The sequence below is a fragment of the Musca vetustissima genome, unplaced genomic scaffold (assembly GCF_032173495.1).
Source record: "Musca vetustissima isolate MV318-11 ecotype Yass unplaced genomic scaffold, APGP_CSIRO_Mvet_v1 utg18653, whole genome shotgun sequence".
Taxonomy (NCBI): domain Eukaryota; kingdom Metazoa; phylum Arthropoda; class Insecta; order Diptera; family Muscidae; genus Musca; species Musca vetustissima.
In genome coordinates, this window is record NW_026880395.1 from 525 (window position 1) to 112941 (window position 112417).

The 112417-nt window shown below is 35.5% G+C and overlaps 2 protein-coding genes across 2 annotated transcripts; one reads left to right on the plus strand and one right to left on the minus strand.

Annotated features, from left to right (window-relative positions):
* Positions 1–949: 949 nt before the first annotated feature.
* LOC133325975 (alcohol dehydrogenase-related 31 kDa protein-like) lies at positions 950–2805 on the minus strand. The gene is made up of 3 exons (XM_061534663.1): positions 2713–2805; positions 2243–2650; positions 950–1257 (listed from the first exon to the last, which is right to left on the minus strand). The coding sequence occupies exons 1-3, from the start codon at positions 2803–2805 to the stop codon at positions 961–963; spliced, it is 798 nt and encodes a 265-aa protein (XP_061390647.1). The 3' UTR covers positions 950–960.
* Positions 2806–14197: 11392 nt separating this feature from the next.
* Positions 14198–92357, plus strand: LOC133325976 (protein outspread). The gene is made up of 14 exons (XM_061534664.1): positions 14198–14221; positions 15874–15939; positions 29136–30063; positions 71393–72424; positions 72608–72673; positions 72776–73922; positions 74142–74397; positions 75742–76512; positions 79097–79231; positions 79783–79922; positions 87300–87449; positions 88923–89058; positions 91502–92272; positions 92343–92357. The coding sequence occupies exons 1-14, from the start codon at positions 14198–14200 to the stop codon at positions 92355–92357; spliced, it is 5637 nt and encodes a 1878-aa protein (XP_061390648.1).
* The last annotated feature ends 20060 nt before the right edge of the window (positions 92358–112417 follow it).

The window sequence follows — 112417 nt, forward strand, 5'->3', positions numbered from 1 at the left end:
TTAACAAATCCACGCCTTATATAGGCCTTGAAAAAATATTCCTTAAAAAATCCACGCCTTATATAGGCCTTGAAAAAATATTACTTAAAAAAATCCACGCCTTACATAGGTCTTAAAAAATATTCTTTAAAAAATCCACGCCTTTCAAAAAATATCTTCGCCTATGCTTCTGCTAATTTTTTAGCTTTGACATCCATTTGGCATTATTCCCAGGAAAAAGTGTGTCCCCCATCCGAATTTTTGTTTGTTTATTTGTGTGCTCTTCTAGCGCCTGGCATGTTTATAGCCATAGAATGGCTTAATTGCATTTCCTAATATACGAAATGCGGCTGGCGTGATGTTGGTGATGATGATGGCAGCCACACTTGCATTTACGCTTGGCCAATGAGGGAGCTCCCCCGAAAAATTAGTGAAAATACCTAGAAAGCCGAAAAGAAAACCAAACAAACCATAACTAATGGCATCTTCTACTCGTGTATGGCCTCAGAAGAACCGCAACAATTTTCGGAAAAAAAATAAGAAAAAAAAGAAGCCGAAACTATTTTTTCTTGAATGTATGCCAAAAGTTTATTTTTAAGTGATTTCGCTTACAGCACACAATATGCGGTGCGCTGGGGTTCGCTTGGCGCTCTTTTCGGCTTTTCCAGAGGTGAGGAGGGTGGGAAGTTTGTAATATTTTTAGCAAATGTGAAAATGCAGAGGGAAACAACCAAGAAAAGAAAACCGAGACATATGCTTGACATAATAATAAAAACAACAACGACGACGAGCAACCACGGCGACATCATGAAAATAAAAACGCATTGAGGTTTTCCAAGTTTATTGACCTTAACATAAGACACACAGAGAGCATCAGCATCATCACTCATTCATTGGCAACACATTTTCCATCAACCATTTCCGTATTCCCTTTTGAGCAGCAGCCACAACAGCAGCGTTCATACCTCGCTCTTGTCCCGCTTAACGCTCCATATACTCAACAAGTTCCGCGGACATTTTCCAATAGAGCTGCGGCTTAACAATATCCAAACGTTCATTATCGGCCAGCCATATTTGTCCATTTGAACCCATTTCGATGGCCCGCACTATATTGCGTGCACACACTGCGGTTTCTTGACACGGTGCCCCTTTTAATTTATCCACATACTCTTGACCATATTCCAAAAATGCTTTCATCGTATGCCGGACAAATGTCTTGGTAGGACCACAACAAATGGCCATAACAGCCACACCGGTTTTCTCATAATAGATGGGATGCTGGAAGAGAACAGAAGAAAAAAAAAAAAAACAACAACATCAGAATGGAAGTTAGAAAGGTACATAGATGGATGGATAGATAGCCGGAGAAGAAGATATATAGCGTAAATGTGGTGTGGTGGTTAGATGAGTTGGACGATGCATTGGAACTGCCATATAAGATTAGAAATTATGTTTGATAGTAATCTGACAATAAGACACACATGCACACATACACACACATCGAGAAATACAAATAAAGTATTTGCAAGAAGTTTTGTATGGAATTGTTGTCATCTTCCTTCTGCTTTATATGGTAATGAAAAATGGAGGATGTGTGAAATCAATAGCGCAGATAAAGAAAAAGGCGGACACAAGAATCAATTGGAAGAGCATACAGAAGAATATTTTTTAAAAGGCCTAGAAGAGGGTTTTTTAAATATTTTTTGAAGATTGCCCATAAACGTGGGTTTTAATAATAATAATATTTGGGTCTGTAATAGACGTGCATTTAATAAATATTTTTCAGGACTACTATAGGCGTGAATTTTTTAAAAATATTTTTTTCAAGGCCTATATAAGGCGTGGATTTTTTAAAAATATTTTTTCAAGGCCTATATAAGGCGTGGATTTTTTAAAGAATATTTTTTCGAGGCCTTGAACAGGCGTGGGTTTTTCAAAGAACAAATTTTCAAGGCCTTAAAGAGGCGTGGGTATTTCAAAGAACAAATTTTCAAGGCCTATATAAGGCTTGGATTTTTTAAAGAATATTTTTTCAAGGCCTATATAAGGCGTGGATTTTTTAAAGAATATTTTTTCAAGGCCTATATAAGGCGTGGATTTTTTAAATAATATTCTTTCAAGGCCTATATAAGGCGTGGATTTTTTAAAGAATATTTTTTCAGGGCCTATATAAGGCATAGATTTTTGGACTATATAAGCCATAGATTTTTTAAAGAATATATTTTTAATTTCTTGAAGTTTTTATTTTTTGTCTCTCACTCACCGCCAAACTCCTTGTAAAACCAATTACGCCAAATTTCGCTGCACTATAGACACAAAAGACGGGCGATGGATCCAAACCCGTAACCGAGCTAACATTAACAATCATACCACCACGCCCCGCCTCTTTATTTGTATCCATATAGGCCATGGCACAACTGATAATATTTATGGGTGCTGTCAAATTGATATTTATCGTAGCTTCGATATCCTGTTCCTTACACAACGTCGAACCATTTACCAAGATATCAATATAATCCATTTGCATCATAACATCTTCAAAGTAGCGTTGCATTTCTTCCCTCGACATTGTGAAATCAAATTTCCAAAAGAAAATTTGAGTTTTAGGGTTCAAAGCCTGCAACTGGGCAATGGCTTGGGGATTTTCAACGCTGTGGAGCATTGCTAATTTCTGAAATAAATGTTTGGGAATTATTTTTGTTTCGGATTTTTGTGGAATATTTTTGTCAATACCGCAATTTTCTTGGTCACCAAAACTTTGCATGTCTCATAAGCAATACCACCACAATCGGCCACATAGACAACATGTTTACCCTCCAAATCCATTCTTTTCGTTTTTTAGCCTTTTTTCAATTTTTATATATTTTCCCCTGATCGGACCAGCTCTTGTGCTTCAATTTTTCAAACTAATTCCCCTCGAAATTTTTTGGGAAAATATTTTTCGATGACCATTTGAATATTTATTGGCTTATCTTCTGCTTCATTGCTAGATAAGCGGATTATTATATATCATTGTTCGATTTTTCGGGTTCTTCTTCTTCTTTCTAGATAATATGCACTTTTTTAATATATTTTATTAATCACTTATTTACTTTCAATTGTTTTCGTAATAAATCACGTGCATAAGCGCTGACTTTGAATTTCTTGATGATTAAATTAAAAACCCGATAATTTGTGGGCGATAAGAAAGAGCCGTAACTTCTGGATAAAAATTTGATATAAACAAAAACTTCTGGATTTAGTTGATTTTATTGTGAATGATAAGAGTCCCTTGAATGTAGGATATGATTCCATTATTACTAACAAATTATTTTTTGTTGAAAACAAATTCTAAGTATATTTTGAGCAAAATGGCGCCCAACAGAAAAATACTTCACTTTAATAAAGAACAATTTCTAATCGAATATATTTAATATCAATCATATCGAGAACAGTTTAAAATCCCCAAAAGTAGAATTTTTCAATTTCACAAATACTTTTTGCACATGTGGCGCCCAACAGAAAATGACAGCCTTATTCAGGCAATTTTTAAAGTAAAATTTAATATGATGTTTTTGCAACGTTCAATTTAAAAAAAAAATTATTTTTGTCTTCTCCACCATAGTATGGAGAGTATATTCATTTTGTTTTTCCTTTTGTAACTCATCGAAATAATCTTTTTCGACCATATATTCTTGATCAGCGTAAAATTTTATGACGATTTAGCCATATCTGTCTGTCTGTTGTAATCACTCTAGCCTCTAAATGAATAAAGATAGATCGCCAAAATGTTGCATAGAGGTGCCTTTTGTCTGCATGCAGGTGAAGTTCGAAGATGAACTATATAGGTACATAGCTTCCATATAAGTGTATCCCCCAATTTTCGGTATTTTGGGGTTCTTAAGAGCGTTTCTCAGGCGATATCGCTTAAACTTGGTACATTGGGTTGTTATTGGGTACCAAATTTCCCCACCGTTATATGGTTGCTCCCATATAACGGCACCCCCCAATGTTCAGTAGTTTATATTTATTTATAAATTTAGGTCCAATTTTTCGGGTAGCCCCCATATGATGGTACCCAACATTTTTGGTATTTTGGAGTTCGTGGACACGTTTTTACCCGAATTCGCTGAAATTTAATATTTTACAGTGGTATATGGTAACAAATCTCCCTCCCAAAAATGATTAATATTTGCCCATCTTTAGGGGTTGTTCCCATATTAAATTAGTCCCCTCTTTTTATATTAAAATGTTTATCTGATTTGTTCCTCGTTTTGGGTTCATCCCCATATAGGCGAATTCCAGACGCAAAGTTTGGACACATTTTAGCCCATATGTCTGGCGATGATGATATTCGGTATTCGAAGGTATGGAATTCGAAGAGGATTTAACCATTTGTTATAATCATTCTACTTTCGAAGGATATCGAGATAAAAATATAAAACGTATGATGACTAAATTTGAAAAAGTGGCGCTCAACATAAAAAGTTCCATATGTTAACAATTAACATTTTTATACGCTTCAGCACACTGTGGTACAGGGTATTATGTCTTTGTGCATATGTTTCGTGAAAATCGCATCAGATATAGATATAGCTCCCATATATATTTTCGTCCGATTTTATGTAAATGGTACACCAAAGTCCCCATATATCTTTCGATTTTGGTATAGCGTACTGATGATGTATGCAAATGATGTGTGCAAAGTTTCGTTAAAATCTGTTCAGCTTTACATACACCTTTTACATATTTTCGTCCCATTTTAAGTAAATGGTGCTCTAAAGATCAATAGCTAGACCTATTGACATAACATACTGAAGTTAATATAAATTAATCTCAGGCAAGTATCCTTGCAATCGGTTCAGATATAGATATAGCATAGCATCCATGTTCGCTTAATTCCATGCCAATGTTCCTTAGAAAAGGAGACGTCTTTTAAGAAACCTATGTAGAATATACCTAAAGTAGTGAAGGGTATGATATAGTCGGCCCAGCCCGATTTTACTACTTTCCTTACTGGTTTTAAATGTAAATGTTATATATTGTAGACCACAGTTCAATATCCCAAAATTATAACATTGAACTATTTTTAAATATTAATATAATAGTGCCCAAACAAAACATCATATTTAAACAATTCAGTTGGAGGTGACCCTTCAAACACAATTAAAATAAAATCTTGTCTTTTATATGGAGGCCAGGGAAAATTTAGATTGGGAGACATAGTGAATTTGACGCGTGAACGTTGGCTTTCAAAATACCTGAAATCAATGGGAACTTTTTCATAATAAATTTATGCAAGGAGAACCCCAAATAGCAAACATATACCACCCCCCCCCCCTCTTTGTAAAAATAGTGGTTATGGCCCTGAAAATATCGAAAATGACGGGTGACATTTGTCTGGGGACAGCATATTCTGCAATAAAGTCCCGGGACATTAGCTACCTACATTAAAAATTTCACCAATATAAGTTATAATGCGAGATATACCAAAAACATAGACCGATAAAATACATTTTTAAATACCAAACATCCTTGGAGGAGTAGCAATGTATTTCCAAAATTCCAAAGCCCTTTCTTAAATATATTTCAATTGGTGACTACTTTAATAAAATGGCGCCCAACAGAAAATTTCATAAAATTATATTCTCTTTTTTAATTTTATTTTTTTATTTATAATTAGTTAATCAAAACTGCCTTGCCATCCCATAACACTCTCCTTAACTTTGCGTCCCTTAGACTTAATTACGCCCTCACATCATAAGGAACACATTTTAGCCCACATGTCTGGTAATGATGAAACGAAATGTGGAACATGACACCCAAATTTTAATATGGGTGTGTTCCGCTATTTACGTTTACATATGTGTTATGTGATGTCGTTCGGTATCTGGGTACATTTCATTGTGTAAAATAATAAATAAAAAAATAAATATTTAAAAGTAACAATAAACGTGGAGTTTATAAAAAATATTTGGGCTCAAATAGGAGTGGATTTATTAAAATGTAATGTTCCGAGGCAACAATAGACGGGCAAAATATATATTTCAATTGCCCCAGTATGCGTGAATTTAAAAAATATATTTTTTTCATGGGCCAGGGTAGGCGTGGATTTATTAAAAAATATTTTTCCAAGGGCAACAATAGGCGTGGATTTTATACCAAAAAATATCAATGGCTGACATAGGTGTGGATTAAAAAAATGAGTTTTCAAGGGCAGTAAAAGGCGTGAATTTATTAAAAAGTAATTGTTCAAGGTCAACAATATGCATGGGTTTATTAAAATATATTTTTTACAGGGCGAACACAGACGCAGATATATACCAGTAAGGAAAGTAGTAAAGTCAGACGGGGCCGACTATATGATACCCTTCACCACTTTGGGTATATTCAACAGATGAATCCTAACAGAGTTCGCATTTTTGAAGGACCATTAACATGAAATTAAACATATCATTCTGCAACCTTTACCAAATTTTTAGTCAGATATAGGGCTGCTTCTTACATAGCGACAACATTATGTAAATAAATTTAAAGCAAAATATCGAAATCTAAACCGATATCATCGAAACTTTTCACATGGCAGGTTACATTTATTTCAGTATGTTTTTTGCACTCGGTCACATTTTGAGTTCTTCATTTGCTTACAAATTCAAATTTCGTGCAAATCGAAGGATATATAGGGGATTTGGAGCACCATTTACATAAAATCGGACGAAAATATATATGGGAGCTATATCTAAATCTGATGGATAGACAGACGAACGCATAAATCGACTTAGAAAGGCTAGAATTTATTAAAAAAATAGGCGTAGATTTAATATATCCAGGCCTTCTATTGCCCTTGTTCAATGTTAACAATAGGCGTAAAATGATATTTTTTCATGGGCTCACAATAGTCGTATATTTATTAGAATTATATTTTTACGGGCTAACACAGCAGTGGATTTTTACAATATCTTTTATTTCCAAAACATTTCGAATTGCCATATTTTACCCCACTTATTTACCCACCCTCTGTTAATTGTCAAAGAAATGTACATCAAGAGTATCCACTTCCAGGGAAATTAAGCAGCACCCTTTTAATATAATATTATGAATTTGATTTTGTTATATATATTTTATTTATAGATCACACACACATTTACAATGTATTTCCCCTTTTGTGGTTTTACTTTGAGGTTAATGATATAATTGCACCATGGAAAAAGCGACATGTTTTAAACTCGAACATAATACAATAACATTAAATAAATGAGAAACTGTTGGATAACAAATGACTCAAATTGCATTTCCTATTATATATGCAAACGTATATACCATATATATATATATATATATATGTATATATAACACATATGTTTTTTAAGAAATATAAAACGTCAGAAAAATCATGATGAAAGCAATGCATGACGTTTGATGGGTATTAGTTTAATACTTACGAAAATATAAAGAGTGTTTGGTCGTATAAAATAATCTGTATTTGTATGTGTGTGTCGATTATAAATTAATTGCCCTGACCTGCTGGACCTTATCTCAAAGAGTCATTGGTTTTGCTGTTGGAGTAGTTGTAGCTACAGCCCTATTATCATTAATCCCTAGAACGTTTAATTGTTAATGAATCAATATATAACAAAGTGGCGCCCAACTGAAAATACTAGACGAAAAATTCAATATCTATAACATTTGAATTTTCCCAGAAATACAATTTTTTTTAATAATTTTTTATTAGAACATGTGGCGCCCAAAATAAAATACAAGCCTTTAAGAGGTAAGAATAGACTTAAATACGTCTTTACACAACTTAAATACGCACAGGTAGAGTAATGTCTGGCAATGTTGATTCGACCCACTTTATGTAAAAAAATGATATTTCGGTTATTGATGATATATTCTATATAGGTACTGCCGTCCATAAAAGGATCACATCCGACTTAAGGTATTTTGAAGCTCCTAACCACATATTCCAACCAAAATGACTGTAATTTTCCATTTTATGTTCTCAGAGGATACAATAAATCCTGGCAATAAAATTTCAATATTGGCCCATATTATGGCTTAGACCCTATGTGGTTATGGTCTCAGCCTATGTTGCAGCCGTTTCGGTTTCATTTGCCTCATTCTTCAGTGGCAGTAAATTGTCATCTTAGTTTCTTAAAAACGTTCTCCCTGAACTTTGACATAGCTTATATATAAGGGTCCTGATCGATTTAAGGTATGTAGAAGACCTCAGCTTCATTTTCTAACAGAAGTGAGTTTAGGTATATTGAAGATTCAAACCTCGTTTTGAACAGAAATGTCTGTAATTTGACACTTCAGGTTCTTGGAGTTTAGTCTCCTCGAAGAAAATTGGATATGTTTCATGCCCGTTTTTATACCCTACACAACTATGTTGTCAGGGTATTATAGCTTTGTGCAGCCCCAAGATTTTGTAACGCCGCGAAATATCCTAGACCCACCTTTAAGTATCGTCATATTTCGACTAGCTGAGTCGATCTAGACATGTGTGTCCGTCCGTCTGTCCATTTTATTTTGTAAACACGATATAGGCCACAGTTATGGACCAATCTTCACGAAATTTTGCATGTAGAATGGGTTTGGCCTAATGAAGACCCCTATTGTTTTAGTAAAGATCGGATAATATTTAGGGGATGAAATGGACCAAATACTGAATTTTTGTCGGTTTTTCTGGTCGCTCCAGAGGCCGCAATGGCCCAAACATCTCGAATTTTTACATGGAGAAGGGGATGGGGCCAAAAAATAATCATACCTGTTTTGATAAAGATCGGTCAATATTTAGAGGGTCAAAAGGACCTTTGTGTGAAAAATGACAAAATTTGTATTCTATGGCGTATAAATTTACTCCTGAAGGACATAGAGCCGAGAAGTTGATAGTCTATCCAAGAGGAGTGGTTGCCCTTGAAATTGATACCAATTATATTGTGGTATGTACTCGGATGTGGGAGTTATACGTAAATATTTACGGGTGCTTATGTATTCAGATATTATTTAGTAACCCATTACCACACTAGAGGGCGGAGATATAGTACTGATCGCTTTGAAATTTTCCATGAGGTTCCAGTTATGGTCAAGAACAACGCCTACAATTTTCGGTGATGATCAGATAACAATTCGGGATGAAGTGGACCGAAAACTTTTTTGTTTGTTTTTTTTTCGACACGATCTACACAATTATAAACCGAACATCAAACAAGTAATTAGAGGACAAGTAATTAGAGGGGCGGCTGTACTGAATATTATTAATATTCGCAAAATATGTCATTGTAAGGGAGAGGTGCTGTTGAACTCTAATCGGACAAGGGGGTGCAAATATCAAGAAATATTGCCCAGGTCCGGAATAAAAATCCCCATAAAGTTAGAGTTACGTGGTAGTTTTGTATGGTATCGTATGGTCGGCCTCGTCCGACTGCTCCGCTCTCTGGTTTATTTATTCTTAAGGACCTAGTCGATGGGGCTGCAATTTGCATCAAGTATCCTCGTAATTTTCAATAGAGATCTTCGGGTTCTTGGGTATCAATATAGGTCCATGGGCATGTATAGTCCCCATAAAATGAGAATTTCAAATATGTTTCTCAACCAAGTTGGATCTGTGTTGACTTCCAGTGGATGACAAATCTTTTCAGCCAAAAAAATTACAATTAAATCTCGTATAGATCCCTTATTAAGTTCCAGTCCCTTTATAGACATATATATGACATTCCGTGATATTTGCTGGTAAACTAGATATCTCGTTATTTTACATATGTTCAAGGTCCTAGCTCAATTCTCGACCCAGATAGTATGGGGATTGGTTTTTCTTTTTCTCCTGCCTGCAACTTAACATTTTATAGCCCATCCATATCAAATCCCCCTCGATTTAAGGTGTTTTGAATACCTTCTGTGTTCTAACCCGCCAAAGTTAACGAAATGTTTACTAAGATTTTTAATAGTTTTTGGTTCCTTATGGCGAAGAATATGAAAATATCTGTCGTACCGAATTTAATGACACTGTTACTTGTTGCAATTTCTCATTCAATACCCCTTTACCTGAGTATGTAATTTTTCTGACATATGATTGATTATTGGTTTTTTATTTATTACCTATTTGTTTCCCTCAATTAAATACAAAACCAACGCTTGACGAAGTGTTCTAGGAGAAATAAAAAACATATTCTATAACTGACATTTGACATTTCATTGCCAATTAAATACAGAATTTCATTGATCTAACAGACGTCACACCGCAACGAATTGAATTTTAATGGCGATTACAATCAGATGGTTTGTTGATATGTAAGGTGTAATTAAATTAGTTGACATGCAATCGATTCGATATTTGTAAGGTTTCCGCCAAGACGAAATATACACACACAACAAATTTCTCTTAGTTGATTTCTCTATGTACACCTACACGATGGGGTTTACTCTTTTTTTTTTTTTTTTTTTGTTCGGCAATTTAGAGTCATAAAAAAATTATTCCATTTTTTGACAATAACACAGTCGGGAAAATTTATTGATCAGCATTTTTTAATGAACAAAAATTTTCGCAAGAGCTACAACAGGTACCATGGTTGTGGCCGGAGGACCGGAGGAATGGATTTCATCCGAAATAGTTATCTCTCTTGTATAGGAATTTCGATAACCTTCTTTATACGGGGCCTCCTTAAAGTCCAACTCTCATAACTACGTCACTGTTATCCCACACTCAAAGCTCTAAGCCCACCACCTTCTGCATCGAAATCCACTTTAAATTTAAAGAAAAAAACTTCACTTTAATTTGTGTACCAATAACGTAAATTATGCAAATTTTTATTGTAACCATTAAAGTGTTTCCCTGTAACAGCTAAGCAAACTCAAAGAGGAACCCCGATTTAAATAAAAAAACGAAAACTGCAAATAAAAAAAAAAACTTTGTTGATATATGCATGTATGTAGATTATTACTTTAGTCAGTCTTTTTTGGTGTGAGCAAAAATCCACCAGGCCGAGGGAAATCACAAAATTATTGTGCTTGCACTCACACATATCGCTTTTAAGGTGGTCTAGATTTTCTTCATATTTTGTTTATGCACCTACCTCTCTTTTTGGTTATTTATGAATATTTATTATGACTATATCTTCCAGCCGGCATGATGAAGATAATTGAACAAAGCATTACCACCATCAGCCGCCACTATACTAAGGTGATAAGACCAACGCCTATATTTGCTCTCAAATTTTTTTAGTTATGATTTTAGAAATACAGCTTATTTAAGTGGGGTAGATCAAAGAAATATCGCATGAGTGTAATAACAGTGTGGATAATTTAAATAGGTGCAGTAAAGTCAAATAAAAGTTATTAACAAAAAGTAAGTTAGTTATTAACAAAAAGCATTGTTAAGTTCGGCAGAGGCGACATTTTATATACTCTTCAACATGTAGTGGACAATCAAAATATCGATCGCGACATTTTTAGACGAAGTCCTGTACCGAAAATGATACACGACGTATTCATGGGGGATATATTGACACTTTTTAGGGGAGTTATGTCCAAAGATCGGTTGGAAAATTATGCCTAGTACCATGAAAATACTTATAAAGCGACTATACCTCTATATGGGCACTATACCCAAAGATCGATCAATATTTATAATTTTTGGTGGGAGAATTCAACTACCCATGACAACCAAAAATATCAAATTACAGTCAAATCGTTTGAAAAAAAAAAAAATAATCAAAACAATTGAGGGTTTCCTTATATGGAAGGCTGCACCAACACTTGGGCAACATTGATAATTTTTGGATGATTTTCTACCCATGCACTATAGGTCAAACAGACAATTTTACTGGCCAAAAGTCGAATTACACACATTGTCTGTCTTATCACTTCTTTTGTTTGGCGTTGGCAACGTTTGGCAATTGAAATAAAAATTGATATTTGTTTATTGAACCGTCCCTAATCTAAATAACCTAATGCTGTTTTGCGGATTTGTGTAGGTTTTGTAATTATTACCATTTTGGTATTATAAACCATTTACCGAAATACTAATTAATTTGAATCTGAAATAACTGGAGTAGAGGTAAATCTTGTATTCAAAATTATTTTAATTTCATTATTATGTCAGTTTTCATTAGATTTAAACATATTTCGAACTTATTGTTCTTGGCAGTCCATGACTGCTAATGTCCATAAGGTACAAATTCATTCGACGCAGATAATGGAAAATTGTGTACTTACATTAGGGGTTCTTGGAGAAGATGCTGCTGAAGCTAGGCATATATTGTATAAGGCCGACAGGTTACATCACGTCCGTAAGAGCAGCCGAATGAATAACATCTTAGATATATTTACTAGAGCCTTGGATACATTCGATCCTTTAATATCATCAATTAGCTTAATCAAACGCATGCAGCATCGAAAACGTTAAAGCTTGAAATGATAGAAATATTAAAATGTCAACATTCTATTGATGAATTAGAATCTCTAAAACAGTAGAATTTAAATAAAACTATTAAAGATGAATATAGATCACATGATGAAAGCAAGGAGTTCAATAAAGACGGACTACAACGTATATAAATATTCTTAATGACTTAGATTTAGAAAATGAAACGGACTTCATTTAAATAATATATGTAATCACAGACGTAGCAAAGTGGATGGGTGTCCCGAATTGTTTTTGTTTTCATTAACTTTTGTCATGCAACAGAAAAATTGTAATTTGTTCATAAACACCAAATATCCCTGCAAGCATTTTTAATCGCCTAAGTAACTAAAAAGTCTCATGAATTCGGTCATAAGAAAGCGATTGTCTGCGACAATCGCTATCTTATCGAAAATGATAAAGTTCACGGGAAGAGTTGAAAATGCTTGCAGGGATATTCGTAGGATTTGTCTCTTCTTCGAAGATCTTCTCGGTCGATCAGGCACATACGCATATATACGTGCTTCACGAATGTCTTTCGAAGCATCCGATCGTATTCACTCTCTATATCTTTGCACCAATCGACACGAGCCTTTTTTAGTGATTGTCAAATTGTACGGGATTCGACGATTAAAAGTTGATTTTACGGCTATGGATTTCTCAATTTCTCGAAAATATGTATCTGCTTCTGTGATCTCCTCTTCATTCGAAGAAAATTTCTTTCTGACATGCTATCATTTGTCACAATTTAAAAAAAAAATTAAACTTTTCATTAACATCAAAATGACGTTCGTATTTTGATCGACTTTACCTCTATTTGCGCTCATATGTTCTTTTCTCTCTCTCTTTGACAACAACAAATGTATTATTCCCAACAAAAAATACCACCACTACACATTATACAACAGTGTTTTGTTTTGGTATTGTCCTCCGTCTCTCCCTTTACTTGCAGTCGTTTAACTACTGTTTATTTTGCAAAAAAACAATCACTCGAATTTTTGGATAGTTTTGCATTCCATTGTTTCTTTATTTTAGACACTGTTTCTGACCTCTGCAAAATTCGCATATGTATTTTCCAAATTATTTTGATATAAATCCTAAATAAAATATATATAAAACAAGTGTTTATACGAGTAACAAGCCCAACCGAATGTTTAACTTTGTATATGATCGCTCAATGCCGCAAGACAAGAACATGTTAGGTAGACGAGAATTGACGAAGAAGAAATCAAAAAAAATATATAAAACGACGCGTCCTTGTGTCATAGAAAGCAGCATTTAATGTTTTATGAAATGCATTGATATAATGCAGAAATGCGGACATTGGCAGTTAATTCTGTTAATGAATGGGATGATCTATATGAACAATTGGATGGAAACATCTAGGCGAACCAGAGCAAAAACTGAACGATTGGAGCGAAAGAGGAAGTGAACCTGGCCTAGTCCCATCGTCCCTTTTGCAGAATAGTTAATTTGAACTAGTTCGTTCTTAAACGGCTCAAACCATCACTCTTTGTACCAGCTAAAATGGGATATAGATGAGACCCTTACCATCCATTGACTTTTTTATTCTCGCACATTAAGAAAAAATGTGTGTTCAATGACTTTGGTCACCATAAGATGTTGAAGCGTTTAATTGAGGAACGTAGAAAAGTCTATTTTATATTGGTCCATTACAATTTGTTTGTTTGGCGACGAATAGGTACAGCATGACACAACATTGTTCCAGAAGCTCTCACAACATTGTTCCAGAAGCTCCATATTTTCCTATTCACCACGCAAAGAAACTAGGTATTCGTTTAATTCCATAGTTCGTTGTAGTTCAATTGTTCATGGATGCACGTAAATGAACGGAAAGATGTAAGTGAAGAAGGTTTTTAGGTTAATGAAAGCAACAAATTAACGACTGAAGCAAAATTATCTAAATGAACGAAAGGACCAGATGCTTTTGCAGAATAGTTCATTTTAACTATTTCCGGAATGATTAAATTCTATATCACCATATCGTTTCCAACTAGCTCTTTTTGCCCGGCAATAACGTTGAAATGATGAATCATCTACCGTACAGCTCTGACCCCTTAGCACCCAATGACTTCAAGTGGGTACTACTTCACTTGATCCATATAGGACGATCAATTCTGACTACTAAACTACAATTTGAATTTCTACTACATTCCTGAATCAATTCGATGTTCGTCGGTTCGCTTTCCCAAAAGAAACTAGGTATTTCATTTAGTTTCATATGTTGTTGTTACACGGCAGTTAATTCGCAATGATCGGGAAGGTCTGGATGACTGGTACAAAATCAACTGCAGTCTATAACGGAACCGACGAAATTGGTCGTCATGAACGATAGTATTTTCATTTTATATATTAAATAAGAGGTTGAAATGTTTTCGGAACTTCTATATACGACATATCGCTAAAATGTTGACTGTCTATGAACGAATTGGCCGAAACTAGTGCCGATCGTTCCTTTTTTCGGAATAGTTGATTTGAACTAGTTCGTTCCGGAACTATTCAACTCTAGCATATCTACATCGGCTCATACCAGCGCGTTTTTGACCAGCCAACCGTCCGATTTATGGAACATCTGCCGTATAGACCTGACACCTTGGCACCTTCCCTCGCATACTGATTGATCAATGTAGTAAACTATGAACTAGATGAAGTAACTAGTTCAATCAAAAGATCAGAAATGCAAGGAGCGTTCTTTTTTAAATGAACTAATATTTACAACACTATCAGAAATATATAAAATAAAGCCCTCGAATCTACAACATGTGTCTAGATGTAATATGACTAACTCACTTGACATCTACGATGTTTTTAAACATCAATTTTTCTAAATCTGCTCAACATATGTACATATATATTTATGTTAATGATTCTGCCAACCCAAACAGATTCATTTTAATTGTCTGAATTTCAATAACATAAACAACAATTTGTTCTTTCATTTTTTTTTCTGAAAAAAAAAAAAATCAAAACTGAACACTTGGTAAAACTATCAAAAATCTATACAAAAGCTACAGATAGGCATCTGTTGTAAAAAATTTACAAAAGAACACAAATATGTATGTCACATTTTTAAGAATAAAAAAAATAACAATAATAAAAATTAATCTCAAAGCAGACATAAAAGGCTGTCTCACTGGTTGCCTGTCTGGCAAACCCATCATGACATTAAAATTAATGAATGCGTACGTACGTGTGTGTGTTTGTTTGTCTGTGTGATTCTGCATTCTATATACGACCTAATTTATATATCTGTATTTAACATACATATGTGTATAAATGTCACTTATTGTCATTAATGTTTGTCACAATTGTTTATTGTGTGTGTGTTGTTTTTGTTCTCCTTCTTCTTTTGATGACTTAAACCCTTATTTCATAAAAATTGCAGAGTCATGTTCATTGCTTTTTACAGTTTTCAATTAGAATTTATTTTATCATCTCGTTTCTATTTTTATCATTTCATTAATTTTTTTACTTATTTTGGTTTTTTGCAGAGATGGCAAAGAAGGTGGTTCGTTCTTTATGATGATGGTGAACTAACATATTCTGTGGATGAACATGTAAGTAGATACAATATTTTTTTTTTTATATTGGGTGTAAGGTTGAAAAATGCCATGGCAAAAATGTTTTTAAAACAGTAAGGAAAGTAGTAAAGTCGAACTGGGCCGACTATATGATACCCTTCACCACTATGGGTATATTCTATATATGTATCCTAACAGATGTCGCCTTTTCAAAGGAATACTAATTTCATTCAAGACTCAGTTCAGTACCCTATGCAAAATTTCGTGCAAATCGAATGATATATAGGGACTTTGGTGCACCATTTACATAAAATCGACGAAAATGCACACATCATTCTCCACCTAATTCAGTTCGCTGTGCCAATCTTCGTGCAAATCTAAAGATATATAGGAACTTTGGTGCATCATTTACATAAAATCGGACGAAACTATATATGCGAGCTATATCTAAATCTGATTCAGTACCCTATGCCAAATTTCGTGTTAATCGAAAGACATATAGTGTCCCATTTACCTTAAATCTGATGAAAATATATATGGGAGCTATATCTAAAGCTGAACCTATTTTCTCGAAACTTAACACACACCATTCAAGACTCAGTTCCGTACCCTATGCAAAATTTCGTGCCAATCGAATTATATATAGGGGCTTTGGAGCACCATTTATATAAAATCGGACGAAATTATATACGGGAGCTATACCAAATCTGAACCGATTTTTACGACACTTTGCACACATCATTCTCCACCTTATTCAGTACCCTATGCCAATTTTCGTGCAAATCGAAAGATATATAGGGACTTTGGTGCATCATTTACATAAAATCTGACGAAACTATATATGAGAGCAATATCTAAATCTTAACCTATTTTATCGAAACTTATCACACGCTGTTCAAGACTCAATTCAAATTTCGTGCAAGTCGAAAGATATAAAGGGACTTTGGTGCCCCATTTACCTTAAATCGGACGAAAATATATATGGCAGTTATATCTAACTCTGACCAGATTTTTTCGAAACTTAACACACATCATTCAAGGCTCAGTTCAGTACTCTATACAAAATTTCGTTCAAATCGCATGATATAGGGACATTGGTGCACCATTTTCATAAAATCGGAAGAAATTATATACGAGAGCTATATCAAAATCTGAACCGATTTTTACGAAACTTTGCACACATCATTCTCCACCTAATTCAGTACCCTATGCCAATTTTCGTGTAAATCGAAAGACATATAGTGCCCCACTTACCTTAAATCGGCGAAAATATCTGTGGGAGACTGAATCTGAATCTATTTTCTCGAAACTTAACACACGCCATTCAGTACCCTATGCCAAATTTCGTGTAAATCGAAGGACATATATGGACATTGGTGCCCCATTTATCTTAAATTGGACAAAAATATATATGGGAACTATATCTTAATCTGGCCCGATTTTTTCGAAACTTGACACACATCATTCTGGACCTAATTCAGCACCCTATGCCAAATTTCGTGTAAATCGAAGGACATATAGGGACATTGGTGCCTCATTTATCTTAAATTGGACGAAAGATATATAGGGACTTTGGTGCACCATTTACATAAAATCGGACGAAAATATATATGGGAGCTATATCTATATCTGACCCGATTTTCAATTTTAATAGGGTTCGTCCTTGTGCCACATAAGTGACTTGTGCCAAATTTCATCCAAATCGGATCATAAATTCGACCTGTACTTTGGTTACAATTTAACATCTGCAGACGCACAGACGGACGGACGGACATGCATAAATCGACTCGGAAAGTGATTATATGCATATTCTCAAAAGGAATTATGGGTCTATATCGTTTCCTTTTGTCTGTTACAAAGACATAAAAATTGGCTCCTTTGATAGCTCTTCAAAAATTTTTTTCATTGCATGTTATCTTTGTAGAACATTGGAAGGTGGTCTTCTGCATAGACCAGCCCGAAGGTGGACTTCCTATAGACCAGCCCGAAGGTGGTCTTCTTATAGACAAGCCGTGGTAGTGGTATTATTTCAACAGCCGTGAAAGTAATATTTATTAGGAATCTGAAGACCAGCCTGAAGATGTTATTCTTTATAGACCAGACTGAAGGTGGTTTCCTTATAGAACATCTCTATTTATCTTCTTCTTTATAGACCAGTTGAAGATGATCTTTCATACAAATCAGCCATGAAATTGGTTCTTATAGACCAGTCATGAAATTGGTCTTTATAAGGCAGCTGTACGTAGACTCTTTGTGATCTAGGTACACCTGTAAATATTTTAGTTTTGCTATCCCCCGCCAAACCTTACACATTCCAACCCCCAATATTTAATTGCAATATACCGTTTTTTATGTCTGCTGCAACATCTCCTACAAAATTATTGATGTCGTCTGTGCAGTTTTTTTTTTTTTATTATTTTTTTGCCATAACCATAAAATTAAATTGACGACACTCTAACCCCCAACCAACCCCAGCCAGAAATAAATTAGAATTTATTATAAAAAAATAAGTCTAGACACATTTAATGAAAATTGTAATGACATTTAACACACAAGCAATTTAATGTTAACTAGATGGGAAATTTATGGCAACAACAAAATAAAACTATTAAAAATAACTACTTAATTTTAATGATAATGTAATAAAATCAAATTATAATGGGCTTTTGAGACTAACAGTTAGAGATCAAATATTTAAGATGGATGTATTTCTTAAAAATAAAAAAAAAAATATTTAAAATAAATAAGAAAGGTAAAAATTTTAATGGATGGTTCGATATCGAAACGAAGGCTAGATGCGAAAAAATTAAAATGAAAATACAATTGAGTGGTCTCGCCATGAATCCTCGTAGAAGTCTGTTTCTCGGATTCGTACCCTTTTAACAAATCCGAAAAATAGACTTCACGTCACTTTCCAAAAAAATCGAAATCGATTGATTTTCAGACAATATTTGCCAAAAATATATTGTAAACCACTGAAAACCATAACTATTAAATTGAAGACACTTTTAATGGACATTTTCTAAAATCCTCAAAATATATGAAGCTATAGGCACCGTTATATGCGCACAATATCTATTGTTTTGGAAACAAATCTATAGCCAATTCGATTTTAATATGGAAAATTTAATGATACCGTCCTTTTGTATGTAGCCAAAATAATGTAAGATATCATACATTCGGTTCCGTTCATCAATATCGGCCTCACAGTAAGCATTCTTTTGAGATTTGAGAACAAGAAAAGAAGACCCTACATATTGTTCGATTTTCACGAAATTTGACATAGCGTACTGAATCTAGAATGTGTGCTATGGCACAGGGTACTGAATTATGCCTAGAATGGTGTGTGCTAAGTTTCGTAAAAATCGGTTAAAATTTAGATATAGCTCCCATATATATTTTCGTCCGATTTAAGGTAAATTGTGCACCAAAGTCCCTAAATATTTTTCGATATGCACGAAATTTGGCTCAGCGTACTGCATGGAGCCTAGAATGGTGCAAATGCAGCCATAGCTTCCATATGTATTTCGAACGGGTTTCTGATTGAAATAAAATTTTTAACAATGCGACGTACCGAATATCTTGTATCAATTTTGCTATAAATTGTTTTCCATAAATTTGTCCCATGGTACGCAGACTACTCTAAATCTGCAGACATACTCATGTCATCTGCAGAAAGACATGAGTATGTTCCTTCGAGGGAAGATTGACATACAATTGTATGGATATATATGTACAATATACCCAAAGTGGTGAAGGGTTTCTTATAGTCGGCCCAGTCCGACTTTACTACTTTCCGTACTGGTTTTGTATCTTGAGTTCTCAATTGGTAGATAATCTCCCAATATTGGTTCACTTTTCCCGATAGCCTCCATATAATGGAGCCACCTAAGTTTCGGGTTTTCACGTTTTTCAATCAAATTGGATCTAATTATACATTTTAGGCTTACATTAGACAGCAAAGCTTCCTACCTAACATTATTGATTATCAATATTGGTCAACTTTTTAGAGTAGCCTCCTTCTATATTTTGGGGAGTTATGTTTATGTTTTGGGTTATCTTCGGGTGGCAGTCAAAATGGCTCTAATTTAATATTTTGGTTTCTCAGTGGCTGGAAAATCATTCAATTTTAAAAATATCGATAGATCATTGGATATAGGTCCCATACATAGGACCGATGTTACTATATCTAAACATTATAAAATAACAGTAATGTTCAAGGTCCTAGGTGGTCAATTTTATCACTTGGCATTCTATTTTCTCTAATGGTTGTAGTTTGGCTCTGACCTTGATGGGTAAACAGATTCTTTACAGGATAGTTCTTCATACTATTTCAATTTTCCCACTTGAGTGCCTCTTTTTTTTTTTTTTGAAATTCTTGTCTCTCAGCCATTTTGGATATAATTTGATATTCTCAGTAGATAGCAATTCGTCTTACCAACAATAATAAATATGGGTTAATCTTGGGATATAGTCCCCACATATGGATCCCGTCTCTTATAGGTACTTTGATAGCCCTTGGCGAATTTCCCAACCGAAGTGATTACATTTTATTATTACAAAATGATTGACATTCCAGGATCTTGGTGGACTACAAATTTGTTTAACGACATCTCATACAATGGTAACGCATTATATCCGACATTTTCTAGATTTTAGCCCACCAATTTTCCAACCTGAGTGTCAGTAGTTTTCGTATTTCGTTTTCTTCTGCCAGCAATGAACAATGACGTAGCTCCCGAAAAAAAATCCTGATCAATTTTAGGTTCACCTATTGGTAGAAGGTAAAAAAAGTTTGGTCCGGCCGGCGATTTTTTTTCAGACATGTATTTTATTTATACGGTCTCTAACACGATATGTAAAGTTGTCATTGGGCGGCAATTTTCCTACTACTGAAGGCATAGCCATACAATTACTTTTCAGAACATTTTCAAGATAAATCCATGTCTATACATAACCCTTTTATTTTTATACCCTTCACCAAACGGCGGTACAGAGTATTATGTCTTTGTGTATATGTTTGTAACACGCAAAAAGAAACGAGATAGACACATGGTTCCTTTTGAGAATATGCATAGAATCACTTTCTGAGTCGATTTACGCATGTCCGTTCGTCACTCTGTCTGTTCGTTCGTCCGTCCATTTATTTTTGTGAACAAAGTACAGGTCGCATTTATGATCCGATTTGGATGAAATTTGGCACATGTCACATATTTGGCCCAAGGACGAATGCTATCGAAATTGGGAAAAATCGGTTAAGATTTAGATATTGCTCTCATATATATTTTCGTCCAATTTAATGTAAATGGTACAACAAAGTCCCTATATATCTTTCGATTTGCACGAAATTTGGCAGAGCGTAATGAATTAGGTCTAGAATGATGTGTGTTAAGTTTTCTGAAAATCTGTCCAGATATTTTCGTCCCATTTAATGTAAATGGTGCATCAAAGTCCCCAAATATCTTTCGATATGCACGAAATCTGGCACAGCGCACTGGTTTGAGCCAAGAATGATTTGTGCTAAGTTTCGTGAAAATCGGTTCAGATTTACATATAGCTCCCATATATATTTTCGTACGATTTTATGTTATTGGTGCACCAAAGTCCCTACATATCTTTCGATTTGCACGAAATTTGGCATAGTGTACTAAATAAAGTCTAGAATGATGTGCGTTAAGTTTCGTGGAAATCGGTTCAGTTTTAGATATAGCTCCCATATATATTTTCGTCCGATTTAATGTAAATGGGGTACCAAAGTCCCTATATATCCGATCGATTTGCACGAAATTTGGCATAGCGTACTGAATTAAGCCTGTAGCGATGTGTGCCAAGTTTCGTGAAAATCGGTTCAGATTTAGATATAGCTCCCATATATATTTTCGTCCGATTTAAAGTAAATGGTGCATCAAATTCCTCATTATCATATATATATCCAAACTACCGTTGACTAGTCCGATTAATATTTTCTTTAAAATGCTTTACATAACTTTGTCCCATTGTAAGAAGCAACTCTATATCTGACCAAATAAAAAATTCAGTATGGGTTGCAGAATGGCATGTTTATGGACCATGCCATCTGTTGAATATACCCAAAGTGGTGTAGGGTATCATATAGCCGGCCCCGTCCGACTTTTCCTTTTTCCTTACTGGTTTTTGTTATGTTCAAGGTCCTAGTAAGCTAGTTTAATTACAAAAAATATTGGACTTTCACAAAAATATAACATTTTGAAAGTCCTTCCCGCCGCCTTCGTGTCATATCAATTCATCCATAATTTTTCTTAAAGCCTTAATCTTTCCTCATTTCCCATGAGCTCTTGGCAGCATAAATTGAACCTCGTTACGATGATAAACAAATAAATTAAATGTGTTCTTAATTCATTCCAATTATCTGCGAAAACAAATCTTAATAATTTTATAGCAGCTGAGCGAATAATAATGGATGGAGAAGTGATCTTCATCTTTCAACTCCTTAGACATCGAGGCTTAAGATGAATCATAACCTCAATTTTATTATTTGGCAGAACAGCTTCCTTTTTAATTTATTTTGACATTTTAATTAACTTCCAAAACGTAATAATTTGGGTCATTTTAAGTTTAACATGAGAAAAAAAAACAAATACCACAACAAATAAAATAAAACTACAACAACATATCGCAAAATTATAAATCTCCCCTTTGTGAAATAAGAAAAAATACTACAACTAAGGAAATAAATAATTGGCCATATGCGCCAAATTCATGTCTTTGGACGCCCATTTTTATCAACACCTATTTTTGTTGCTGGCTGGTACCACCAACTGTTGGTCTGGCTGGCTGTGGCCTGGCCTGGTCATTTCCTGCAAATGTCCGACACACCAGGGCCACTTTTTAAATATGTTGCAATTGTCTACTTAGTTTAGCATAGCCATATCCTATATACACATACATACACACAAGCACTTGAGTGCCCAGACACACATACACAAACGCTCACTCACACACACAGTTGCTGCTTGTTTTTTTAGAAATATAAATATGGCGCATATTCGTAAAGCGTTTCTCACGCTGTGATTTGCGATTAAACTTTTGCGATTAAAAGATTAAATTAATAAGCAGTTATTTGCCTCCTTTCTTGGCCGGATCGATTGGTCGGCCGTCCATATGCCTTCTAGTGGTATAACCTGGTCATTTTATTAGCCGAACCAACCAACTAACTAGTTAAGAAGTTGACCAGACGGACACTACTTCTCTTTAGCCAGTCGACAACATATTTGTTGGGTTCGATTTCGACGGCAGCAATTCACAGCTCCCTTGTGGTTGGTAGATCGGTCGGTCGGTCGGGGGGTATAGATAGGCCTCATATATGTTATTGGTTATGCGAAAAAAAAACAATATTTTTGATTGTATTGCCACAAGTGTTTTGTGGCATTTTCTTCTTCGTCTGATATTTGCCGGCTTATTTCTGTGAACAATTTCCACAAAATTTATAAATGACACTAAGTGAAGTGATCGGCGTTTTTTGTTACGCCGTGGTGTTAAAGAGTTATAATTTACAACTTGACTCAAGGCTCTATTAATAAAAGCCGACATTTAAATATTTTTTTCCAAAAGGAGAAAAAAAATAAAAGAACGCATAAAAATACCTTCTCTTTGGCATCCATAATAAATGGCCAAATTATAGATTGGGGTCGTTTAAAAGAAGAAGAAGAAAAATTTAAAAAAACCTACGCCTTAGTTGGGTGTCTGAAAAAAAATATTTAAAAAATCTACGCCTTAGTAAGGTGTCTGAAAAAAAATTATTAAAAAAATCTACGCCTTAGTAAGGTGTCTGAAAAAAATATTTAAAAAATCTACGCCTTATTTTTAGTAAGGTGTCCGAAAAAAAATATTTAAAAAATCTACGCCTTATTTTTAGTAAGGTGTCCAAAAAAAAATATTTAAAAAATCTACGCCTTATTTTTAGTAAGGTGTTCGAAAAAATTATTTAAAAAATCTACGCCTTATTTTTAGTAAGGTGTTCGAAAAAATTATTTAAAAAATCTACGCCTTATTTTTAGTAAGGTGTCTGAAAAAAATTATTTAAAAAATCTACGCCTTAGTAAGGTATCTAATAAAAATTATTTAAAAAATTATTTAAAAAAGCTACGCCTTAGTAAGGTGTCTGAAAAAAATTATTTAAAAAATCTACGCCTGGTTGGGAGGTCTTGGAAAAAATTATTTAAAAAATCTACGCCTTATTTTAGTAAGGTGTCTGCCTTATTTTTAAAAAAAAATTATTTAAAAAATCTACGCCTTAGTAAGGTGTCTGAAAAAAATTATTTAAAAAATCTACGCCTTAGTAAGGTGCCTGAAAAAAATTATTTAAAAAATCTACGCCTTAGTAAGGTGTCTAATAAAAATTATTTAAAAAATCTACGCCTTAGTAAGGTGTCTGAAAAAAATTATTTAAAAAATCTACGCCCTATTTTTAGTAAGGTGTCTGAAAAAAAATATTTAAAAAATCTACGCCCTATTTTTAGTAAGGTGTCTGAAAAAAATTATTTAGAAAATCTACGCCTTAGTAAGGTGTCTGAAAAAAATATTTAAAAAATCTACGCCTTAGTAAGGTGGTGTATAAAATCTCTTAGTAAGGTGTCTGAAAAAAGTTATTTAAAAAATCTACGCCTTAGTAAGGTGTCTAAAAAAATTATGTAAATAAAAATGATTTATTTAAATCTACGCCTTAGTTAGACGTTAAAAAAAAAATATTTAAAAAACTCTATTACTTAGGATGGTGCCGAACATTTTTTTAACCAAGGAAAATAGTTCGAACATGAAAATAACATTTAGAAAATTATTTTATGGCATGGGGAATTTTTCGACGGTTTTTTTAAGTTGTGAATAATATTTCGAACATTAAACAAAATATTTCGAATATTATTTTGAGACGTGAAAAATATTTAGAGGCATGGTTAATTTTTTAAGAATTTTTTAAGGTGTGGATAATGTTTCGAAGAATAAAAAAATATTTCGAATATTTATTTTTAGGGCGTGGCAAATATTTCGAACATTAATAAATATATCGAAAAGCATTTTGAGGAGTGCATAATATTTTGAACCTTATATTATTTCGAACATAAACATAATATTTAAATAACATTATAAAATTATTTCGAAAATTGTTTCGAGGATTGAATAATATTTCGAACATTATTATCAGACGTGGATAATAGTTCGAGCATAAAAATAATATTTCAAAAATATTTTAAGGCGTGGATAATATTTCGAAAATTGTAAAAATATTTGGTAAAATTGTTTTGAGGGGTGGTAAATATTTCGAAAATTATTCTGACGTCTTGTATAGTATTTCGAATATTATTTAAGGAGTCGAACATTATTTTGAGGTTTATATTACTTTGAAGGTTTGAGGTTTATATTGTCGAAGATTATAAAAAAATTTCGGAAGTTCGAACATCAATTTAAGACATTGAAAATATTTCGAACGGCGATTTGCGGCGTGCACAACATTTCGAACATCGAATTAGGGGGTCGAACATAAAAATAAGGCGTAAATAATATTTCGAACATAAAAACAAGGCGTAAATAATATTTCGGATAATATTTCGAACGGCGATGCGGCGTGCACAACATTTAAGGGGGTGGATAATATTTCGAACATCAATTAAGGCCTTGATGATATTTCGAACATCGATTTAATGCGTGGATAATATTTCGAACATCAATTAAAGGGGTGGATAATATTTCGAACATAAAAAGCGGTGTGTAATATTTCGAACATAAAAAGAAGCAGTGGATAATGTTTCCAGTATAAAAATAAGGCCTGGATAATATTTCGAATATACAAAAAAGGCATGAATAATATTTCGAACATTAAACTAAGGCATAGATAATATTTCGAACATCAAAATAAGGTGTGTATAATATTTCGAACAGCGAATTGAGGCGTGAACAATATTTCGAACATCGAATAAATGGATAAAATTTCGAACATCGATTTAAGGCATGGATAATATTTCGAAAATCGATTTAAGCCATGGATAATATATTGAACATCGATTTTATGTGTGGATAATATTTCGAACATAAAAAAACGGTGCGTAATATTTCGAACATAAAAATAAGCAGTGGATAATGTTTCCAGTATAATAATATGGCCTGGATAATATTTCGAACATACAAAAATGGGTGAATAACATTTCGAACATTAAACTAAGGCGTAGATAATATTTCGAACATCAAAATAATATTTCGAACATCGATGGATAATATTTCGAACATCGATTAAGGCGTGGGTAAAATTTCGAACATCGATTTAAGGCATGGATAATATTTCGAACATCGATTTAAGCCATGAATAATATTTCGAACATAAAAATAAGCACTGTATTATAATTCCTACATAAAGATAAGGCGTGGTTAATATTTCGAACGTCAAATTAATGCGTAAATAATATTTCGAGCATCGATTTAAGTCCTGGATAATGTTTCGAACATAAAATTAATGCATACATAATATTTCGAACATCAATTTAAATCCTGGATAATATTTCGAACATAAAAACAAGCACTGTATAATATTTCCTACATAAAAATAAGGCGTGGCTATTATTTCGAATACAAAAATAAGCCGTCGATAATATTTCGAATATAAAAATAAGGCGTGGGTAATATTTCGAACATATATATGAGGTTAGGATAATATTTCGAAACTAAATTACAGTTGAAGATATCATTTCGAACGTCCTCCAAATCTAAGAAACAAATGAAAGTGTTCTCTAATAAATTATTACAACTCTGTCCTCTACAACTCAAACCTCCAGAACGACACTGTCTCTAAAGATTAGTAACCTGTTGTGGCCTCCAATGGCAATTGAAAGGGAACATTTAAATCAAGATTTTGGGATGTTCAGCTTTGTTGGCATTTCGTTTGTTGTTACTGGAAATGTGGACATTCTTGATGTACCTCAGCAACAAACAATATCCAATATAAATTATGATAAAGGTAAAAAAACAAACATTACCTCGGACAACGAATAGCATCCTCATAATAAGTCCAGATTCTAAGCAACAGGTTTTCAAATATTTTTCTTTGCTATTCAAGGTTTGAAATGTTCAAACGAATTATTATTATTTTTTTTTTTTTTTTTTTGAGGAAGAGAGAACTTTTCTGATTTTAACTTTACAAAACTATGATTTCCTGATTTGGTTTTGGTTGTTTGGCCAACCAAACAGGATTCATGATGCTGTTAAACATTTCCTTGTACCGACGAAGATCTTCCTTCTTCGGGTGATTTACAGTCATTGAGAAACATAAACAATTTATTTTTCGAATTGTGTTGTTGCCAAAGACCAGATCTGGTCTAGCCAACACTAGGACATGTCTTCGTCTTCTTCCTTGTTGCATAGCTGATGCAGCCGCTGCTTCTTGCCTGGTGTATTTATAGCATGGCTGGCAACATGTTGCTCCCTTCTGTGAAAGTAACACTTACATTTCCTACACGGCAGTTGGCCAACAATTCGAATCATGTGAAGAAAAATACACTCACTGGCTGCACACTTACATAAACATGTGATTGTCGCTGGAGCAGATTCTGCCCGTCGTTCGGACATTGCCATGTAGCGATTAGACAAAAAAATCATAAACATTAAATCACAGCAGCGCCGGGGAATAGTAGGAAATTGAATACTAATTGGCACCCTACTGGAACTGTCATAACTCGTTTGAATATCTTGTAGTTATTATTTTCGTTGTTTTTTTTTTTTTGGATTTGTGCATGTCAATTTTTGTTGGTGTTGTCTTTTTTGGACAAATTTGAATCAGGAGATACCGGAGAGGATTAAATCAAGAAGAGGATAAATATGAAAATTAATAAAATTATATAGAAAAGGAGGCGTGAATTCGAACTTAGATTTGAGACATGGAGAATATTTCGAACATCAACATGAGGCTTGAATAAAATATCGAACATTAATCTGAGGCGAGAATAATATTTCTAACATCAAACTGAGGCACGAAAGATTTTTCGAACATCAATACTAAGATTTAATAGTTTTTCGAACATGTCTGGATAATATTTCCAACACCAAAATAAGGAGTGAATAATTTTTCGAACATCAAAATAAGGCGTTAACAATATTTCGAACATCAAAATAAGTTGTGTATAATATTTCGAGCACCAAAATAAGGAGTGAATAATATTTCGAACATCAAAATCATGAAAAATATATCGAACATCAAAATAAGGCCTGAATAATATTTCGAACATTAAAATAAGGCGTGGATAATATTTCGAACATTAACAAGGCGTGGATAATATTTCGAACATCAAAATAAGGCGTGAATAATATTTCGAACATTACAATAAAGCGTGAATAATATTTCTAACATCAAAATAAGGCGTAGATAATATTTCGAACATCAAAATAAGGCGTGGATAATATTTCGAACATCAAAATAAGGCGTGGATAATATTCCGAATATCAAAGTAAGTCATGGATAATATTTCGAACACCAAAATAAGGCGTGGATAATTTTTCGGACATCAAAAAAGGGTGGATGATATTTCGAACATCAAAATAAGGCGTGGATAATTTTTCGGACATCAAAATAAGGCGTGGATAATATTTCGGGATTCACAATCAGGCGTGGATAATTTTTCGGACATCAAAATAAGGCGTGGATAATATTTCGGGATTCACAATCAGGCGTGGATAATTTTTCGGACATCAAAATAAGGCGTGGGTAATATTTCGAACATCAAAATAAGGCGTGGATAATATTTCGAACAACAAAATAAGGCGTGGATAATATTTCGAACATTAAAAAAGGCGTCGATAATATTTTGATCATCAAATTAAGGCGTGGATAATATTTCGAACATCAAAATAAGGCGTGGATAATATTTCGAACATCAAAATAAGGCGTGGATAATATTTCGAACATCAAAATAAAGCGTGGATAATATTTCCAACATCAAAATAAGGCGTGGATAATATTCCGAACATCAAAATAAGGCGTGGATAATATTTCGAACATCAAAATAAAGCGTGGATAATATTTCAAACATATATTAAAAGCTATAACTACTATTACGAAATATATCATAAGTATTTCGAACCTATTTTTATGTATGCATTAATATTTCGAACATAAATATTTTTCATGTCTAACTATTCGAACCTCGAAACTTTCTTTGTTATTTTTTTCAAATGTGTTTTCAACCATTTTTATTTTTATTTTCCCTTCCTTCCAGCCCGAAACCGTTCCACAGGCCTGCATCGATATGACCAAAGTTCTAGAGGTGACCACCGCCGAAGATGTTACCGGTCATAGCAATTCGATTGCCATAACAGCACCAGATCGTGTTACGTTCGTTAAAGGTACCTGTCCCGAAGAATCCAAATGGTGGTTAAATATATTGGTCGCCTTCCCCAAGGCCAAAGGTCGTCACAAACGAAATGCCACATTTCCGGGTGCACAGGCCACCACAACCATTAATACCACCGGTAGTCTATTACAATCGAGTAATTCAGATGCAGCAAATACGGCAGCAGCAGCTGTGGCACGCAGTCGTCATAATTCCTATCACAAGGATATTTTAACGTCCACCCAATCGACGGGTGCATCAACAACAACCACAACAACGGCAATGCTCACCGATGAAAAGAAGAAGTCGTCGTCATCGACAACAAACGGTAATACCAAATTATGGTCACACAATGATGTTAAAGTCGGAACAACAACAACAACCACAAGTGGCATGATGGTTCGTAAAAGCCCGTCGAACTCATCAAAAATCACTAAAAACTCCCGAGCAAACATTAAAAACAATCATCGTTGCAATAACAACATGGCTGGAGGTGGTGGTAATGTTGTAGCTACTGTTGGCCACAATGATGATGAGGACGAGGATGAAGTTGTTGCTCACGACGATGATGAAGACGACGACGTCGACGATGATGATGATGAAGATGATGGCGTTGAAACTGGCGAAGATGATGAAGACGATGACGATGATTTGGACGAAGAGGAAAGTGGCCATTCCACTGGTGAAGAATGTAATACCAAAAAGAAAAGCTCCACACTTGGCGGCGGCAGCAATAGCAGCAGCAACAACAACAACAGCAATAATGTTCATGATGAAAATAATCGCAATGCTGTTAATGAAATTAAAAATAGAGGTATGTAGCCATGGTATTAGTCGTTAACATTATTAGGCGGAAAAGAGGGATCGAGAGTCTTAGTCTTAAAAAATTACAGCTATGTTGTTGATTATTTTTATTTTCTTCCCTTTAAAATGAAACTCCCCGTTAAGGAATTGATTAAAATTGCCTAAATGTTTGTTGTTTGTAAAGTACCAGGAAATATGTTTTGTTGTTGCCATCGTTGTTGTAATCAAGAAGAGGTGGTGATTAACGTTTTTCATTTTTTCTTATAAGAAAAATGTACGTGAAAGAAGCTGCTGATGAACGGTAAATTGTTGCAAGATTATGTAATAAGAAGACCAGGACGTAAATAGAACCCAGAAAGGGAGTTCATAAACTATTGGGTGGTATTTCGAACATAAATTTGAGGAAAAGATACTATTTTGAGTATTATAATCGTGCTTGTAAATATTTTAAACATCAAAATAAGTCGTGGATAATACTTCGAACATAAATATAAGGCACGGATAATATTTCGAATATGAATTGGAATAAAGTAAGGCGTGGATAATATTTCTAACTTCCAAATAAGGCCTGGATAATATTTCGCACTCAAAAATACGGCATGGATAATTTCCAACATCAATTGGAGAGCATAAAAATAATGAGCGGATAACATTTCGAACATCGAAATAAGGCGTAGGTTATATTTTGAACATCAGAATAAGGTGTACCTAATAATTCGAACATCAAAATAAGTCGTGAGTCACATTTCGAACATCAAAATAAGGCGTGGATAATATTTAGAACATCGAAATGAGGTATAGATAAAATTTCGAACACCAAAATGAGGCATGGATAATATATCTAACATCGAAATGAGGTATAGATAATATTTCGAACATCAAAATAAGGCGTGAATATTATTTCGAACATCAAAATAAGGCGTGAATATTATTTCGAATATCGAAAAAGAAGAGGATTTTATTTCGAACATAAAAATAAGGCGTACATAATATTTCGAACATCAGAATTAGGTTATTTAATATTTCGAACATCAAAATAAGGCATAGATAATATTTCGAAAATCATAATAAGGCGTAAATAATTAAAAATAAAATTTCGAAAATTAAAATAAGGTGTAGATACAATTTCGAACATCATTTGGAAATAGTATCAACACCTGATACTATTTCCAAAATAATACTAATGAATGGTAATATTCCGAACATTATATCAAAAATTGGATAATATTTCGAACATTATGTCAAGAATGGGATAATATTCCGAACATTAATTAGATTTTCATATTTAAGTGTGTGAAATCTTTCGAATATATTAATTAGGTGTGGTTAATATTAAAAATAATCAAAATATATTTAGAACATAAAATCAAGTAAACAGGTCGTTAAGATCGAATGGGCCGAACTTTTTGTACCCTCCTCCACCTGTTATACCCTCACTTTTTTTAAAAATGTCGGCTTCAATATGTGAAGACTATATCATTGTAAATAGTCAGCTGATAGATTGTTTATGCCCTGAGAAAATTAAATACTTATTTGGAGACCCGTAGATAAGAAAACAAGGTTAGGTACTTCCACAAAACAAACCTTCAACGAACTAATAATAACCCCGCAAAAGCCTCAAACCACTGAAAATGTGCCGAAGCATGGACCGACCAACGTCGAGAACTTGGAATGCAAAATTTCAAGTGGTTTCAATTGTGTTGTGAAATTTAGCTAAAACATTCGAAATATTGACAAAAAATAGATATATATCGAAAAATTCCGAAAAATGTATTTTCACTCTCCAAGAACCTGAAATGCCAAATTACGGCCTCTTATGTTGGCAAATGCGGATTAAACCTTAATAATGCAAAAAATGAGACGGCATATTTATATGAAAGATATGTTAAATCATGTACCTATATCGAAATCCGGCTACGGCAAAAATGGACCTATAACGAAAAAAAATTAAAAATTATTTTCAACCTCCAAGAACCTGGAATGTCAAAATATAGACTCTTCTGTTGACAAATGCGGATTAAACCTTAATAACGCCGAAAATGGGAGGGCATCTATAGATGGGAGCTATGTAAATACATGGACCTATAACGAAAATTTTCGGAAAATATCTTTTTACCTTACAAGAAACTGGAATGTCGTATTACATCGACTTCTGTTGGAAAATGCTGCTATCGCTTTCAAAGTAACGAAAATAGTGCAGGACAGGGGCTTCACTAAGCTTATATTCAGGCTTCTTTAGTTTCGATGTGATTTTTCAACGAATTAATTCCGTCGGATTCATCCGGAAGATCCACAAGGTCAATTGTTGTGTTGTGTTTGGCTCATACGCATAGATCCACGGTACCATTGTGCGGGATTCAATAAGTAATCAGGCGACCATTTGATTCGGAGAGCTTTTTAAAAGCTACTATGTGGTTTCGGACTCACATGGTTTGACGATCTTAGAAACTTCTTTTGAAATACCGCAATCGTATTTTTCAAACTTTCATTGTTTCAAACTGTCTGGAATAAAAAAAATATTTAAAAAATCTTCGCATCTTTTGGCCTTGAAAAACATTCTTTAAAATATCATCGCTTCTATTGGGCCTTGAAAACCTCTTCTTTAGAAAATCTACGATTCTTTTGGCCCATTAAAAAATCTATTAATATTTAGGCCATTGAAAAATACTTGTAAATATCCATTACTATTTAGGGCTTTGAAGCATTTTTGGAGAAATATATAAAAACCCATGTTTTGACCGCCCCATTATCGGTATTTTTAGTATAGCCATCATATAAAATACTTCCACTCAATTCCTATATTTTGAAGTTCCTATGTCAATTTCCAAACCTGAGTGTCTGTATTACTCTCAGAGTATAAATAAATTACTAGCAGAAAATTTACAAAGACAAAGTGCCCATATAAAGGTTCCGACCGATTTAAGGGATTTAGAAGACACACTACATGGGGGATGGTATACAAATTTGTGCCCGTCTTAACGATATTTTTATTCTTATTCGAAAAATCAGTATTTATTAGAAGGCCCTCATGGTATTCTATATTAGCGAAGACTCCCATACAAAAAAATCATGAAAGTCTGATGTTAGACCCCCATTGTATTCTCTCTGATGAGCTCCACAATTCCTTCTCCTTCCACAGGTCTTCTAATGACCACATGCTACTACCACGTGTTTTATTCGACGTTATTCAACATACATACATCTTGTTCTTACAAAAATCACTACAGTTTTTCGTTTCGTTTTTTGTTAAAGGAACCCCCATATAATTTGTAAAATAACCCCTTAAAACAACAACAAGAACAAATGATCGCAATTTTGTTGCTCAAACAGAAAATTAAAAGCATTTTGATGTCCGGACCACAACCAAAACGAAAAATCCGAAACGAAACAAAAGGAATTCTGTAATAAGTTTAATCAATCAACATGATGTATGCTTTTAATAATCGAATTTAATTTGTTCAGCAAGCAATAACAGCAGCAACAACAGCAACTTCACAAAAATTTGACCACAACCAACAACAACAAAAACAACTACGGCTACGAAAATATTGTTTATTAAACGAAAACTGTGCCGCATGTGATTTCGCACTCGATTGTTACCAATTTTTTGTTGTTGCTGTTCGTTATTTCATATTCTTTTCGTTTTCATTGAGTTTTCAGTTTATTTTGGATCTGGAGCATAGTGTGGAGTTCAAGATGCTGCATCTGATGATGATGGCGATGCCAATGATGGTGCTTTGGTAATACCATAGTTGTGATATTATTACCACCATCACAATTTGTTGCCTTAGGCCATCAATATTATCAACCAGAACAACAATTTAATGCGTGCAGCTTGTTTATGAATATCAACAGACACAGACCCTGGCAATATGTGACCCTCAGACAACCGGCACACAGCTGCAACACACTATTGTTACGGCTCTGATCATAAGTGGCCAGACAGTTTTTGTTTCGCCTTTACTCTGCAACACAAAAAAACAACTCTCGTGGAGATTGAGTACCTCAAAAATGTATGATGTAGCCTTCTGCCCTTCCTTCCTTCCTTCTACTGTAGTTCATAAGAATTTGTACTTTAATTGTGACCTTGAAAACAACTTTGTCGTTCTTGTTGTTGTTGTCGTTGTTTTGGACAAACCTCTTCTTTTTCCTTTCATTTTCTTTAGTACGCAGTTTGGTGTGGTAGAGATTTTAAAATGGGAAAAACATCGCCTTGAAAAAATGTTTAAGAAATCCACGCCTTTGATAGGTCCTTGGAAAAATATTTCTAAGAAATCCACGTCTCTGATAGGTCCTTGGAAAAATATTTCTAAGAAATCCACGCCTCTGATAGGTCATTGGAAAAATATTTCTAAGAAATCCACGCCTCTGATAGGTCCTTGAAAAAATATTTCTAAGAAATCCACGCCTCTGATAGGCCCATGAAAAAATATTTCTAAGAAATCCACGCCTCTGATAGGTCCATGAAAAAATATTTCTAAGAAATCCACGCCTCTGTGGGTCCTCGAAAAAATATGTTTAAGAAATCCACGCCTCTGATAGGTTTTTGAAAAAATATGTTTAAGAAATCCACGCCTCTGATAGGTTTTTGAAAAAATATGTTTAAGAAATCCACGCCTCTGATAGGTTTTTGAAAAAATATTATTTAAAAAATCCACGCCTATAGTAGGTACTCGAGAAAAAATCGAAAAGAACGGTTGTCCCATAAGCCGAGCTTAAAAAAGATTTTCAAGCGCATCGGTCTTGTGCGCATCTCCTACAGTTTGAAAGACCACGTTCCAAGATTTTGTTTTCTACTATCTTTCCATCTAATACGTGGCCTTCCCCTTCTACGGGAACCATCAGTAGGCTCACTTTTATATGCCTTTTGAGCCGGGGCATTCTCATTCATTCGCACAACATGGCCTAGCCACCGTAGTCGCTGCAGCTTAATACGACTGACTGATCGTCGACGCAGATCGGCCCGTAGATCTTTCGGAGAATTTTTCTTTCAAACACCCCAAGAGCTGCCTCATCTGCTTGCGCAATTACCCATGCTTCAGATCCATATAACAGCACGGGTAGTATCAGCGTTTTGTAAAGTGGGAGTTTGGTCTGGCGGGAGGTGGCCTTGTTTCTAAACTGCTTACTTAGACCATAGTAGCATCTGTTGGCCATCACAATCTAACGGATAGGGCTGTCGAATGCGACTTTATAGTCGACGAATAGGTGGTATGTGACGATGTGTTTTCGTGGGTCATGCACCTGCTGATGCATGATCCTGACCATCATCTGACCACCATTCTTGAATAGTTCGGCTGGTAACCCATCGGCTCCTTAAGCTTTATTATTCATGAGCCGATTAATTGCTTTCATGACTTCATCTTGGCTATGTCGTATACACTCTATACCATCATCTCTTATTGGTTCTGGGGTATCTTCTTCACCGCCTCTATTTGATACCAGAAGCTTTTCAAAATGATCCCTCCAGATCATCAACCCACTGTATGTATATGTCGCCATGTTTCCTTCTCCATATCTACAGGAGGATGTGCCTGCACCAAAACCTTCGGTTTGGTGTTTTACTTGTTGGTAAAATTTCCGGACTTCATTCTGACTCCTGTACATCTCGTTTTGCTCGCGCTCCCGTTTTTCTCGTTCTTTCTTTTTTCTGCAAAAACACGTTTCTCCTCTCTCCTTTTCTCCCGATAATTCTCCATCACATTACGTGTTGCTACTGTCTGCAGGGTTGCCCTATACGCCGCGTTTTCCACATCAGTAGCATTACGACACCCCTGATCGTACCATGGGTTTCTTGGTGCCCATGTGTTGCTTTTGCTGCAATTTGTAGGGAGTGGGCAATTCTTTGCCATTGTGCTTCTATAATATTGTCGGGACAAGAAGTGCTTTCGTCAAGCAGGTGGAAAAGTTGAGCGGAGTAGGTCTCGGCTACCTGTTGTGTTTGCAGCTTTTCGACGTCAAGTTTCCGTGTTGCGATAGATCGCACCTTTGCTGCAACATTAAGACGAGTGTGAAACTTGGCTGCTACCAAGGACCACTACCTTGGTCCGAATCGATATTCGCTCCTCGGATCAATCGAACATCTAATACACTGGATGGATGACTTCCGTCTATCACAACATGATCTATTTGATTTCTCGTTGCATGATCAGGAAAAATCCAGGTGGCCTTGAGTATTTCCAGATGCTTGAATCTGGTGCTGCCATGTTTTTTGCTGCCGCGAAGTCAATCAACCTCATGCCGTTGTCGGATGTTTCTTCATGAAGGCTGAATTTTCCGACGGTGGGGCCAAAGATATTTTCCCTTCCGATTTTGGCATTAAAATTTCCTAGCATAATGGCCAGGGCAACGGTCATATGGCGCTCGTAAAATATGTCTTTGGTCTGCTCATCTTTGTCTTCGGTCGGAGCATGGGCGCAAATACGACTGATGTAGAAGAACTTCGCTTTTATACGGATTATTGCAATTCGCTCATCTATTGAATTGAATCTGGAGACGAGGTATTTTATTATCCTGTTAACCATAAAACCGCAGCCAAATTCATGTCTCGTTTCATGACAGCTATAATACAGGGCGTAATCGTCTGATTTACGTACGCCTGTCCCTTTCCATCACATTTCCTGTAAGGCAATAATATCGCCTTTGTACTTCTTAAGCACATCCGCCAAAGCGAAAACTGTTCCTGTTCTAACAACGTGCGCACATTCCAAGCGCAGATTCGCAGACCGTGGTCCTTTATACGTTTGCGGTGGTCGTCAATATTAGGGGGGTTTGGTATTCTTCTTCTTAGCTTTTTCATAGTAGGTTGGATTTTCCGAATGTGGGCAACTATAGTCCTTATGGGTGAACTCGCGGCACATATTAGCTCACTATTTTAACGGGTGATGAAAATAGCTACCACAGGTGAAACCTCGTGGAGGTCAGTGTCCACAATTGAGATGAAGGACGGACCAAGATAAGCCTGGACTTCGCACTGTTAAAGCCAATCAGAGCAATTGCTTGGTATCTATCATCCCCTACGCCTGGAAAAAATATTATTAAAAAAAATCCACGCCTTTGATAGGTCCTTGGAAAAATTATTGTTAATAAATCGACGCCTAATGGAATCCTTGAACAAATTATTTTTAGTAGGTCTTGGAAACAATTATTTTTAGTAGGCCCTGGAAAAAAATTACTTTTATAAAATCCACGCCTATAGTAGGCCCTGGAAAAAAATATTTTTTATAAAATCTACGCCTATAGTAGGCCCTGGAAAAAAATTATTTTTTTTATAAAATCCACGCCTATAGTAGGCCCTGGAAAAAAATTATTTTTTATAAAATCCACGCCTATAGTAGGCCCTGGAAAAAAATTATTTTCTTATAAAATCAACGCCTACAGTAGGCCCTGGAAAAAAATTATTTTTTATAAAATCCACGCCTATAGTAGGCGCTGGAACAAATTATTTTTATAAAATCCACGTCTATAGTAGGTCCTGGAAAAAATAGTTTAAAAAAAATCCACGCCTATAATAGGCCCTTGAAAAAATATTTTTACAAAATAATTTTCTTAACTCTTTAACATCCTTGCCGTGGGAATGTATCGATTTTAGTTATGACCTTCTTCTACTGCCGTTCTGAGTTTTATTTTCTAAGTCTAAAACGGAACACAGTTCTGCCAATAATTATCTTTAAATGTCAATTTAATAATAATAAAGGCCAGGAGGGTTCTTAAAACAAAAATATTCTCATGTCTTGTCTTGTGTGAATACGATTCTTAAACTAGGCTACAAGGAGGCTGATGAAGATGCATGTGGATGTGGGGACCCCTTCACATGAAGATGCAAGCTGTTGCCCTCCAACATTATTCAAATCTGAACGAACGACGAACACTTCACAGAGGGGATAAATGTAGATGTGGTGGTGGTGACGGCGGCCATTGACAATTGACATTGATCAAAGATGACAGCATAGAACAGACACATAGTCGAGTAAGCCAGCCAACAACTGGTCCACCAGCAAGCTAGTCAGCCCAACAGTTGTCGGTCTCTCTGTATGGATGAATGTTTGAGTGTGTATGTGTTGCCCAACCATGCCATGAAGATGATGCACTTCTTAATTGGTACAAAATGATGATCATTATGAGACGACGACTAGTCCAAACTTGTATTAATAATATTCAATACCGAACCGACCGACAAACAAACTATACTTCAAACAGCCAGTCCCAACCAAATGATAGGCAGCCAAGCAGGCAAACCAACAACAAAAATGAAACTTTTATTATAATCAAGATGATATTAATTAAAAATAATTAAAGACATGCAAACTACAAGCAGGTCAACCAACATGTTTTGGATTTTTGTAGTATGAGAACTAAATGGAAAACTGAAATTAACAAGAAAATTTATGAAGATTGGGCATTGAAATAAGTGTAATTTGATTTTTATAGGAGAGCAAAAGAACAAAAAATTCCCACCAAAAATTAAAAAAATAATATGTGAAATATGGGCAAAGTTTGGGAGACCTTTTAAAAATATATTTTGAAGATCTGTCTAAGCGTGGATTTTTGAAAAATATATTTTAGGAACAATCCAAAACTGAGTTTTTATACCCTACACAACAATTTTGTCAGGGTATTATAGCTTTGTAACGCCGCGAAATATTGGTTCTAGACCCACCTTTAAGTATACCGATAGTCATATCTCGACTAACTGAGTCGATCTAGACATGTTTGTCCGTCCGTCCGTCTGTCCATTACAATTTGTAAACACCACACAGGCCACAGTTTTGGACCAATCTTCACGAAATTTTGCATGTAGGATGGGTTCGGCCCAGTGAAGACCCCTATTGTTTTTGGTAAAGATCGGTTAATACTTAGGGGATAAAATGGACCAAATACTTAATTTTTGTCTGATTTTCCGGTCGCTCCAGAGGCCGCAATTATGACCCAAAAATCTCGAATTTTTACATGGAGAAGGGGATTGGGCCAAGGAATAAGCATGCCTGTTGGACCCTGACTTTTGTATGAAAACCGTAAAATTTGTATTCTATGGCGAATATATTTACTCCTGAAGGACATATACCCGAGAAGTTGATAGTATATCCAAGAGGCGTGGTTGACCTTTAAATTGATACCAATTATATAGTTGTATGTACTTGAATGTGGGAGCTATACGTAAATATTTGAAGGTGTTTATGTGCTATGACTACTATTACCCCACTAGAGGGCGGAAATGTCGCGCTGATCACTTTGAAATTTTACATAAAATTCTGGTTATGGTCAATGACGATGTCTATAATTTTCGGTGATGTTGATATGGTGTTTAGGGTGCAATAAACCTAAATCTTTATTTTTGTCAGATTTTCTGGTCGCTCTAGAGGCCTTTATTATATGCAGAACATCACATATTTTACAGGTGAAGGGATCTGAACATTTACTTAGAACGGCGATCTTAGATGACGATCGGTCAATATTCCGAGGTCAACTCAACCACAACCTAAAGTGACCACAGTTTTATTTTATGGATTAAATATTCACCTCGGGAAGCTGTTGATTTAGAGAGTGCAAATATTGCGATATTTTGCCCAGGCGCAGAGTGTAGAACCGTAGAAATAGTTTGGTGGTAGCTGTGTAGGGTTTCATATGGTCGGCCCTGTCCGACTATACAGCTCCGCTCACTGTTTTAAAATAGTTTTAAAAGTCATGTCATCGTATTAAAACAATTCTTACTTGTCATCCTAGCCCATTGTTAAAAAATTAAAAAAATCGGACCCGTATCATTTGAATTTTGAAAGTGAAAATTCTGATTAAAAATATATATCTCGAAAAAAATCACCGACTGTCACATGCCAACGACCCACAATTTTGAAAGTGAATTGATTTGCCCTGCTAAGGCAGAGAGATGGCACCATGCCCAAGTGTGTTTCTGCCATATTTTACAATAAAAACGACAACGATTTGGGCTTATCAGAAAGCAAAATCAGCATCAGCTAATCTGCAAATTGCCATAAAATACACATTTAATGGCTCATCGAAATTGATAATTAGCATTTCAAATTATATCGTAGACAAATAAAAACAGAATTAATTACAAATTCTAAATAACAAATCATCTTATATAATGGTGTGGACTATGGAACACAAAAAGCTATGAAGAAGAGGCTGTCGAATGAGAGTGAAACCTTTCTTAGCATAATCTTATTAATATTTCATATTTTTTTTAATTATGCAAAAAGATATAAGATATTGTTAGGGGAAGATGAGGGTAGAAGTAAAAACAACCACGCCTGTTATAGGTCTTGAAAAAATATTATTTAAAAAGTCCACCCCTTATATACTTACTTAGCTGGCTTGTGACAGAACTTTCGTTCCATAAGCCGAGCTTAGAAAAGATTTCTAGGCGCATCGGTCTTTTTCGCAGTTTTTCCAATTTGAAAGACCATTTTCGGCAATGTTGTTTTCGATTTGATCTTTCCATCGTATTCTTGGCCTTCCCCTTCTGCGTGAACCATCAGCTGGTTCGCTTTTATATGCCTTCTGGTCTGGGGCATCTTCATCCATTCTCATAACATGACCTAGCCAACGTAGTCGCTGCAGCTCAATACGTCTAACAATGTCGATGTCCGAGAATAGCTGGTACAACTCATGGTTTATTCGACTGCGATATTTACCGTCAACGCAGATCGGTCCATGGGTGGCGTAGGGGATGATAGATACCAAGCAACGGCTTTGATTGGCTTTAACATGGCGAAGCCCAGGCTTATCTTGGTCCCTCTTTCATCTCAATTGTGGACACTGACCTCCCTGCGGTGCCACCTGGGGAGCTATTCTCATCACCCGATGAAATAGTGAGCTAATATGTGCCGCGAGTTCACCCATAAGAACTATAAAAAAATGGGTTGAGGCGTCGGGTTAGTTGCCCACTCTCGGAAAACCCAACCTACTATGAAAAAGCAAAAAAAAGAAAACCAAACCCCCATAATGTTGACGACCCCCGCAAACGTATAAAGGACCACGATCTGCGAATCTGCACTTGGAATGTGCGCACGCTATACAGAACAGGGGCAGTCTTCGCTTTGGCGGATATACTTAAGAAGTACAAAGCCGATATTATTGCCTTACAGGAAATGCGATGGAAAGGGACAGGCGTAAGTAAATCAGACGATTACGCCCTGTATTATAGCTGCCATGAAACGAGACATGAATTTGGCTGCGGATTTATGGTTAACAGGAGAATAAAAGACCTTGTCTCCAGATTCACTCCACTAGATGAGCGAATTGCTATAATCCGTATAAAAGCGAAGTTCTTTTACATCAGTCTAATTTGCGCCCATGCTCCGACCGAAGATAAAGATGAACAGACCAAAGATATATTTTATGAGCGCCTAGAAACAGCATATGACCGTTGCCCTGGCCATGACATTAAAATTCTGCTAGGAGATTTTAATGCAAAAATCGGAAGGGAAAATATCTTTGGCCCCACCGTCGGAAAATTCAGCCTTCATGAAGAAACTTCCGACAACGGCATGAGGTTGATTGACTTCGCGGCAGCAAAAAACATGGTAGTTAGCAGCACCAGATTCAAGCATCTCGATATACACAAGGCCACCTGGATTTCTCCTGATCAAGTAACGAGAAATCAAATTGATCATGTTGTGATAGACGGAAGGCATGCATCCAGTGTGTTAGACGTCCGATCGATCCGAGGAGCGAATATCGATTCGGACCATTACCTTGTGGCAGCCAAGGTACGCACCCGTCTAAATGTTGCAGCAAAGGTGCGATCTAATACAACACGGAAACTCGACGTCGAAAAGCTGCAAACACAACAGGTAGCCGAGGCCTACTCCGCTCAACTTACCCATCTGCTTGAAGAAAGCACTTCTTGTCCCGATAATAGTATAGAAACACAATGGCAAAGAATTGCCCACTCCCTACAAACTGCAGCAAAAAGAACAATTGGGTACCAAAAACCACCACCAAGAAACCCATGGTACGATCAGGAGTGTCGTAATGCTACTGATGTGAAAAACGCAGCGTATAGGGCAACCCTGCAGACAGTAGCAACACGTAACGTGATGGAGAATTATCGGGAGAAAAGGAGAGAGGAGAAACGTGTTTTCAGAAAAAAGAAGAAAGAACAAGAAAAACGTGAGCGTGAGCAAATCGAGATGTACAGGAGTCAGAATGAAGTCCGGAAATTTTACCAACGAGTAAAACACCAAACCGAAGGCTTTGGTGCAGGCACATCCTCCTGTAGAGATGAAGAAGGAAACCTGGTGACAGATACAGACAGCGTGTTGAGGATCTGGAAGGAGCATTTCGAAAAGCTACTAGTATCAAATAGTGGCGATGAAGAAGATACCCCAGAACCAATAGGAGATGATGGTATAGAGTGTATACCACCTAGCCAAGATGAGGTCATAAAAGCAATTAATCGGCTCAAGAACAACAAAGCAGCAGGAGCCGATGGGTTACCAGCCGAACTATTCAAGACTGGTGGCCAGATGCTGGTCAGGAGCATGCACCAGCTGATTAACACAATTTGGCTAGATGAATGCATGCCCAATGATTGGAACCTCAGCATCCTGTGTCCCGTACACAAAAAAGGAGACAAGACGATATGTGCCAACTATAGAGGAATAAGTCTCCTTCCCATCGCATATAAAGTGCTATCCAGTGTGCTGTGTGAACGATTGAAGCCAATGGTCAATGACATCATCGGACCATACCAATGCGGCTTCAGACCTGGCAAATCGACCATTGACCAGATTTTCACTCTGCGCCAAATCCTGGAAAAGACCCACGAAAAACACATCGACACATATCACCTATTTGTCGACTATAAAGCCGCATTCGACAGCCCTATCCGTTCAGAGGTGTTTAAAGCCATGTCTGCGTTCGGCATTCCTGCAAAATTAATACGGCTATGCAGGATAACTTTAAGTGGCACAAGGTCAGCCGTTAAAGTAGGAAAGGACCTATCGGAGCCCTTCAATACCGAACGAGGATTCAGACAAGGTGACAGTTTGTCGTGTGATCTTTTTAACATCCTACTGGAAAAGGTCATACGAGACGCAAAGGTGAACAGAAATGGCACTCTGTACACCAAACAACACCAGTTACTCGCCTACGCCGATGACATCGATATAATTGGTCGAACATTGCGAGCGGTAACAGCCACCTTTGAACAAATTGAAAAGGAGTCTGCCAAAGTGGGTCTGGCAGTAAACGGCGAGAAGACCAAGCTGATGGTATCAACGCGCAAGACGCCCAGTAGACTCGGACCAACTGTGGAACTTGAGAACTACAGCTTCGAGGTAGTTAAAGACTTTATATACCTTGGTACCCCCATAAATAAAACGAATAATATCAGTTTTGAAATTCGGAGAAGGATTGTGATGGCCAACAGATGCTACTATGGTCTAAGTAAGCAGTTTAGAAACAAGGCCACCTCTCGCCAGACCAAACTCACACTTTACAAGACGCTGATACTACCCGTGCTATTATATGGATCAGAAGCATGGGTACTTGCGCAAGCAGATGAGGCAGCGCTTGGGGTGTTTGAGAGAAAAATTCTCCGAAAGATCTACGGGCCGATCTGCGTCGACGGTGAATATCGGCGTCGAATGAACCACGAGCTCTACAATTTATACGCAGACATCGACATAGTCAGTCGTATTGAGCTGCAGCGACTACGGTGGCTAGGCCATGTTGTGCGGATGAATGAAGATGCCCCAGCTCAAAAGGCATATAAAAATGAGCCTACGGATGGTTCCCGTAGAAGGGGAAGGCCACGAATTAGATGGAAAGACCAAGTAGAAAACAACATCTTGGAACGTGGTCTTCCAAATTGGTGGACTTGCGCACAAGACCGACGCGCTTGGAAATCTTTTTTAAGCTCGGCTTATGGAACAACCGTTCTGTAACAAGCCAGCTAAGTAAGTAAGCAGATCGGTCCATAGATCTTTCGGAGAATTTTTCTCTCAAACACTCCAAGAGCTGCCTCATCTGTTTGCGTAAGTACCCATGCTTCAGATCCATATAACAGCATGGGTAGTATCAGCGTCTTGTAGAGTGTGAGTTTGGTCTGGCGGAAGGTGGCCTTGCTTTTGAGTTGTTTACTCAGACGATAGTAACATCTGTTGGCCAACACTATCCTTCTCCGAATTTCAAAACTGATGTCATTCGTTTTGTTTATGGCGGTACCAAGGTATATAAAATCTTTGACTACGTCGAAGCTGTACTTCTCAAGTTCCACAGTTGGTCCGAGTCTACTGGACGTCTTGCGCGTTGATACCATCAGCTTGGTTTTCTCACCGTTTACTGCCATACCCACTTTGGCAGACTCCTTCTCAATTTGTTCAAAGGTGGATGTTACCGCTCTCAATGTTCGACCCATTATGTCGATGTCATCGGCGTAGGCGAGTAACATGTGTTGTTTGGTGTAGTCTGCCATTTCTGTTCACTTTTGCCTCTCGTATGACCTTTTCCAGCAGGATGTTAAAAAGATCACACGACAAACTAGCACCTTGTCTAAATCATCGTTCCTTATTAAAGGGCTCCTGCATAGCCGAATTAATTTTGCAGAAATGCCAAACGCAGACATGGCTTTAAACACCTCTGAACGAATAGGGCTGTCGAATGCGGCTTTAAAGTCGACGAATAGGTGGAATGTGTCGATGTGTTTTTCGTGGGGGTTTTCCAGGATTTGGCGCAGAGTGAAAATCTGGTCAATGGTGGATTTGCCAGGTCTGAAGCCGCATTGGTATGGTCCAGTAATGTCATTGACCATTGACCGCTGGATAGCATTTTATATTCGTTGGGAAGGAGACATATTCCTCTATAGTTGGCACATATCGTACTTATCAGCTGGTGCATACTCCTTACCAGCATCTGACCGCCAGTCTTGAATAGTTCGGCTTGTAACCCATCGGCACCTGCTGCTTTATTATTCTTCAGCCGATTGATTGCTATTCTGACTTCATTTTGGCTAGGTGGTATGCACTCTATACCGTCATCTATTAGTTGTTCTGGGGTATCCACTTCACTGCTACTATTTGGTACCAGAAGTTTTTCGAAGTGCTCCTTCCAGATCCTCAGCACACTGTCTGTGTGTAGGACGATGTGCCTGCACCAAAGCGTTCGGTTTGGTGTTTTACCCGTTGGTAGAATTTTCGTACTTCATTCTGACTCCTGTACATCTCGATTTGCTCATAGGCCTTGAAAAAATCTTCTTTCAAAAGTACACGCCTTGTCTTAGGCCTTGAAAAAATCTTCTTTCAAAAGTACACGCCTTGTCTTAGGCCTTGAAAAAATCTTCTTTCAAAAGTACACGCCTTGTCTTAGGCCTTGAAAAAATTTTCTTTCAAAAGTACACGCCTTGTCTTAGGCATTGAAAAAATCTTCTTTCAAAAGTACACGCCTTGTCTTAGGCCTTGAAAAAATCTTCTTTAAAAAATTCACGCCTGTTATAGGCCTTGAAAAAATCTTCTTTCAAAAGTACACGCCTTGTCTTAGGCCTTGAAAAAATCTTCTTTCAAAAGTACACGCCTTGTCTTAGGCCTTGAAAAAATCTTCTTTAAAATATCCACGCCTTATATAGGCCTTGAAAAAATGTTCTTTAAAAAATCCACGTCTTATATAGGCCTTGAAAAAATATTCTTTAAGAAGGCAACGCCTTATATAGGCCTTGAAAAAATATTCTTTAAGAAGGCAAGTCCACGCCTTATATAGGCCTTAAAAACATATTCTTTAAAAAATCCACGCCTTGTGTGAGACTTTGAAAAAAATATTATTTAAAAAATATACGCCTTGAAAAAATATTCTTTAAAAAATCCACGCCTTATATAGGCATTGAAAATATATTTTATTATATTTTTTTAAAAAAACCAACACTGTTATAGGCCTTGAAAAAATATTCTTTAAAAAATCCACGCCTTGTGTGAGGCCTTGAAAAATATTCTTTAAAAAATCCACGCCTTGTGTGAGGCCTTGAAAAAATATTCTTTAAAAAATCCACGCCTTGTGTGAGGCCTTGAAAAAATATTCTTTAAAAAATCCACGCCTTGTGTGAGGCCTTGAAAAAATATTCTTTAAAAAATCCACGCCTTGTGTGAGGCCTTGAAAAAATATTCTTTAAAAAATCCACGCCTTGTGTGAGGCCTTGAAAAAATATTCTTTAAAAAATCCACGCCTTGTGTGAGGCCTTGAAAAAATATTCTTTAAGAAATCCACGCCTTGTGTGAGGCCTTGAAAAAATATTCTTTAAGAAATCCACGCCTTGTGTGAGGCCTTGAAAAAATATTCTTTAAGAAATCCACGCCTTGTGTGAGGCCTTGAAAAAATATTCTTTAAAAAATCCACGCCTTGTGTGAGGCCTTGAAAAAATATTCTTTAAAAAATCCACGCCTTGTGTGAGGCCTTGAAAAAATATTCTTTAAAAAATCCACGCCTTGTGTGAGGCCTTGAAAAAATATTCTTTAAAAAATCCACGCCTTGTGTGAGGCCTTGAAAAAATATTCTTTAAAAAATCCACGCCTTGTGTGAGGCCTTGAAAAAATATTCTTTAAAAAATCCACGCCTTGTGTGAGGCCTTGAAAAAATATTCTTTAAAAAATCCACGCCTTGTGTGAGGCCTTGAAAAAATATTCTTTAAAAAATCCACGCCTTGTGTGAGGCCTTGAAAAAATATTCTTTAAAAAATCCACGCCTTGTGTGAGGCCTTGAAAAAATATTCTTTAAAAAATCCACGCCTTGTGTGAGGCCTTGAAAAAATATTCTTTAAAAAATCCACGCCTTGTGTGAGGCCTTGAAAAAATATTCTTTAAAAAATCCACGCCTTGTGTGAGGCCTTGACAAAATATTCTTTAAAAAAACACGCCTTATATAGGCCTTGAGAAAATATTCTTAAAAATCCACACCTTATATAACCCTTGAAAAAATCTTTAAAAAATCCAGGCAATGAAAAAAAATATTCCTTTAGGCCTTGAAAAAAAAATCCTTAAAAAATCCAGGCATTGAAAAAAATATTCCTTTAAAAACCGCATTACGTTTATATTTTTAAATAATGTTTCGAACACCAAATGTCTTTTTTAATTTTTTTCTCCAAACTAAGTGTTTCCACTCATTCAGCCCACTATGCAATTTCCTGTTACGATTTTATCTCTCCTTAAAAAACAAAACATAAGCAATTTTGCTCCAAACTAATTTCCGTCCTCCCCTCGAAACCCAACCATAATCAAAGAAAAATAAACATCCAACGCAATGTTTGACAAACAAGCATTTTGTTTGTCTATGTTACATACAAATATTAAATATAATAAATAAAAAATATATATAGATAAGTTTGCAGTTTGCAATCATGACGTTTAAATTATACAACCTTGCTCGACATAAGCCAAGCATTCAGTCATTTTGCACAGTTCATTGACTGTGTAAATACAGTCTGAGAAACCAAGCCAAAAATGCCTACAACAAAGTTGTAATACAAGTTTCCATTTTAAACAAAAATCGAATTTGAAACAAGAATTTTTTGTGGTGCAAGCCTCCAAAAAATATATATCTCAAAAACAACAAAATATTTTATGTCAAACCAAACAACCTACCCAAAAAATGCTTACATATTTTAATAGAAATAACAAAAAAAAAAACAACTTGAAATACCTAGAAGCCAAAAAAATAAATATTAATTAAATACTTTGCTGTAATTGTTGTTTAGCTCCAAACAACACCAATCCATTAATTCAACACCGAATTTGAAACCAAACCCAACCCCTTTTGGCTGTGAACTGAAAATCCATTAGCAGTTTTTGAAATTTGTCATTGTAGGCATTTTTGCAGTATGGAGGTAGTTTGGTGGCAACATGTTGTATGTCGATAGATGGTATAATTATTTCAACACTGATAGGACCAAGTCATTACGCCTAATGTCCACTTAAGTATGTCTTAAAAGTCGTTTAAACCCGAAAGTTACATTTCATTCCCTAAACCTAAATTTAAAGCAGAAGAACGCACTTCGTTCCGAAACCATCTTAGTTATCACCGATGTTTGCTAGTTAAAGGACCTATATAATTCACTGGTATGAAATAAGTTCATCCAAATTCTTCAGATGTTGATGAGACCTTTTTTAACGCCTTTGTGCCTTAATAGAGTAGAGTAATCGTACAAAATCCATACATTTTAATACATTTTGCGGACATATAACACTTCAAACATTTGGCATTCTTACAAAAAATCCTCCTTTGTTTCTTTCCTTAAAATAGACTTGTTGCTTTCAGTCCCAAATTATTCCCAACACTTAATATTAGTTTCATGATTGCAGCTTTAAATCGTGTCATTTCGGAAAGGAACTAGTTTGAATTTAATTTCTGAATTGTTATTCGATTTGTGTAGAGTTCAGAAATCTCGTTCACTTTTCCACAAATGGAACTAGTCTTTCCTTTATCAAATACCTTGTAGACCCTTTTGACTTTTCTTTTCTTTGTTTCTTCCTGAAATCCTTGATTTCTTTATGGCCAATAGTTCATTCAGTCATTCACGAATTAAAACCACAAAAACACGATCCGTATATAATGAATTGAGTATGTATAATAATAGGTAAACAAGGTAGTGACGAATGATTAACTAGAAAAGTTTAACAAAGCAACTTGTTGTAGTTCTTGTTCAAATTTTATAGAATATAAACTATTTTAGTTTCATTTTTAAATGTTTCTCCATTTATACTTCATTTGAACCATATAAAGCGAGATGTATTGTGAACCTATAGGAACTGTAGAAACCAATTCAGCATAATGAAGTATATGAACATAAGATAGGCGAGAGTGATGTATTTAGTTCCGATAATTCTTATTTGTGAGTAATTTCCAATGAAAAATCATTAATCTGAATCTAAAGATATTTTGAAAATTCTAAAGTAAGAAATGAATATAACATGTCCTTCCTCTGATACTCTGTAGTTTGAAGATAAGTGTGCATGGGTTAGTTCAGGCAAATTGTTTTTATGTTCATTACAAGAGTGAGCGATCTACAGGGAGATTACCTATTGAATTGTGATAATATGACTCAAGAGACCCTAGTGAGCAATATAATTCAAATATTGTAGGTACGAGGAAAAATTAGCGGACCACCAAAACTTTGAAAGATTTACTTTAATTCAAATACATTTGTTATTGTGTAGTTAACAAAGGGAATGATTCACTAAATCAATCAATTAATCAAACATGGTCCTGTAAGAGACAGAAGACCTATACGAGCAGAAACCAGATAATGTCGCAATAAATTCTCAAAACTTCAGACGATGTACTTAAATATAAACGCAAATATTAACTAAAAGACACAACGGAACTAATATCACAATATGATTTCATTTGAATCCAAGTAGTACTGAATATTAATTAATAACCAATTGGGTAATCTAGTTCTCGGATATTTCTCGACCATTTTCTAGAAGGGTTCTAGTTTCTTAATGGAGTTTATTTGAATTTCTTCCTTTTATTGTCCTCTTTGTTATTCCGTTCATATAGTGCCGTGTTTTTTCGTTGATAATATGTTATGCGTATGTTCACCTCGATTTTGCTGAACCATGGGAACTAGTTACCTGATTAGGCACTTCTTCTCTACATTATATTTTAATTATTTTTTTAACACTTCAACTTTTGAAAAATATACGAGAATAAGAAAAGGAACTAGATAAAGCAAAACATGATTACATATAAAGATCTGTGTCTAGTTCCTCTTTTGAAATAGTTCCAATGGACTCATTCGTTTAGGAAGACACAGCAATATCATATGGAATATGTATGTCTGGTAACAATGGGGAAAATTGTTGAACAATAATACCGAACAAAATTTTTCACTAAAATATTGAATACAAAAACCTGTACACTATCCAACAAAGAATTCCCTAAATGAAACAAGTGCAGTAATTCATTGACACGTGGCATAAATTAAACGAACGAACTACTGACAAATACATTTAAATTGAATTTGAATGATGAATGATTCGAATAAGAACCGCACTAAAATCTCAACTAAAATTCCGGATATTCTTGAACGCCATAATGGATGAAGTAACTGGCAAATCGGCATTATGAACCAAATTGATAAATATTTGATAGACTAAAAGTCTAACCATTGAACTGAACTAAAGAATAATGAACTGACATGTCACAGACTTTGTTTGTTTGTCTCTGAAAGGGTAAAAATGAAGCACTTATATAAATATAATATAAAGTAAAACACTATGATTACTATCGGAAAAAATCTAAGAACCTTCATTATTTGTTTCATCGTTATAAGTAAATGGATTAATATGTTATTAGGTTCAATTCAGACTAGAGTAGATTGATCAATGTTGTTCCTAAAGCTATTTGATCATTCACCGTTTGTTCCGCCAAAGTAATTAGGTCATTCATTTAGTTGCATAGTTCCTTTTAGTTCAATCGCCACGTCGATTAATTTGGTTCATGAACGGGAAGATCAATATCAAAAGGAACTAGGTAAATGAAAGACAGGAGCAAACGGAACTAAACAAATGTAAGAACAAGAACAATGTAAGAACAAGTACCGACGGAAATAGTAACTTTGACCTAGGTTGTTCCGAAACAACCCCAATATATGTGTTCGCGGAATTTTAACAATTCCGTCAGATTTTTATCGTTCATTGGTAGACGTCTGTTAATTATGTTTATGAACGGGAAGATTTTTATGAAAGATTGGAAAAAAATAAACTAGGTGAACGTGTGAATGAAAATGAATGACTGGAGCAAACGGAACTAGATTTTGAAAAGAAAAAGACCTAGTATTGAGCGTTGCTTTTGCGAAATAGTTCTTTTGCACTAGTTCATTCAAAAATGACCCCACGGAATTTTATTCCTATAGCTATCCTCATGTGAAGCGGAGTTATTAACTCCAGTATTTTTATATATTAGGACAAATTTAGGCTTACAAGAAACTTCGCTGAACTGAATGGAGATCTATATATGAGGTTCAGATGCTGAAGTACCTAGAAGAAAATGACGGATAACATTAAAAAATGATTTTTATAACCTCCCGACTAGCATGGCCTAAATATGTCGATGACTTATTGGCAATTTGCATGTAAGGTTAATAGAAGCCTATAGCTATACTCATGTGAAATGCAGTTATTAACTCCAATATGTTTTTTTACATTAGGACAACTTTAAGCTTACAAGAAACTTCGCTGGAACTGAATGGAGATCTGTATGTGAGGTTCAGGTGCCAGAGTACCTAGAAGAAAATGATGGATACCATAAAAAAAAATAACTAAATATTTCGATTAATTTTATTTCCAATATGCATGTAAGGTTAATAGAGGTCTAGAGGAGAGTACACTCATTTTGCTCCGGTTTTGTTTTCTTATTGCTTTTTTTGACAAATTGTCGTGCATATAGTAGTTTTGTACTTTGACAGCTTTAAAACTGCTTAAGCAGCAAAACATTAAATTGTCATTCCAAGCTAACAACTTGTACTTAATTCAACACACAAGCTTCAACAAGAAGCCAAAAACAGCAAACGGATGAACAAAAAAACGAATAAGAGTGTCAGGCAGACGGACAAGACAGTCGGTCGGTCGGCACGTCTAATGAGTGAATGAACATTGATTTGCAAATTATCAACTTTGAATTCATTTAAATGCCACAACAATTTGACAATTGATGGTGGCCTCCACAATTTGCCTAGTGAGTGAGTGAGTGGATGGATGGACGGCAGATTGGGTGTATATCTATATGTTGGCATGTTCGCTAATCTTCTTTGTGGCTCTTGAGAGATGATGATCAGCAGCATGATGATTTATATATCCAAGCGACAGCATATAATTTGCCATAAAAACGAAACGAAAATGATTTTGAAAATGGTTTTAAGTTTGTTTATACAACGTATTTAATTTAGAGTTTTTTTAATTTATTGGCTAGATAATCACTTTACGTTGGCGTTACGAATGATACGATGTGGCCAGTATAAGCTACCGGTATTTAATTTTAATGGGATTTTAATAATTTTGTTAATTTATTACAACAGTAAAATCTTGTTAGCATGGACAAACTGATAACTAATCCTCTGCAAAGTCTTGAAAAATTTAGTTTCAAATTTATTTATTTTTTTTAATTAAAATATTTTTGGTCCACTGTATCAGAACAATCAAAGTTTTTTTGCCTTCGTCTTTTGAACTTTTTCAAGGTTGCCACAAATTATTTAATAACGTTTTTTGTTTGTTTTTTTTTTCTGTCATATTTATTGTATACCTTTTTGGGGATCTGCGGACCACCCATCTTATTTGTTCTTTGAAGTTTGGCAAACTGTATATGAATGACTTTGATAGATCAATTTGGTTTTTGCGATGAACACATGCCTCCATCCAAATTTCAATTATATGTTTTTTTTCAAGAATCTTCATTATGAAGTTCGCCGGTTTTTTTGTATTTAATTTCAAACTGTCATGAGCAGTAATGACTCAGAAATGAAGTGACAGATTATGAAATAAAAAAGTGAAAAAGCGTTAAGTTCGGCCGGGTCGAACTTTGGATACCCTCCACCATAGATATACTGTCATATTTATTGTAGATATACTGACAGGTACTAGAAATGAAAATATAGGGAACATTCCAAAAAGTGGACCTATACCGACATTTCTAAAAACGGAATATCAGAAGTTTTTAATGGATAATTATACCCTCAGCCATATGGACAATGAGGGAGTATACACTTTAACACGGTGAAAATGTGGCTCATCGAAATATTGGTTCTAGACCCCATGTTTCTTTGGACCAAATCCATTTCCAACAAATTTTGATTTCATCCAAAATTTTGGTCATCTTATTATTTCTTCCAAAATTAGTTCAAATTCAAAGATGGGGAATATCGGTTCACTCCTTCTGTAACTTCCACCCAGGGGCTAGGTCTAAATGCGGTCTATAGTTCATTATCGAACCTTACGTTCTACTTTTTTATCTCGATATCCTTCGCAGGTGAAATGATTACAACAGAGTCTTAGAATCAAACTCAAAACGCGAACAAATCAGATAACTATTTTAATATAAAACCAGTAAGGAAAGTAGTAAAGTCGGACTGGGCCGACTATACAATACCCTTCTCAACTTTGGGTATATTGTACATATATATCCTTACAATTGTATGTCAATGTTCCCTCGAAGGAACATACACATACATCTTTCTCCAACCTATGATAAATTAAATTTCATTCGGGTAGATTTAGGGTCATCGGCGTACCATGGGATAAATTTATGGAAAACGATTTATAGCAAAATTGATACACGCTATTCGGTACGCTGCACTGTTTAATTTCAATCAGACACCCGTTCGAAATATATATGGAAGCAATGGCTTGATCTGCACCAATTTCAACAAAACCCAAAAACGTCACTCACGTCTCAAATTGATACGTTGTCTACATTTCGTGTTAATCGGACAAACATTAGGAGTTTGGTACATCATGTAAAATAGGACGTAATTATATATGGGAACTGTATCTATATCTGAACGAATCTGCACGAAACTTAGCACACATCATTCTAGACCCAATTCAGTACGCTATGCCAAATTTCGTGCAAATCGAAAAATATAATCGGACTTTCGTGTACCATTTACATTAAATCGGACGAAAATAAATATATCTAAATTTGAACCGATTCTCACGAAACTTAGCACAAATCGTTCTAGGCTTAATTCAGTACGCTATGCCAAATTTCGTGGAAATCGAAAAATATATTCGGACTTTGGTGCACCATTTACATTAATTCGGACGAAAATATATATGGGAGCTATATCTACCACTGAACCGATTTCAGCGAAACTTTCCACACACCATTCTAGGCTTAATTCAGTACGTTATGCCAAATTTCGTGCAAATCGAAAGATATATAGAGACTTTGGTGCCCCATTTACCTTAAATTGGACGAAAATAAATATGAGAGCTATATCTAAATCTGGACCGATTTTCACGAAACTTAGCACACATCATTCTAGGCTCAATTCAGTACGCCGCGCCAAATATCGTGCAAATCGAAAGATATTTAGGGACTTTGGTACACCATTTATCTTAAATCGGACGAAAATATATATGGGAGCTATATCTAAATCTGAACCGATTGTCACGAAACTTAGCACACACCATTCTAAGCATAGTTCAGTACGCTGGGCCAAATTTCGTGCAAATCGAAAGATATTTAGGGACTTTGGTGCTCCATTTACCTTAAATCGGACGAAAATATATATGGGAGCTATATCTACCACTGAACCGATTTCAGCGAAACTTTCCACACACCATTCTAGGCTCAATTCAGTACGCCGCGCCAAATATCGTGCAAATCGAAAGATATTTAGGGACTTTGGTACACCATTTATCTTAAATCGGACGAAAATATATATGGGAGCTATATCTAAATCTGAACCGATTGTCACGAAACTTAGCACACACCATTCTAAGCATAGTTCAGTACGCTGGGCCAAATTTCGTGCAAATCGAAAGATATTTAGGGACTTTGGTGCTCCATTTACCTTAAATCGGACGAAAATATATATGGGAGCTATATCTAAATCTGAACCGATTTTCACGAAACTTAGCACACACCTTTCTAGGCTTTATTCAGTACGCTGTGCCAAATTTCGCGCAAATCGAAAGATATTTAGGGACTTTGGTGCACCATTAATCGGATGCACCTTAAATCGGACGAAAATATATATGAGAGCTATATCTAAATCTGAACCGATTTTCACGAAACTTGGCACATATCTTTCTAGGATTAATTCAGTACGCTGTGCAAAATTTCGTGCAAATCGAAAGATATTTAGGGACTTTGGTGAACTTTTTTACCTTAAATCGGACGAGCTATATCTAAATCTGAACCGATTTTTCCCAATTTCAATAGGGTTCGTCCTTGGGTCAAATAAATGAGATTTGCCAAATTCCATCCAATTCGAATAATAAATGCGACCTGTACTTTGTTTACAAGTTAACATGGACAGACATACGGACGGACGGACATGCATAAATCGACATAAAATGTGATTCTATGCATATTCTCAAAAGGAACCATGTGTTTATCTCGTTTCCTTTTGCCTGTTACAAACATATGCACAAAGACATAATACCCTGTGGTGAAGGGTATAAAAAAGGGAGTCATTTTTGGAAGGGAGATTTGTTACCATATACGACTACAAAATACCAAATTGCAGCAAATTCGGTTGAAAAACGCACTCAAGAATTCCAAAATACCGAAAATTGAGGGTACCCTTATATGGGGGCTATCTGAAAAATGTGCCTATATTCATAATTTTTTGTGGAGTGATTTGGAACCTATTATGAACTCAAAGTACTAAATTACAGCTAATACGGCGAAACAAATACGATCAAAACCCCCAAAATACTGAAAACTAGGAAGTACCGTTACATGGGGGGTACCAGAAAAAGTGGACCGATATTTATAAATTTTAGTGGAGACATTAAGTACCCAATAAGAACCCAATGTAGCAAATTTCAGCGAATCCGATTGAAAAACGCGCTCAAGAACCCCAAAATACCGAAAATTGGGGGGTATCCTTATATGGGAGCTATGCCCAAACGTTGACCGAGCAAGCCCATCATCGAACTTGACCAGGCTGCAGACAAAAGACGACTCTATGCCAAATTTTGGCGATCTATCTCAATTCGTTTTGAGGCTAGAGTGAATTCAACAGATAGAGGGACAAACGGACATGACTATAACGTCATAAAATTTTACGCTGATCAAGAATGTATATATATATACTTTATAGGATCGGAAATGATCAATTCGGTGAGTTACAAACGAAAAAAAAAACAAGGTGTGGATTTCTAAAAATATTTTTTCTAGCATCCAAAAAAAAGGCGTGGATTTTTAAAAATATTTTTTCTAGCATCTAAACAAGGCGAGGATTTTTAAAAATATTTTTTCTAGCATCTAAACGGCGAGGATTTTTAAAAATATCTTTTTGTTCTCACACTTTTGCCTCCTACTGTAGGAATCTGTGCGATTTTTTGCCTTACTTTCATGCCACAAAAAGTATCTCAGGAATTAATAAAGTGTGTCTGCTGCTACTAATTGCAACATTGTTGCAAAATCCCCAATCCCTTACTTACGATAACACAGCTGAGGAGGAGGACACCCATTGTTAGCCTTAAAGGCAATATTCTTGTTTTTTGTTTCCTCTTCTCTTCAAGCAAAGATGGGTCAAATGCAATGACAATACACAGATGCATATGTATTTTAGGATGTGGAACTACGTCCAACTTGGACAAACTCAACATATATGTCAGACAATTCGGACATCTTCCATATGCCCTTCAAATGTCTTTGGCAAACGACCAGGCATGTAATGGCAAAAGTCAAATCAAAGCCCATGGTTGTGTTTGGGATGCAAACATTTTTAAGCCCCTTTGGGCAAGTTGTGTTAACGTTTTTTGTTTGTCCGTTGTTGTTCTTTGTGTCTGTGATGGCTTGCTGCCGGTGATAACATTGGTGGTTCAAATGTTTGCGTCTGGAAAGTCATGACTCAAAGTTAGCATGCGTGCGGACGGCCGCAATTTGTTTTGTGCCCTGCGTTTAAGACCTGGCCCCGGTAAATGGTGGCTAAATAAAACGTTAATTTATTACATGAAAGTCAGGGCCAGACATACCTCTGCGCAATGGAGGTGTGATCTTTGGCATAATCTATACACAAAAAAGTGCTTAAATTGTTCGAATATAAGAATTCCGAAAAAATGTGTACCATTAGGATTGTCACCAGAAATCTTTGGGTAAAGGGAAGGAAGATGAAAATAAGATTTGTATTTTGTGTTTGTTTAAGAAATGTAGCTTCTGCAAAAATGTTGTTCATTCAATAAATTATGCTACATTATGATGCTGGCATTTGTGCAGGAAACATGGTTCATTAATAGAACTAAAAGGACATTATCAGTCCATCCATTTCTGGCAAATTTTAATTTCCAATTTTATGGTTATTTAATTACGTTGCAGTAGTTGTTTTATCTAAATTTTATGGCAAATATTTTTAGTTTTGACAGCTTTGGCGGCAACTAGGATTGTTTTGACAAAACATATTTTAAACCAGTAAGAAAAGTAGTAAAGTCGGACTGGGCCGACTATATGATACCCTTCACCACTTTGGGTATATTGTACATATGTATCCTAACAATTGCATGGCTATGTTCCTCTTTCCCCAACCTATCCTAACTTTAATTTCACTCGAGCAGATTTAGAGCCGTCTGCGTAACATGGGGGAAATTTATGGAAAACGATTTATAGCAAAATTGATACACGCTAGTCGGTACGCCGCGTTGTTAAAAATATAATCTATATGTGGGAGCTATATGTAAATCTGAACCGATTTTCACGAAAATTACCACACATATTTCTAGAATTAATTCAGTACGTTATGCCAAATTTTTTGCAAATCGAAGGATATACATAGGGACCTTGGTGCACCATTTACCTTAAATCGGACGAAAATATATAAGGGAGATATGTCGAAATCTAAACCGATTTTCCCGAAACTCACCACTCATCATTCTAGACTCAATTTAGTACGCTAAGCCAAATTTTGTGCAAACCGATGGATTTTGTGCAAAACAAGCGACTTTGGTGCACTATTTACCTAACATCGGACGAAAATATATATCGTTAGCTAAAATGCAAAAAGGCGTAACTAACTAAAGCATAATTGTGTAGGAGAAGCAGAAAACAGTTTTGAATGAAAACTATAAACATGTCATGTGAAATGAAAAAGTATGCCCGGCAGGGTGATATTGCATATGACGAATAATAGACAATAATATTTTTAACAAATTTAGTAATTTAGTTTAATGGCAGTCATAACAATTAAGTAAAAATGTGAATTTTTTTGTTAGTTACGCCTTTTTTCATTTATCAAATAAACCCACTTGTAGTTACGTCTTTTTGTTTTTTGTTAATAGAAGCTCCTTTTTTGACCGCAGACGTGTAAAACTTTGTCAACGCATGTAGTTTATTGACATTCACAATATTCATTCAAAAAGTCAATTTTCAATTTTTTGTTAGTTACGCCTTTTTCCATTTTAGATAACGATATAGTACTTATTGTACACATGAGTACACGCTTTCCCAACTCTCTTCATATTGACCCTACTTCTCAGCCTTAATTTGCATTCCAAATTTTAAGTTTTTAGCTCAATCCATTCACATGCTACGAAATTGTATCAAATTTAGTACATTTCAGTACTTTTCGGATACTTGTAGTTCGAATTTCCAAAAAAAACCTTTGCTTTATCTATTTTACACTCCATCAGTGACCCTCAATCCAAATTTCAAAGTTCTGGCTCTACTGGTTCGCTAAATACAAATGATACCATATTTAGTATTTTTCGTACTGTTCGCAACAGCCTTATCTGTCACCTTTGGACCAAGAGTGACGCTCACCCAAAATTTCAAGATTCTAGCTTTAGCCGTTTAGTCTGGGCGTTGATGAATCGTTAAATCAGTCAATCACTTTACTCTTTTATTAGTATAGATTAAATTTGTACCAAATGTAGTACCATATAGTACTTTTCGTACACATGAGTACACGCTTTCAAAACCATCTCCTTATTCGCATTCCACATTTCAAGTTTTTAGCTCTATCCATTCACATGCTACGAATTTGTAACAAATTGAGTGCATTTTCGTACTTTTCGGATAGTTATAGTTCGAATTTCCAAAAACTCTTTGCTACACCTATCCTACACTCCATCAGCGACCACCAATACAAATTTATGAGTTCTAGCTCTACCGGTTCGCCAAATATAAATGGTATCACATTTAGTACTTTTTAGTACTTTTCGTACCGTTCTAGGACGAATTTCCAAAAACCCAGCCTTATCTGTCACATTTGGACCAAGAGTGACACTAACCCAAAATTTCAAGATTTTAGCTTCAGCCGTTTCGTCTGGGCGTTGATAATAGATACACGCCGTTGGTAGGCCTCTGAAAAAATTATTTTAAAAATCAACGCCTTTGAAAAAATTATTTGAAAAATCCACGCCTTTGAAAAAATTATTTGAAAAATCAACGCCTTTGAAAAAATTATTAGAAAAATCCACGCCTTTGAAAATTTTTTTTTTGAAAAATCCACGCTTTTGGTAGGCCTTTGAAAAGATTTTTTTAAATCCACGCCTAGCTTGGCTTTTAAAAAATATTTGCTTTTTAGTCCAGCTTTTGTTAGGCCTTTAAAAATTCACACCTTTGGTTGGACTTTGAAAAAACAATATTTTTTTAACAAGATTTAAATTTCTTTTTGAATATCTCCCCATCCACCCTATTACGATATTTTGTGCCTCCACCAGAAACGTTCATTTCTCAATTGAAGATCATTATACCCTTCACCACACTGTGGTACAGGGTATTATGTCTTTGTGCATATGTTTGTAACAGGCAAAAATAATCGAGATAGACCCATGGTTCCTTTTGAGAATATGCATAGAATCACTTTCTGAGTCGATTTATGCATGTCCGTCCGTCCGTCCGTCCGTCTGTCCGTCTGTCCGTCTGTCCGTCTGTCTGTCCATGTTAAATTGTAAACAAAGTACAGGTCGCATTTATGATCCGAATTGGATGAAATTTGGCACAAGTCACTTATTTGGCCCAAGGACGAACCCTATTGAAATTGGGAAAAATCGGTTCAGATTTAGATATAGCTCCCATATATATATTTAACCGATTTAATGTAAACGGTCCCTATATATCTTTCGATTTGCACGAAACTTGGTACAGCCTAATCATTTAGGTCTAGAATGATGTCTGCCAAGTTTCGTGAAAATCGGTCCAGATTTAGATATAGCTCCCATATATAGTTTCGTCCGATTTCATGTAAATGGTGCACCAAAGTCCCTATATATCATTCGATTTGCACGAAATTTGGCATAACGTAATGAATTAAGCCTAGAGTGATGTCTGCCAAGTTTCGAGAAAATCGGTTCAGATTTAGATATAGCTCCCATATATAGTTTCGTCCGATTTCATGTAAATTGTGCCCCAAAGTCCCTATATATCTTTCGATTTGCACGAAATTTGGCATAACGTAATGAATTAAGCCTAGAGTGATGTCTGCCAAGTTTCGAGAAAATCGGTTCAGATTTAGATATAGCTCCCATATATAGTTTCGTCCGATTTCATGTAAATGGTGCCCCAAAGTCCCTATATATCTTTCGATTTGCACGAAATTTGGCATAACGTACTGAAGTGAGCCTAGAGTGATGTCTGCCAAGTTTCAAGAAAATCGGTCCAGATTTCTATATAGCTCCCATATATACTTTCGTCCGATTTCATGTAAATGGTGCGCCAAAGTCCCTATATATCTTTCGATTTGCACGAAATTTGGCATAACGTACTGAATTGAGCCTAGAATGATGTCTGCCAAGTTTTGATAAAATCGGTTCAGATTTAGATATACCTCCCATATATAGTTTCGTCCGATTTCATTTAAATGGTGCCCCAAAGTCCCTATATATCTTTCGATTTGCACGAAATTTGGCATAACGTACTGAATTGAGCCTAGAGTAATGTCTGCAAAGTTTTGATAAAATCGGTTCAGATTTAGATATACCTCCCATATATAGTTTCGTCCGATTTCATTTAAATGGTGCCCCAAAGTCCCTATATATCTTTCGATTTGCACGAAATCGTTCTGAATTAAGCGTAGAGTGATGTCTTCCAAGTTCCGAGAAAATCGGTCCAGATTTAGATATAGCTTCCATATATAGTTTCGTCCGATTTCATGTAAATGATGCACCAAAGTCCCTATATATCTTTCGATTTGCACGACATTTGGCATAACGTACTGAATTGAGCCTAGAATGATGTCTGCCAAGTTTCGTGAAAATCTGTCCTGATTTAGATATAGCTCCCATATATAGTTTCGCCCGATTTTAGGTAAATGGTGCACCAAAGTCCCTATATATCCTTCGATTTGCACGAAATTTGGCATAACGTACTGAATTGAGCCTAGAGTGATGTCTGTCTTGTTTCGTGAAAATCGGTCCAGATTTAGATAGAGCTTCCTTTTATTATAGATTGATTTTAAGTAATTGATGCACCAAGGAACCAATAGGCTGATAGGAACAAAACTTTCTGAAATTAGTATAACCTAACCTGTGACAAGTTTGTTTGAAATCGCCTAATATTTCGATAGAGCTTCCATATATATTTTCGCCCGATTTCAAGTAAATTGGGCATCAAACTCCTCATGTTAGTCAGATTGAAATCAAATTTTGTACAACTTACAAAATTGAGCATAGAATTACGTAGTTGCGTTTTGTAGAAGTACAGACATAGCCCAACGGATGACCTATTTATATTTGTTTGAAGTCGATTTACATACTTTATGGATAGATTTAGGTAGATTCACATTTAGATAAATATCACATATTTTATTTCATCCAATTTCATCTTAATAGTCCTGTTTAATATACCCATAGTGGTGAAGGGTATCATATAGTCGGCCCCGTCCGACTTTACTACTTTCCTTACTGGTTTTTCCATTGATTTATGGTAAATAGTTTCAATAATTGCATCACTATCTTTGGGCATTGAAATCGAAATCTTCGGACTTCTTTGTTTTCCTTTCCTTTTACAGAAATCGAATTTAACTATTGTTACAAAAGCAACAATCACGACAACAACAATAACAAGTAAAATTACTTTAACTAACTGGCAACAATGTTGCCACCACCAAAATGCAGTTTTTCTTGTTGTTGTTGTTGCAATTTTTCTAACAATTCACCAGTGTCAGATAATCATCGCCAACACCTTTTGACTTCAATGGGGTTTTTTTCATTTCGCGCTGATTACAGCAATGCAGTTAAATAAAAGAGGTGCCAAGAAGGTGTTCAACCTGATACATTTTCCAACCTCCCTCCCCTTGACGTCCTCGTCGAACAAGTATTGAAATCAAAAGTGTTTTTAATGAAAGCCGCCGCCGGTTAATCAGACTGCCATAGAAAGGCATAAAAATTGTAAACTATTTAGTGATCGGGTGAATGCATGGATCCATCGATCGGTGGGGACAATTGCAGTGATGATGGGTCGTTCCTTGGCTGGCTGTTTGTGGGGGGCGTTACGAAAGAAGGTAGAATTTTTGTTTTTTGTTCTGTGGCATGACGCTTCTTCGCCTATTTAATCAAAGCAAAATGACTTGGATGACTCGAAGAAGACGAAGAAGAGCCACAAGAAGTAAGCAAATCAGCAAAATATTTGCCTAGATATACCATGGCGACTGAACATAATTGTGCGCAGTCGCAGAGTCATTGTTGTCGTTTGGTAAAGATGTCTACAAAGGCGGAATGCAAAAAAGGGTCGTTGTTTGTTGGCTGTGTGGTTCGATGTTCTGGTTCTGCATTGTAAAGGAAATAATTTTCAAACTTCAAAGCGGGCGGGAGGCAATATGGGTGTAAACACTTTCAAAACTATTATGAAAGCGTGTTGTTGACGTTCGAGGGGAGGGGGTTCCTTTTTTTGTTGTTTGCTGGCTGTTCAGCATATCTTCTCTTTCTATGGCCACTTTAATTCTCTATGAAATATGATTTGCCTCAATCGAAATTGTCAGACAAAAAACATTGTCGTTGCCGCCGCCACAAACAATAATGACGACGTATTTTGTTGTCGTTGTTGTTGTTGCTGCTATTGTATTCCTATTGAAATTCATTGCAAAATGACTAGTTATTCTTCTTCTTGATTTTTTTTTTTTTTTTTTTTTTTGATTTTCTATTTTGTTAAGTGGTTAGCTTGATTATGCCACAAAGAACTGAAGAAGAACACCGCGCTTCATAAGAAATGTTTCGCCTCCTTTATGGTCATCTTTAGCTTTAATCCCACTTAGCAGCATAGATGTTGGAGGCGAGCTGGTGATTTTGTTTTTTTTGGTTTGGTATTGTATTATGTGATTATTCTCTATTGTGAATACACTTCACTCTTACTTATTTGGGATGGGATAATTGAAAATTAAAAAAAAGAAATAAAGAAAATATCAGTCCGGATGACTTTTATTAAATACCTTTTCAAGTTCCTAACAAAAGTCGTGGATTTAAAAAAAATAAAGACCTACCAAAGGCGTGGATGTTTAAAATAATTTTTTCAAAGCCCTACCAAAGGCGTTTATTTTTCCAATAGTTTTTTTCAAAGGTATATCAAAGGCGTGGATTTTTAAAATAATTTTTTTCAAAGGTATACCAAGGCCTACCAAAGGCATGGATTTTTAAAATAATTTTTTTCAAAGGTATACCAAGGCCTACCAAAGGCGTGGATTTTTAAAATAATTTTTTTCAAAGGTATACCAAGGCCTACCAAAGGCGTGGATTTTTAAAATAATTTTTTTCAAAGGTATACCAAGGCCTACCAAAGGGATGGATTTTTAAAATAATTTTTTTCAAAGGTATACCAAGGCCTACCAAAGGCGTGGATTTTTAAAATAATTTTTTTCAAAGGTATACCAAGGCCTACCAAAGGCGTGGATTTTTAAAATATTTTTTTTCAAAGGTATACCAAGTCCTACCAAAGGCGTGGATTTTTAGAATAATTTTTTCAAAAATATACCAAGGCCTACCAAAGGCGTGGATTTTTAAAATATTTTTTTTCAAAGGCCTGCCAAAGGCGTGGATTTTTAAAATATTTTTTTTTCAAAGGCCTGCCAAAGGCGTGAATTTTTAAAATATTTTTTTCAAAGGTATACCAAGGCCTGCCAAAGGCGTGGAATTTTGTAGACTATTTTTCTATGGCCTAAAAAACCTTTCAGAAAAAAAAGAATTAAATTAAAAAATCTTGCCTCGAAGAACATTTTGAAGCTGCGATTAATTCAGAGTTCATATTTTCAAAACCTTAATTCGTTTATGAAACTTTACAGTCCGCCAAATGAACACCATAAGTTTTAAAATCCAAATGTGTGCCTATATGAAGTAGGTGGCATATTTTGTTCGTTGTTTATCATCCAACTACAATAACAACAAAACCTCCTTTTTCTAGCAACAACAACTACAACAACACGAACGAACAAATTATGAATTTTCCGCCTAATCGCCCCAAAGGCACATTAAAGCAAACGAGAAGTCCTAAAATGGTAATTCAGAACATGTATCAGTGATTATTTGTTCGTTCGTCGCGATGTTTAGCAAGCTAGCTGTGTGTGTGTGGTTGTATGTGTTTCCTTAAAAAAAGAGGTGTAGTTCACAGACATTACCCCAAAGGTACATAATAATTTTTTCCGCTTAGCTATTGTGGTGTGTAATCAGTCATTTGGTTTTCTCCGAGTTGAATTCTTAGCTTAGCTGGGGCTTCGATGGCTGACTGTCGACTGTCTCTGTGACTCCTCTATGCCTCCGGGTAATGCACGCTTACTGAGGGCATTTGTTGTTGTTGTTTTTTTTTTCTCTTTTTCTTGTTGATCGGTCTTGGTGAAAAGTGTAGGCTAGAAAATAATTCCAAATTCCATAAGACAAGACTCCTAAATATTACCTTCATAACTTACACGACGAATTGTTGTAAAACAAAATAGTCAAACAAAGTGTCTCATGTTTATGGATGGGTTATAAGTACTCGGTGGTCATGTACTGAATATGGAGGCTATCTATGGGGGTTTGGTTATGAGAAGAGGTAACAGATGCTACGAGTATTGGATGGGAAATTGGGGTTAATGATTCAAAATCGTTGGTAATCAATCTTAGATATGAGAAAAGTCTCTCAAACGTATTTGAAGTTGTTATCCAAAGGGCTTCTGTAGAGGTTCTGGATTCCTTGACGTAATTTCCAGTACCATCCCTCGTTCCATGATTTTAATTTAAATGCAAACAAAAAAGTCTCCATACACTCTGAAATAAATCACAATGGAATGAAAAACTCTTACCCATACCACCAACAACAACAACAATTTTAGTAGCTTGACTGGCTGACTGCCTGCGCCTACCCACAGCACTTAAGAATAATTGCTCTGGAATATAAATCTCTTGTACAACATTGTTTGGCCATGAGGAGACCCAACTTTTTGCTGTCTTTGTCATCAACGCCGTTATACTTACTAAAAGGAAACTAAAAGCAATTTAGGAAGAATGATAACCATAAAACAAGATGTTGAAACTAAAAACTAAATTTCAGTTCAGCAAAAAAAAACCCCAAATTACTTTGATAGGGAGTTTGAAAAATCACGCAAAGGAACACTTGGGGATTATGGAATTAAAAAAAAAAAACAAATAAAAAAACTTTGATTAAAACATGCACTTATTAAAAATCCAACCTCTGACAAGCCTTTAAAATAAATATTTTGAAAATTCCACTTATTGAAAATTTAAAAAAAAAGTTATTTAAAATTCCACACCTTTCGTAGGCCTTTGAAAAAAATATTTTCAAAATCAACGCCTTTCGTAGTCCACAAAAAAATTATTTTAAAAATCGACGCCCTTGGTAGGCATTTGAAAAAAAAAATATTTTAGAAATCCCCACCTATAAAAATTCATGTTTTTGTGGTCTTTTTAAAAAAATGTTCATAAAAAATGTTTCTATATTTAGCCTTTATTTTTAAGTATGTTGATCTGCAAAAAAAATCCCCACTTCAATATATAATAAATAAACATTAAAAATATTTTAATATTTATATCTTTATTTGAACGAATAAAAATGTATAAGTCATAAAATATCGAAAAAAGCTATAATCCTTAAAAGCTTTTAGTATTGACCGGCTTTGTTTTCGTAAATAAAATATTCAGTGTCATAAATATTTTATAACCCAGAAAATGGGAGCCACAATAAAAAACAGTAAGGAAAGTAGTAAAGTCGGACGGGGCCGACTATATGATACCCTTCACCACTATGGGTATATTCAACAGATGGAATCCTAACAGACGTCGCATTCTGCATCCTATACTAAATTTTGGTCAGATATAGAGTTGCTACTTACAATGGGACGATATTATGTAAATTTAAAGCAAAATCTCGAGATCTAAACCGATTTCATAGAAACTGGTCACATTTTAGGTTACACTTATTTCAGTATGTTTTGTGCATTCGGCCACATTTTGAGTCCTTCAATTATCTATAAATCCAAATTTCGAAGGATACATAGGTACTTTGGTGCACTATTTTCCTAAAATCGCGCGAAACTATATATGGGAGCTATATCTAAATCTGAGCCGATTTTTACGAAATTAAACACACATTGTTCTAGATTTAATTCAGTACGCTGTGCAACATTTTGTGCAAATCGAAGGATATATAAGGAATTTGGCGCACCATTTACATAAAATCGGACGAAAATATATATGGAAGCTATATCTACATCTGAACCGATTTTCACGAAACTCAACACACATTATTCTAGGCTAAGTTCAGTACGCTGTGTAAAATTCCGTGCAAATCGAAGGATATATAGGGACTTTGGTGCATCATTTACATAAAATCGGTCGAAAATATATATGGGAGCTATATCCAAACCTGAACCGATTTTCACGAAACTTAGCACACGTCATTCTAGAATTAATTCAGTACGCTATGCCAAAATTCGTGCAAATCGAATGATTTTCAGCTACTTTGGTTCATCATTTACCTAAAGTCGGGCGAAACTATATATGGGAGCTATATCTAAATCTGAACCGATTTTCAAGGAATTTAACGCACATCATTCTAGGCTCAAATCAGTACGCTATGCCAAATTTCGTGCAAATCGAAAGATATATAGGGACTTTGGCATACCATCTACATTAAATCGGACGATAATATATATGGGAGCTATATCTAAATCTGAACCGATTTTTCCCAATTTCAATAGGGTTCGTCCTTGGGCCAAATAAATGAGCTCCAATTCGGATCATAAATGCGACCTGTACTTTGTTTACAATTTAACATGTACAGACGGACATGCATAAATCAATAAAAAATATTCTTTACAAAATGTGTTGGTTGTGTTGGTCCTTAAAAATATATTCTTTATCCATTCCTTATATAAGCCTTGAAAATATATTCTGTAACAAATACACTCCTTATATAGGTCTTGAAAAAATATTCTGTAAAAAATCCACGCCTTATATAGGCCTTGAAAAAATATTCTCTAAAAAATCCACTCCTTATATAGGCCTTGAAAAAATATTCTTTAAAAAATCCACGCCTTATATAGGCCTTGAACAAATATTCTTTAGAAATCCACTCCTTATATAGGCCTTGAAAAAATGTTCTCTAAAAAATCCACGCCTTATATAGGCCTTGAAAATATATTCTCTAAGAAATCCACAACTTATATAGGCGTTGAAAAAATATTCTCTAAAAAATCTACGACTTATCTAGGCGTTAAAAAAATATTCGTTAAAAAATCCACGCCTTATGTAGGCATTGAAAAATATTCTTTAAAAAATCCACGCCTTATGTAGGCATTGAAAAATATTCTTTAAAAAATCCACGCCTTATATAGGCCTTAAAAAATATTCTGTAAAAAATACACTCCTTATATAGGCCTTGAAAAAATATTCTTTAAAAAATCCACGCCTTATATATAAAAATATTCTCTAAACGAGGCACGCCTTATATAGGCCTTATATAGCCTTGAAAAAATATTCTTTAAAAACAGGCCTTGAAAATATATTCTTTAAAAAATCCAAACTTGTGTGGGTCCTTATAAAATATTCTTGGACCTTCACGTTAAAATACCGATTTCTTATATCCTAAATGTATGCTTTATTTTTGTATCCTACTAATCGACTTATTCGTTATGTCCTTGGCGAGCAAAATTCTTGCCTAATAAATACTTCTCTTGAATGTGGTGCTTTAGTGTCCCTCGGTGATCCCTGCCCAGCCAAGCTCTTCCATAGCAGATTTCTATCAAACGTCAATGGAAATATAATCACAAGTGTATCATAACAATAAATAAAATTCAGACTAAATGATCATAGGCCTAAGTAAGTCTAGACCTAAGATTTCGTATTAAAAAAAAAACAACAAAAACATTGTCTTAAATTATGTCTGGCATAAACAAAAAACCCAACGCACACACACACACAAAATATATCTTAAATATGCGAAGAGAATTTCAAAATCAGCCAGCTATGGAACAACAAAAACAACGTATGCATGTTCTTGTTGTTGTTGTAAGGAGTCCCCCCAAACTAGACATTCCATTCACACAAGACAAGGTTAAACATTAAACTTCAACTCACCGAGGTGATCACCATCATCACCACCACCATCGTCGTCGTCATCGGCATCCTCATCATCATCAACCAGCCAGCCAGCACCACCATCATCATCAGTGCAATCTCGTCAGCGTCAGTCGAACTCTCATAACAGGAGCGTGAACGCTATGTTTATCTTGATTGTGGCTCTGTTCTGTTCTTTTGTTTTCTGTCCACTGCTTGGCCTTAATTTTGCCATGAATATTGACCAGTCAGCCGACCAGCCTGCCTACCAACAATGTTAACCATGATAATGGCATGGGATGTTCTTTTTTTCTTTTGATTCTGAACCACTTGTAAATCGCCAATAACAACATTGGTTTAATTTGGGAACTGGATTCCTTTTTTCCCAAACATATGTTTATGACTATTATATGGACTGATTATGTATGATGATGGTGGTGCTGTGGTGTGCAGGTTCGGGATGTAAGAATAAAAAATAACACTTATAAAAATACAGGGTGGAAAAGGTATGATACATAGATTTTCAATACCCAAAAATTCGACTGAGTTGGTTTTTTTATATTTTGGATTTTTATTGGGTGGTAAATAATCGTACCAAAAATTGGCCTAGAAGTCAGGATAGTCTCCATACCCCAATATTCGATAGTTTGTGCACTTTTTCAACCGAAGTGGCTATAAATGGATATTACGAATTCTCATTGGGTAGACAATTTTATTATCAAAAATTATCAATATCGGTCCTCTTTTTGGTATAGTCTCCATATAGGGGATCCCTCTAATATTTGGTATTTTTAGGGAGCTTGAGCACGTTTTTCAATCAAATTGGCTTTAATTTTATATTTAGAATTATCATTGAGTAGAAAAGCACCGTACCAAAAATTATCAAGATTGGGTAACTTTTTAGGGTAGGCCACATATAACTGTACCTCCCGAATCTCGATATTTTAGGAAATTGATGACGTTTTTCAACCCAATTGTTTGTAATTTAGTATTTTGGGTTCTCTTTAGATGTCAAATTGTCCTACCAAAAATGATTTATATCGGTCCACGTTTTATTATAGCCCCCATATAACAGTACTCTCAATATTCGGTATTTTGGGGAGCTTGGACATGTTTTTCAACCGAATTGGCTAGAATTTTGTATTTCGGGTTCTCGTTGACTATCAAATCTCCCTACCAAAAATTATCAAGATTGGGTCACTTTTTAGGATAGGCCCCATATAACTGTACCTCCCAAATTTCGATATTTTAGGAAATTGGTGACGTTTTTCAACCAAATTGGTTGTAATTTAGTATTTTGGGTTCTCATTAGATGTCAAAGATGACCTACCAAAAACTATTAATATCGGTCCACGTTTTATTATAGCCCCCATATAACAGTTCTTTCAATATTCGGTATTTTGGGGTGCTTGGATACGTTTTTCAACCGAATTGGCTCTAAGTTGGTATTTCGGGTTCTTGTTGAGTATCAAATCTCCCTACCAAAAATGATCAAGATTGGGTCACTTTTTATAGTAGGCCCCATATAACTATACCTCCCGAATTTCAATATTTTAGGAAATTGATGACGTTTTTCAACCAAATTGGTTGTAATTTAGTATTTTTGGTTCTCTTTAGATGTCAAATTGTCTTACCAAAAATTATTAATATCGGTCAGCGTTTTGATATAGCCCCCATATAACAGTACCCCCCAATTTTCGGTATTTTGGGGAGCTTGAACACGTTTTTTAAACAAATTGCCTCTAAGTTGGTATTTTGGGTTCTCCATGGATATGAATTCTTTCCACCAAAAATTATCGATATTGGTCCACTTTTTAGGGTAGCCCCCTATTGAACGGTATCTCTAAAATTTCGTATTTTTGGGAGCTTGGACACGTTTTTCAACCAAATTATCTCTAAGTTGGTATTTTGGGTTCTCCTTGGGTATGAAATCTTTCTACCAAAAGTATCGACATTGGTCCACTTTTTGGGGTAGCCCCAATAGAACGGTATATTCCAAGTGTCGGTATTTTGGGGAGCTTGGATACGTTTTTCAACCGAATTGGCTATAATTTGGTATTTTCGATTCTCATTGAGAATTAAATTTCCTTACCAAAAATGTTTAACATTGGTCCACTTTTTGGAGAAGCCCCCATTGAACGGTATCCCTCAAATTTAGGTATTTTGGGGAGCTTGGACACATCTTTCAAATTGGCTGTAATTTGGTATTTTAGATTCTAATTAGATGTCAAATCTTCCTACCAAAAATTATCAATATCGATCCAGTTTTTGGTATAGCCCTCATATAGCAGTTTCCCACCTCGATATTGAGTATTTTGGGGAGCTTGGTCACGTTCTTCAATCAAATTGGCTAAAATTTCGGCATTTTGCGTTCACGTTGGATATGAAATCTTCCCACCAAAAATGATCGATATTCGTCCACTTTTTGGGGTAGCCCCCATTGAACAGTATCTCTTAAAATTCGGTATTTTGGGGAGCTTGGACACGTTTTTAAAACGAATTGGCTCTAATTTGGTATTTCCGTTTCTCATTGTTTTATCATGGACCCTATTTATGGCTACCCTCAATTTTCGATATTTTCATATTTTGATATGTTGAAGGTCCTTATCCAATTTCTGACATCGTTTTCTCCAGCCAGCAATCCATCATGGTATAACCCTCATATAAATGTCCCGATAAAAAATCGTTTCCCTTGTTCCAATTTCACTTTATTCAATTCCTCAGAAAAAAAAAAACTGTTGCAACTTTTGCCTCACCCTGTCATTGCATTATTATGATGGCGTACACAGGTATTTGTCCTTCACTTCACTCTCGTGTTGAGTGGTATGCCAATCTTGAATACCTTTAACGACTAATTAAGTAAATATGTTGAAGGCAACACATTTTCAAGGTTAAAATATTTTTGTTTTAGCAGATTTTTTTTTAATTTTTAAATAAAATATAAAAAATCCGAACCGCCAATATTGATGTAAAAATTTCTTGAAAAAAATGGAAATATTCTGAAAAATAAATATTAAAAAAATAGTTTTAAAAGATTCCAGCTCGGAAAAATCTCTACTGTAGTAGAACATCGAACAAAATCGAATATTTCTTAAAAATCCGCGCCTATTGTAGATGTGGAAAAATGTTTTTTTTTAAATCCACACCTTTTCCATTTTTCTAATTTTCCATTTTTTTTTCTTTCAGTTTCACCACCCTGCCTCCTTATCGAAGATATAAGACGTGATGAGAAAACCATTAAAGATTTGGCCAATACCATAACCAATCTAAGTCAACAGCAAAAGAATCGCTGGACCACAACGGCCGTCAATAATGTCCTCAATTCGCATTTGCATCAAAGCAACAACAACAACAATAATAATAACAATAAACTAGATGATAAAAATTCACGAGATGAACCCGATTTCTATAGGCCAACAACAATCAGCAGCAACAACAACAAATCGTCCACCTCCAGTTGTGGAGGTGGTTCGGGTGATTCAGCAAATCATTTGAGACCAAAATCCTTACCATTGGCTGCCAATTCTACACCCGCCATTGTATCGGCAATTGTTAAGAAAATACCCACAGTATTGGCAACAGCCGGAGCTGCAACGACAGCAGCAACAACAACGACGACGGCCAACAACAAATCTAGTCTACGCTATCATCAACATCATCTGCAGCAGCAGCAGCACCAACAACATTCATACCAAAGCCGCAAACAACAGAAACAGGCCTTGGAACGAGGTGATCCCGATGGTGGCTGTAATTTAGATGATCTTTCATCCAACTATTTGTCGAAAACAGTAGAATTGCGTGTGAATCCAGTGCCACCGTCCTCAGTCCATGGATCTTCTTCGGGGGTTACGACGTCAACGTCAGCAGCGAACACAACACCCAACAGCACACCCTCATCCGTATTGCAGGAATCACTGAACGCCAAAAAAGGTTGGCTAATGAAACAAGATAATCGTACCGGTGACTGGACCAAGCATTGGTTCACCTTAAGTGGTGCTGCTTTGTTCTATTATCGTGATCCGGTTTCCGAGGAACGTGGTGTCTTAGATGGTGTACTGGATGTTAATAGTCTAACAAATGTGGCCGAAGTTAATGCCCAACGTAATAATGCTTTCCAGCTAACAACATGGGATAAGCGGCGCCTAATATTGGCTAGTCTATCGCCGAATTCTCGCAATAGCTGGATAGCGATTCTGAGAAATGCTGCTGGGCTGCCCAGCAATAATAACAGCAACAACAACATCAACTCGAATGTAAGCAGCTCCAGTGGTGGTGGTGGTGGCATGGCCATGAAGCATACATCCTCCAATTTGTTAGTGGGTACCCAGACTAATGAAAAATCCACCGCCTCATCCTCCTCTCCCATGGCCACAACAACAACCACGGAACTTATTATCAAAGACAATACCAGCGATGATATGAAAAGTGAAATTGAAAAGGATTTCATCAAGGCCCAGAGGATAATGCAAAACTACCCAGGCGACTCGAGTAGCCGTCTGAAGAAACTCCAAACCAACGAAACTAGTCCCAAGGTGATTATCACCAATGTCAGTAGCGGTTCGTCCAAGTCATCTACCACCCAAATTAGTCCACAAACTCCCCTGACACCAAAGACTGCTTTGCATTTTTCATCCGATGAGGAATATCGTACCGCTTCGGAGGGTGGTCGTCGTGATAGCATCGGCGATTGGGGCTCACCACTCTCCCCCTCACCACCCAGTACCCTGAACATGATGAGAGCCAAAGATCGTATGCGTTCACGTACCACAACCCCTTGTCCGAGAATGCACAAGAGAAGTCGCTCCTCCCCACCTTCCTCGCGGCGTAGTACTGTTGACAGTGTGGGTTCTGACGACTTACCCGTCATCCACACCGTTCACGAAGAAATCAATTTAAATGTCGACAAAGAGCTGCAATTCCGCCTTAGCGTGGTGGAAAAGGAACGGGATCTGTTACGCGATGAAGCCAAAGAACGGGAGGCTCGCATGTCCGAGTTACTCAACACTCTGGAACGTACGGAACAGGAACTCAATCATCGCATACAAGAAATGGAAGAGGTTCGAGAATGTCTAACCAGCCAGCTGGAAGATGCCAAACGAAATGCTTCGGAAATCATTGAAAGGCTCACCGATGAATTGGATGAAAGTCAAAGGAAAATCAAGGATCTGGAAGATCGCCTGGCCCGTGGCATTGAGGAAAATGAAAATCTCTACAAGCGACTGAGGGAAATGGAGAGTTGTAGTCCGGCTAGTTTCATCAATCTGCAACGCAGTAAAATGAAACGCATGGATTCGCTTAGTGATCTGACCCACATCAATGACATCGACCCCTATGGCTTGGAAAGAGACTCCCTGGCCGAGGAATATAACGAACTGAAAGGACGTTTCGAAAAAGCCGTCAATGAAATTCGGGCCATGAAGCGGGAGCTAAAGGAGTCACAAAATCAATATGACTCGCTGGAGATCTCCTATGCCTCGTTGAAACAAGATTTAGAGCGCAAGGAGATTGAAGACCAATCACAGCTACAAATGATGGCAGATCGCATACAGGATCTAACCTTAAAGTACAGTTCCTCAGAGAGGCAGGTGCGAACGCTGAAACAAAAATTAGCCAAGTCCGAACGTAGAAGGTCCCTATCGCTGAAGGGTAAGGAACAACTGACCGTGAGCAAAGAATTGGAAATTAAGCTAAACGATTTGGAGACGAAAATGGATGAATTAGAAAAAAGTCATAATTTGGAGGTGAAGCAGCCCATAATAGAACCGGCTCCCTCTGTTCGCTTGACAAGCAAGAAATCCTCACGACGCCGTTCTCTTGAATCATCAGCCTCGGATTCTTTACAATTTTTGGTGCGAGTCAATGATTTGGAGAAGCGTTGTGAAGGGGTCAATAGTTCACGCAGCTCATCCTGTACGCCCACACCAAATTCCAATACACCCACATTGGATTCCCCGCCCTCACGATCCTCCCCTGCGGTAACGGCGGCATCGCCTGGCAACCTACGTCTCTCCGAACATTTACTGGAACGTCTGCGTTGTTTGGAAAATGTCTTGGTCTCCAGCAAAGATCGTCTCGAACAGGGTCTAAGTCAGTTGCAGAATTTACGTTCCTCACGAAATCGTCGTTCTGTTTCACCAATTACCGATCGTAAGGATTCATATCGTTTTGTCGAGAGATGCCTGCAGGAGGTTGTAAAACTAATACGAGAATCCACAGAGACATGTGTTTTGCAAGGATCCCAAACAGATGTGACCCAGCCGATGCCTTCCGTCTATATGTTACCCGATTCTAGTCCCGTTAAGAAAGCTTTAACCCAATTGGAATCCCAGTTGCGTTCCAAATTGGCCGAACTCCTAAAACAGCGTCGCATGCTTCGCGAACGCAATGAACTGACGAAGCGTAAAGATTTGGAATTACTGGCGGAGAGAATTGCCTTTGAAAGTGTCTGCTTTGGCAAGCTCAGAGATTCGGTGGAACGTGCTGAGAACCCTGAGTTGTTTAGTGAACGTCAAACGAGGGCAGAAGTTGCCGAAACATCCCACCTTATGTCACTACTCAAGGCTAAGCTGCAAGGCAAATGTACGGTAAAGAGCAGCGGAAGTTTGGACATCTTGGCGGGTGTCCTTGCACGCCGTTTACTCCTCTCTAGTTATCAAAAAACCCATGGCTCGGCAACACCACAAAATGTCAAATTATCCATGGAACCGGTAGATCAAAATATGCTCGATGACCTGATGCGGCAGCAAAGTGAAATCAATGTCATCGCCAAGAGATATAAAAATAATGCCATGGAAAATTTGGCCACTAGTCTGGCGGCAGAGACCCTCAGCTACATTTCCACCAATGATTTGGTACAGGGAGCCGTCCAAGAGGCCTGGCGTCAAGCGCAGGAAACAGTCAATGCGGAATTGGTACAATCGGAAATTGCCCACATTATGATGCGTAATGCCGAACGCTTGGAAACTTCACTAACCCCCTCTTTCGGTTATACCCTAACTTCAGAGGAACGTCTCTCCTTTGAGAAATTTGCCGATGCTGTACATGATGTTCTGCGCAAGGAGATGGAACTGGCGGTAACCCAATTGACCCAATGCTATGAGGAGACAATGCAGCAAATGAAACGCGGTCAATGGCGTATGCATTTACAGCATGAACACAAGGCCAGCGAGGGACGTCAACTGCTCTCCGAATTTGCAGATATTGTTGCCCACAAGGCCCTAATTGATGCACGCATTGATGTGTTGCGCGGTGAATATGCCACACAATCCCAATCCTCCTCCGCATCCTCTTCCTCCAAACTCAACGATGAGAAGGAAATCAAAAAGCTCGGCATTACCGCCTTACAAAAATACGAAAATCTCTTTGAAGAACTCTCATCCGATTTGCAAATCAACAATCCCGATGACATTCTACTCGAAGCCGATTTTGAATTCATGTACAAACAACATGCCGTTGATTTCCTTAGCGATCGTCAAGTCCTCTGTGACATTTCAACCTTCCTCAGCCAACTCGAAGATTCCCTCATTGCCCTGCAGTGTGAAGCCACCTCGTCCAATGAACACATACCACGTACCGAAATCTCCATCGAATCCCTGCAAGATGTTTGTCACAAATGTTGTGAGCTACGCAAACGAGCCGATCAACTGCTGCAAGAAGTTCATCGCAAATTAAATGATTCGTGTCAGCATTGCCTGCAGGTGCGCGAAAAATTGCACAGTCTCAAGGAGCAACACGAAAGCGAAATTCTTCGTCTACAACAGTCACACGCCAAAGATTTATCAGCCCTAATGCAACAAGTCGAACATCAACGTTCCGCCATACGTTGCCTGGAAGCTGAAAAGAATGCCATTAACCAAGATTTGAATAAAAGCGAAGAGCTAATGGAGGAGCGTGAACGCGAGCTGCAGTCGGTAACACAGCTGTTGCATACCAAAGAGGATGCCTTGCATGCCACCCAAGGTGAACAGCGTGAATTATTGAAACGCCTCGAAGCGGAAGAGGAAAAAGTGCGTTCATATCAGGAGGAGAGCGATGCACTGACAATGAAATGTGCCCGCCAAGACGATGAGTATGTAATGCTGTTGCAGGAACGCGACTATTTACAGTCGGAATTGACCAAAGAACAGGATCGAAACAAACGTCTGGAGAAGCGTGTGGAATTATTGGAAATGGAACATGGCAAGCAAATGGAATGTCTGCAGCAGGCGTATCGTGATCAAATGCTAACACATTGTCCAGATTTTTCCAATGTCATCGATGAGGAAAGTTTCCGTCAACGTTATCAGAGTGAAATTGAACAGTTGAGGGTAAGTTTTGTGTTTTTATTACACACTTTAATTTTAGGCTTCAAATATATAGAATAACTAGGATTCACACACTCATACAATTGCTGAAAAGTAAGAGTAAGACACAATGAGAATTAATTACAATTTTGGAATGCCAAATGTGTGATGGGCAGATTTTGATAATATAAGATTAACCGATACCCAAACCCACACGTAGGGATTACTTTATAGGTTATCGGGTACGGGCTTTACCGACATAAGTCATTTCCAATGTTACCATTGCCGGTTCAAATGTTCAGATGTTCCAAAAACGAATGACGGAACTCATTATTAATTAAACGATGAAGTTCTTTACACTCATTTGCTAATCCAACTGCCTCTGCTCAGGAATTAAATCTCATTTCGGGTATTCGATCACCAGGAATAAATATAGCGCTGGCAGCTGTGATAATATACCACATATCACTCTGGAAATGGCTACAGATTCAGCTTGAAAATTAATATTTGCCAGGGATCAGAAAAAATATGGCGCCCAACAGAAGAACTCCCATTTTCAGGAACAGTAGCTGGCTAATACAGTTTGGCGAAAATTTGTAGATCAAATTTTATAGTCATTATAGTTTTATTCCCCGCTGACCCTTTAACCTGGTACCGGCGTTAATCGTTGTTATCCGTAATAGTGCGGTCCGTCGTCATCCAACAGAATTGTTTCAAGAACCACGTGAAAGTATAAGGTACATTCAATAATTACGGTGCAGGCCGGGACTTAAAGTCCGAGTCGGAAAGGGAAATCAATATCGACATCAACGTCTTGGTATGCCGAATGAGTGAATAGGAATACAAAATGGTAGGGAATTAGTTGATCTGTTTGAACCACAGCAAATTAATGAACCTAGAGAAACCCTTGAAATTCTTACCTTCATTGGCTCTTAATATTCTCAGAAAAAAAAACAGCTAACTGAGACTCAAAGTAGAAAACTTATAAAACCTTCATCGAGCGTGAATTGGGTCTCCGAAGAACAGCCGAATGAGTGAATAGGAATACAAAATGGTAGAGTATTAGTTGACCTGTTTGAACCACAGGAAATGAATGGACCTGGAGAAACCCTTAAATTCTTACCTCCATTGCCTCTTTATATTCTCAGAGATTTTGTCTTCGGGAGACCAGGCCAAACGACAAGAAGAAACAGCTAACTGAGACTCAAAGTAGAAAACTTATAAAACTGAAGTGATGAAGTTTGAGCGTGGATTGGGTCTATTGAGTCTATTGCTAAACCGCCGAAGAAAGCTGCTCGGGAAATTATTGACAGTGGACAACAAACCTAGAAGACAGATGTCGGAACGAAATCCTAATTAAAGCCTGTGAACCTTTACAATAACAGTATACGAAAATAAAGAGTGGTCGCCTTAATAAAAAATAGTCAGGAATCACTGGAGAAACGAAAAGTACATTCGAAATGAGGAAAATAGAGAGCTACACAAAATAAAATTGCTAGTCAGCGGCATCTCAAAAATTCTCATTCAATTTCCATCGAAATCGAGGTTCGAAATCCTCCAGAAAATGGTAGAAGAAGTTGTCTCCTCATGGAAGGAAATAGAAACAAAGCTGATGAAGAAAGCAATCTCGTTGCCGAAGCGAGTCGAACTTTTTGGATGACTCCGCAAAATGAACTAGGTCATTCATTATTTCAGTTCCATAGTTTCTTTTAGTTCAATCGTTCATTAGAACTCTTTAGATAACTCGGCCACTGAACAGGAATATCTTTATGAACGAATTAATGAAAACGAAACGGACGAGAGCAAAAATTAATAACTAAAAGAGAATAGAACTGGAACTATATGAGAATAGAACCGTAACTAGTACCGATCGTTGATCTGCTCCTCATGACGTAGGCAGTAGACAACCTAGTTTCTGAAGCGGTTCAGCTTGCTTCGCAGAGAGAAATATTTCATTCATCTAGTTCCATAGATCTAGACGAACAATTGGATAAAAATGAACAAGGTGAACGAGAGTAAAAATGAACGACTGGAACAAAAGGACAAAGAGGAGGGGAACTAGTACCGATTGTTTATTTTCATTTATTGAATTACCCCTTTGAACTAGATTGTTACGGAGCGACTGGAACTAGATGGACACAAGAACTGGAGCTAGTACCGTTTGTTCCTTCAACGGAATAGCTTCTTTGAATGAACTAGTTGTATAAAATAACCAAATCTAGTTCCGATCGTTCCTCCTGCTGAATAACTTTTAGAAACTAATTTCTTCCACAACAGCCCAACTCTATATGGCAGACCTTCCTCAATAACAGATTGTCTCACCTTAGAAATTATTGGTACATAATTTGGAAGTTCCTTGCTCAGCTTACTCGTGCTTTTGTCACCTTGAACATAAAAAAATATTTACCCTGATCATCAATTCTGAACATGATTTTTATGTATTCCATAATTTGTGAATTATTTTCCAGAAACATGACATTTAACACATTCCTTGAATTTGATACACTCATTATTTATAATTCATATTCATTGGATGATTTTTTTTTTCCTTTTTTACTCATTTCTGTTTTTTTTTCTTCTTCTTCTTCTCCTTCTGTTCTGTTTTCAGACGCTCTGTGAAAAGGGTTTGTCAGCCATGGAATCGTCACATCGACGTACTATTAATGATTTGGAGGAAAAGCATAAACAAGAAATTGAACGTTTGCTAATCGAAAAGGAAACAGCCTTGGCCGAAGAAACACAGGTAAGATTACATTTATGCAGAGTCTGATGCTGGTGCCCAGGGTTTGCCTGTCAACCCGCCACCCGCTAACAAACGAGCTAAAAGAAGGAATATTGCCTCCATTCATTGAGATATGGAGATTGCAAGGGGTGTAGAAACGAAGTTATAATTTGTGATCATCATGGAGTAGTACCATCGGTACGGTTTGTTGTGCCTAGTCTACCGTGCATACATACCTACCTACCAATGCCACACATATGAGGCATAAGTATAACAACCATGTCATATATAATTATGAGGCTGAAAATCATCTACTCAGACACTGTTGTTTTCATTTGGCAACTCCTTATTTTCATCTCTCGTTTGGCGTTTGCCTTGTTGCTGGGATAGTTGCCGCTTGAAAGATTTTCGAACGAAAGAATTATTTTGTAGTGTGGACGGACATAAACCTAGGCACCAGCAGCAGCAGCAGCTAGAAACCTTGATTTTATTTTTTCATTCTTCTTCTTCTATGCCTAGATGTTATGTCGTCTTATAACCATTTTTTCTGTTTCTTTTATTTTCACCTCTAGGCCACATTAGCTGCTCTCGATGCAATGCGTAAAGCACACCAAAGTGAGGTACAACGTGAAGTTGCACGCTTTAAACAGGAATTCCTTAAGCAGTTCCAACAAAAAGGCGAACGTACTTTGGATTCTACCAAGGCGAAGGAGTATGTAGCATTTTATTATTATGTGTTTTTTTTTCTCCTCCATGTACTTACTTCTCTTACCTAACCTTAGTTTATCATATCCACTCTACTCTCGCTACTACTAACCATATCATACATTACCGCACACACAGTTCAGTACTTGCATACCATCATAGTCTGTTAAATCAACAACAACGTCAACATCAATATGAACATACATAGCTTAAGTTCTTTTTTCCGTAATTCCTTGGCGTCTGGTGTTCTACCCCGCAATACGTTTCGCAACGATAAAGAAATGCTATACCTAATGTATGTATGGGAAATTTAAGGATGGATATATTATATGAATAAATTCATGGAAAATAGGAACAATTTCATGAGAAGTAGCAATGAATTCCTGAAAAGTATGAACAAGTTCATGGAAAATAGGAAGATATTCATGAGAAGTTGGAACAAATTCCTAGGAATTTTTTATGAAAAATAGGAACAAATTTCTAGAAAATACGAGTTCCTGAATAATAGGATCAAATTCTTAGAAAATAGGAACAAATACATGCGAAATAGGAAGGGTTCATGGATACTAAGAACAAATTTATGTATAATATGAATAGATTCAAGGAAACTAGGAACGATTTCATGAGAAATAGGAAAAAAATCGTAGAAAATAGGAACAACTGCGAATAATTTCTCGGAAGAGTCGGAAGTTTACTTGAAGATTATCAGGGTTGCAGCAATAAGATGATGGATATAGCAACTAAATGTTGGATCCAATCTGCATAGATTTATTGTTCATCTTCTTGTCCTCATTCAATTTGTTCGGATAATAGATCTGATTTTGTTCGAGCTTCGTGTGAAATTCTGAAGATTCTTACGAGAAAGTGTCGACCAAGATTCCTCGCTGTGTCTACGATTTCGTTACAGATGCAATCCATTAGGTAACAGTGTCGAATTTATAGACTCGTCGTGATTGACTCCATTGAATTTTTTTACAGCAATGTGTTGTCTCAGTTTCTTCATCAGATCAGAACTATTGTGGCATTTATTAATACCAGATTTAGATTATTAATACCAGATTTAGATTTCTTAACTTATTTCACAATTGGCAATTTATTTCTGCCAGTGCCTCTCACATGGGATGATTATGGGTATCTGGAATTGAAAGCTTGAAGCTCGAAATCTTAAATTCGCATTTAAAGAATTAGCGACTGCTTTTGACTATGCTAGAAGCGTCTTTAAATTCTGTGTTCAATATCGGAGTCCCTTTTTAGCACCACCTGAATCTGTGAACCCATAGTCACTGATCGGATTAGGAATGTTCAGACCTAAGCCCACCAGCTTAGCTTGAGGTGGAGAGAGGAATATTTGAAACAATTAATTGTCAGATACTGAGTTTGGTAATCTCGTTCCTGAAACTGAACTAGGTCATTCAGTTCCTTTTGTTAAGCGAAATCGTCATTTCAATTCAATGGTTCATTCATTTACTTGAGATAGGTTTCCAATGAACCCGAAGATTTTAATTAACAATGGAACCAAAATGAACTAGGTCACCGAGTGTAAAAAGGAACGACTGGAGTAAAGTCTAGTGAGATATAAGTGAAATTTCCCAGATCACGGAAATGTTAAAGACGATACACCGATTTTATAGAAATGATGTCGTATAGAATATTTTTAAATGGGTTTTTACGAAAATATGTCTCATGTCAACTTGTTGTCAGATCAAGGCCTATGGTGACATTCTATTGCCACTCACATAGGAGGAATATGGATTCAAAAGCTTAAAAATCAGATTGAGGAATGTTTAAACTCTCGCCCATCTATCTAGGTTACTTAGTCGCATCGACACCAGTTCACTGTTTATTGAATAGTATGTGCCCAATAGTGTCTGACGACAACTCAAAAGACTTAGATTATGCGGATGGTATCTCACTATGCTCACAACATGCGGTCAAAATTAAAATACCTGTAGAGACGGGCTCGCAACATTCCACATGAGATTTGCATTCATATAACCTCAGGATAATATGCAAGATATTTTGGCTCAACACCATAATAAACATAGGGCTGTGAAACTTAACATGGAACCCGGAACCCATACAAAAGCACATTAAGGAGACCCCCCATTCTCAAAATTTTTGTTGATATAATTCGAATCTACACTGATTAACGAATGTCTCTACAAAATTTCAAGTGAAAATCTCAAGAACTCTTGAAGATATAGCTGATTTATTGTGTCAGCATCAAGTGACGGCTGAAGGGCTTCTCAAACTTTAAACGCGTTTTTCTCTAAAATTTTTTTTGCGAATGGCGGGCACGATAACTCAAAAACTAATAATCCAATCGGTTCCAAATTTTGCAACGATTCTCTGGGAGTGTATAGCTCTCGTATGAACTAGGATAAAACCAATCGGTGAAGATCTTTCTTATTTTTTAACTTGGTTTTTGGTAAAAAATCGGCGATTTTCCAAAAATATTTTTTCAGAGGTCCACCATTTTCTTAATTTTAGAGCGAAGTCAATAATCCTAGTTCATACGAGAGCCAGACATGTACTCTTTCTAACACCATTGGAATTTTCGGATTCCGATGTTCCAGTGAGGAGTTATCATGCCCGCCATGAAAAATAAGGACTTTTCTTTAATTACAAAAAACAACAACAAAACAATAACAAAAATTTTTTGTAAATTATTTTTCTTCTCTTTGAAATCTTCAATTGTATAAAGTTACAAACCTTAACAAGCATTTGTATTCCTTTACCATTGAAAATCTTGAAAAATTAAAATCGAGAATGGGGGGGGGTTCCCTTAAACGTAGGAAATTAAAATGGATTGGTCTCACCTTTAGAAAAAAATGTTCATAGTATAACCAGAATAGGGCATGAATCCGAATCCGATTACGAAATAGTGGGAACATGCCCCGCAATGCTTTATGGGCGGATAAAAATATATATTTGTCAGGAAACATCAGACACCGTACTTTTTCGAGTTGTTTGCATTACTTCTCAAATGGATTAAGGTGCCACTCGAAAGACGAATATTTACCAGGAATCATGAATTATAAGCCAATATTTTTTCTTTGCTTATTTATTAAAGACAATTTTAAGTTCGGACATGGATTCTGGTCTCCGGAAGAGTAATAGGAAAGAATCTTTGAAATTTTGACACTGACCTCACTCGAAAGACAAATCTTTGTTTAGAAGAATCCTATTCCGTATTGTCTCATCTTCTCTTCTCTTTTGTATCACTTCTCAAGGTGATAAAGATTCCGCTCGGAGGACCAATGTTTAGCAGGTATCATTAATCAGAAAACAATGCCTATTGGTTGGGAGTCACTATTAATCAGAAGACAATGTTTGTTCCTTTGTTTATTGATTGGTGGGAATTTTTATCTTATACACTGACACGAATCAGTGACGTCGTATTTTCTGTTGGCACCATAGGTGTTAGTCCTTGTGTTAGTTTCATCAATCATAGTTTTTATTTCCGTTAAGTAGATAATTAGTGTGTTGTAGATTATATTAAAACCTAGGTATGGACTACCATCTATCTTCATTTAAAAGCAACATCTCTTTGAATTGTCTTCAGTGGTTGGGTTCCATGCTTATTCAGTGTTACCATATTCCTCTGTGTGGTGCTATTTTGAATTCTCTGTAAGCTTACACACTATCCACTGCACTTGTATTACTACCCATATAGATACAAATCTAGCTCGAAGGTCCCATGTTTAGCAGGAATCAGGAATAAGGCGATAATGTATTTGTTGACCTATTCGTTGATTGATCTGCTGTAACCTGCTGCAGGTAAGGGACAGCCATCTATCGTCACATAGAAACAACACTTTATTGAATTTTATGCAGTGGTTGGTTGGAGTCCTTGTTAAAATTTTTCCTGTCATTTATGTGTTGTGTTACCCTTTAATGTGAGGTAACCTGTCCTATGTTATGGACTGTCACCTGTCATTGCTTAGAAACAACACTTTGATCATTTCTTAGGTCTCATACTTATTTAGTATTGTCATGTTCTACTTCGAAAAAATGTTTCGTTCTTCGGTTGTATTCTTATATAAAACTCTAGCTCGTGGGACCAATGTACAATTTATTTTCTTGCCTTTTCGTTGTGATAGACTGCCACCTGTTATTGCTTAGAAACAACTCCTTAAATTTGGTGCTTTGGTTGGGTTCCTTGCTTATTTATTGTTGTCATTTTCCTCTAGGTGGTGCCAGTTAGAAAATATTTTTCATTCTGTGCTTATATTCTGATATACAAATCAAACTCGCGGAACCAAGGTACAAATAGAATCAAGTATTAGAATACAATATTTTTCTTACCTTTTCGTGATAGATTGTAGCGCTATATCCTGCCCGCCCCAAGGGATACACTATCACCTGCCCTTACTTCGAAACAACTCTTTAAAGTTTGTGCTATGGTTGGGTTCCTTACATATTTGACACTTTCCTCGCAGTGGTGCCACTTAAAAAAATTATTCTTTTCTTGTATTCTTACAAAATTGTGGGTCCAATGTCCACGCTTGTGGGTCCAATGTGCACGATGAATCAATCGTTGATTGGTCCGATGTAGCCTTTTCTAGGTGATTGGATGCCATCTATCGTTGTATAGAAACAACACATCCTAGAATGTTGCAATGATTGGTGTCCTTGTTTATTTAGTGTTGCAATTTATCTCTAGGTGGCGCTATCTCATGTCCGTCCTAAGGGATTGACTATCACCTGTGGTTGCTCAGAAACAACTCATTAAATTGTGTACATTGGTTGTTGTTGTAGCAGTTTATATGAATTGTAGGTTTCCTGTTAAGTTTCCTCCAGTTCTGCCTCCAGATTTAGAAATGCAGCTACCTCCACAGGTTGTAACCACAGGCTGTAACCTCACCGGAGTGAGGTGAGTAGGTTTGGCTGGGCAATTGAACAAGTCAGTGTGGTATGAGGGCCTGTGCCACATGCTGGGCAGACATGCTGCACCTGGTCATCAATCCGTGCCCAACACGAATTGAGCCGACTGCACCATCCAGAACGTAAATGAGCCAAAACTTCTCTGGTTTGTCTGGGCAGCTTACGTTCTTCAGCTGCTATGGGTGGGGGGTGAGCTCCGAGGACGGCATTCACTTTGTAACCGTTCAGCGCTGCGGCTACTGCATCTGTGTGAATGCCATTCAGACCTGCTCGATAGGCAACTTGATCTAGAGGCTCCCTTTTGTATCGTTGGACCTCTCTCTCTTTAGATCATGCAGATCCTTCCTGACACGCCTGGGTGGGGGAGTCCTATCCACCATATGATGGTTGGGATGATCGTCCCTGAAACACCCAAGCAGGTACTGCAACGAAAGCATATTGCTATGCTAACGTACGGGAAGGATCTTCGTCTCCTCATGAAGATGGTCCACTGGTGTCATGAGGAGGCACCCTGTCGCTGTCCTCAGGGCGGCATTCATCTTCACTGGAATTCGCAGACCACACTGGAACCGCATAGCTAGCCACAGACCGACCTATTGCTTTGTAAGAGGTCAACAAGGTTTCCTTATCTGCGCCCCAAGTGCTGCCGGCAAGCGACTTGAGGACTTTGTTCCTACTTTTCAGCTTATCGCAGATAGCTGTGGTTTGCGCGGACGATTGGAACATGCTGTCGAATGTGACCCCGAGTATTTTGGGGTAGTTGGTGGTCGGAATTGTATGCCCCTCGACCTGCACGTTCAACGGCATTCTCACCTCCGCAGTCCATGTGGTGAATAGTGTGGCTGACGACTTCGAGGCGGATATTTTCATATTCCTCGCTTTGAAGAATGCTGCTAAGTCGATGAGATCGGCGTTCAACCTCACACATATGTCTTCAACAATGGGACCCGACGCCATAATCGTACAATCATCTGCATACGTAACGATTTCAATGCCGTCCGGAGGGCGTCGAATACCGGAAAGGTACAGGTTAAACAGTTCCGGTGAAATCACTCCACCCTGGGAAACTCCCTGTTTAACTCTACGGGGTTTGGACTTCTTTTTCCGGAACTCCACGTACGACTGGCGTCCACACATATAGTTGATTATCCAACGTTTCAAACTCAGCCGAAGGGAAGTGTTCTCTATGTCCTCAAACAGCGTGGCATGGTTGACAGTATCAAAGGCTTTGATAGGTCAAGCGCTACGAACACTGTTCTATCGCACGGCCGATTCTGGTTAAGTCCTCTATATATATGCGTGGAAATGGCGTGCAACGCTGTTGTTGTACTATGTTGCTTACGGAATCCATGTTGATGATCCGCAACTGGATAGCTTCCTCCAATGCTGGGGAGGAGTAAAGCCTCAAGGGTCTTCGCAACTGGCGACAAAAGTGGAATCGGCCTGTACGATTCATCTTTGCTGGCATCCTTGCCCGGCTTCAGTAGCGGGACCACCCTGCCTATAGTCCAGGCTTCGGGGACGACGTGGGTGGCTATGGAGACCCAACTTATTTAGTGTTAACATTTTCATGGGGGTGGTGCCGCTTTGAACGATTGTTAATTCTTCGCTTGTATTCTTAAAAATAATAGTTCGTGGGACCAATGTACGCGAGTGATCCGGTATTAGAATAGAATATATTTTCTTACCTTTTCATTGATTGTTCTGATGTAGCCCTTTCTAGGTGATTGGATGCCATCTATCGTTGCATAGAAACAATGATTGGAGTCCTTGCTTATTTAGTGTTTCCATTGATCCTTTATGATGGCACTATCTCCCGCCATTCCTATTTTGTGGTGATGTTGTTGCAGAAGATGATTATTAAAATGTTAAGCGACCTGTCACCTAACGTTGCTTAGATTTTGTGCATTGGTTGGGTTCCTTGCTTATTTAGTGTTTCCATTTTGCTCTAGGTGGCGCTATCTCCTGATATTGCTATCATATATTATCCAAACGATCGTTATATAAATGTCGGGGCTTTGGGTACATTTCATCTAAAGAGGAATGTGAGCTACTTTCCACAAATATTCAAAAATCACTTTAAAAGAATCTTTCCCACTCCGCTCGGATTCGAACCCCAAACCATCGAGAGTTTATGTGTTTTTCTATATTTTCGTTGATAACAAATTCAATGACCCGCACTCCGTCTTCGACGCTTAAGTTAACATATATATTTTAATATTTTGAATTTGTAATCTTTAGCTTTTCAATTCCCTCTTTAACATGAAATGTCCCATATAAGAAACGTCAAGAATCCTTCCACCACTATTTGTTTCTTTTTTTCTTTTATCATGTGTAATATTTACAATAACAACAACGACAAACACAAAAAAATGATTTATAACTAATACATTAAATAATTTTTCCCTTACTTACTTACCTGCTATTCTTATACCGATTTTATTATTCTCTTTTTTTATTTTCATGTCTTTCTTTGCATGTATGTGCATAATTACAGGGAAGAACTGGAGGAATTGCGTCAGGAAATTCTATCATTCTCCGAAAAGTATTCCATCAAATGTGTTGAAAATGCTGCATTGGAAGAGAAATTACGTGCTGCCAATCAAAAGCTGAAACATTACCAACAAATGCAACAATTGGAATTAAGGTAATCATCAGTTGTTGTTGTTGATTTTACATAAGTTCTGAATTTGAAGACGAAGGTAAGACATAAGGGCTCTGTTGTGATATCGTGTTTAGACTATAATCAAGCAATGATGATGCAAGTACGTATGAGTATTCCAGCCAATGACCCATTTTTTGTTGCGGGATGTGATGATGATTACATGGAGCCCAATATGATATTTATTTTTTTCGGTTTGGGAATTGCAACACACCTTATTTCAGGGGTTTGCTCCAATTCTACAATTGCCACAATGTAATATTTATTCGGAAATCTTAGTGAATCGTGCTTACATATCATTAAGGAGATGTATGTAGATGGATGTGAGGAACGCATAGAAATGTAATGCGGACAGATATGTACCCAATTCTTCTTCTGCTCTGGTATTAAATTATTGCTTTGGGATGAGCAGGCCAACCCTCATATTTAATATTCAGTACATAAAAAAAACAAATTGTGCCACAAGAGCTATACACATTGTGTGGGGTAATGACAATTAACATATATTTTCTGCAAAACTCATGAAGAAAAAATTACCAATTCTGCTCCCACTTAAATCGCTTAAAAATGTATTACTTTCGATAATGGCGCCCAACGCCAAGTCTCGATTAAGAATACAAATAATTGAGTATATTCCTTAAATATAGGCAGATATGAAATTGGAACAAATCGCGGGTTTGATGCGTTAATACCTAAAATATATGCCAATATAAAGATATTGGCGCCCAAAAATTTAAAATAATATAGAAATAAGTGAAATGAAGTCTATGTATGTATATTTCCTTCCAAAAATCGTAAAAAACGATTATTATTTAATTCTGCACCCATTCAAATTAGTTAAGAACTACATTAGAAAAATTACTGGCGCCCATCGTCAACTCTCCTTAATGGACGCCATTAAAGTATTTTTCGTGTAAATACTTCAACTATGAAATTATAGTTTCCCAAAGTTTTTTCTTTTTTGTGTAAATAGCTAAAATATATGCATATTGGCGCCCAACGTGGGGTTTGTAAATTTTTCGAAATCGCAAGAAATTAATGTAATGAAATCTATATCCCCTCAAATATCTTAAAAATTGAGTTACAAATGTGGATAATTTTAAATGTTACATTAAGTCATCAAATGGCGCCCAACGTATCGTCTATAAAGAATGGAACATATAAATATCTACTTTTTAGTCGTCTAAATATATTCATATATGCAAATGTTTGCTGCAAACGCGTACATGTGAAATGCATACATTATAAGCTTTTTGAAAGATATTGGCGCCCAACGAGAGGTATTCCAAAGAAGCCAATTATTACAAAAAAATTAAGTATATGCTCACTTTATGTTCTTAAATATTGAGTTACAAATATTGATAGTTTTAAAATTTATTTTAGTGATCATAAAGACAATGGCGTCTAATGTGCGGTTCTGTTTTTAGATTTGACTTTTAATTGTATTTATTTTTTTAGAAACAAACAATTCCGCGCCCATTTGGCATCCGATGATCCAACCAAAGATATGCAATATGTTCAAGGTCTATCAACAGCCAAAGATGGTGATGATGAGGGAGATTATGATAATGGAGCTGTGTGTCAAGATAGTGAGGTTGGTAAACATTTAATTTGTCATTCTTTAAAAAAAGTTAAAAAGCAAAAATAAAAACACAAACAATAATATTTAGAAAAAATTAACCCAATTTGTAACTAATCAAAAACAAGTTTTTCTAACTTATTGCATGCTTTGACATGTGTTTGTTCGGCCTACAATTAAATTGCAGAAATATAAAATTATACATATTTATATTTAAAATTGTTATATAAAATTTTCATTATATAAAAATGTATTGGAGTGTACCAAAGAAAGGGATGTTTTTAACCGATATATAATTTTTTGGTTATTAAATGATTTTTTCTATACTAGTCCTTGAAAAAATATTTTTAATCAATCTACGCCTATTCTAGTCCATGAAAATAAATTTTGTAATAAATTTAGTCATTGTCCTTGAAAATATATTCTTTAAAAAATCCACACATATTGATGACATTAAAAAATATTCTTTAAAAAATCCACACATATTGATGACCTAAAAAATATTATTTAACAAAAATTCACGCCTTGTTTGAGTCTTTGAATAAATATTCTTTAAAAAATAAATGTATTTAAAAAACCCACGCCTTGTTTGAGTCCTTGGAAAAAATATTCTTTAAAAAATCCTTGAAAAAAATATTCTTTAAAAATAAATTTATTTAAAAAACCCACGCCTTGTTTGAGTCTTTGGAAAAAATATTCTTTAAAAAAACCTTAAAAAAATATTCTTTAAAAAATCCACGCCTTGTTTGAGTCCTTGGAAAAAATATTCTTTAAAAAATCCATAAAAAAAATATTCTTTAAAAAATCCACGCCTTGCTTGAGTCCTTAGAAAAAATATTCTTGAAAAAATCCTTGAAAAAAAATATTCTTAAAAAATCCACGCCTTGTTTGAGTCCTTGGAAAAAATATTCTTTAAAAAATCCTTGAAAAATTGTTCTTTAAAAAACCCTTGAAAAAAATATTCTTTAAAAAATCCACGCCTTGTTTGAGTCCTTGGAAAAAATATTCTTTAAAAAATCCTTGAAAAAAATATTCTTTAAAAAATCCTTGAAAAAAATATTCTTTAAAAAATCCTTGAAAAAAATATTCTTTAAAACATCCACGCCTTGTTTGAGTCCTTGGAAAAAATATTCTTTAAAAAATCCTTGAAAAAAATATTCTTTAAAACATCCACGCCTTGTTTGAGTCCTTGGAAAAAATATTCTTTAAAAAATCCTTGAAAAATATATTCTTGAAAAATCCACGCCTTGTTTGAGTCCTTGGAAAAAATATTCTTTAAAAAATCCTTGAAAAAAATATTCTTTAAAAAATCCACGCCTTGTTTGAGTCCTTGGAAAAAATATTCTTTAAAAAATCCTTGAAAAAAAATATTCTTTAAAAAATCCACGCCTTGTTTGAGTCCTTGGAAAAAATATTCTTTAAAAAATCCACGCCTTGTTTGAGTCCTTGGAAAAAATATTCTTTAAAAAATCCACGCCTTGTTTGAGTCCTTGGAAAAAATATTCTTTAAAAAATCCTTGAAAAAATATTCTTTAAAAAATCCACGCCTTGTTTGAGTCCTTGGAAAAAATATTCTTTAAAAAATCCTTGAAAAAATATTCTTTAAAAAATCCACGCCTTGTTTGAGTGCTTGGAAAAAATATTCTTTAAAAAATCCTTGAAAAAATATTCTTTAAAAAATCCACGCCTTGTTTGAGTCCTTGGAAAAAATATTCTTTAAAAAATCCTTGAAAAAATATTCTTTAAAAAATCCACGCCTTGTTTGAGTCCTTGGAAAAAATATTCTTTAAAAAATCCTTGAAAAAGATATTCTTTAAAAAATCCACGCCTTGTTTGAGTCCTTGGAAAAAATATTCTTTAAAAAATCCTTGAAAAAATATTCTTTAAAAAATCCACGCCTTGATTGAGTCCTTGGAAAAAAATTTTCTTTAAAAAATCCCTTGAAAAAAATATTCTTTAAAAAGTCCCTTGAAAAAAATATTCTTTAAAAAGTCCCTTGAAAAAAATATTCTGTAAAAAATCCCTTGAAAAAAATATTCTTTAAAGAAATCCTTGAAAAAATATTCTTCAAAAAATCCACGCCAATGGTCCTTGAAAAAATATTCATTAAAAAATCCACGCCTATTTTCCTTGAAAACATATTCTTTAAAAAATCCACGCCTATGGTCCTTGAACAAATATTCTTTAAAAAATTCACGCCTATGGTCCTTGGTACACTCCAATACCTCATAACGACCCTCCCTTCTCATTCTCTCAGCCATAGCACCCCAAACATGTTAACCTAGCCAAACATTATATTGTTATTATTTATTTATATGTATGAATGTATGTTAAATACACACAACAACACCACCAACAACAATTACTACAACAACCACAACGTATACAACAAAACCCCATAACTCCAAACAACAAATTGTTATTTACAAAAACAAAACCTACAACAAAACAACAACAGCATGTGCATGCAACAAGAAATTGTAATCAAGATGATAGTAAAGAAGTCCGCAAGGATGATGCTGCCGATGAGAATGATGATGAACGGGACAAGGGACACCATCTAAAAGATAGCCGTGAACAAGTTCATGGGCAATCGCAAAGGCAGCAAATGTGGCAGCAGAACGAGTGGCTTGAAGAAGACCAAGGAAGGCAACAACAACACTCTACAACAAAAATAGTTTTACCAGAAACCAAACCACCACCATCACCAGCAACAACAACAACATACCCATTGCCCCTGTCTCCCAAGCAGGAACAACATCATCAGCAATTACAATCTATCATCATCACTGGTTTAGATAGCTCAACTCCAGCCAAAACGTGTTCAAGCCATGATCAATATGTCTTTGATGATGGTCACAATGAACATTCTTCTGGCCATGACGATGGAGTAGATGGTGATACTAATAAAAATAATAATAACGATGTTGTTGTTGTTGCTGCTGTAGCACCTCCTTTCGATACAACATCAATAACTAATAACACAAATTCGATTGCCACCACCACCGCCGCCATCATTGGCAGCAGCAACAGCAGCTCCAACACCATAACAACTACACCATCAAAAACAAAGACTACCACTTCTTCTTCTTCTTCTTTAATGCCAGCTTCTGGTTCTTCTGGCATCTATGGCAATAACCTAAAATCCTCCTTAAATTTTCATACACATATTGGTCAGGACACTGAAAATTCGAGTGGCGAAGGCAGTGGAGGAATAACTGCTAATGCGGTTGCTGCTGCCGTTAATGGTAGCCGACCTGATGATCACTTTGATCATCGTTCTGATACTCCTGCTGCAGCACCAGCAATTGTGACAACGCCAACTGCAGCTACTCCTGCAATTGATGATGATAATGTTGTTGTTCTTGTTACCAGTGACACGAAACCCACAAAAGGTGGAGAATCTATCGATGGTGGCAGTGGTGGTGGCGGCAATGTTATTGCTAATAGATTTTGTCATGATCTTGAGGATAATTTAGCCAACCAGTGTCGTTATGCGACCACGTACGAGCCATGTTATAAACAAAACAATTTGTTTAACTATCAAAATAGGATGTTACATTTTGAAGGTAATCAACAACAACAACAAGAATAAACACAACAACATCATTCTGAAAAAAAAATGTGAACACCATCACTACCACAATAAAATTTTGTTCCCTTTTTTGAAAAAAAAAACATCACGGCTTTAATGGCATTCCTTCTTCTGTGTCAAGGGATATTGGAATAAACACAAACAATTTAAATTCAAATTATATTTTTTAGGATTCGATTGGGTCCAAATTTTATATGAATATTCTCTGCTCATTATAACCCCTAACCGAGATTGTGTTTATTTCATAATTTTCCCTATGGTGTCTGTGGAATATTTTTCTATCGTCTGTCCTTAGCACCATGGCATTCAGTCTTGTTGGTTGTTCGTCCTGGATATTGTCTGGTATTTTGGTCACTTTTCACTTCACTCTCTTCATCCACTGTCATAAGTCTTTCTCACTGTTGTCCTTTCACTCTACATATATGTATTGTGACATGTCTTCTTGTTTTAATTTAAATATTTCACTTTTTATATCACGTTGCTATTCACATACTACTCGTTTTACAAATACCTCCCACCTACACACACACTCACTCCACTATATACCTATTTTACTTTACACACACATACAACAATATCTAAAAATCTATTATTTTATATGTAAACAACTGATTATTTATGTTATATATACGAAATGATGATTTATTAATGAAACAAAAATATATTCTCACTAAAGAGGCTATAATGACAATATTTCAAAAATTAAAGCATAATTTTAGGCGTTACACATATTCACTGCTAATAATTAATTGTAGTCAAAAGAAATTAAAATTTATGGACAAAACCCAATAAAAATCTATGTAATAAGGTGTGATAATATTCAAAAAATCTATATTATCAATGGTCAGTTGAAAATTCGCCGGACTAAAACAGTAGCATAACGTATTTTTGTATAATTCGTTTTTTACGCTGGAATATGGATGACAAACTTATCATTTCGTTCGAAACCCAACGACATATTTGTCTGAGTTCCCATTAAGTAGCTACATTCTTTATCCAAATAAGCTTCTATCCATTTATCATATCCGATTTATCAAAAATCGACTCACGTTTTTGTCAGCCCCTTATAACCGTACCAATATTCGATATTTTGAGGATTTTGGTCACACTTTACAACAAAATTGTATTTAAATTTATATTTTAAATTCTCAAGGGGTATAACATTTCCCCATCAAAAATTATAAATATTGGCTCAAGGTTCGTGGTAGATCCCATGCAAGGGTACCGCCATTGTTTGGCCACAAAATTGGGCCAAATTCGATATGTTGACTTCTGATTGCATATCATATTTTCCTACCCAAAAATAAGCAACATTGAGACACGTTTTGGAACAGCACTCAAGATCGAAGATGGGATACATCGGTCCACGTTTAGCTCCCATATGAGGGTACACCCAATTTTCGGTATTTTGAAGTTCTTGAGTGCGTTTTTCAACCGAATACACTGAAATTTGGTACATTGGGTTCTTATTGGGTATCAAATTTCTTCTTAATATAAGGGTACGCTCCAATTTTCGTTATTTTGGGGTTCTTGAACGCATTTTTCAACCGACTTCACCGAAATTTGTTAAACTGAGTTCTTATTGGGTACCAAATGTCTCCACTAACCAGTAAGGAAAGTAGTAAAGTCGGACGGGGCTGACTAAATGATACCCTTCACCACTTTGGCATATTCAACAGATGAATCCTAACAGACGTCGAATTTTTGAAGGACCATTAACACTAGATTGCCGATGGCGGTCGTTTTGACCGTTTTTCAATTTCAAGTGCAAAAACAACTCCCAAAAATTATTAATATTCGCCCCCTTTTAGGGGTTGTCCCCAATATAACCCCTTATATACCCTTCACCACACTGTGGTAAAGGGTATTAAGTGTTTGTGCATATGTTTGCAACAGAACAAAATGAAGCGAGATAGACATATGGTTCCTTTTGAGAATAAGCATAGAATCACTTTCTGAGTCGATTTAAACATGTCCGTCCGTCCGTCCGTTGGTGTTGTTGTTATTACAAACAAAGTACAGGTAGCAGTTACAATCCGATTTGGATGAAAATTGGTAAAACTCATTTGTTTGGCCAAAGTACGAACCCTATTGAAATTGGGGGAAATCAGTAGATATAGGTCCCATATATATTTTCGTCCGATTTAGGGTAAATGGTGCACCAAAGTCCCTATATATGTTTTGATTAGCACGAAATTTGGCACAGCGTACTGAATGTGGTCTAGAATGATGTGTGTTAAGTTTCGTGAAAATCGGTTCCGATTTAGATATAGCTCCCGTATCTAATTTTATGTAAATGGTGCATCAAAGTTTCTATATATCTTTCGATTTGCACGAAATTTGGCACAGCGTACTGAATTTGGTCTAGAATGATGTGTGTTAAGTTTCGTGAAAATCGGTTCCGATTTAGATATAGCTCCCGTATATAGTTTCTTCCGATTTTATGTAAATGGTGCACCAAAGTTGCTATATAACTTTCGATTTGCGCGAAATTTAATATAGGGTTCTGAATTAGGTCGAGTATTATGTGTCCTAAGTTTCGTGAAAATCGGTTCAGTTGAAGTTACAGCTCCCATATATATTTTCGACCGATTTAATGTAATTTGTGCACTAAAGACCCATAGCTAGGTCGATTGACACAACGTACTGAAATTAGCATTCTTTCGAAAAGGCGACGTCTGTTAGGATACATATGTAGAATATACCCAAAGTCGTAAAGGGTATCATATAGTCGGCCCAGTCCAACATTACTGCTTTCCTTAGTGGTTTTATATTAAAATAGTTATCTGATTTGTTCCGCGTTTTGGGTTTGACACTGTTGTAATCATTCCACCTGCGGAGAATATCGAGATAAAAAACTAGAACGTAAGGTTCGAGAATGAACTATATCCGCCCCATATAATGATACCTACCGGTATTTTTCATAATTAGTGTAAAGGTATTGTGATGCAAAAATTTAAGTTTCGAAATTCAGATATATCAGTCCTCAATTAGGCATAGCACTTGATATAATGATGGCCTCATATAACTGTGCCCTCTAAATTGCAGTATTTTGTGAATGTTTCACCCTACCATGCGTCGCCAATACCAGTCCAAGTTTTGTGCTTTTAGGAAAAATCTCTCCTAAAAAATTCTTGAAATTTTTATTTGGTTTACATAAATCTGTTTGTAAAAATGTCGGTATAGGTGTCAATTTTTGGTATATTCCCTATATTTTCATTTAAAATACCTGTCAGTATACCCGTGCTGGAAGGAATCCAAGGTTCGTCCCGGCCAAAGTTAATGCTTTTTTCACTTCTTTTCATCTATTAAGGTCCCGCATCATTTTAGGTATTTTCATAAATTGCAACCGTAGTGATCCCCCATAAGAAATGCACTGATAATCGAACTCCATGAAGAAAACTTATTTAAAAAATCTAGCCTAATCAAAGTTCATAAAAATCCCGATTTAAAAATCCAGGCCTCTTTAAAGTCCATGAAAAAACTATTTAAAAATCCAGGCCTGCATGAAGTCCAGGAAAAAATTATTTAAAAATCCACACCTTATCGAAGTCCAATAATTAAATGATCTACGCATATTCTAGTCCCTTATATAGGCCTTGATAAAATATTCTTTAAAAAAAATCCACGCCTTATATAGGCCTTGATAAAATATTCTTTACAAAAAATCCACGCCTTATATAGGCCTTGATAAAATATTCTTTAAAAAAATCCACGCCTATGACAGTCCTCTTAAAATATTCTTTAAAAAAATCCACGCCTTATATAGGCCTTGATAAAATATTCTTTAAAAAAAATCCACGCCTTATATAGGCCTTGATAAAATATTCTTTAAAAAAAATCCACGCCTTATATAGGCCTTGATAAAATATTCTTTAAAAAATCCACGCCTTATATGAGCCTTGAAAAAATATTCTTTAAAAAATCCACGCCTTGAAAAAATATTCTTTAAAAAATATTCTTTAAAAAATCCACGCCTTATATGAGCCTTGAAAAAATATTCTTTAAAAAATATTCTTTAAAAAATCCACGCCTTATATGAGCCTTGAAAAAATATTCTTTAAAAAATATTCTTTAAAAAATCCACGCCTTATATGAGCCTTGAAAAAATATTCTTTACAAAATATTCTTTAAAAAATCCACGCCTTATATGAGCCTTGAAAAAATATTCTTTAAAAAATCCACGCCTTATATGAGCCTTGAAAAAATATTCTTTAAAAAATCCACGCCTTATATGAGCCTTGAAAAAATATTCTTTAAAAAATCCACGCCTTATATGAGCCTTGAAAAAATATTCTTTAAAAAATCCACGCCTTATATGAGCCTTGAAAAAATATTCTTTAAAAAATCCACGCCTTATATGAGCCTTGAAAAAATATTCTTTAAAAAATCCACGCCTTATATGAGCCTTGAAAAAATATTCTTTAAAAAATCCACGCCTTATATGAGCCTTGAAAAAATATTCTTTAAAAAATATACGCCTTTTATTAAAATGTTTATGTTTATTATTTATTTCTTTTAATACATATTATAAACTTTTTTCTATGTTTCTGTTCCGAAATATTTTTTTTTAATAAAATTAAACACTTACTAATATTTCTTATACAAATTAACTCCACTTAATTTAAGCATGGTTATGGTTATTTATATATGTTCTCTACATGTTTAAGTAATACTAATTAATATCAAAATAATAATTGTTATGTAAAGAAATACAACAACAACACAACTAACCGATTTTCATTTTTTATATTCCCTCAACACTATTCCTAAACAACAACAAAAACAACGGTATAGGTCTAAAAACACCCTCATCATCAACAACAACAACACCGGTCAAAACCACATTTGGTAAAAATTTGAAAACCTTGAGTAATCAAAAGAAATTGAACACTAGCAAATATACACGACTCCACCAGCAGCAGCAACAACAACAAAAGAACCAACAACAAGTAATTATGTTGCCCCCACACCACAGTGGCAGCGGTGGGACTAGGACCACCACGGAAATAGTGGCGACGGCAAAACCGATGCCAGCAACTCCGATCACATCCCCGGTGGCGAAAACTCCCAATGGCAGACCAATGTATCGTTCAATTAAAACATTTCAAATTAAGGATAAACAAGGAGATGCAATCAAATCATATTCTAGTAATAATAATGAGCAACAACAACAACATCCCCATCAGCAACACCACCACCACCAGGAAACAACATTGAAACAAAAACAACAACCAGCAACAACAACATTAAAATCTGTACTAAACCCAGTGGAATTACCAAAGAATTTTAGTGCTAATAATACAATTAATTTAAATTTAAATTATCTATTAAATATGGAACAAAAAAGGCCACATAATACAACAACACCAATACCAACAACAACAATAAATACAGACAATATCATAAATAACAATAAAACAACAACAACAACACCAATATTAACATCGACTATGACAACAAAAAATATGAAAATTGCTGAAAAATGTGCAATAAATTTAAATAGTTTTGCAGATATTATACAAAAAACAACAACAGCAACAACAACAATGCCAACAAAAAATAAAATAAATGATGATAATGAGAAAGATAATGATGATGACGATGATAACAAGCAGATAAAGCCTCAGCAACGACCATCTCCCAAGCAGTCAAAATACACCCACAAATCAACACCACACAACAATGCGATCGCCTCCACCAGCAACGAACAACAACAATTTCATCAGCAATCACAACAACAACAATATCATTTGCAACAACAACAACATCACCACCATAACACTCTATGTCATGATACGGATACGATGACAATGAAAACAAAACGATCCCGTATAAGTAGTTCACCCCCTCCCTTAAATGGAAGGGACGTTGAGCTGAACACCACCAGTAGCACCACCTCTAATGTCACAGGCATCACTAATTCCAAACGCCAGCAAACACCACAATCATCACCATCTAGTTCGGTCACAACAACTGCAAAAGCTTCAAAACGTAACGCCTCACCCTCAAAACGTTTTGAGTTGGAAATTTAACAGAGGAATTTTGAAAATTCCATGGAATCCGAAAACTGTTGGGTCATTAAGGTATTTTTGGTTTTAGTTTTTGTTTTGCATTGCTTTAAAGGAAAGGAATTTGTCCTCCACACCGACAAATTGGTCTATATAAAGACCTATGGTCTCTATACAGACCAATTGGTCTATATAAAGACCTATGGTCTCTATACAGACCAATTGGTCTATATAAAGACCTATGGTCTCTATACAGACCAATTGGTCTATATAAAGACCTATGGTCTCTATACAGACCAATTGGTCTATATAAAGACCAATAATCTCTATACAGACCCATTGGTCTATGTAAAGACCTATGGTCTCTATACAGACCAATTGGTCTATATAAAGACCTATGGTCTCTATACAGACCAATTGGTCTATATAAAGACCTATGGTCTCTATACAGACCAATTGGTCTATATAAAGACCTATGGTCTCTATACAGACCAATAGGTCTTTTTAAAAACCTATGTTTTCTATACATACCAACCGGTCTATATATAGACCAAGTGGTCTATGGCCTAAGGTCGTTATGAAAACACATTCTATATAAACGTTGTGTTATGCTATGGCAAAAGCTTTTCCAAAAAGCTCTTAAATTATCTGTCAATGAAATTAATGCTTTTAGGTGAATAAACGTTAATTTTGCCTGAACTATGGTGAATTAATACCAATACAGTAGGATAGGCTTTAAAAGCTTTTTTGTTGTAAACTTAAAGGGCATTTAGATTAAATGATAAATTTCGGAATTTATGGGTGGATGTAGGTAGAAATGCCGAAAATTTAAAAATATTAAATTTGATAGCAAATTCATGCAGGCTCTGGATTACATCTGTAATACAATCCATCATGGCATCAAATTACCATTTGAATGTCCATCACATTTTGAAAAATGGTAAATATCGATCAATGTTTGAACGTTTGTTATTTTCCAACCGAAAATGACAATATTTTGGCATTACGAAGTGACTATAATTTAACATTTCGGAGCCAAAGTGGGTAAATAAATTTTACACCGAACAATTTTTAATATCCAGTTGATTTAAATTATGAACTCCATGCCATACATGCCAAATAAATTATCACATGGCAAAAAGTTGTAATGTACCTGCCGTTTTAGTCCACGTTTGCCCGTATGTCGAAGATCTACCCAAATTGTCCAACCAGAGTGTCTGTAGTTTGATTTTTAATGTTCTCTCGGCATCAAATTACCACACCATAACTCCCATATAAATATACCGATCGATTTTAGGTATTGTGAATGTCCATCACATTTTGGAGGGTATAAAATGTTCGGCACGCCCATACATAACGATATTTTCACTTATTCGTATATTTTCTATTAATAAATGAAAAAGGCGATAGGTTAATTTTTTTTAGAAATTACGATTTTAATACAGACATGTTCAATAATTGATAAAAGATCCATTAAATTAACAAATCTACAATTACCGCATTTGCTGTTTTGCTGTAAGACCAATTTATCACTTCTTTATCTCTTCTGTAAAATTGTAAAATATGGACCTATTGCCATTATATCTTAAGCCAGCAAAATCCGAACAAAAAGAACAACATTTTAAGTTTTTTTGTCTTCTAAAAATTGCAAAGTTCTCCACAATACGGTAAAAAAATATATATTCGAAATTTCAATACTCAAAAAATCGGAACTAGTAATTCCTGGTTATCTCAGACAAATGCCTGGTTTGATTGAACGATTTTTTATGTATCTGGGTACGGAAACAATTTTTGTTGTTTTTTTTTTCTGTAAAAATGTCCAGAATTGATATAAGAAATATATTCTTAGGCAATCGGATTCGTTCTATTCGATTTTGAATCAGAAAATTAACCCCCTGCTTCTGTAAAATTGTAAAATATGGACCTATTGCCCTTATATGATAAGCCAGCGAAATCCGAACAAAAAGAACAAAATTTGCAGTTTTGTGTCTTCTACAAATTGCAAAGTTATCCACAATACGGTAACTAAATATATTCGAAATTTCAACAGTAAAAAATTCGGAATTAAAAATTCCTGGTTATCTCTGAAAAATGTCTGGTTTGATTGAACGGTTTTCTATGTATCTGGGTACGGAAACAATTTTTGTTGTTTGTTTTTGTATTCTGTAAAAATGTCCAGAATTGATATAAGAATTATATTCTTAAAGAATCGGATTCGTTCTATTCGATTTTGTATCAGAAAAAAATTAACCCGGAATCAGCTAATTTAAACAGGTGTAAGAAAGTTCTGTTTTTGAAGATATGGATTTCTTGCAATGGGAATGGTTTTTTTTAGAAAATTTCAAAACTTGTAGGCTTTTATAGTGGTTCTGGAATTGAGCTTTTTGGTATTTAATTAAATCGAATTTATATTAAGAAAATGAACACAACCATCTAACCTACAGACCCCTTAAGATGTTGCTGTAGCATTAAAAGCTTTTTGTTGAAAAGCTTTTCACCGCTGACATTTCAAAACTAGACAGAACTTAATCGTTCGTGTGTATACCTTTCAAGCAATGCAAAACAAATACTAAAAGTTTTTTTTATTTTGAAAGAGCTTTTTATTTCAAAATAAGAATAATTATTTGATTTCATGATCATTATTTTGTTTCGATTCTTATATAGAATATATAAATATTTTTTGTTTATTTATTAAAATTCGGAATAATTGTCCAGTTTGAAGTATAAATATTCTTATTGGATTTTTTTTATTTTTTTGTATAAATTCTGTCAAAATATCCAAAAGACATTTTTTAAAGGTCATAAATACAGTATGAACCAAATTTTGAAATATATTAAAAATTAAAATATTAAAAATATTCGAAAAAATAAAATATTTTACATATATGGAGCTCTTACTGTATTAAATAATACGACCTAAAAACTTATCAAATTTTCATTTTAATTTTCTGTTGTTGTTATAGTTATGTTAATATTTACTCCATTCAAACAAAAACAAAAAAATTATCATAGCATTAAATGCTAAAAATAACGCATAATATTAAATTTAAAAAAAAAAAAAATACAAAAACAATTTTTTAATATATATACCAAAATGCCAAAAATAACCAGAAGAAATTTTTAAAACTAATTTCCACTTTCATGTGCCTAACTTATCAATATTCAAATAAATGTTTACTTTATAAAAATATATATTATTTTGTTGTTATTAAAAAAATATTTATCAAAAATAAAAAAACGAGAAAAAATTTATATGTTAAAATTGGTTAAAAAACTGTTGTTATTTGAGAATGAATTCCAAAAAAGGAAATAAATAATTATTTTTAAAAAAGAAAAAAAAAATCAAAAACGTTTTATGTTTTTTTCTTGAGTGTTTTCAAAAAAAAACAAAAAATTAATTTTAATTTTATTTAATATATATTACAAAATAAAATAAAATGTTTGTTTTTTATGTTAAATTTTTTTTCAATTTTCTTCTTAAATTTTCTGTTATTATTTAATAAAAAAATATTATTTTTAATGTTGTTTTTTTTGTCTTTAAATTAATTATTATTTTATAATATAATTACATTTAATTATAAAGAAAAATATTATTATTATAATCCCATATCTAACTATTATTAAAAAAACATACATACACGCGTATTTAAATATATATTTTTTGTTTTGTTAACCATTGATATAATAATTACATATATACCCTACCCATATATATAAATAGTTAAAAACAGATATATATTTATATGAAAGAAGAATCCATCATATAAGAAAATATATAAATTTGAAACATTTTATTAATACATTTTTATTATTATTATGAAGAAGAAAAAGAACCCCATAAATAAAGTTAATTGTTAAACAAAAAATATTTGTTTATGTATTATTTGTAAATTGCGATGGTTTACTGGTAAGTACGAATCTGCTAAATTAAACTAGGGGTTTTATAAATTAACAAAAAATAAAAATTCTCCACGTAGCTTCTTTCGAACGTTGGGCGCCATCTGGTAAATCTGGACCGATTTTCACGAAACTTAACCCACATCATTCTAGACTCAATTCAGTACGCTATGCACAATTTCGTGCAAATCGAAAGAAATGTAGGGCCTTTCTTTCATCATTTACATTAAATCGGACGAAAATATATATGGGAGCTATATCTGAATATGAACCGATTTTCACGAAACTTAGCACACATCATTCTAGACATAATTTAGTACGCTATGCAAAATTTCGCGCAAATCGAATGAAATCTAGGTGCTTTGCTTCACCATTTACATAAAATCGGACGAAAATATATATGGGAGCTATATCTGAATATGAACCGATTTTCACGAAACTTAACACACGTCGTTCCAGACTTAATTTAGTACACTATGCCAAATTTCTTGCAAATCGAAAGATTTACATAAAATCCGATGAATATATATATGGAAGCTATATCTAAATCTGAACCGATTTTCACGAAACTTAACACACATAATTCAGTAAGCTATGTAAAATTTCGTGCAAGTCGAAACATACATAGGTACTTTGGTGTAACATTTACATCAAATCCGACGAAAATATATATGGGAGCTATATCTAAATCTAAACCGATTTCCAGTTAACTTAACATACATCATTCTAGACATAGTTTTCAATCCCAATACCGTCCATTACGCTAAATATTAAATAGGTAGGATGTTTTATATAGGTCCTGGTCCTAAATGCGGGTCGATACAGTTCATTCTCAAACCTCATGTTTTACTTTTTATGTCGATATCCACCGACTAAATCGTTTTAAAATTCCATACTATGTGTGGTATGAACTGAAAATTTCGTCCACAGAATAACCCCCATACTGTGGTGGAATACAGCTATATGGGATAACCCCAACACCCGGAAAAAATCAGCTAACTATTTTAAAATAAACAAGTGAAAAAGCGTTAAGTTCGGCTGGGCCGAACTTTGGATACCCTCCACCATAGATATACTGACAGGTACTAGAAATGAAAATATAGGGAACATACCAAAAAGTGGACCTATACCGACATTTCTAAAAACGGATTATGTAAACCATAATGTTAACCATGATACAAATTTCTGAATTTTTTAATGGATAATTATACTCTCAGCCTAATGGCTAATGAGGGTGTATACACCTTAATACGGTGAAAATGTGCCTCATCGAAATATTATTCTTGACCCCACGTTTCTTTGGACCAAATCCGTTTCCGAAAATTTAGATTTCATCCAAACTTTGCCCATCTTATTATTTCTTCCAAACATAGTTCAAATTTTGGATAAGGTTAATGTCGGTCCACTCCCTCTAGAACCTCCACACACACAGGGGCTAGGTCTAAATGCGGATATAGTTCATTATCAAAATTTACGATCTAATTTTTTATCTCGCTATCCTCCGCAGGTGAAATGATTACAACAGAGTCTTAGAACCAAACTCAAAACGCGGAACAACTTTACGATCTAATTTAATATTTTAAAATAAAAAAGGGGGTTATATGGGGGCGAATATTACTAATTTTTGGTAGGGAGATTTGTTACCACATACGACTACAAAATACCAAATTACAGCAAATTCGGTTGAACAACGCGCTCAGGAACTCCAAAATACCGAAAATTGGAGGTACCCTTATATGGGGGCTATCAGAAAAAGTTGACCGAAGTTTATAATTTTTAGTTTAGATATTTGGCACCAAATAAAAACTCAATGTACCAAATTTCAGCGAATTCGGTTGAAAAACGCGCTCAAGATTCCCAAAATACCGAAAATTGGGGGGTACCCTTATATGGGGGCTATCCGAAAAAATGAACTTATATTTATAATTTTTGGTGGGGCCATGTGCTACCCAATAAGAACTCCAAATACCAAATGTCAGCGAATTCGGCTGAAAAACGAGATCAAGAACCCCAAAATACCGAAAATTGGCGGGTACCCTTATATGGGAGCTATGCCTAAACGTGGACCGATATATCCCATCTTCGAACTTGAGCTGCCTGTAGACAAAAGATACCAATAAGAACTCGAAGTACTAAATTAGAGCCGATTCGGTGAAAAAATCCGGTCAAAACACCCCAAAAACTGAAAATTGAGAGGTACCGTTATATGGGGGCTACCAGAAAAAGTGGACCTATATTTATAATTTTTGGTGGAGAAATTTGGTTTTCAAAAAAAAAAACATTATACCAAATTTCAGCGAATTCGGTTGCAAAATGCGTTCAAGAACCCCAAAATACTGACAATTTGGGGGTACCCTTATATGGGAGCTATGCCTAAACGTGGACCGATATAGCCCATCTTCGAAGTTGACCTGCCTGCAGACAAAAGACGACTTTATGCAAAATTTTGGGGCTCTATCTCAATTCGTTTAGACGCTAGAGTGATTACAACAGAAAGACGGACAGACGGGCATGCTTAGATCGTCATAGAATTTTACGCTGATCAAGAATATAGGGAAGAAGAACTTTATAGGGTCGGAAATGATTATTTCGGTGCGTTACAAACGGAAAAACAAAACTAATATACCATCCATACTATGGTGGAGGGTATAAAAACTTATCCACAATGCCTTAAAAAACGATATTTCTTACACCGACAGCGCTCATACAGCCCCATACCATTACATAGTCTCCTTCGTGCTCTGCCGTCGGAATTGTGTGCTTAGGGTCCACGTCTTTATTCGCCCTACGCCATAGCATACCTGGTCCACCCGACCCAAACAAGTTAAATTTGCTTGCATCAGCAAAAAATAACAGATTTTCAAAATGCAAAATCCTTTTTTCGCGTTCCTGAATTCCAATCGGATATTCCCATTTTTGGGGGCTTTTGCAACTCTACAATAAAGACCGTACTTACGCAAAATTCTTCGAATTGTTTCTGGGTTACATTTCTTTTCCAGATATTTCTCTGCGATTCCAGCAATATTAGGTGCACTTAGCTTTGGATTATCGATCACTTGTCGGCGCAACCACTGTTCTTCTCTTTTTGGCTGGTTTTTGGCTTCTTGCTAATTAGATTCTCGGTTTTGTGATATTGATATTAATTGAAAACATAGTTTAACCGTAACGAGTTTCGCTTATCCGAAGATATGATATACTTTAAGCTTCATATAAATATTTTATTATTGTTTTAATGGACGAAATAATTTTTGAACGGCGTGTTTTTTTACAGGGCTTTAGACCGAGATTTTAAGAGCGATGTTCATAGGTGCCCTTCTCCACTATATATTTTTATGATCACGTCACAATTTTTCTTTCAACTGGTTTTGTGTATGATTTTTTTTTTGCGCTCGATTTTTTTTTTTGCCCGACCAAAATTTTTAGATATTTTTGGTAGGGTGTTGCCAGATCAATTTTTTACTTTTTGGTATGGTGTTGGCAGATCACTTTTTTTCTAAATTTTTATCTTTTTTGGCGGGCGGGAACAAAATATCAGGTTATTTTGTTTTGGGCACCTGGTATTTTTGTGAAATTTGCCTATAAACGCGAAAAATTTGTGGGAATTTGTATACCCTTTGCCATACTGTGGAACAGGATTATGTCTTTGTGATGTCCGTGAAAATAAATTTAAATTTATCTCACAATATTTATTTTTACGTTTTCCAACACTGTATTTTCCAACGAGTTAAATTTAAATTTGAATGCAAGGGATAAGAGGGTTTGGCCCCACTGTGGGAAAACGGCGGGGACTAGAATATTGTGGTGTACATTTTCGAAAAGGGCATCGAAAATGCTTCTAGGCCAAATTTTTCCCGAAGCTCTGTGGCTTTTCTTAGACCCACAGTGGCCAGATTTGAATTCCATATAAGGGGACAATAGGTTAGGTCCCACTGTGGGAAAACGGCGGGACCTGGAATATTGTGGTATGCATTTTTGAAAAGGGCATCGAAAATTCTTCTAGGCCAAATTTTTCCCGAAGCTCTGTGGCTTTTCTTAGACCCACAGTGGCCAGATTTGAATTCCATATAAGGGGACAATAGGTTAGGTCCCACTGTGGGAAAACGGCGGGACCTGGAATATTGTGGTATGCATTCTCGAAAAGGACATCGAAAATGCTTCTAGGCCAAATTTTTCCCGAAGCTCTGTGGCTTTTTTTAGACCCACAGTGGCCAGATTTGAATTCCATATAAGGGGACAATAGGTTAGGTCCCACTGTGGGAAAACGGCGGGACCTGGAATATTGTGGTATGCATTTTCGAAAAGGGCATCGAAAATTCTTCTAGGCCAAATTTTTCCCGAAGCTCTGTGGCTTTTCTTAGACCCACAGTGGCCAGATTTGAATTCCATATAAGGGGACAATAGGTTAGGTCTCACTGTGGGAAAACGGCGGGACCTGGAATATTGTAGTATGCATTTTCGAAAAGGGCATCGAAAATTCTTCTAGGCCAAATTTTTCCCGAAGCTCTGTGGCTTTTCTTAGACCCACAGTGGCCAGATTTGAATCCCATATAAGGGGACAATAGGTTAGGTCCCACTGTGGGAAAACGGCGGGACCTGGAATATTGTGGTGTACATTTTCGAAAAGGGCATCGAAAATGCTTCTAGGCCAAATTTTTCCCGAAGCTCTGTGGCTTTTCTTAGACCCACAGTGGCCAGATTTGAATTCCATATAAGGGGACAATAGGTTAGGTCCCACTGTGGGAAAACGGCGGGACCTGGAATATTGTGGTATGCATTTTCGAAAAGGGCATCGAAAATGCTTCTAGGCCAAATTTTTCCCGAAGCTCTGTGGCTTTTCTTAGACCCACAGTGGCCAGATTTGAATTCCATATAAGGGGACAATAGGTTAGGTCCCACTGTGGGAAAACGGCGGGACCTGGAATATTGTGGTGTACATTTTCGAAAAGGGCATCGAAAATGCTTCTAGGCCAAATTTTTCCCGAAGCTCTGTGGCTTTTCTTAGACCCACAGTGGCCAGATTTGAATTCCATATAAGGGGACAATAGGTTAGGTCCCACTGTGGGAAAACGGCGGGACCTGGAATATTGTGGTATGCATTTTCGAAAAGGGCATTGAAAATGCTTCTAGGCCAAATTTTTCCCGAAGCTCTGTGGCTTTTCTTAGACCCACAGTGGCCAGATTTGAATTCCATAGAAGGGGACAATAGGTTAGGTCCCACTGTGGGAAAACGGCGGGACCTGGAATATTGTGGTATGCATTTTCGAAAAGGACATCGAAAATGCTTCTAGGCCAAATTTTTCCCGAAGCTCTGTGGCTTTTTTTAGACCCACAGTGGCCAGATTTGAATTCCATATAAGGGGACAATAGGTTAGGTCCCACTGTGGGAAAACGGCGGGACCTGGAATATTGTGGTATGCATTTTCGAAAAGGGCATCGAAAATGCTTCTAGGCCAAATTTTTCCCGAAGCTCTGTGGCTTTTCTTAGACCCACAGTGGCCAGATTTAAATTCCATATAAGGGGACAATAGGTTAGGTCCCACTGTGAGAAAAAAGATTGCCTCATAAATGACAAACATGATTTGGGCAAGAGTGCCATTCAAATGTGCTAGTGTGTACACCGCTTTACGGATAACCAATAACATTTATTTTTTTTTTTTTTGCTTATATTTTCGTTAATTAACGAAAATATTCGGTAAATTAACGATTAATGTAAACTAGTAAATAAAGCCCTATCGACATATACAACAATATTATCAAATTTTTTTATTCTAATAACATTACCTATTATACGACGGAGCGTACAAAAATATTCAACTTCCCCACATGTGCATGAAGATAAATTCGTTTTTAACTAGCAAAGACACAAACCAGTATGTGTGGTTGTGTTCAGTATAACAGTTTTGTAATACGGTATAACAGAATTCACGGAAAATAAATTCTGATTTATTACGAAATTATATATATTTAAATTATATTCAGAATATATTTTCATTTTGTGAATGTGAGTTATTATGATAAAAACATTTGTAAAAAACAAATAATATTGTCAAAAATAAAGAGAAAAAAAAAACAATATATGTTTTAACCCACTGTGCGGGATCTATAAAAGATACGCCTGATCTGAAGGTACCGTATGAAAGCTTGTCTCCTCTATTTTTAGAAAATATTTTTTTCAGAATTTTCTGACACAGAAATTTTGAGAAAAAAAATTTTGAAAAAAACATATAATTTTAAGGGACATTATATTCAGAGAACCACTGTGCGGGAACTATGAAAGATACGCCTTATCCGAAGGTACCTTATGAAAGCTGGTCTCCTCTACTTTTAGAAAATATTTTTTTCAGAATTTTCTGACACAGAAATTTTGAGAAAAAATTTTTTGAAAAAAATATATAATTTTAAGGGGCATTATATTCAGAGAACCACTGTGCGGGAACTATGAAAGATACGCCTTATCCGAAGGTACCTTATGAAAGCTGGTCTCCTCTACTTTTAGAAAATATTTTTTTCAGAATTTTCTGACACAGAAATTTTGAGAAAAAAATTTTTGAAAAAAATATATAATTTTAAGGGACATTATATTCAGAGAACCACTGTGCGGGAACTATGAAAGATACGCCTTATCCGAAGGTACCTTATGAAAGCTTGTCTCCTCTACTTTTAGAAAGTATTTTTTCAGAATTTTCTGACACAGAAATTTTGAGAAAAAAAATTTTGAAAAAAAATATAATTTTAAGGGACATTATATTCAGAGAACCACTGTGCGGGAACTATGAAAGATACGCCTTATCCGAAGGTACCTTATGAAAGCTGGTCTCCTCTACTTTTAGAAAATATTTTTTTCAGAATTTTCTGACACAGAAATTTTGAGAAAAAATTTTTTGAAAAAAAATATAATTTTAAGGGAATTTTCTGAAACAGAAATTTTGATTTTTTTACGTATCGTTAAGGGCTACAAAACGAATTTAACTAGCAAAGACACACAGCAGTATGTGTGCTTGTGCTCAGTATGTACAGTATGTACTGTATACAGTATAACAAAGTCAGAGGAGAATATGAATTCGTTTTTTTTTTTTTTGAAATTATATATTTAAATTATATTGATAATATATTTTTATTTTACGAATACGAGTTGAAATGGAAATTATGATATAATATAAAAGTATATATGTACAGAATTTTAATGAAAACCGTTTCAATAATAATTAATTTTAAAATATGTTTTAAGAACTAAAAAACTCCGATAATATTTAATTTAAATTGAAAAAAATATTTTTATAATTTATATTATAAAAAATGAAACTCCAGACACTTCGGCCGGATTTGAACTCAGAGCCGAAGTCCTAAAACAATGCGTGTGTACCCCTGTGCTATACCCAATACTGTAGCCATTGTTATATTTGATGGTTTTCATTATTCTATTAGTGTCTCAATTTCTATGTTTTAGGCACTTTTGCAGAAAAAGTCCTTTGGAAAATTTAAAGAACATTCCAAATTACAAAACACGTAAGACATATAAGCATATGAACCCGTTGTAAATTACACAGAAAGCATTTGAACTTGTTTTATTATGTCATTATTATTTATGACTATTGCAAGGTTTTTATGTAATACACAATTTTATTTAATATCTATTGAAGACATATACTATTGAAACATAAATGATCCGCTGTTTTTCCCTAGAAGTACAAGTTTCCCATATTGCATTCTTAGATGTCACATATTTTCCAATAATCTATTTATAGCTCTTTATACTAGTGCGTGTGCGTGTGTGGATTCAACACACAAAATATGCGCTGATTGAGAGTCCACTTTAAGGGTTGTTTATTACCAAGAACAAAATGTAACGTTTGCTATTTTTTGTTGTTGTTGGTGCATAACAACGAAAATCTTAATGATCTCATCGGAACGAAAACAAAACAAATATGGTATTTCTGCAAACGAAGAACGTGGAGTAGCTGAGTGGGTAAGCAGGTAGATGCAGTGCAAAGTGTGCATTTAGTCGTACGGACGTGGGTTCAATTCCCGTCGGAGGAAAATTTCATCTATAATTTTTTTAATTTTAAATGAATTAAATAACATTAATTTATATATATTTAATTTCCATAATTAAAGAAAATATACATATTTTCAAAAACTACTTTTTTTTATAAATACACGTATTGTTGTCATTCGAATTTTTTAGAAATACACGCTTTTTGTGTATTCCAAAAAATATTTGTTCTGCGATTACATCGATTACAAACATCCATGTTTTGTGGTTATTCAGAAAATTTCTAAAATAATGAAATACTTGGTAGTTTAATTTTTTTTTAAATACACGCGTTGTTTTTATTTGAAAGCGCTTTTTTGTACAAATACACGATTGTGGTTTATTCAATAAAAATGTTTTAAAAACTGCAAAACCTTGTAATATAACATTGTCTTTAATCGAAAAATATTTTTCAAATACACGATATATTTTTTAACAAATTCACGCCATGTGGACATTTTTAAAAACCTATGGCTTGTGGCTTTTCGAAAAAATATTTTTTAAACAAATCCAAGCTTTGTGATTATGTTTTGATTAACGACAATGTTATATGTATCACAATGTTTTGCAGTCTTTAAAACTTTTTTATTGAATAACTTTTTTAATGAATACCCTTCACCACACCGTGGTACAGGGTAATATGTCTTTGTGCATATGTTTGTAACAAGCAAAAGGAAATGAGATATACATATGGCTCCTTTTGAGAATATGCATAGAATCACTTTTTAAGACGATTTATGCAGGTCCGTCCGTCTGTCCATGTTAAATTGTAAACAAAGTACAGCTCGCATTGATGATCCGAATTGGATGAAATTTGGCATAGGTCACGTATTTGGCCCAAGGACGAACCCTATTGATATTTGGAAAATATAGCTCCCATATATATTTTCGTCCGATTTAATATAAATGGTGTACCAAAGTCCCTATATATCTTTCGATTTGAAAGAAATTTGGTACAATGTACTGAATTTGGTCTAGAATGATGTTTGCTAAGTTTCCTGAAAATCAGTTCAGATTTAGATATAGCTCCCATATATATTTTCCTCCGATTTAATGTAAATGTAATGTAATGTAAGGTCCAATCGGCACAAAATTTAGCTCAACTAATCTTGCCACATGTTATGTTATAGTAACTTCAGTACGTAGTGCTAAATTTTGTGCCGATTGGACCTACCTTGGTGAAGCATTTATATCCAACATCTAGGTTATACTAACCTCAATATGTTGTGCGAAATTTGTGTCATTTTTGTGTAAAATCGGACGAAAATATACATGTAGAAACTATATCGAAATATGAACCGATTTCAATGAGACTTGCCAAAGATTAACCTATATTAACTACTGTTCATTGTACAAAATTGTGTGACAATGGGACAAATTTTGAGTATTTATTGCACAATTTACATTAAATCGGAGGAAAATATATATGGGAGCTATATTTTCCAAATATCAATAGGGTTCGTCCTTGGGCCAAATACGTGACCTATGCCAAATTTCATCCAATTCGGATCATCAATGCGAGCTGTACTTTGTTTACAATTTAACATGGACAGACGGACGGACCTGCATAAATCGTCTTAAAAAGTGATTCTATGCATATTCTCAAAAGGAGCCATATGTATATCTCATTTCCTTTTGCTTGTTACAAACATATGCACAAAGACATATTACCCTGTACCACGGTGTGGTGAAGGGTATTCATTAAAAAAGTTATTCAATAAAAAAGTTTTAAAGACTGCAAAACATTGTGATACATATAACATTGTCGTTAATCAAAACATAATCACAAAGCTTGGATTTGTTTAAAAAATATTTTTTCGAAAAGCCACAAGCCATAGG

Excerpts from the sequence above, each read along its gene's own strand:
- LOC133325975 (XM_061534663.1), bottom strand. The coding sequence starts at position 2,805 with ATGGATTTGGAGGGTAAACATGTTGTCTATGTGGCCGATTGTGGTGGT. Across the intron at positions 2,651-2,712 it reads TGGTGACCAAGAAAATTGCG|AAATTAGCAATGCTCCACAG; the intron begins GTATTGACAAAA and ends CATTTATTTCAG. Across the intron at positions 1,258-2,242 it reads GTTTTACAAGGAGTTTGGCG|CATCCCATCTATTATGAGAA; the intron begins GTGAGTGAGAGA and ends GTTCTCTTCCAG.
- LOC133325976 (XM_061534664.1), top strand. The coding sequence starts at position 14,198 with ATGCACGTAAATGAACGGAAAGAT. Across the intron at positions 15,940-29,135 it reads CATATTCTGTGGATGAACAT|CCCGAAACCGTTCCACAGGC; the intron begins GTAAGTAGATAC and ends CCTTCCTTCCAG. Across the intron at positions 79,232-79,782 it reads CCTTGGCCGAAGAAACACAG|GCCACATTAGCTGCTCTCGA; the intron begins GTAAGATTACAT and ends TTTCACCTCTAG.